The 144,179-nt window shown below is 37.6% G+C and overlaps 2 protein-coding genes across 23 annotated transcripts; one reads left to right on the top strand and one right to left on the bottom strand.

Moving 5' to 3' along the window:
- Window positions 1-683: 683 nt before the first annotated feature.
- On the top strand, window positions 684-80,710 carry LOC128231521 (golgin subfamily A member 4-like). 8 transcript variants are annotated; one of them, XM_052944467.1, is made up of 40 exons: window positions 684-1,174; window positions 3,220-3,333; window positions 21,594-21,806; window positions 23,223-23,346; window positions 23,799-23,965; window positions 25,837-25,933; window positions 29,112-29,198; window positions 29,500-29,589; window positions 30,604-30,768; window positions 33,130-33,281; window positions 34,095-34,212; window positions 34,399-34,437; window positions 34,879-34,947; window positions 35,743-35,878; window positions 53,062-53,245; window positions 54,727-54,840; window positions 55,640-55,752; window positions 57,009-57,180; window positions 57,427-57,591; window positions 57,908-58,033; window positions 58,640-58,657; window positions 60,589-60,767; window positions 62,227-62,332; window positions 62,582-62,740; window positions 64,608-64,709; window positions 65,990-66,172; window positions 68,765-68,896; window positions 70,377-70,597; window positions 70,728-70,770; window positions 71,154-71,216; window positions 72,286-72,405; window positions 74,425-74,529; window positions 75,152-75,187; window positions 75,650-75,694; window positions 76,473-76,556; window positions 76,782-76,840; window positions 76,945-77,053; window positions 77,242-77,421; window positions 78,314-78,502; window positions 79,667-80,710. In XM_052944467.1, exons 2-40 carry the CDS (start codon window positions 3,304-3,306, stop codon window positions 79,745-79,747), a joined length of 4,575 nt encoding a protein of 1,524 aa, XP_052800427.1. In that variant the 5' UTR covers window positions 684-1,174; window positions 3,220-3,303; the 3' UTR covers window positions 79,748-80,710. The 8 variants fall into 8 exon arrangements, with proteins under 8 accessions (XP_052800427.1, XP_052800428.1, XP_052800434.1 ...); XM_052944468.1 differs by lacking the exon at window positions 30,604-30,768 and adding an exon at window positions 31,625-31,732; XM_052944474.1 differs by lacking the exon at window positions 30,604-30,768 and having other exon boundaries at window positions 685-1,174.
- Window positions 80,711-83,175: 2,465 nt separating this feature from the next.
- LOC128231412 (uncharacterized) lies at window positions 83,176-133,417 on the bottom strand. 15 transcript variants are annotated; one of them, XM_052944216.1, is made up of 18 exons: window positions 133,217-133,407; window positions 128,922-129,912; window positions 128,679-128,696; window positions 115,392-115,427; window positions 114,920-115,101; window positions 114,412-114,474; window positions 111,709-111,738; window positions 107,401-107,495; window positions 104,425-104,463; window positions 103,250-103,347; window positions 98,448-98,618; window positions 98,159-98,268; window positions 92,059-92,203; window positions 91,654-91,737; window positions 91,373-91,469; window positions 86,845-86,960; window positions 85,530-85,693; window positions 83,176-84,556 (listed from the first exon to the last, which is right to left on the bottom strand). In XM_052944216.1, exons 2-18 carry the CDS (start codon window positions 129,702-129,704, stop codon window positions 84,421-84,423), a joined length of 2,367 nt encoding a protein of 788 aa, XP_052800176.1. In that variant the 5' UTR covers window positions 129,705-129,912; window positions 133,217-133,407; the 3' UTR covers window positions 83,176-84,420. The 15 variants fall into 15 exon arrangements, with proteins under 15 accessions (XP_052800176.1, XP_052800168.1, XP_052800167.1 ...); XM_052944208.1 differs by lacking the exon at window positions 104,425-104,463 and adding an exon at window positions 106,601-106,696; XM_052944207.1 differs by lacking the exon at window positions 104,425-104,463 and adding an exon at window positions 106,586-106,696.
- Between the last annotated feature and the right edge of the window lie 10,762 nt (window positions 133,418-144,179).

Raw genomic sequence — 144,179 nt, forward strand, 5'->3', positions numbered from 1 at the left:
ATTTATTCTTAGACTGGCTATGTATTACTATATGTTTCATATCTTGGTGGTTTGGGGTTTGAAACCAACTTAACCCCTGTCAGATTGATGTGAAATAACATAATTATATACCTACATTTGAATTGCATACAACAGGATTATTTCATTCTGTTTAGTGGTAATGATTTATAGAATGTTTTTATGTTTTTCATGACGAAACAGGTAGCCTACTAAGTTTGATTTATCTTAAGAGGGAGCCTCATTATACGTGTATCAGGCTATTGTTCAAACAGCAGACCGGCCAATACAAATATTGTCCACATCATTGTTCTTGTCTATCAATATTTACCTACATGAAATCAGGCTTTAAGTGCGGGTATGAGCCCGGTTATTGATAGCGGGTGCAGTAAATAATGATTTCACTGACCACGGACACTTATATTGGGTTCTAGCTGGTTATTCGATGGTCACCGATGAATGTTTGAAGTGGTTTTCAAAGCTTAGGTGAGAAAAATACAACACCTATATGACCTGACTTTGGCCTTGTTATATCAGGCTGTCCAATGTGTTTGTAGATGTATGAAATGGAAACAGTTTATCTAGATGTAGGCACAAACATTGTTTAAAATATCTCTTCAAAAGTGAGTACAAAATGCAACCTTTTTAGGTACATTTTTCCTGTCAATGATTATAGGCATAGTCCCAAATGTTATCTTATATATACAAGGCTTGCATACCGGGTAGATATAAGACCGGCAGGGGTAAGACATCATCTAATTGAAAACTGAAGTGTCGATACTTCACTGATTTTAAGTTCCTCTTGAGTTCTATGTAAACAGTTCACTGTGACAACTTCTAAAGCCACTGTTTCATATCTGTTCAGTGTCCAAGACTTTCATTTTGCAATTTTTTCTACCATTATTAAACTTTTAGTTTTTGGTTTCATTCATGACTTTAATCAGGCTTCTGGTTGGATGGGAACAGATATAGATCAAGTGAAGGGGATATATTGTTGATTTGATGTGGATTTAAAGGTTGAATTCTTCCTGGATTAGCTTTCTGATAGATAGTTGTGATTTATGATCCAATTTTAAATGTTTGTAAATCTGAAAGTATTGTATTTTCTGTAGTCTGTTTGCAATAGTGATTCTTCTATGAGTGGAAAGATATTGATACTCGAATCTAAAAGACAGTGGTAGGTACTTTTTTAACACTTATATTTTGTGCTGATACCATATCTTTCAAACTTTTTATTAATGGTGCAGTTAGTCTTCAATTCATTTATGGTTATAATTATGTGTGAAATAATTGGTCTTGTATGTTGATAGTTTAAACATTTCAGTGAATTTCTTCTTATACTTTGCATGTAGTAATTCTGTGCTTGTTCAATCTATACCCTGGTTTGCATTTTCATGTCACAGAAAATTGAAGGATTTTGATTGCTATTGAGTATTGTTATTTTGTCAATGTAAAATATGTTGAACATTTTAAAAGCTCTCATTATTATCCCAAGATAATGATGTGATATCTGCCAACAAGAGTGGATTAGCTCTTGTCTGGCGCTTTCCCATCATATTTTATATTTTAAGTAGAATGACATGAATGCTGAATACTTGGATCATTAGAATGAAACTCGTGGTCTCATTACACAAGCAATTTTGTAAGGAATCATGTGCCTCGTGTGAGAAATTTGTTTTTGATTAATATGTTTCAATTATTCCAAAAATCGTATACATCCAAAATTGTATGACAGTGGTTGCAAGACCTAAACCATACAATAGTATCTTTAACTAGATTCAAAACTGTACATAAATGTCATTTTAAGGCTTTTCACACCATTTCCTAATAATCTTAGGCACTGCAAGACATTTTCCAACCTGAAATTTTGCATTTCTCCTTGAACTATTTGATTACTCCAGTGTGAAAGTCAAGAATGTTCATGTCTCTGTGTTTGCTCAAGTTTTTTACCGACAGTCAAATGAGGAATAGTAACAAGTCCATGGTATTTTAATTCTCTCACTGCCAGAATTTCAAGAAGTTATCATTGTTATAAATTTAATTGACTTTGTAAAAGTGATTATCTGCAAATGACAATGTTATTTTTTATAGAGATGAATATTTCAATATCAAATGGTTTTTGATTGTTTCAGCATGGAAAATTGTTAAATGAAAAATAATGATGTCAAAATTGCTTCTTAAAATGAGATTTGACAGAACTAAAGGAATTCACTTAAACTCCTTCACAAGTTCTGTAATATACCAAGTTCCATCCAGGTCCGGCAAGGTTTTGTTTGATGATGGGTATATTTATCTTTGAGGATAAGCTTTATAGGTAATTTGATATCATCAACCATTAACTGTTCTACCTCTTACGGAGTTCTGACATTGCCTCAATGATTTTGAAAAAAGATAGCGATCAAATTGGTTTGATAAATCGTGACAATTTGATAAGTTGCTTCATGTTTGTATCAATAAAGCATGATGATTTGAAAGGTTGAGAAAACTAATGGTTAAGAATGTCACCCTATAGAAGGCTGTGTTTATGCTTATTTCTTGTATTAACTAAAAGAGTGTCAACATTATTCAATCCAAATCTAAGGAAAAAAAATATCATGACCTTGTTGGCAAAGTGGGTAATAGGCAAAAAAGAGGTCCGTTAACAGTGTAGGAAAATACTGTTTTGAGGTTTTTACGCTATGATAGGTTTCATAAAAACAGCTAAGATGAAAAATAATTTCCTCTTTAAATATCATAAGATGAACAATTCTTGCATGATTGTATAGAACACATTGAGCCAATTGTTCAGAACTTTACAATGTTGTTAACCTCCATTAATGTTAACTTTCAAATCGTTACTGCTCTGGGAGTTAAATTGATACACTTGTGATCTACCATTTTTTTAACAAAATTTGAAATCACTGTTTCAGCTGTACTTGACTGTATCTAAATATGTGAGAATATTATCAGTTTTTTTCCAGTTTAAAAGTTAACAACGATGTCTTTAATCATTTTGTTAACTTAAATAATAGGCCCATAGTTTTAGCATTCTTGCTCATATGTGTGCGCTGCGGACTTGGGACTAGAACAGCAGTGTAGTTTGAAGTTGAAATTCAACCTGTTGTTTGTATAATTGCTATTGATTTCTTCCAAATAACATCCTGCAAATAATGTTATTTACTATTGTAATGCACATGAACAGAAATACTATTTTTGAATGCGTTTGCCTTTCCGATTCCTCAGTTGCCAGTCTGGAAGGGAATGTAGAAGAGCGACCCTAAGGTCACCACAGCAACGCAATGGCCTAACGCTCCATGAAGTAGCTCCATGGCAACAGTGTTCATGAACAGACACCAGGTACTTACACCATTCTATACAAGCTGACTTGTAAATGGATTTGACTTTTGTCATGTATTTCTCCATTTTACTTTCCATAAAGATATTGTTAAAGATACCCATTTATTATACTATTTGATAACTTACGGCTATGACCTGATGGTCTAACTTCCTATCAATGGTTTGCTTTTACAATATAAAGGACCAGATTATTTCAACCCGGGTAAACATTTCATCATAGTCCTGGGACTAGTAATGGACAATTTTCAATATTTAAACAAATCATTAACCATTATGCCTGATTACTGGCTATCAATGTATATGATTATTATGGCATTATCAAATTTACTCATTTATTTTTCCCCATAAAATCCATAAGCATGTCTTTTGTTGTGTTGGACCAGCACACGTTGGAATGTATGGATGTTGAGTAATACAAATAATTCTATTTACACATGAACATTTTGAATGGCTTTGTCATTTTGTCAGAACAATAGGCCAAATGGCAAGACTTGTAATCTGACCATTAATTAAACATTATGGGTGTCTGCACGCATGGAGCACTATTGTTAGCCTTTTGATGATGTTTTGAAGACAATGGATGTTTTAACTTGATTGATAATTTTAATTAGCAATGTAAATGCCTGTTTTCTCTGAAAGAGGATTAGAATCATGTTTTCCTGTGTTTTTTTTCATAGTGTTGACCTTATTTCTGTCTGACCATGTTGATATCAGTACCAGATACATCCAACAGCTAAAATGTCCAATGGCTGTTTTATAGACATTGCTACTTTAATAACATACCATTTGTAGTTATAATATGGAAAATAATTTGTTAATGAATGGACAATTAGACCAAAAAAGCCATTTTTCTTATAGACTTGATCATTTTCAAAGTTTTATGAATAATGGTCAAAGCAAAACTGGTACCATTATGCCTGTGTCTGTGTGAGGCATTTCTTGTCTCTTTGAAATGTTTACCAAATTTAAGTGGCTTGAATGGAAGTCTACGGAGTTAGAAACAACTGTTTTTGTGATATAGTGTAGAAAGTGAACAGAAGAACATCTACAAAAGGCCGCAACGACAAGCAAACAGGAGTTTAAGCAAATATTTGTATATCTGAGAGAAGAATTTTCCTCTACAATTAATTTCAACCCATTTTTATTTGTATAAGGTCATTACTTATTTGCCATTGATGTATATGATTGTACTGTAATACATGGTTATTGAAAGTTGGGCATTTTCCATTTGAACATGGGGATATGATGACACCCATCTAATAGGCACTGATGTCTGACTATTAAAGGCCTGATGTCTTCTAACAAGATTACATGCTTCTAAAATGTATGTACAGTCTGCTCATGTATTTATTTGTAAGGCTTCAATATTAACAGCAGTTAAGAACACACCAGTTCCATTTTTAGGAAATGATACAGTGTAATACAAGGTTGTGATAGTGTGAACATTGTGGGATACCCACGTGCGACCCCCGTTCATAAATGTCACTTGTTTAAGTTTGTGTGTCCATTGCAGTACATTTATTTATCTTGTTATTCTTAAGATATATCCACAAATATGCTATTTTCAATGTTGCATATTTTACTATGATAATTGGCAATGATGATTATTGACTTTCCTGTCAGAAAGAAAAGCCCTTGACTTAGTAGGCCTGTCTTGAAGGAGGGTCCAGTAATTCTGAAATCAATACAGCCTTATTTGGTCTAAATGAATAGCCCTTTGATAGAAAATTGGTTAAATCCTTGCTCAATTGCTTCCTTGTTAAAGAGATTTAGAATTGTCGCCCAGACATTTTTCTTTATATTTGATGTTTAGCTTGTCTGTTTTTCGTCTGCTCCCTTGCTGTCTGTTCCCATGCCGTCTGCTCCCTTGTCCTTAGCGCAAATGCTTTATCCTTGGCCAGAACTATGAAATTTTTATTTTAAGGTATTTAAAGAATCTTGGTACAGATGTTGCCATAGATAACACAAACAGTACAGTAATGTCCATAGCTGACCGTTTATGATCAATCTTGTGGGGCATTCGTATTCCTCCAGTGCTGACTAGCCAGTTTAGGGGTATGATCAATCTTGTGCAACGTTCGTGTTCCTCCAGTGCTGACTAGCCAGTTTAGGGGTATGATCCATCTTGTGCAGGGTTCATGTTCCTCCAGTGCTGACTAGCCAGTTAAGGGGTATGATCAATCTTGTACAGGGTTCATGTTCCTCCAGTGCTGACTAGCCAGTTTAGGGGTATGATCAATCTTGTACAGGGTTCATGTTCCTTCAGTGCTGACTAGCCAGTTTAGGGGTATGATCCATCTTGTGCAGGATTCATGTTCCTTCAGTGCTGACTAGCCAGTTTAGGGGTATGATCAATCTTGTGCAGGGTTCATATTCCTTCAGTGCTGACTAGCCAGTTTAGGGGTATGATCCATCTTGTGCAGGGTTCGTGTTTCTTCAGTGCTGACTAGCCAGTTTAGGGGTATGATCAATCTTGTACAGGGCTCATGTTCCTTCAGTGCTGACTAGCCAGTTTAGGGGTATGATCCATCTTGTGCAACGTTCGTGTTCCTCCAGTGCTGACTAGCCAGTTAAGGGGTATGATCAATCTTGTGCAGGGTTCATGTTCCTTCAGTGCTGACTAGCCAGTTTAGGGGTATGATCAATCTTGTGCAGGGTTCATGTTCCTCCAGTGCTGACTAGCCAGTTTAGGGGTATGATCAATCTTGTACAGGGTTCATGTTTCTTCAGTGCTGACTAGCCAGTTTAGGGGTATGATCAATCTTGTACAGGGTTCATGTTCCTCCAGTGCTGACTAGCCAGTTTAGGGGTATGATCAATCTTGTACAGGGTTCATGTTCCTCCAGTGCTGACTAGCCAGTTTAGGGGTATGATCAATCTTGTACAGGGTTCATGTTCCTCCAGTGCTGACTAGCCAGTTTAGGGGTATGATCAATCTTGTACAGGGTTCATGTTCCTTCAGTGCTGACTAGCCAGTTTAGGGGTATGATCAATCTTGTGCAGGGTTCATGTTCCTCCAGGGCTGACTAGCCAGTTAAGGGGTATGATCCATCTTGTGCAGGGTTCGTGTTTATTCAGTGCTGACTAGCCAGTTAAGGGGTATGATCAATCTTGTGCAGGGTTCATGTTCCTTCAGTGCTGACTAGCCAGTTTAGGGGTATGATCAATCTTGTGCAGGGTTCATGTTCCTTCAGTGCTGACTAGCCAGTTTAGGGGTATGATCAATCTTGTACAGGGTTCATGTTCCTTCAGTGCTGACTAGCCAGTTTAGGGGTATGATCAATCTTGTGCAGGGTTCGTGTTTCTTCAGTGCTGACTAGCCAGTTTAGGGGTATGATCAATCTTGTACAGGGTTCATGTTCCTCCAGTGCTGACTAGCCAGTTTAGGGGTATGATCAATCTTGTGCAGGGTTCATGTTCCTCCAGTGCTGACTAGCCAGTTTAGGGGTATGATCCATCTTGTGCTGGGTTCATGTTTCTTCAGTGCTGACTAGCCAGTTTAGGGGTATGATCAATCTTGTACAGGGTTCATGTTCCTCCAGTGCTGACTAGCCAGTTTAGGGGTATGATCAATCTTGTACAGGGCTCATATTCCTTCAGTGCTGACTAGCCAGTTTAGGGGTATGATCAATCTTGTACAGGGCTCATATTCCTTCAGTGCTGACTAGCCAGTTTAGGGGTATGATCAATCTTGTACAGGGCTCATATTCCTTCAGTGCTGACTAGCCAGTTTAGGGGTATGATCAATCTTGTGCAGGGTTCGTGTTCCTCCAGTGCTGACTAGCCAGTTTAGGGGTATGATCAATCTTGTGCAGGGTTCGTGTTCCTCCAGTGCTGACTAGCCAGTTTAGGGGTATGATCAATCTTGTACAGGGTTCGTGTTTATTCAGTGCTGACTAGCCAGTTTAGGGGTATGATCCATCTTGTGCAGGGTTCATGTTCCTTCAGTGCTGACTAGCCAGTTTAGGGGTATGATCAATCTTGTGCAGGGTTCATGTTCCTTCAGTGCTGACTAGCCAGTTTAGGGGTATGATCAATCTTGTACAGGGTTCGTGTTCCTCCAGTGCTGACTAGCCAGTTTAGGGGTATGATCCATCTTGTGCAGGGTTCGTGTTCCTCCAGTGCTGACTAGCCAGTTTAGGGGTATGATCAATCTTGTGCAGGGTTCATGTTTCTCCAGTGCTGACTAGCCAGTTTAGGGGTATGATTAATCTTGTGGGGCATTCGTATTCCTCCAGTGCTGACTAGCCAGTTTAGGGGTATGATCAATCTTGTGGGGCATTCGTATTCCTCCAGTGCTGACTAGCCAGTTTAGAGGTATGATCAATCTTGTACAAGGCTCATATTCCTTCAGTGCTGACTAGCCAGTTAAGGGGTATGATCAATCTTGTACAGGGTTCGTGTTCCTCCAGTGCTGACTAGCCAGTTAAGGGGTATGATCCATCTTGTGCAGGGTTCGTGTTTCTTCAGTGCTGACTAGCCAGTTTAGGGGTATGATCAATCTTGTGCAGGGTTCATGTTTCTTCAGTGCTGACTAGCCAGTTAAGGGGTATGATCCATCTTGTGCAACGTTCGTGTTTCTTCAGTGCTGACTAGCCAGTTTAGGGGTATGATCAATCTTGTACAGGGCTCATGTTCCTTCAGTGCTGACTAACCAGTTTAGGGGTATGATCCATCTTGTGCAACGTTCGTGTTCCTCCAGTGCTGACTAGCCAGTTAAGGGGTATGATCAATCTTGTGCAGGGTTCATGTTCCTTCAGTGCTGACTAGCCAGTTTAGGGGTATGATCCTTTTTGTGCAGGGTTCATGTTCCTCCAGTGCTGACTAGCCAGTTTAGGGGTATGATCAATCTTGTGCAGGGTTCGTGTTTCTTCAGTGCTGACTAGCCAGTTTAGGGGTATGATCAATCTTGTGCAGGGTTCGTGTTCCTCCAGTGCTGACTAGCCAGTTTAGGGGTATGATCAATCTTGTACAGGGCTCATGTTTCTCCAGTGCTGACTAGCCAGTTTAGGGGTATGATCAATCTTGTACAGGGTTCGTGTTTATTCAGTGCTGACTAGCCAGTTTAGGGGTATGATCCATCTTGTGCAGGGTTCATGTTCCTTCAGTGCTGACTAGCCAGTTTAGGGGTATGATCAATCTTGTGCAGGGTTCATGTTCCTTCAGTGCTGACTAGCCAGTTTAGGGGTATGATCAATCTTGTACAGGGTTCGTGTTCCTCCAGTGCTGACTAGCCAGTTTAGGGGTATGATCCATCTTGTGCAGGGTTCGTGTTCCTCCAGTGCTGACTAGCCAGTTTAGGGGTATGATCAATCTTGTGCAGGGTTCATGTTCCTCCAGTGCTGACTAGCCAGTTTAGGGGTATGATTAATCTTGTGGGGCATTCGTATTCCTCCAGTGCTGACTAGCCAGTTTAGAGGTATGATCAATCTTGTGGGGCATTCGTATTCCTCCAGTGCTGACTAGCCAGTTTAGGGGTATGATCCATCTTGTGCAGGGTTGGTGTTCCTCCAGTGCTGACTAGCCAGTTTAGGGGTATGATCAATCTTGTGCAGGGTTCATGTTCCTCCAGTGCTGACTAGCCAGTTTAGGGGTATGATCCATCTTGTGCAGGGTTCATGTTCCTCCAGTGCTGACTAGCCAGTTTAGGGGTATGATCAATCTTGTGCAGGGTTCATGTTCCTCCAGTGCTGACTAGCCAGTTTAGGGGTATGATCCATCTTGTGCAGGGTTGGTGTTCCTTCAGTGCTGACTAGCCAGTTTAGGGGTATGATCAATCTTGTGGGGCATTCGTATTCCTCCAGTGCTGACTAGCCAGTTTAGAGGTATGATCAATCTTGTACAAGGCTCATATTCCTTCAGTGCTGACTAGCCAGTTAAGGGGTATGATCAATCTTGTACAGGGTTCGTGTTCCTCCAGTGCTGACTAGCCAGTTAAGGGGTATGATCCATCTTGTGCAGGGTTCGTGTTTCTTCAGTGCTGACTAGCCAGTTTAGGGGTATGATCAATCTTGTGCAGGGTTCATGTTTCTTCAGTGCTGACTAGCCAGTTAAGGGGTATGATCCATCTTGTGCAACGTTCGTGTTTCTTCAGTGCTGACTAGCCAGTTTAGGGGTATGATCAATCTTGTACAGGGCTCATGTTCCTTCAGTGCTGACTAACCAGTTTAGGGGTATGATCCATCTTGTGCAACGTTCGTGTTCCTCCAGTGCTGACTAGCCAGTTAAGGGGTATGATCAATCTTGTGCAGGGTTCATGTTCCTTCAGTGCTGACTAGCCAGTTTAGGGGTATGATCCTTTTTGTGCAGGGTTCATGTTCCTCCAGTGCTGACTAGCCAGTTTAGGGGTATGATCAATCTTGTGCAGGGTTCGTGTTTCTTCAGTGCTGACTAGCCAGTTTAGGGGTATGATCAATCTTGTGCAGGGTTCGTGTTCCTCCAGTGCTGACTAGCCAGTTTAGGGGTATGATCAATCTTGTGCAGGGTTCATGTTTCTCCAGTGCTGACTAGCCAGTTTAGGGGTATGATCAATCTTGTGCAGGGTTCATGTTCCTTCAGTGCTGACTAGCCAGTTTAGGGGTATGATCAATCTTGTACAGGGTTCGTGTTCCTCCAGTGCTGACTAGCCAGTTTAGGGGTATGATTAATCTTGTGCAGGGTTCATGTTCCTTCAGTGCTGACTAGCCAGTTTAGGGGTATGATCAATCTTGTGCAGGGTTCGTGTTTCTTCAGTGCTGACTAGCCAGTTTAGGGGTATGATCAATCTTGTGCAGGGTTCGTGTTCCTCCAGTGCTGACTAGCCAGTTTAGGGGTATGATTAATCTTGTGCAGGGTTCCTGTTCCTCCAGTGCTGACTAGCCAGTTTAGAGGTATGATCAATCTTGTACAGGGTTCGTGTTCCTCCAGTGCTGACTAGCCAGTTTAGGGGTATGATCCATCTTGTGCAGGGTTCATGTTTCTCCAGTGCTGACTAGCCAGTTTAGGGGTATGATCAATCTTGTACAGGGTTCATGTTCCTCCAGTGCTGACTAGCCAGTTTAGGGGTATGATCCATCTTGTGCAGGGTTCATGTTCCTTCAGTGCTGACTAGCCAGTTTAGGGGTATGATCAATCTTGTGCAGGGTTCATGTTCCTTCAGTGCTGACTAGCCAGTTTAGGGGTATGATCAATCTTGTGCAGGGTTCGTGTTCCTCCAGGGCTGACTAGCCAGTTTAGGGGTATGATCAATCTTGTACAGGGCTCATGTTCCTTCAGTGCTGACTAGCCAGTTTAGGGGTATGATCCATCTTGTGCAGGGTTCGTGTTCCTCCAGGGCTGACTAGCCAGTTTAGGGGTATGATCAATCTTGTACAGGGCTCATGTTCATTCAGTGCTGACTAGCCAGTTTAGGGGTATGATCAATCTTGTACAGGGTTCGTGTTTCTTCAGTGCTGACTAGCCAGTTTAGGGGTATGATCAATCTTGTACAGGGCTCATGTTCCTTCAGTGCTGACTAGCCAGTTTAGGGGTATGATCCATCTTGTGCAACGTTCGTGTTCCTCCAGTGCTGACTAGCCAGTTAAGGGGTATGATCAATCTTGTGCAGGGTTCATGTTCCTTCAGTGCTGACTAGCCAGTTTAGGGGTATGATCCTTTTTGTGCAGGGTTCATGTTCCTCCAGTGCTGACTAGCCAGTTTAGGGGTATGATCAATCTTGTGCAGGGTTCGTGTTTCTTCAGTGCTGACTAGCCAGTTTAGGGGTATGATCAATCTTGTGCAGGGTTCGTGTTCCTCCAGTGCTGACTAGCCAGTTTAGGGGTATGATCAATCTTGTGCAGGGTTCGTGTTCCTCCAGTGCTGACTAGCCAGTTTAGGGGTATGATCAATCTTGTACAGGGCTCATGTTTCTCCAGTGCTGACTAGCCAGTTTAGGGGTATGATCAATCTTGTACAGGGTTCATGTTTCTCCAGTGCTGACTAGCCAGTTAAGGGGTATGATCAATCTTGTGCAGGGTTCGTGTTCCTCCAGTGCTGACTAGCCAGTTTAGGGGTATGATCAATCTTGTACAGGGTTCGTGTTTATTCAGTGCTGACTAGCCAGTTTAGGGGTATGATCCATCTTGTGCAGGGTTCATGTTCCTTCAGTGCTGACTAGCCAGTTTAGGGGTATGATCAATCTTGTGCAGGGTTCATGTTCCTTCAGTGCTGACTAGCCAGTTTAGGGGTATGATCCTTTTTGTGCAGGGTTCATGTTCCTCCAGTGCTGACTAGCCAGTTTAGGGGTATGATCAATCTTGTACAGGGCTCATGTTCCTTCAGTGCTGACTAGCCAGTTTAGGGGTATGATCAATCTTGTACAGGGCTCATGTTCCTTCAGTGCTGACTAGCCAGTTTAGGGGTATGATCCTTTTTGTGCAGGGTTCATGTTCCTCCAGTGCTGACTAGCCAGTTTAGGGGTATGATCAATCTTGTACAGGGCTCATGTTCCTCCAGTGCTGACTAGCCAGTTTAGGGGTATGATCAATCTTGTACAGGGTTCATGTTCCTCCAGTGCTGACTAGCCAGTTTAGGGGTATGATCAATCTTGTACAGGGTTCATGTTCCTCCAGTGCTGACTAGCCAGTTTAGGGGTATGATCAATCTTGTACAGGGCTCATGTTCCTTCAGTGCTGACTAGCCAGTTTAGGGGTATGATCCATCTTGTGCAACGTTCGTGTTCCTCCAGTGCTGACTAGCCAGTTAAGGGGTATGATCAATCTTGTGCAGGGTTCATGTTTCTCCAGTGCTGACTAGCCAGTTTAGGGGTATGATCCATCTTGTGCAGGGTTCATGTTCCTCCAGTGCTGACTAGCCAGTTTAGGGGTATGATCAATCTTGTGCAGGGTTCATGTTCCTCCAGTGCTGACTAGCCAGTTTAGGGGTATGATTAATCTTGTGCAGGGTTTGTGTTCCTTCAGTGCTGACTAGCCAGTTTAGGGGTATGATCAATCTTGTGCAGGGTTCATGTTCCTCCAGTGCTGACTAGCCAGTTTAGGGGTATGATCAATCTTGTGCAGGGTTCGTGTTTCTTCAGTGCTGACTAGCCAGTTTAGGGGTATGATCAATCTTTTGCAGGGTTCATGTTCCTTCAGTGCTGACTAGCCAGTTTAGGGGTATGATCCATTTTGTGCAGGGTTCATGTTCCTCCAGTGCTGACTAGCCAGTTTAGGGGTATGATCAATCTTGTGCAGGGTTCATGTTCCTCCAGTGCTGACTAGCCAGTTTAGGGGTATGATCAATCTTGTGCAGGGTTCATGTTCCTTCAGTGCTGACTAGCCAGTTTAGGGGTATGATCAATCTTGTGCAGGGTTCGTGTTTCTCCAGTGCTGACTAGCCAGTTTAGGGGTATGATCAATCTTGTACAGGGTTCGTGTTTATTCAGTGCTGACTAGCCAGTTTAGGGGTATGATCAATCTTGTGGGGCATTCGTGTTCCTCCAGTGCTGACTAGCCAGTTTAGGGGTATGATCCATCTTGTGCAGGGTTCATGTTCCTTCAGTGCTGACTAGCCAGTTTAGGGGTATGATCAATCTTGTGCAGGGTTCATGTTCCTCCAGTGCTGACTAGCCAGTTTAGGGGTATGATTAATCTTGTGCAGGGTTCATGTTCCTCCAGTGCTGACTAGCCAGTTTAGGGGTATGATTAATCTTGTGGGGCATTCGTATTCCTCCAGTGCTGACTAGCCAGTTTAGGGGTATGATCAATCTTGTGGGGCATTCGTATTCCTCCAGTGCTGACTAGCCAGTTTAGAGGTATGATCAATCTTGTACAAGGCTCATATTCCTTCAGTGCTGACTAGCCAGTTAAGGGGTATGATCAATCTTGTACAGGGTTCGTGTTCCTCCAGTGCTGACTAGCCAGTTAAGGGGTATGATCCATCTTGTGCAGGGTTCGTGTTTCTTCAGTGCTGACTAGCCAGTTTAGGGGTATGATCAATCTTGTGCAGGGTTCATGTTCCTCCAGTGCTGACTAGCCAGTTTAGGGGTATGATCAATCTTGTGCAGGGTTCATGTTCCTCCAGTGCTGACTAGCCAGTTTAGGGGTATGATCAATCTTGTGCAGGGTTCATGTTCCTTCAGTGCTGACTAGCCAGTTTAGGGGTATGATCAATCTTGTACAGGGTTCGTGTTTCTTCAGTGCTGACTAGCCAGTTAAGGGGTATGATCAATCTTGTACAGGGTTCGTGTTCCTCCAGTGCTGACTAGCCAGTTAAGGGGTATGATCCATCTTGTGCAGGGTTCGTGTTTCTTCAGTGCTGACTAGCCAGTTTAGGGGTATGATCAATCTTGTGCAGGGTTCATGTTCCTTCAGTGCTGACTAGCCAGTTTAGGGGTATGATCAATCTTGTGCAGGGTTCATGTTCCTCCAGTGCTGACTAGCCAGTTTAGGGGTATGATCAATCTTGTGCAGGGTTCATGTTCCTTCAGTGCTGACTAGCCAGTTTAGGGGTATGATCAATCTTGTGCAGGGTTCATGTTCCTCCAGTGCTGACTAGCCAGTTTAGGGGTATGATCAATCTTGTGCAGGGTTCATGTTCCTCCAGTGCTGACTAGCCAGTTTAGGGGTATGATCAATCTTGTGCAGGGTTCGTGTTCCTCCAGTGCTGACTAGCCAGTTTAGGGGTATGATCAATCTTGTGCAGGGTTCATGTTCCTCCAGTGCTGACTAGCCAGTTTAGGGGTATGATCAATCTTGTGCAGGGTTCATGTTCCTCCAGTGCTGACTAGCCAGTTTAGGGGTATGATCAATCTTGTACAGGGTTCATGTTCCTCCAGTGCTGACTAGCCAGTTTAGGGGTATGATCAATCTTGTGCAGGGTTCATGTTCCTTCAGTGCTGACTAGCCAGTTTAGGGGTATGATCAATCTTGTACAGGGCTCATGTTCCTTCAGTGCTGACTAGCCAGTTTAGGGGTATGATCAATCTTGTGCAGGGTTCGTGTTCCTCCAGTGCTGACTAGCCAGTTTAGGGGTATGATCAATCTTGTGCAGGGTTCATGTTCCTTCAGTGCTGACTAGCCAGTTTAGGGGTATGATCAATCTTGTACAGGGCTCATGTTCCTTCAGTGCTGACTAGCCAGTTTAGGGGTATGATCCTTTTTGTGCAGGGTTCATGTTCCTCCAGTGCTGACTAGCCAGTTTAGGGGTATGATCAATCTTGTGCAGGGTTCGTGTTTCTTCAGTGCTGACTAGCCAGTTTAGGGGTATGATCAATCTTGTGCAGGGTTCGTGTTCCTTCAGTGCTGACTAGCCAGTTTAGGGGTATGATCAATCTTGTACAGGGCTCATGTTCCTCCAGTGCTGACTAGCCAGTTAAGGGGTATGATCCATCTTGTGCAGGGTTCGTGTTTCTTCAGTGCTGACTAGCCAGTTTAGGGGTATGATCAATCTTGTGCAGGGTTCATGTTCCTCCAGTGCTGACTAGCCAGTTTAGGGGTATGATCAATCTTGTGCAGGGTTCGTGTTTCTTCAGTGCTGACTAGCCAGTTTAGGGGTATGATCAATCTTGTACAGGGCTCATGTTTCTCCAGTGCTGACTAGCCAGTTAAGGGGTATGATCAATCTTGTACAGGGCTCATGTTCCTCCAGTGCTGACTAGCCAGTTTAGGGGTATGATCAATCTTGTGCAGGGTTCATGTTCCTCCAGTGCTGACTAGCCAGTTTAGGGGTATGATCAATCTTGTGCAGGGTTCATGTTCCTCCAGTGCTGACTAGCCAGTTTAGGGGTATGATCAATCTTGTGCAGGGTTCATGTTCCTCCAGTGCTGACTAGCCAGTTTAGGGGTATGATCAATCTTGTGCAGGGTTCATGTTCCTCCAGTGCTGACTAGCCAGTTTAGGGGTATGATCAATCTTGTACAGGGTTCATGTTCCTCCAGTGCTGACTAGCCAGTTTAGGGGTATGATCAATCTTGTACAGGGTTCGTGTTCCTCCAGTGCTGACTAGCCAGTTTAGGGGTATGATCAATCTTGTGCAGGGTTCGTGTTCCTCCAGTGCTGACTAGCCAGTTTAGGGGTATGATCAATCTTGTGCAGGGTTCATGTTCCTCCAGTGCTGACTAGCCAGTTTAGGGGTATGATCAATCTTGTGCAGGGTTCATGTTCCTCCAGTGCTGACTAGCCAGTTTAGGGGTATGATCAATCTTGTACAGGGTTCGTGTTCCTCCAGTGCTGACTAGCCAGTTTAGGGGTATGATCAATCTTGTACAGGGTTCGTGTTCCTCCAGTGCTGACTAGCCAGTTTAGGGGTATGATCAATCTTGTGCAGGGTTCGTGTTCCTCCAGTGCTGACTAGCCAGTTTAGGGGTATGATCAATCTTGTGCAGGGTTCGTGTTCCTCCAGTGCTGACTAGCCAGTTTAGGGGTATGATCAATCTTGTGCAGGGTTCGTGTTCCTCCAGTGCTGACTAGCCAGTTTAGGGGTATGATCCTTTTTGTGCAGGGTTCATGTTCCTCCAGTGCTGACTAGCCAGTTTAGGGGTATGATCAATCTTGTGCAGGGTTCCTGTTTCTTCAGTGCTGACTAGCCAGTTTAGGGGTATGATCAATCTTGTGCAGGGTTCATGTTCCTCCAGTGCTGACTAGCCAGTTTAGGGGTATGATCAATCTTGTGCAGGGTTCGTGTTCCTCCAGTGCTGACTAGCCAGTTTAGGGGTATGATCAATCTTGTGCAGGGTTCGTGTTCCTCCAGTGCTGACTAGCCAGTTTAGGGGTATGATCCTTTTTGTGCAGGGTTCGTGTTCCTCCAGTGCTGACTAGCCAGTTTAGGGGTATGATCAATCTTGTGCAGGGTTCATGTTCTTGTACAGGGTTCGTGTTCTTCCAGTGCTGACTAGCCAGTTTAGGGGTATGATTAATCTTGTGCAGGGTTCGTGTTCCTCCAGTGCTGACTAGCCAGTTTAGGGGTATGATCCATCTTGTGCAGGGTTCATGTTTCTCCAGTGCTGACTAGCCAGTTTAGGGGTATGATCAATCTTGTACAGGGTTCATGTTCCTCCAGTGCTGACTAGCCAGTTTAGGGGTATGATCAATCTTGTGCAGGGTTCGTGTTCCTCCAGTGCTGACTAGCCAGTTTAGGGGTATGATCAATCTTGTACAGGGTTCATGTTCCTTCAGTGCTGACTAGCCAGTTTAGGGGTATGATCAATCTTGTGCAGGGTTCGTGTTCCTCCAGTGCTGACTAGCCAGTTTAGGGGTATGATCAATCTTGTACAGGGTTCATGTTCCTCCAGTGCTGACTAGCCAGTTTAGGGGTATGATCAATCTTGTGCAGGGTTCGTGTTCCTTCAGTGCTGACTAGCCAGTTTAGGGGTATGATCAATCTTGTGCAGGGTTCGTGTTCCTCCAGTGCTGACTAGCCAGTTTAGGGGTATGATCAATCTTGTGCAGGGTTCGTGTTTATTCAGTGCTGACTAGCCAGTTTAGAGGTATGATCAATCTTGTGCAGGGTTCATGTTCCTCCAGTGCTGACTAGCCAGTTTAGGGGTATGATCAATCTTGTGCAGGGTTCGTGTTCCTCCAGTGCTGACTAGCCAGTTTAGGGGTATGATCAATCTTGTACAGGGCTCATGTTCCTTCAGTGCTGACTAGCCAGTTTAGGGGTATGATCAATCTTGTGCAGGGTTCATGTTCCTCCAGTGCTGACTAGCCAGTTTAGGGGTATGATCAATCTTGTGCAGGGCTCATGTTCATTCAGTGCTGACTAGCCAGTTTAGGGGTATGATCAATCTTGTACAGGGTTCATGTTCCTCCAGTGCTGACTAGCCAGTTTAGGGGTATGATCAATCTTGTGCAGGGTTCATGTTCCTCCAGTGCTGACTAGCCAGTTTAGGGGTATGATCAATCTTGTACAGGGTTCATGTTTCTTCAGTGCTGACTAGCCAGTTTAGGGGTATGATCAATCTTGTACAGGGTTCATGTTTCTTCAGTGCTGACTAGCCAGTTAAGGGGTATGATCAATCTTGTGCAACGTTCGTGTTTCTTCAGTGCTGACTAGCCAGTTTAGGGGTATGATCCATCTTGTGCAACGTTCGTGTTTCTTCAGTGCTGACTAGCCAGTTTAGGGGTATGATCCATCTTGTGCAACGTTTGTGTTTCTTCAGTGCTGACTAGCCAGTTTAGGGGTATGATCCATCTTGTGCAGGGTTCATGTTCCTTCAGTGCTGACTAGCCAGTTTAGGGGTATGATCCATCTTGTGCAGGGTTCATGTTCCTCCAGTGCTGACTAGCCAGTTTAGGGGTATGATCCATCTTGTGCTGGGTTCATGTTCCTTCAGTGCTGACTAGCCAGTTTAGGGGTATGATCCATCTTGTGCAGGGTTCATGTTCCTTCAGTGCTGACTAGCCAGTTTAGGGGTATGATCCATCTTGTGCAGGGTTCATGTTCCTTCAGTGCTGACTAGCCAGTTTAGGGGTATGATCCATCTTGTGCAGGGTTCGTGTTTCTCCAGTGCTGACTAGCCAGTTTTGGGGTATGATCCATCCTGTGCAGGGTTCGTGTTTCTCCAGTGCTGACTAGCCAGTTTTGGGGTATGATCCATCCTGTGCAGGGTTCGTGTTCCTCCAGTGCTGACTAGCCAGTTTAGGGGTATGATAAATATTGTGTAGCGTTCCTGTTCCTCCAGTTCATACATTATGGGATTAGTTCATGCATCTGGCCCCAATTTCTTGAAACTTCTTAAGTCCTTTATAACAGGATTAAGCTAAGCTGACTATTTTTGTTTTTCAATTATTTGCGTAATATTTACTTCTTTAAGAGTTTTAATACCTAAGATAGGAATTGTCTTTATTCTAATCACAATAAACCATTTTTCAATTATCATAATTAAATTTAAGTATGTTTTTAGGCTAATTGAAATAAGCTACTTAAGCCTGTTTTGCTTAAGAAGTTTCGAGAAATTGGGGCCAGATGTGAATAGTTTATGCTGAGAATCTTGCCAATATTAAATGGACCTACATTTTTGTTAACCCCCAAAAATACAAGGCACAATACCACTTTAAACTGTACCCACAGCATGGGGCTAATTTGTTAGCAAAAGATTACATTTTTTGTCAGTTCAAATTGCTGGTATATTAGCACAAACACATGGTTTGGTATTGATTGGGTATTGAGGTCTGTGAAAGATTTGTCTATCCAAACATGTCAGGTTTAGCGGGAATTCCCTTTAAGTCTGCAATTGTATGTGCATTGCTGCTTATCTTCAGTAACAACCAACTCTGCATGCTGGAATCTGTTTCCCTTCATTGTAACCGTCTGATATAAGACTGGATTCAGGTACACCTTTGTTCCCTAGACCTTCTTAATAAGTGCACTTTGAACTAGCTTGTAAGACAAAGTGGTTGGTGAAGTGACAGTTCTCAGAGCCTTGACTATTAAACCCACAGTGGCACTAGTCTGTATTGTATGTTCTTCTTCTCTTATTTCTCTTGCTACTTTGACTATAAATGTTCACTGGACAGACTTCTTACAATTCTTGTCCTTGATTTTGTAAAATACTTGTCTTGTCTTGCACTGCTAAAATACCTGGCAATTAATATGTATTTATCATTTTATAAGTTTGGCTGTGACATATTGAAAACCTCTGACTTATTGAATTTGATACCATCTTTGCTGAGCGAGGTATTGGCAACGTGAACATGATCTCTGACACCTTAATGTAGCTCAGAAATCTTCAACTATGTATTGTGATACTAGATTTAATGAGATTTTATTGGCTATGGATTTGATTTTTATGAAAGTCAGGTATCAATTTCTCAATCAATCTCCTATATTGTCAATTAACCATTTTACAGTTGTATTCATTCAATGTATAAAATCAGTATCAGATTCTTGGTATTTTCTTTCAGTAGCTATTTCATTCAATTTTGAAAATTCATTAAAGAATTGTTATTCTGTAGTTAGCTTATGATCACAGCAGGAAATGTAATGTCTCCTAATGTCTCTTGTCGGCAATAATCATTGTTTTTTGCCAGAGATTTGTGTTGGAAGGAAGGTTTCTGATTGAAAATACTCAATCTCCCTGAAATTCATATGAATGAATAAAAAATGAATATTTCAGTAAAGACTTTAACATGGTACATTGATCTCATTGATTCAAGTAGACATGGATAGCCTTTTTGCAGCATGATGTACCCTGGCTCCACACAATATCATCCCATGCTTCAGTCTGTTGTAACTCACCAGCAATGTGCCAGTATATTTGTATGTTTTTTTTCTTCATTTTTCTGCTTTTAAACCTTTACAAACATCTAATGACAAGATGAACTTCGTTTTCACATTTTATCAAAGGCTTATGCATTACTTATCGAATTCTAACAATGTTGATGTTCAGTTTACTGCATAGAATTAGCACCGGAGTGGAAGGATGAATGGACCATTGGCTGCTTATATCAACTGGGAATTAAATGCACAATAAAGCAATTTAAAACCACTGTGGGGTCGCAGTATATACACATGTTATGGTTGTCCTGCTCTGTCAATATGGTGTAGGGTAACACTTAATATACTGAAGATGGGTAGTACATTCAAGTAGACATACTTAAATATAGATCTAAAGAAAAAAAGATGTCTTTTATGGCAATACGTTATGTGACTGTCTTTGTGAATGTGCCACATATTTGTCACACAGTGGCTGTTTACAGTCAGTACTTCAATAAACATACACTGTTTGAAGTGAAGCAATGAAGAACATTCATAGAAATCCACTTTGTAGTCAGTTATGTGATGATTTACAGGTCAAGTCAAACAGCCTTTATTCTCTCATACCAAAATGTATGGCATACGACATGTATTCTGGCCAGGGGACAATCATTCTGGTCCTTGGACATGTATTCTGGCCAGGGGACAATCATTCTGGTCCTGGGACATGTATTCTGGCCAAGGGACAATCATTCTGGTCCTTGGACATGTATTCTGGCCAAGGGACAATCATTCTGGTCCTTGGACATGTATTCTGGCCAGGGGACAATCATTCTGGTCCTGGGACATGTATTCTGGCCAGGGGACAATCATTCTGGTCCTTGGACATGTATTCTGGCCAGGGGACAATCATTCTGGTCCTTGGACATGTATTCTGGCCAGGGGACAATCATTCTGGTCCTGGGACATGTATTCTGGCCAGGGGACAATCATTCTGGTCCTTGGACATGTATTCTGGCCAGGGGACAATCATTCTGGCCATGGGACATGTATTTTGGCCAGGGGACAATCATTTTGGCCATGGGACATTCTAGCCAGGGGACAATCATTCAGGCCAGGGGACATGCATTCTGGCCAGGGGACATGCATTCTAGCCAGGGGAAAAGTTTTCTGACCAGGGGACATGAATTCTGGCCAGGAGACATGCATTCTGGCCATGGGACATGCATTCTGGCCAGGGGACATGCATTCTAGCCAGGGAAAAAGTTTTTTGGCGGGGGACATGCATTCTGGCCAGGGGACATAATTTGGGTATGGAGACATGCATTCTGGCAAGGGGACATGCATTCCATCCAGGGGACATACATTTGTGTATGGATACATGCATTCTGGCCAGGGGACATGCATTCTGTCCAGGCGACATATATGGGTTTGGATACATGCATTCTGGCCTAGGAACATGTCATCACCTTAGTCCAATAACTCAATAACTGCATATAAATATAGAAGCAGATATTGAGTTCTTGCACTAAGGTGACGATGTATTCTAGCCGGGGGAAAAGTTTTCTGGCAAGGACACATGCACTCTGGCCAGGGGACATGCATTCTGGCCAGAGGACATGCACTCTGGCATATATCTCGCCAGTGATACACAGATCCTAGCTAAGGGAAGCCAGTAGGGGATCATAACTCATTTAAAATATTGCTGAATTAAAAATGTTTTATAATTCTGGACTGGTATTCTGGAATTTAGTGAGCAATATAAATGTAATGGCTTGTTGACCCATCAATAATTGATGAAGGATCAAACTGGTAAAAACCTTTATATGCTGGTTAGCTTTTACTGTAACAATTATTCATTGTGTTGTAAGGTTGGCCAACTTGATCAGTGAATGACATGGAGAGAAGAATTTTCATAGTGAGAAATAAGGACTCGCTTACTGGGAGTTACAGAATGTTGGCATTACAGTCAGTGTTCATGTACTGGACACTGGTTTACCATAGAGATATTTTCAGATTTTGTGTGGTGACAAATTTTTAAAATGTGCGATTGACTTTTCCAAGTAGGTATATGAGACAAACTATGACAGTTGTGTGTTTCCTGCAGGGCAGCATGAGGTTCACAAATAACAGCACACTGAGCGACGACGAGGACGGTGTGCAGTCAGGGTCAGCCACAGGCTTTTCTGATGGTGAGAGGGAGGAGAGGCCCAACCCACAGACCAGGGGCACAAAACGTGCCGCCAACGCATTTGACCCTGTCACACAGATATTGGACAAGATCGATGCAGAGCTAGTATCCCTCACACGCTCTCAAGGGGTATGCAGAATAGACTAGAGTGTTCATTTTTGATGTAATGGGGGTTAAATATGAGTAAACTGATGAAGCACAGCAATGTCTTCCTTTTGCAGCAAACTGACTTGTCTTCATGTTAAATCCATGAATATTACAAACAACGTAGCTGATCTTTTGGTGTAATGTAACAACATATTTATATCCATATTTGATAAGAATTGACAGGTTGTAGAGAAGATTTGCTGAATATTGTTGAAAGATTCTCTTCATTATTATTGTTATTATTATTATTATTTATTATTATTATTTATTATTATTGTTATTATTATTATTTATCATTATTATTATTATTATTATTACCGTAAATGAATGGGTATAAGACGATAGGGGGTATAAGAGGCAGACAAAATAATCCGTGAAAAATGTGAGGAAAAAACTTTTAATCTATGTTTTGGGTGAAAGGACGCATAGAAAATATGTCAAAAACGTCTGTCAATTTCGGCCACCATGTTTGTTAACAGTGACGATTTTTTTTTTTTTCATGAAAATGGTGATGGTTATCTTTAAAACCATAAAATGACACGGACCTATAAACCTATATATATATATATAAAATATATGGTTTATTATAAGTCCGTGACAATGATAATGCAAAATATGTTTCATTTTATGTTAGGAAAGGCACTTAAAAGAACTGAGTTTGACAATTTGTTTCTGGATAGCACTGAGAAGTGCCTTTTATGAAAATTTGTAAGATTTCTTTTTGACAGTATATCGTAAATGATAACCTGTCGAGAATGAAAAGTTAAGTTATGCATACTGTAAACCTTATATTGTACGGGTTTGTTCTCAAAATGTAAACACCTACAGAAATGAATAAAGTTCGCGGAAATGTGCGAAAAAACAAGACCATTATCACATCAGTTTTTAGTATTGGTATGTTAAACAGAACTAAAGGCAGTGCGAATTTTTCACACCTTATCGTACAACTGACAAATATATTTTGACAGTGGGAAACTTTGCTTTTTATATGCATGTTTAATTATTGTTCAATTCAATTTATTATTCAAAATAATGTTGAATAACTTTAATCGAAAAATATTTTTGTTTAAATAATTAACGTCTTACGATATACCATATCCCGATCTTCAACTGCAGTTTTAACCCCTAAATACTCGATCAATATGACACAAGTAACATCCCTTTCTATCGACCTCAGAAAAAAAGTTAAAAAAATTGTTACTGGGTATTATACGCAGGCATTTTTTTACATCGAATTCTGAGGGAAAAAAGTGTGTCTAATACCCAGTCATTTATGGTATTATTATCATTATTATTATTATTATTCTGTATCTTGCTTGTTTTTAACTATTCCGGTTATCAATGAGGTAGGATTTCTAAATACCATCATGCAGTAGTTGTTCCCCGTTGCCATTTCAGAGCAGCAGCACAGCTACAACAGCAACAGACAACACAGTAATACATCGACCTGGCAGTCGGGGTAGCTCCAGTCTCGAGAATGGAAGGCTAGAGAATGGGGATGAACTCTCCATCAGCCAGCTAGGTCAGCATATAAATAAAATATTAAATGTGATACACATGTGTAAAAAATATATATTGATAAAAAAAGAGAGTAAAAATAAAAAAGTGCACTAGAATATAATAGGGTAATTTGTACTGCGTTTTGATTCAGGAGCTTGTATTCGACTCAAGTGGATTTTTTCAGATTCGGATTTCACAAGGCGCAAGCCGAGTGAAATCAAAATTTGCGAAAATCCATAAGAGTCCAATACAACATTCTGGATCAAAACACAATACTAATAACCCTTTTTATTATAAACAGTGCTGGTTAGATCACTTAAAAGCCACATGTTTTTAAAATAAATGTCATTTTAACAACACACTATTTTGTTTTATGACATCGCGCAACAATACTTGTTATGACGTGCCGTCACTAGAGTGGAATACGGACTTAGATTTTAAATACTAAAATAAATCATATATATCTATTATCAGGTCCCTCTTCCAACTTCAAGCCATCCATGTCCCAGCAGAGTTCTGGATCCCGTTATACAGGGAGTTCAGACCGGGACACAGGCATTGGAACGGGAACCAACAGTCTCTACGACAGCAAGCACAGGGAACCAGACCTGAGGCCCCTAGAACCAGGGGACAACTACAGGGTCAGTGGGACTGGGTTGAACAAATAGTGGTCTATTTTTTGTAAGGGGGATGTAGAGCACATTAAAAAGAAGAAAAACAAATAGCTGGATGGCTCTGTTTTTGTAAACATCTGCATTATACTTATACAATGAAGAATGTAATTGACATGTTTGACCAATTGAATGTAACGGTATTTGATATTTCCTTAATTAATTCCCATACTTACCGTAAATGACTGGGTATAAGACGATAGGGGGTATTAGACTCAGGGAAAAAAATATGTGAAAAGTCCGAGAAAAAAACTTTTAATCTATGTTTTTGGTTAAAAGACGCATAGAAAAAATGTCAAAATCGTCCGGCATTTTCAGCCACCATGTTTGTTAACGGTGAAAAAAAAAAAAATTTTTTTGTGAAAATGGCGATGGTTATCTTTAAAACCATACAACCATACTGTCGAGAATAAAAAGTTATGTTATGCAAAAAATATTTTGACAGTGCCCAACTTCGCTTTTTTATATGTAAGTTTGATTATTGTTTAATTCAATTTATTATTCAAAATAATATTGAATACCATAATTCACAAGAGTTCGGACACCATAAATTAATTTTTTTTTTCGCTCTCCGAATACATAGAAAATTATCATTTTTACATTTTATTTACATGTGTGTTTAACCTGCCTTTTTTCTTCATGTTTGCTTTTTACCACTTATTAATTTATCTGATGTAATCAATGGTCATAAACTTATTTATTATGCCTATTAGTGTAAATCCTTCATCAAGTTAATTAAAACGGTTAGTTTTCTGACATAGCTTAGAAATGTAAAATTAAATTTGTGTCTGGTGTTATTGTGTTAATACTCTTAATCTGGCATGATTCATTTTTAGCTCAACTATTCGAAGAATAAGGAGAGCTATACTACTCACCCTAGTGTTGACGTAGGCATCACATCTTGGTTAAGGTTCTGCATGTTAGCACCTTTAAGTCATTATCTCAGTAAATACATCATTTATTGCATTGAAACTTTGGATATTATTCCCAACTATCTAACCTACTAGAGTAATGAAGTAAGATTTGATGTATTGCATTGAGACAAATAATTGCCCTTTATTATTTGACTTAGAAATTCTGGTCAAGGTTTTGCATTTAACCACATTTAAGTCAAAATCTCAGCAAATACATCATGTATTGCATTGAAACTTCAGATATGTTTTCCCAACGATATAACCTACTAAATTAATGAAGTTAGATAACACTATTTTGAATATAATGCAAATTATGGGCCTTTATTATTTGACTTAGAAATTCTGGTTAAGGTTTTGCATGTTAGCACACATAGGTTAATATCTCAGCAACTACTTGATGTATTGCATTGAGACTATACAATGGTAGTCAACCATCAAATCTACTTAACTAACCAAGTAAAATAACTCTTACTTAAATAACCAAGTAAAATAACTCTTACTTAACTAACCAAGTAAAATAACTCTTACTTAAATAACCAAGTAAAATAACTCTTACTTGCATTAAATTCAAATATTGGCCCTATAATAATGATCCTTACACTGATAAGTTCTTGTTATGTATGCATTATAAATAAAATAACAATAAAAAAACTATAACTGTAATGACACGTTATATGTATTGTTTATTTCTGCTTGATTGGACTATTTAAGCAGCTGCAGATTTTATGGTTTAGTTAAGAAGAAATAAACGCTACCTACCTAAGGTTTGAGGCAGATGCCTCTATACTAGCCATGCATGAACTGCTGAATACCCCTCTTAAAACCTTATATTATCTGGAGCTTTCTAAAGGATTAAATCAGAATCCATCTGGCGATCTCATTAGTAGAGACATGAGCATCAACATTAAGTTTCTATGTGTGTTGCAGGATCGTGGAGGAAGAGGAGGCGCACATCGGCGGGCAGGCTCTGCCCCGGGCACCACCACAGAAATGGCTTTCCTGAACGGACAACACCTCAGTGATGGTAACACACGCATTCAGAACTATAATGTACATTCTCTGAGTCAGTTGGTTCAAGTACTCTATAAACATATTCTTCATTTTGCTAAGTCTCATTTTATTCATTCTGATCAATTATTTGATTTACTGGAGCAAATCTCAAAATATTTATCAAATGACAATAATTTTTATTATATAATAAGAATTTATATCTCATCTTTGCACTACTAAGATTGCAAGCTACGAGTCATGAAATCCCTTCTTGGTGCTTATGATTTGAAATGCATTCGGGTGATATTACGTTTCAATTCTAGCAACTTTGCTTGTTATTGATAGCTTATAGATTGACATAACTGTTTGGTTTGTCTGCTATTATTATGACAGATATTTAATGGTGACTTAAGCTGTAATGTGGCCAAAGATCATAGTCTATAATCCGGGTAGTATTCCGTGTCAAGGGGATTTGACCAGATTAACAAAATGTTAGCTGTCGGATTTTTCAAAACTTGATGATGCACAAGACAAGCAAGTTAAATATAAAACAATAGGTTATTGGTTTCACTGCAGTTTCTTCATAATAAACTAATAATACATGGCACTGTCATGTGAGTTGAATCAAGTAATTTTCGACCTAATTATTACAAAAAAAGTAAGGCCTAAAAAAAAAATTGTTTGGTTAGGGTTACATCCTTTTCAAAAATAGGTAGGGTAGGTAGGCTTTTTTTTTTTTATTCTTTTTTTTTTTTATTAGGCTTTATATAAGAATGTCATTTTCATCATTGGAGAATAGTGTTAAATTTATCTTCTATATAAGCAATTAAGGTTTTAAACTACATATTGAAAAGCAAAAAAAAAAAAGAAAAAAAAAAAAAATTATATTTTTTTTTTTTTTTTTTTTTTTTAGTTTTTCATTTTTTTTTTCGGCGCCTATTCCGTAGGTAGGGTCGGGTAACCCGAACCAAATGTATTTTTTTTTAGGCCTAATGATTAATGAAATAAATGCCCAAGATCATGCATTTTCATATGCCTGTTTATAGAAAGCCTGATGAATAAACAGGAAATATTACAGATTAACCAGCACCTTGTCGGGGCCGGCAGTTCCCAGTATCTTGTCGATTTTTAAACAATAACTTAAGAAGCCTTTATCTGAGCAAAATATCTTGAACAGGTTTGATAATGGTCATAACCAGCCATATTGCTCTAGTCACTCGAGAGTAATCGCCCTCTTATTATAGAAAATACCTCAAATTGGTCTTGTCAGATCAATGACTTTAGAAGCCAATCATCGCCAAATTTGGTAGAATTTGTCTGAGAATAATATCTTTGACAAGTTCCTTAACCAGCCATATCACTTAAGTCATTCAAGAGTTATTGCGCTTTAAATATAGAAATTACACAAAATTCTTTTTTTCTGACCAATAACTTAAGAAGGCTTTGTCCTATCATCACCAAGTTTGGTCAGAATGTGTTTGGGCAGAATATCTTGATCAGGTTTGATAACCAGCCATGTTACCTCAGTCAATGTCTGCTCTCTACATTTGGCTTAATTTACATTTTACCACTTATCACCAAACTTGGTGTCCTGAAATTAGGATGGGCTTATTTTGTGACAGTTTGCATTGTCAGTGTGTTTTAATTTCTTCAAAACTTCTTTCTTTAAATGGATTGTCATTGGCACATCATTTTCTTGACTATTTATGCCAATAACATAATTCATGTTACCATAGCAACCACTGATTTGTTCCATAAATACTTAAATAGCATGTATTTCAAGAATGTACTTATGTAACGACTTGTGCGTATGACCTGAAATTAAGTATACAAAATGTGCAATGCATTGTCTCACATGTTAACATGTATCTGACACAATTTTAGAGATTTTGTGATGAAATTTTCAGTATTGCTTCCTGAAATGTCATGTACATGAAAAACTGAAATACCAAATTTAAAAAAATAGAAGCAAATGTATATCCTTAGGCCAAAAATCATTTGGTGCAGCTCATATTTACCTGAGTGGTCTGTCATTGTTTTTCATTGCTGTTTTCGCATGGGGTTTCATATTTATTGAATTCATCCATTTCTATTTTAAGTTCTGTCAGGACTTCTTTGCAACCTCTTGTTAAATTAATTTATAATATGAAACAAAGAAAGGGTATTTTGGATTGTCTAAAGGGCTTTATTCAGGCAGTTTATCCTATTTTAAACTTCAATGTTAAAACATAATACCAAACTTTTAATTTTTCTGGTTAATACGATAATCAGGAATGAAGTTATGTGTGCACTTCAGTCTTTAAGATGGGATTAAACTTTGAAATTGATCAATTTTGCTAAGCTTTCTAATTGTACAAAATATTTGCCAACTGTTAATTGCTGATTTATGTGTGCACTGTAGAATGTTATATTGTTTGTGAAAGGATAAAATGCCATTTTCATTAGGAATATGCTTCTCTGTGTGTAGCTAGGAAGGTTACCAATAGCATGTTTGCAAAAATGATTTGGGTGTAGAAGTTTGCTAATAAATATTTCATAATTAGGTTTAGCAACTGGGAATAAACCTTATTGTAATTCAGATTTTTTTTAGCTGTTTCTGGTCAGAAATTTTGATTTTATTATATTTTCTATCTTTTATTTGATATAGTATTAAAGTATAAGGCAATTTAGATAGAACAGAATTTATTCATCTTATTACAACTATAATTAGTTGTTAAATTTATTTGTTTATAAATATATAAGAAATTAATTTTAGGCAGATTGTTCTTCTGTAAAATAAATAAATAATTAATGTCATAATTAATTCATTTATTATTTATAAATAGGAATTTATCAGTACTGGTATCCAAATATTGCTATAACCCAATTAACACCTGTTGGATAAAAAAATGTCATGATGTTTCATAAACATTTATATGAATAAAAAGCTGCCATTATTATGATGAGACCAATAATTATGAAGACGACTGAGGACAAGGGCAGGAGCTCTCCTGTTACTGTCAGTGGACAGACATCACCTAAAACAATAACCAGGCCAACATCACCTAAGATATTGCTAGGGGGTGGGAGCCCACGGCTAGTTCTAGGTGGGCGTAGCTCCCCTCGAATGAACTTGAGTGGGCGTAGTTCACCAAGCGGACGAAGCACCCCAACCCCAGGGTCACCGGATGTGAACTTTCGGTCTGACTGTGTGAATATTTATATCATAACAGACGACAAGCGGGAGCAGCAGGCCAACATGCCGCTACATGCAAAACAGGTCGATGACAAGTTCCGGGAAATACTCCAGAAACGCAAAAGTATGTGCTCAAGAAGTTGTGATTTCTTCTCAGTTTCAGGTTACGTTGTAATATTAATAATGACGAAGATTTTCCTCCATGGAAACATTCCTCCATGGAGTTGTCTGAATGTTTAAAATAATAAAAGATTTGAAAAATATTTGAAATTCCCTTGATGTTTCTGAAAGTCTTTCAAAATGTTGCAGTTATCCTTTTTATTTAAGCACTTTTTCATCTCTTGAAATAGAAAAACAAAATGCTGGAATCATTATTATTTATTCTTCAATTGACATAAGTCTGTAACTTATCTTCGTATGTTCAGATGGTCGTGTTTCGGACAATGAGGATACCCAGACAATCAGGACAGAGGACTTTGCAGACCAGTTCCAGGACACCATGGTCTATGGCTCAGGTGGGTACACAAAGTCATTTGTGTGGTACACGCAATATGTACTATGCCCGGTGTGTGGTAGGCCTGATGTGTGATGCGCCTGATGTTTGAGAATATATAAGACTGTACAGTGTAGTTCTTTAATGTCCAACCAAATGTTGCCATTTCTATTATGATTCTGGAAATGTGGGATGTATAATCGTTGATTGTGATCTGTGTTGGAATATTGGGGTTGATTCAACCTAAATTATTGGTTGTTAACAAAATAGTTTAGGAATCACAAGGGATGCTATTTTATGGTAAGAGTCATTAAATTGTCCTTCACATTTTGATATTTGCTATCACCGCTTCTTCAAAAGATTCTCTTTTAGGATTACAGTGGAAAAAATATCCCCATTTTTCATCATTTTCTTTATACTGGTTTGCTTTTTGGATGAATTATTATAAATGGATATGTTAAATAGTTTGACAAAAGGCTCCGCATAGAACCAGTGTTTTATGAAATTACTCTTTTATCATTCAATACTTTGTAAAAAAAACTGGAGGAATAATGAACAATTTTATTGCACAAAAGGTACTCTATAAATTGTTTTGACTGGTTTTGAAAATCATATTTTTAAGCAAACAGTTGATATTTATAGAACTCTTATCATAAAAGTTAAGTTTTAAAGACATTTGAATAAAAAAATACATTAGCCTACTGTAAGATACTATAACATCTTAAAAGTTTAACAAAATGAGTTCTATCCGCTTGGAAATGTTTTTGTTTTTTTACCATTCAAAATGGAGAATGGATTTTCCATTGGATCATTTTGAAGATGTTTACATTTAACCAACAATTTATTCTGCTCTATGAAGTGAGATCAAGGTCAATATCAGCCAATTGTGATATGATTTGAATTTGAAAACAAAACAAAACAATTTATATCCAAAAGCCTTGGTTCTACATTATGTGAAGCATACAATAAAATCTTATCTCATACTCTCATGTTCTGTTCTTGTGTGAATAAGAGCCATTATTGTTGCCCACAACAGCGGATGAAGCTGAGAGGATCCGTAATCTTGAGGATGATCTTCAGAGTGATGGGGGATCGGACACAGACACGCTCCAGTGCACACTGGCCAAGCTCTCCCGTACCCCCCTCCCCGCCCTCACCAAGCGCAGGGCCGACAAACATTCTAGCAAACCCAGCCCCAGAGGTGCCCCCCTGGTTTATATACTCACCCCATGTAACCAGTCTGTACTCCGGTCTTGTCCAGTATAATCACCCTCACTCTCATCTACATTATTCAAGTTGCATCACAGGATTTTTGATCAAAACATGAAAACAAAATCACTGACATGTATGCACTGAGAATAAAATTAACTATGATGATAAGTAAATAATAATTTTATAACAAAAGAATGAGCTTTGGTCCTAAAACCTGATTGATGTGACATATTATGTATCTATACTCATTCATTACTCACATTAATCAGTATTTTATCTTACCTTGCAGCTTCTACAGTTATTTCTCTTTATTCATCTGTGTGCATGATGTTTTCCTACTGTATATGGTGTATTTGTAAAACTGGATTGCAGTAAAAAAAATCATCCAAATAAATAATAAAATGTCAACTGCTAAAGGTTAGTAAAATTAACGTGAAAACAACAATTCTCAGCTTTGTAACATGTATATATCTCCATATAAAGTTTGCCATGTGCTTGATTCCAATATGAGTTTCGATATGCAGAGTACATCTATAGTCTGGAAAACTATGAGCCCTAAATATTTGCCCAGGCAAAATATATAGGGGGTATTTACTGATAAGTAAGAATAATTGGATTACTTTGAGATTTTTCTTTCAGGCCACATGTTAAATCATTAAAATATCTGCATGCAGGTTATCTTTTGATATAAATCATATAAAACTGAAGCCTGCTCCATTCTTTTCCTACAAGGACTTCATTGATGGGTCTTTACAGAACAAAGCAACAGCAGCTTCCTGTACATACTGTTAGTTCTGGTTCAAGCAATAACTATCACTGTAGTCAACTGTTTTTGCTGGTTACAGAGGGGCGAAACCTGCCTCGCCCGGTGCCCAACCCTGTGCCTCGTCCTGTCATGATTGACAGGTCCAAAATGAAGGTGCCTACCCCTGCAGAGGCACGCCCCAGGAAAGGTGCCTACATGTCATATCTTGTGATAGTGCCTTAATCAGTTGATACCCGCTGGGGGAATAACGCTTTGTACCTACCAACTTTGAATATTAATTTATTCTGCAGTGACTTAACACAAGTGTTTGTTCAAAAGAATGATTTTAATGTTAAATATTCATGGAAGCCTAAAGTCTTTATGCATGCAATTCCCCAAGTTTGATAAATTTCTAACATCTTATATGTCTTATAACACAAACCTTTGTAGTGATAGGTTGTCATCAAATAACTCCTTTAACTAATATTCTTTATCAGCTTGTCATTTTTCAATGAGCAAAGTTGATGTATTGTGACAGCCTTGGGTTCGTCCACATTGGTGTGCAAAATCTTCTATTATGAGCTTATTTAAAAACATTAAAGATTTTTACATGAAACTTGGTACACATGCTGCCATACACAATACATACATGTGTAGCAAGCCCCATAACTCTTGTTTAACAAATTGTTGACTTATGCCCCTTTTTGATGAAAACAACAACAGGGTAGCAGCTGCTTCCACTCAGCCACCCTAGCTGTAACAATATTAATTGTGTTACTAGTAGAGCAAAGATGGGGATAAATGGTTTTGTACTTAACCAAGTAAACATTTGACGTCGCCTTGACGTCAAACTCTGCGTTGGTTTGACTTGGGCTTTTGCAAATTGGTTTGACGTCAAAACTTGATGTCGCCTAAACCCAACATCGAGACAACTTTGCAATTACAACCATTTTTGAAATTGAGCCATTTTAACAAATGTTAAATTTATGTTTACATTTTTTCTGTATAGCAATGTAAACTTCTTTAACACATTTCTCTTCATCCTTTTAATACCTCAGTGAACTTGACGTACCTATATCGTTTTCAATATCTATCTAATATTTAAGAATATATTGGTCCAATATATTGGACCTCAATATTTTCTGATCAGTTCATAAGCACTCAAAAAGTATTCAATTTATATTCAAATTTTATCTTTATATCATTCAGTGAGAATTCTGACAAGATATATAGTTCAAAGTTTGTTATTATGGTAGTGGTTTAATAGTGCTAAATATTCAGCATTGTCTTGTTCCTGAATTTTGAATATGGGCCAAAATAAAATGCAGGTTACACAATACTTAAATATTTTCTATTGGTTATGGAACACAAAATGTTTTTGGAAAACGTGTATGTCAGATGAAAATTTATTTAAACAGGCTCCTGATGACTATCCAGACAACGTCGTAAATCCACGTCAAGCAACATTGTTGTGTGTTTGGTGGAAAGTTTGAATAAGTATAATAATGTTAATTAAGAGTTTCCATTAATGTTGTTCAGTTTCTACCTAAGTTCAGTCAAACATGAACATAATGTTGGGCCCCTCATTAAGTGTATTGTGTGTAGTTGCAGGACCTGGGTATCCACCTATCTACCCAAAGCCGACTGTGACCTCTTCCTTGCCCCGCCCATCCTCAAGGTCACCCATCAAACTCACACCCGGACACGGTAGTGATGCAGAGTCTGTCCGTACTGAGGACTTTGAACACTCTTTCAAGGTAAGCTGTTAAATCAAGTACTTAGAGGGTGTTTGTTTAGTCACCTTTGATTAGTTCCGTAACAAAACATGTAAATGCTGTGAACGACTTTATCATTGTCTCCAGTTAATGCTGTGAATGGCTTTATTATTGTCTCCAGTTTAGTGTCTTCTTAGTTAATTTACTTATGACATTTTAAGCTATGTAATCTTGTCTTCAATTTAATATTTTTAGAGTTACTGTTTCCCAAGATAACTTAATATTTCATATAAAATTCTATAGTAAATTTTTAAATTAAATGAACTTGAACAGACTATGGCATTTTGTTGTCAATGAAACTGCACCAAAAGGTATGCTAACCAGTGTTGTCAATGAGACTGCACCAAAAGGTATGCTAACCAGTGTTGTCAATGAAACTGCACCAAAAGGTATGCTAACCAGTGTTGTCAATGAAACTGCACCAAAAGGTATGCTAACCAGTGTTGTCAATGAAACTGCACCAAAAGGTATGCTAACCAGTGTTGTCAATGAAACTGCACCAAAAGGTATGCTAACCAGTGTTGTCAATGAAACTGCACCAAAAGGTATGCTAACCAGTGTTTTCAATGAAACTGCACCAAAAGGTATGCTAACCAGTGTTGTCAATGAAACTGCACCAAAAGGTATGCTAACCAGTGTTGTCAATGAAACTGCACCAAAAGGTATGCTAACCAGTGTTGTCAATGAAACTGCACCAAAAGGTATGCTAACCAGTGTTGTCAATGAAACTGCACCAAAATGTATGCTAACCAGTGATTCATGATGCACCTGATTCAGTATGTGTTTTGTTGCTAGGAGATGCTGGTACCCTCTGTAAATCAGGTGGAGAGTGACCTTGACACAGCCAACACTGACCTTGCCTCGGACCCCATACACAGCAAGGTCAAACAGCTCCTCAAAGCCACCGCAAAATGTAGGTGATTGTAATAATTTTGTGCATGATGTACTAAAATATGTGACTTAATTTGCGTGACAAGCATGATGAAATGACAAGTGTTATTTTAGTAAGACTAGAATCTTTAAATTGATTTCTAAGAAATCATATTATAATATTAGTCACTCTTAGTCCTAACATTCACACATTAATATCTGAATGTAGCGTCTCGGCGAATTGTCACTCATTACAAGAAAAGGAAAGGTATTTATCACTGAACACTGTGCACATATATTTGCAATAGATTTCAACTTGGTGTCAATGAGCATATAGAGTCTACACATGTAGTCAAGTTTCACCATAGTGTTTGTTTGCAATAAGTTTGATTTTTAAGGCAGTTCAGTTGTTATTTACGTAAATTTTAATTGTTGTAAGTGTAAAAATTAATAATTTCTGTAGTAATGAAAGTGTTTATTAATGTATGTACATATTTGATTTTAAAATGGCTATATTGGGAAACTGGACTGGGACAGATAGGTACATTTTTGACTAGATCAACTAAGGGCTAGGGTTAGTGTTTCTAGCTGATTCTCTGGCTAAGGGTCTTGCTCATTCACTGTAAACAGGGTAAGGTTCTTGTCTCCATGTTTTGTGAAAAATTAAAACAGGAAAATATTGTATTGTGAGGTAACTGTTTTATTTTAGATCGAATCGAGCCGATTTCTAGCACAACCTCAAACTCAATATTGAAAACTCGATCTCGGTCGACAGAAGGTACCCCACCCTCTATATTAGAACAGTGTGCTTCCCTCATGTACATTCTCAGATGATCTTAAGTGTTGAAAGTAATGCATGCACATGCAAGTCTTGAGAGCAAAATGCAGCACAAACACACACGAGAAATAGAAGAGTATTAAACACAATGGTTTAATGTGTGTACTGTTTGTAAACCGGAAGTGTGCTGTAGAGAATGCGTTGCCTTGCTTTCACCAAGATTTCATTATACATTGCTTGTAGAGCACAGCAATTGCTTTAGTTTTTTTTTAATTCTGAGTTCTTTTTAATATTGCCTTAAACTAATACAATATTACCATGAAAAAAAAAAAATTCAAAAACAAAGTATCAATTTTTAATAGGTGATGGTTTTGATTTTTTTTCTCTCCAATATTTCACAAGCTTGTAGGCGATTTTACAAGTATATGAATGTTATAGTACCTTACTGCTTCAAATCTTGTCCCTTGTGAACTCAAAAGTTGCAATTTTTATATTACATGTTAGTTATAGAGTATTTCTATTTTTTACTAGAAGCACAGTACGTAGATTTATAGACTTCTGCATATTTTGTTAGTGTGATTTTGTTTAGAAAATGATAACATAGCATTAATAATATTGAATGTTTTAACACTGTTAATTGTTGTGCACTAAGAGTAAATGTCTAATTGAGCTTTATGCTCTATGTAATTATGGACTGTAATGGAAGTATGAGGTTTTCAGTTTTAAATGTGCCATTTGTATTTTATTTTAATGATTGGAAGACGTTTTTGTTATCATGGTAATTTCTTATGACAGACAAGCCCCGGTCAGAACAGAAGACAAAACAGCATGTGAGAATTTCCCCCCAGCCTCAGTATCAGAGTGAGACCAAGGGAGACGAATCTGACGACACTCTCTGCTCAGACAAGGAAGACATGGTGCTTTCCCCTAGGTAAGTGGAGTTTTATGTAGAGAGATTTGCAGGAGACACTCACATTTTGAACTCAAGATAGATCTCAGGATAGAAAGCCCTACATGTAGATAATTAATATTGGACACAAGCCCAGGTAGTTCTAGAGGAAACATACCTGACTGTTTTGGAAGAGGTAAGTGCTCAATGTGATTTAATTAGTTAGGATGTTTCAGATTGCCTTAATATGAATACCAGGTTACTTGACATGTTCACTCTTCATGAAACAGAATAAAGAAATCAACTTAAATCTGTTTTTAACCTGTTGATCCTGTGTTGACAGTGATGTGCCCATCTTATTGGTTATAATTCTATTGCAATTCCTAAGATGAATGCATTTTCTTTCAATTGCATTTATATTCCGCTGGACACAACATCTTTGGAATACCTTTTATTTTACAATAATAATGTTAAATTATGTTTTGTTGTGGTGTTGTTGTTCAAACAGCCATGGTTTTCTACATACATTTGTCTTGAAAGTGATCTTTTCAGCATTCTTGTTGGATTTACCCAGAGAACATCAAAAGAAATGAGTGAAATTATAAACATTGAATAAATAAGAATGGCGTTTCATTGGTGTATGAACACATTTTGCCAGTTCACAAATAATCATTTAGGCATGGCCATTACTAAGTGTGCACTGACAATCAACCCTTATAAGTAGGAGCTAAGTATAAGTTAGAGTCCATTTGGGCAATCTTCAGAAAATGGAGTGAGCGCAGCAAGGCCCCTGACCTAGAAAGCTTTTCCTTTTTCTGTAGAACGCAAAATTGAACTGTAACTTATTTCACCCACAAGCTACGCCCTTTGGGATGTCACATGGCATTTGGGCTCGAAAGTTAAACTGTCCCAGCGTTAGTTTCATTTAATGAGTTTCAGGCGATTGTAATTGTCATGGCTTTGTGAGAATGTTATATATAATAGCAAATAAAATAAATTGATATTAGTGTTATAATGGAAAAGCAGAGAAACGTTTATGGTACATTTCATTTAAAAATCAACAAATTCTTGATATTTATACCATAAAAATTACCTAGGTATGTTTGCAGTCAGTTCCAGTCAGTACAGAACTTTACTGGGACAACCTTGTAAAGTTTTATTTATAATGATCAACAAAAGAACGAACATTTTGGTACTGCATGTATTTTCTGGTTGTATCTTATAAAAGCAGATTAAAAGAAAATACGTAATGCTCAATTTTTACGCTCTCTTAACTGTTAATCATAGTTACTTTGCGAACGTGGGGAGGGCTGTGCTATTTATTAAAAATAGACAACAGTTCCAAGTCATGTAGACTGACTAAATTTGCTCTATGAAAATGAGTGTTTGTATTCACTGCAGGTCTGCTCTACATGGTATGGAGCAACAGTAAATTGGGTAAATCAGCAATTGTCATTGGTATAGAAATAAGTGTGAACCCCAATGCCTGGTGTGGATGACTACTTGACTGTCTCACAATATAACTGCTAAATCAGCGGTTCTGCATCTATACTCAATAAATACTATTAAGGAAAAGAATAGAACTGGCAATAACTTGTCCATTTAAGAATCAAGATACAAAAAAGCTGTTTATGATCTTTCTATTTCTGTGAAATCAATGCAAGTATATTTAATATATTAATAGTTTTATAGAAATAAAGAACTATGGCAGAGTTTTCTAGAGACGAAAATGGCACTGCGTGTTGAATAACATGAATATTATGTTGCTTGGTAGATGAAGTCACATGCAAAATGAAATTAGACGCATGCAATATTTTGCCCATTGTAAGATACTGGGTATTATATATAGGACTGGCAAAACTTTGGATTTCTTACTTCAGCTTCACTTTATTTCTCTTCTGAAAACTTATTAAGTTATTGTCTTCTTGTTTGATGTCTCTAAAGCCAATCTTTTTGAACAAATGATTGCTTTCGATTTCACTTCAAAATGAAATAGGGTTTGATGGTTATTTGTGTGCCCCCTGCATGCCAAAAGTTTCCACAATAACAGATGAATCACACACAACAATGCACCACTTTTTATTTGTTTTACTGTTTTACTGGTTTATGAAAATAAAATTATGACATCAACATGCATCTATAATTAGGCAATACCTTTATTTAAGAACAAAAAAATTAATGATTGTCGAAAACACGTTAATTAGGGGATCTATTTGATGTCAAAATTTATGTAATAGTTAAACCCGTCATGAGGCCAAAGGTTATGATTTTAGTGGCCTAGCGACTCATCTGATTCATGGAATTCTATTAGAATTATTTTTAGGTGTAGATGTGTCTGAATCTCATTTTCACGATCAGAACTGTTGCCATTTCAGTCTGGGTCTATATTAATTAGGCATTTAAAAATAACCCAGAAAATGTAAGCAACAAGAAACACCAAAAAAGGTTAAAAAATATATAAAAATACTAAGGTCGGAGGCAAAAAAATGTGGTCGATTGGAAACTTGAAGCAAGCAAAAAATTGTTATGCCTCAGTAGCTAGGGAATAATAATTAACGTCATAAATCAATTACCGCGACTTTTCCAGAACTACTGTTGAAAGGGTTCTTGGCAGGTATTGACGTTATAAATTTCTGTTTTTCTTTTCTTTTAATTTCTTCAGAGGTATCTTAGAAACAAACCCATCAATAAAAAGACATGAAATGTCAGACCACAAACACCTTAATATCATAGGAAGGAGAGAATCACTTTTATATGATATTTCATGCTGTGTGTCTGTTTTTCTAATCCTTCTAAAAGTAAAATCTTTTGCAAACAGAAACAATGTTAACAATCTTCAAGGGTGAAATTCTCTGAAAACAGAAACAATGTTAACAATCTTCAAGGGTGAAATTCTCTGAAAACAGAAACAATGTTAACAATCTTCATGGGTGAAATTCTCTGAAAACCGAAACAATGTTAACAATCTTCATGGGTGAAATTCTCTGAAAACAGAAACAATGTTAACAATCTTCAAGGGTGAAATTCTCTGAAAACAGAAACAATGTTAACAATCTTCATGGGTAAAATTCTCTGAAAACAGAAACAGTGTTAATATCTTCAGGAGTAAAATATTCTGAAAACAGTCTTCTGAAAACAGACACAATGTTAAGTGTGAAATCTTCTGAAAACAGACACATGTTAAGTGCGAAATCTTCTGATAACAGACGCAATATTAAGTGTGAAATCTTCTGAAAACAGACGCAATGTTAAGTGCGAAATCTTCTGAAAACAGATGCATTGTTAAGTGCGAAATCTTCTGAAAACAGATGTAATGTTAAGTGTGAAATCTTCTGAAAACAGACGCAATGTTAAGTGGGAAATCTTCTGAAAACAGATGCAATGTTAAGTGTGAAATCTTCTGAAAACAGACGTAATGTTAAGTGTGAAATCTTCTGAAAACAGACGCAATGTTAAGTGCGAAATCTTCTGAAAACAGACCCAATGTTAAGTGTGAAATCTTCTGAAAACAGACGCAATGTTAAGTGCGAAATCTTCTTAAAACAGACGCAATGTTAAGTGCGAAATCTTCTGAAAACAGATACAATATTAAGTGCGAAATCTACTGTAAGCAGTAACGAGGTTTGAAATCTCCAGGGGCTGAACCTTTTGAAAATGGAATTGTTGTTAACCAGGTTGACATCTAATCAAAAGATTTTTCTCTGTTGCAGGATTTCCCTGAATAAAAAAAATAATTATTGATAAAGCTGCTTAGTTATTGCTGTCATAATAACTATTTGTAAGTGGACTGAGGACTAATAAATGAATATGATTGAACAAGAGGAGAGAGTCCTCAGTCACTGTCTCAATATTATCTACATTATGTGCATATTAATATCCTTAGTTGAGTATTCTTAATGTACTATTTTAGTAACAGTGATTATAAACAAGAACACATCATGCCTGTAGTTATTTACCTTTAAAATGTATTGTGAATTGTTATGTAACTTTTGCAGTAGACTATGAATATGATATCAGTTTATGAGCTTGGTGTATTGTAAATGTATGTGTGAGGCTGAACTGTCAGAAATAAGGCAGTACCGGTATTTACTTGCTGACAGTACTGATGGGTCTGCACTGGCAGGACAACAGCGACAACAGCGTTACTGGAGGAATAATGCTGAAAACAATCGTGAGTATCACCTCTTTCTTTGCCATAATGTATAAAGAAACTATCATGTTTGATAACACAAACAATTCTAATTAAGGTATTTGTATAAAATTACATTATCATTTTGTTATTATCATTTTGTTATTCTGACAAATTATATGGTCATCTATTAATGTATATTTAATTACAAAAAAATAATATATATCCATGGCAGTCAAAGAAAAATGCATTATTTTCTTTATTAATGATTTTTGACTATTTCATTCCGTTTTATACAAGGAACCAAAATATGGTAGAATAGTTCAATTTTCTAAACATAAGCATCCAAACTGAATAAAAACTTGAATAATTTGTCCTTTTGATTGGTTGATATTAAATTTTGGATAGATGTTGACCAATCGATGAACATGTTGGCTAACTGTAACCAAACTTAAAGTGTAGCAACTCTTATACCATTTCCTGCAGATTCATTGAAGGTATTCCTTGGATAACTTTCTTTGTCGGGTACCTTACTGTTTCCTTGGATAACTTTCTTTGTCGGGTACCTTACCGTTTCCTTGGATAACTTTCTTTGTCGGGTACCTTACAGTTTCCTTGGATATCTTTCTTGTTCCAGTACCTTACAGTTTTCTTGGAATTTCTTGTTCCAGTACCTTACAGTTTCCTTGGATAACTTTCTTGTTCCAGAACCTTACAGTTTCCTTGGATAACTTTCTTGTTCCAGTGCCTTACAGTTTCCTTGGATAACTTTCTTGTTCCAGTACCTTACAGTTTCCTTGGATAACTTTCTTGTTCTGTACCTTACAGTTTCCTTGGATAACTTTCTTGTTCTGTACCTTACAGTTTCCTTGGATAACTTTCTTGTTCCAGTACCTTACAGTTTCCTAGGATAACTTTCTTGTTCTGTACCTTACAGTTTCCTTGGATAACTTTCTTGTTCCAGTACCTTACAGTTTCCTTGGATAACTTTCTTGTTCTGTACCTTACAGTTTCCTTGGATAACTTTCTTGTTCCAGTACCTTACAGTTTCTTTGGATAACTTTCTTGTTCTGTACCTTACAGTTTCCTTGGATAACTTTCTTGTTTCAGTACCTTACAGTTTCCTTGGATAACTTTCTTGTTCCAGTACCTTACAGTTTCCTTGGATAACTTTCTTGTTCCAGTACCTTACAGTTTCCTTGGATAACTTTCTTGTTCTGTACCTTACAGTTTCCTTGGATATCTTTCTTTTTCTGTATCTTACAGTTTCCTTGGATAACTTTCTTGTTCCAGTACCTTACAGTTTCCTTGGATAACTTTCTTGTTCCAGTACCTTACAGTTTCCTTGGATAACTTTCTTGTTCCAGTACCTTACAGTTTCCTTGGATATCTTTCTTGTTCCAGTACCTTACAGTTTCCTTGGATATCTTTCTTGTTCCAGTACCTTACAGTTTCCTTGGATATCTTTCTTGTTCCAGTACCTTACAGTTTCCTTGGATAACTTTCTTGTTCCAGTACCTTACAGTTTCCTTGGATAACTTTCTTGTTCCAGTACCTTACAGTTTCCTTGGATATCTTTCTTGTTCCAGTACCTTACAGTTTCCTTGGATATCTTTCTTGTTCCAGTACCTTACAGTTTCCTTGGATAACTTTCTTGTTCCAGTACCTTACAGTTTCCTTGGATAACTTTCTTGTTCCAGTACCTTACAGTTTCCTTGGATAACTTTCTTGTTCCAGTACCTTACAGTTTCCTTGGATATCTTTCTTGTTCCAGTACCTTACAGTTTCCTTGGATATCTTTCTTGTTCCAGTACCTTACAGTTTCCTTGGATATCTTTCTTGTTCCAGTACCTTACAGTTTCCTTGGATAACTTTCTTGTTCCAGTACCTTACAGTTTCCTTGGATAACTTTCTTGTTCCAGTACCTTACAGTTTCCTTGGATAACTTTCTTGTTCCAGTACCTTACAGTTTCCTTGGATAACTTTCTTGTTCCAGTACCTTACAGTTTCCTTGGATAACTTTCTTGTTCCAGTACCTTAGAGTTTCCTTGGATATCTTTCTTGTTCCAGTACCTTAGAGTTTCCTTGGATATCTTTCTTGTTCCAGTACCTTAGAGTTTCCTTGGATATCTTTCTTGTTCCAGTACCTTACAGTTTCCTTGGAAAACTTTCTTGTTCCAGTTCCTTACAGTTTCCTTGGATAACTTTCTTGTTCCAGTTCCTTACAGTTTCTTGTTAGCATATGTGCATGAATGAAAACAAAGACTCTCCTGAGTTTCAAAAATCTGTTAATGCGTTTGCAAATGGTCCCCTGCTATTATTGTTATGTGTCTTAAAACAGCTCCTTTAACAAATGTTCACAGGTACCCTTTTAAAAACATCTTCTGAGTAGATTTTTCTAAATCAAACTACCGGTATAATTATAACATTTAACATTTTGTGATGCTATCTCAAAAAGTTTTATTTGACTAAATATAATCTCATTTAATGGTTCATATCTTAAAGCTAAGGCTTTATATTTTTGGCATGATCATAAAACACATCTGATTACTCTTTTAGAGCTTGTAATTTTGGAGATACCATAGGAGGTTCAACATTTTTTATCACAATAATAACTAATTTATGATTTTTTTATGCCCCCACTAAAAGAGAGGGGACAAATTGATTTGCCCTTGCCCATCCAGCCACCAGTATGTCCATCCTTTTGTCTGTCTGTCACAAAAGTTTGTGTTGTGCATACCTCCAGAAGTAAAGTACCCATAGTGATGAAACTTTACAGGAATATTTAGATGTTCATGAGGTTCTGTTTTTGGCTACACCTAGTAAGTGCAGAGTTATGGCCTTCAACTAAATAGAGCATGTGATCAAGTATATTAGCCAGGGTGATGAAATCTTACTGAATGTTCAGCAGTTTGTGATGTTCTGTACCTGGGGTTTTAAAACGTATGTGGCTGCATCCATATTGCCCTTGACTTAGTTAAAAATAGCCGATATGGCACACAATCTTGAAACTTTACAAGGTTAACGTCAGATGCACCTGGGGATTTGTTAGTGGCTGCAACCAGTCTGTTTAAAGTTATGCCCTTTGTAGTTAAAAATAGCCTTTAGAGCATCCAATATTGTGTCACCAGATCTTGATAAGTATATAAGCCTAAGTCAAAATCTGGGGTTTGTTTGTGGCTGTTACCAAATGTTATAGCCCTTGAATTAGAATCATAAACCTTAAGTTAGTCTGCATGGGGGTGAAATACTGACAAAGTTAGTCTGCATGGGGGTGAAATACTGACAAAGTTAGTCTGCATGGGGGTGAAATACTGACAAAGAGGGGAGCATCTGTGTGCTATTGATAGATTTCTACTTTTTTTCTGCTTTTCATTGATTAATGTATATGCTGTTTAGAGCAAACAAAGTGGCAGATGGAACCTAAGATGTAACTAAGTGGGATAACTGTGTTGTTATTTAGAAGCCATATCAGGTGATGCTCTCCCTTCCCTTTAATTGTTGCACATATTTTGACATTGGCATTGCTTAATATTGACTTTAATGGCATACCAGAATTTGTCCCCAGTCTTGACTCACATTGTAGTCATACAGTCCAGATTATATTTGCAATAGCACTAGAAACATGCCTGTGTTCTATAAATATCAGTTGGCATTTGCAGCAAGAAATTGCACACTAATATACACCATGACAACATTCCATTGTTCTGGTTGCAGTTCCCTTTCAGAGCTCTTATTTTAAGCAGTAATCCATTTCACTTCAAAAGTATGTTTAATTTTCAAAGCATTTCCTTATATAGATGTTATTTCTTGGAACAATATGAAACAAATAATGCTATTGTGAAAATATATTTTTGCTGCTTCAACTTGCAGACCCAGTCCAGTCACATTAAAGCATACAGCAAAAACTTCATGTGTCATCATAATTTATTATGCGCAATTTTATTCAACGAATTCAGGAAATTTGTTAGTAAGCGTGCCTTTGGTTTGCCAACATGCGAAGTGATATTGTTATGTTACATATGTGTTGAACAGAAATATACCGCAGTATGTGATGGTTGTAAACTGTAAACAAGGTATAGCATGGATATATATATATATGTACGTGATATTATTCGATAAATAAGGTGACATAACTGTATAAATGTCAAAATATATATTTTAAAATTTCTATGTATATTTCCAGGGACATTTGTCTACATCTATATATAAAAACAAGCGTCACATTTGGTTTATCTTATTTTATTTGTCAACCACTTTCACTTCACTCTCTTCTGGGAAAATTGCAATAACACTATTGTAAAAACATTCTTTTCAATATTTTGCTACATATTAGTATTAAATGAATTTTTGCCTGTAGAAAAATTGAGGTTACCGTAATTAAAAAAAGTGAACTTGTTGTCGCCTGTAGTGTTCGTGCAGATTAAAGATTTTGTAAGTTACAACGTATGAAAATCCTTTAATGATTAATAAAGAGGCACAGGCTTTCTAAAATGAATGATACCTTTTCACTACAGTCTCCATTGGAGGATATGGCGGGGGGAGGGGGGCAAATCCCTCCCATCCCTTAAATAGCCTAAGTTTACTTTATATTTCAATAAATGAGAAAAAAGTAATATTACTATGCCCAAAATGCACCAGTTCCGAGTTGAAATATATAAAATTTTATTTTTGGGAGTACCTAAAAATCCTTCTGCAATTATTTAAAAAAAATTGGTTTTGAGGGAGGGGCGAAAGTCAAAGGTAACTTGTTTTTCCTGCTGTATGGCAACTCCACAGTGCATAGACATTTTCCCTAATTGACATACCTCGGTAAAATGGTCAGTTCATTCAAGATAATAAATTAAGGATAATTACAGCATGGTATAATAATGTGTAATTGGTAAAATAATGTTACATATTATATATTGTTTTACCTTAACTTGCTTCAAAAAACTTTGAAGTATTGCTAGGAGGTATCATGTAATTTAAGTACTTCTAGATTTTGTTGATATAATGATCAGAAACAGTAGCATACAAAGACATGCTGTCGCACCTAGGAGTGGGTCAAAAGTATTTGTATCAGATTTGATAGATGTTGCAGGTGTGATATACAAAATTAAAATAATCAAAAATAAAGCTTGAGATAAAATAGAAGGGAAAAGATTAAATGACAGTAATAATATTGCTAGGAATTACCAATATTTTAACAGCATCTCTTTTTAACACTACAGTTGCCTAGTAACAGATAATCACCATACAGCAAGTCTATAATCATTGAAACCCAGTGAAAACATGTAGTTGCTTGCTGTCAGATACAATGCTGTACAAGCAGAAATAAATGAGTTATTAACAGTATCAATTTCTTGGTTTTCATACTCGTCATATGAACCTTTCCATAGAATACTACTGATATAACTGGATATATATAACAATATTTTTTCTGGAAAACTTCCATAATAATTTGATCCACTTAAAAAATAATGATAGGAAATAATGATTGCAATTAAAATAAAAGAAACAGACATAAATCTGTAATTAGTAACCGTTCCTTGGAAACCAACTAGAAACAATGAGAGATATGATGGATACACTTTATTTGCTGATGGCTTTTGCAAGTGGATATATCCCTACAGATATAAAATCATAGCTTTCAATTTCTTTGTATGGAAATAAAATGGACAGGTACATAATTGTTTCATTATTTCAATGAATTAGTGTTGTCCCTGTACATTTCTTTTTTTATCATTAAAGGGTACAAAATAGATAAATTGATAAATTAAGAGATTATCTAACTATCTGGTATTTTGTTTTAGGGAGTTAAAACTCTGTTTTTTGTTTTTTTAATCTTTTTTATCACTGCTAACTTTGAAAGCATTGGATGACTATTGTGGCTATAGAAATACATTTTTCGAACCCCTTTAAACCTAACCCCAAAATGGGTTAAAAATTTATTAGCATTTTAAGTTTTTTTATATGATTATGAAAAGCCAATACAATGTATCTTACTGTTATTCATATCTACATTATACATTGAATTATTGTTATGATATTTTCAGGGGGAAGCTACATTATGAACACAACCCCCGTCTGTGGAGCAATTTTTCTGACCAGTTTAGAGGTGGGGGCGGTTATTGGGTGGGGCCAGGTGGAGTCCCGGGAGTGCATCAGCAGGTATCCAATACCCCATCATATGAAGACAGTCTCTCCAAGTCCTCCCTGTCTGTCTCTTCACAGAGCTCCAGTGATCATAAACACAATAACAACAACGTAGAAAAGAAGCAGTACAACTTTGACAAATTCAATGATATCAAAGAAAACATAGCCTATAACAACTTCTTTGGCCCTAGGCCATTCACCCGCCAGACATCACAGCTATCAAATGCAAGCTCATTGTTCTCCTGCAATGGTTCTGACATCCCGCAGATGGCAACCACCACACCCAGATGTGACAGTACAGATGATTCCTACATTGACACTGAATCTAGTTCCTCTGCAGGACCGATCACACATCGCGGCTATTACCAGAATTTTCATCAGACAAATCAATATGGCGTTTCAGCCACTCAAAGCCACAGTGTAGGAGTTGCACAGCATATGCCAAGGAAAGATTATGAAGCAATGTTAGATAAAAAGCAGATGAAAGAGACATACACAAGTGATAAAAGAGGGCAGAAGAACAGAAAAGATGGGCGAAAAAGAGACTTGATAGCTCAGGACGAAGAGGAAGAAGACTTTCCATTCTCAAAACATACCTTTAACAAGAAGACTGATAAAGTGAAAAATAATGAAGATAAGGTATCTAGCTCCTCCATGTCCACCAGAAGCACCTCACATGATTCTATATACTCTGTAGGCCTCATGAATCAGTACATGGTTCTAAACCAGAACAAGAAAATATTAAAAAACAAAATGTCATCAAGTTCCCTTTATTCAATGAATTCAAGTTGCACAGACCAAAATATAGAGGGTAGCTCAGTGGATGACAGTAGACATGAGAGTTTTGAATGGCGTAATAGACAATTACCCAACCTTTTTCAGCAACAAAACAGTATAGGCAATTATCCAATGAACCCCTATGAAGCACAGTGCCAGTATCCAAGTTATCCTATGTACAACTATCCCCCACCCCAACCTGGACCCATGCCTCTTAGACCTAACCCAGAAATTGTTCTCAACAAAATGGGCTTCAATGAGGCTTCCTCCATACTGCCAGAGAGGTTCCTTAAGAGCTGGTTGGAGAAGGTCCTGATCAACCAGCAGGAGGAGTACATGCGGAGCCTGGTAGGGGGCCCTCCCCTTGTCCCCCAGGTGCCCCCACCCCAGTACTACAACCCCTACTATGTGGATGACAGTGACCTGCCCCCCAGTGTGAGTGCCCAGCAGTCTGGTACCAGCACCCCGGCATATAGGCAGAGCCTTGAGAATATCCATTCAACTCTGTCAGCACAGAAACTGCAACAGGTCCTGGCAAAGAGGTCCTTGCAAAGATCATCATCCTGTATTAGTAGTAACAATAGCAGCCAGAATAACAGTTTCGATCAGAGGCTTCATTTTGAAAGAGGGTCACTCACTGGTGCTGAAGCAGATGAGAAAGACTTGTCCAAATTTGGGGGACTGCCTCTGCTAAAAGAGAATAGTTTTGATAAATTGAAAAGAATTCTTCAGTCTACTGATAAAGCTCAGTATAAAGACAAACATTCTAGAAGGTCTATGTTTGCAACAAATCATCAGAAATCTTTACCTATATTTCTAGAAACACTGAGTGAAGAAGACGAAGAAAGAAAGCGATCAAGAACCCCGTCGTTTGAAAGCAAACTACCACTTCTTTCGTCCTCGAAAATGAGAACATTTCTGGAAGAAGAAGAAAGATATTCTTCTGCAGCTAGTGGTAATTTCTCAGACAGCAATGACAGTCGCAGCAGTGTTTCCAATGAATTCACCACTTTTGCAAGGAATTCACTAACCTACCTTGATGGAGATGATGGGTCTCAAGACAAGATGCCGGGATTTCCAGTGAGAAAAGGGTCAGCATCATGTATGAGCATTCCCAGTATTATTGTCTCAAACAAATATGACAATAATGAAGATAATCGGAAATCCCCTGCATTGCTTCAGCATGAGGAAAGTACTACTGAAAAATCAGAACAGGGGGCAGTTAATGCAGGAATTACTAAATCAGAGGACAAAAAAAGCTCACATTCCACAAGGTCTAGGTTATCTAGCATAGAAAGTAGCAGACCAGTTTCCCCTAACCCTGAAAACCAGAACAAGGAATATAGTGACATGCATTCCAAAGACAGTCTGGAAATAGATGAAATTTTGAGTCCAAAAAACAGAGCATTCAAACAAAATTTCTCTGTTTCATTATCAAAAATAGATTCAGTGTCATCTTGCAATGAAGCTGCTAGTATGACAGCTTCTCCTGAACCTGAGCACAAGAATAACACCAAGTTTGGAAGTCATTTAGATATTTGTCCATATGGAGAATACAAGATGTTGTCCCCCACCTCCTCCCTTGCTTCACCGAATGTCATGTCTCCTGTCACAGTGATTGAAGCTAACAAACTGGACAACCAGACTGATGATGATGTTGAAGAATGTAAAGATGTGCTTAAAACACAGAAAGGGAAAGGCAAGGATGACAAAATCACTCATGAAGGAAAACCTGTCAAAAAACATGGTAAAAGGTCCAATGTACCGAAATGCTTGCTTTTGAAAAGGCACTTGGATAATATAGATGAAAGTGTGGTAAATAATAAGAAAACAGAAAATGATATCAGAATAGATGAACACTTAAAAGACTTAGAGAACTTTGCTGCACAAGTTGATGATGAGCAGCTTACACCACTGATACGGTTTTCTGAAGTCTCTTCTCTCCTGGACAACCTTTGTCATAGGATGCCTGATTTGTTTGCAAACAAAAGGCAGGCATTTGAGAGAACTGGTGGGGTTGATGCTGACCATGTATTCGAGAGGAATAATGGGTTTGATTGTGACCATGGTATGCTTGAAAGTGAAACCAATACTAGCTTGAATAATCTGAATAATCCCTCTATGGAAAGAACAAATAAAACATCAGATCAGGGCACTCAAACCGAAACAAGCATTATTGTTTGGTCAGAAAATGTAGCGGGCGAAACAGGTGAAAATGAAATATTTAGATTATTTGAAAATTACTTGAAACATCGAGGGATTCTTAATGGAGGCAGAACGTGTTGCTGTGCTTCATCAAACTGCCAGAGACAAGAAGAAAGTAGAGAAATACAACATTACAGGTCCCATATAGAACATTTTGTCCCATCCATAAAATCATACAGAACTGAATTATGTGTTGACATAGATGGAAAATTTAAAGCAGTTTCAACAAGCTATCATGAAATTTTGAACAAAAATCAGACTCAAATCATGAAAATAGATTCCATGTCATATAGGGGTGATGATGGCGATAGTTGTAGAGATATGAAATGTATGGATGATTATGATACTGTTGATGATGAAAATGATGACAATAATAATAGTTACACTGATGATGATGTGTTTGACAGTTACACTCAAGAAGTTGGTGATAAGGTATTGGATATGTTTCCAGAAAGTTCTTTTGATCAGCAATCTGTATCTACCGTAAAGCAAAGATGTGATAGCCTCCTTAGTGTTAGTAGACTGGATTATGAAAATGTAAATGCACCTGATATTGGCAAGATAAAACAACACTCTGGGGAAGCCTGTGCTTCTGGCATTAATTCTGAATTAATGAACAAGAGTACAACATACAAAAGGTTAAGCAACAGTACAAGTTCAGCTGATAGGAATTCATTTGAGATTATTATTGATCAAAAAGGCACTTCAGAGATAAATTGTGCACAGACAAAAAATGTGTCAAGAGTGCATGGAGGAAGTGTTGACAATCATCTAGATCAGAAGGAGAAAGCTGTCATAAAAGACTCGAGAAAGAATATAGCTCACCATGAAGGTCCAAGATTAGAGTGTGCTGAAATTCACTATGCTCCTGGTTATGGGGAAAATGATATATGGGAGCGAGACCGACCAAAGCCAGTGGGCAGACTTACTGTTCCAAAGTCTGACAGCGGGTTTAATGATAGCAGAAGTGAGGGTGAGAGGTCCTGGACTGACAGAAATGTTGACTTTGATGATATACCTGAACAGCCATGTGGCAATGATGCAGAAATTCAAGGTCAGAAGGTGTCAAAATCATCAACTCAAGTTAATGCACATCATGATAGAAATCTTTGCAAGGAGTCTTTTCAATCTTCAATTGATAATGCAAACATTCAGACTCCCGCGTTCAAAAACGAAAGTCAAGTTGTCAACAAATTTAGTAAACTGTTGGATTATTCAGAACCTGCAATATTTGGTTACACAAGAAGTGATGCAGATAATGTACTTGAAGTCAGTAAAACATCAGATAAGATGCAGATGTTGTCGACCAGATCTCTTGATTTTGAAACAGTTTGCTCAAGGAAAAATATTCTACAACGATGCCAAAATGCAACATTTTCAAAATCTGTTTTTGGGAGCCTTGAAAGTGATGATCAAAGAAATAGCCAAAATAAAAGTAGTCTGCACTCAGATTTGTTTTCAAGTTCGGAGATACCCTTTGCAAAAAATGCTCCAACTGCGTTTGTTAGAGTTTTACCATTAAAAGAGTATTTTGATCAAATACGAAGTAGAAGTAAAACAGAAATCACTATTGACAAAAAAGAAGACCATTTCGCTGATAGTTGTACAAAGTTTTCCTTATCAGGCAAGTTCAATGACACGCTTGATCATGAAACATTTGATTTAAGAGAAAAAGTAGCTGAGTCAAATAAAAACTTGAAATTGTCTGTAAAATTGGAAGAGACAGATGAACAGAGTCAAACAAACCAGACAGAGATTGAGGAGACCAATGTACCATCTACTGAAATGTTTGATATGTACAAACAGGTAGATGATGGCATGGATTGGACTACTGGCTTTGTATGTGAAATGGAAGTGGATGAAAGGACAAGATCGACCCTGGAAGAAATAGACAGGCTATACAGTCTGTCAGAGGAGGAAAATCAGAGGACTACACCGATAGTTGAAAACTCCTATGAAGGTGCTGTTCAAGAACCACCAGCTAGTTTGCGACAAAAAACACTTGGTGATGACTATTTGAATGACATTGACAATGAAACTGAGCAGCTGAATGCATACTTTGACAGGTACAAGTTCAGTGAGACCCATTTGTGCAGAAACTGTGGTCACGCAATGACCATATCAGCCAACCATTGCACGAGTGACCCAGTATTCCATGACTTCTGCAGGGAGTGCTCCCCTTGCAGCATGACAGCCGCCATGTTGGAGAGGAGAAGGCTCGCTAAACTGACCAACAACCAACCAAAAACTAGCTCACAACCAACCCAAAACCAGCTAGTAACCAACTAAAAATCAGCCATTATACATCTATAAACTCACCAACAACCAACCAGATACAAGCCAACAAACAACTATAATCTCAAAACAGACAACAACCAACCATGAACTCACCAAAAACCAGTCAACAACCAACTTTCATCTCACCAACAACCAACCCAAAACCAGCCAACAACCAACCCAAAACCAGGCAACAACCAGCCTACCATCAACAGAGTAGGAACTCTATTGATATTAAGAAAAGTCAAAGTGTACGCATGTATAGTCATTGAAGTGAATGTTGTTTACATTTTCAAGAAATGTACTGATGTTACTATAATCACATTTTGATTGCACAAATGTGTACTTGAATTTTGTCACAGTTTGTCAATGTTTCAGTTTGTTGTAATTAAAAGAAGCCAAAAGTCATTATATTCTAAGGCGCAGCAATTCATTGTCTTTGTTATTCAATGTAAAAAAAAGTTACTTCTTTTTAGAAAAGAATGTTCGTCTTCACAAACATGTGAGGAGATGGAATCATACCAATTCAAAACATCAAAAAATGTCTTGTATCTAAAAGTGTGCATATATTGCAGCTTAAGAACAACTATTTATGTTGAATATTGTTATGGAATAATATAGTTTCCCAGGCAATTTTACACTCTTTTGTAATCTATACCATGTTTTTGTTTGTCACATTGTGATTTGATGGTGGTTGTTCATCTTTTGAAGTTAAAGATTTGTTGTTTTTTGTTGTTGTTTATGCATTGTTTTCTTGTTGTCAATGTTACAGTATGTTTTGGTTGACATGAAATAATAAAAAAACATGTTATTCTATGATGTTTAGCTTTCTGTATAAGTATGTTCGGTATGTTCTTTTTGTAAAATGTCATTAGGAGTGTTATACCATAAGCTGGAACCCTTCAGAAAATATGGTCTTTGAAGACCAAATTATCATTATCATGTTGTTGTAGTCCTTAATTAATTTTGGTTATGTTATTAAATTTGAGTTCCAGGATAGGATTTATATATGTGAAAAATTTAGATTAACTTCACAAGGGCCATGCACATATATATATATATATATGTATATAGGTCCGTGAAAGACCATTTTAACAAAAAGGCTGATAGGAGCACAGTTTCTCACAAACACTTGGGTTCCTATCATCTTTCTGTAAACAAGATTTCACTCTTGCAATGGGCATCCGTCATCTGGGCTCAAGTTGAATGGTTGAACCTGCCAAGTGTGTTTACTATTAGGGCAATCTGAATGAATCTCATCAATGTAGTATACTTGTCGTGCCAACATGGAGATGGTGATTTACCAGGTAATGTTTTTTTTAAGCCTTTTTCATCACTAATAAAAAGACAACAGGAGTTGCTACTGTTGGGATGCTATGGCCATGCTTGTTCAGGGATCAGAACTCCAAAACTCATTCCTGCCTAGTAAATGAACCGGTACACAGAAACACTGGCTATGTGTCTATAGCAAAATGATCATATTGCTGGAAACTGGTAAGTCATTGTTTCCATAATAAAAAAAAATCTACAGACTATAGAATTAATAATACATTCATTATAGTGTAATTTTGGTAAGGTGAATACATTTGGTATATGTATTAGATGGAAAGTTAAACATTTTCTCTAAGGTTAATTAACAATGCACATTGTTGTATTCTTAACCAGCTATACATCACTCTGTTTTTATTTCCCTATACAGGAGCCAGGTGACAGTGTCCACCCGGCCAGATGACGACACCCATCGGGAGATTGTGCGGGAGTCGGACCGTATCCGGCGGGAGATGGAGCGGGAAAGGCGGTCCAAGTCGTCATCTCCAGAGCGGGATGTCCATCGGGACCGGTCACCCACACGCACCTACCTCTCCCTCACCAGTCAGCCAAAGGTATGACACACTGACCATAGGTACAGTCTAAATTAAATGACTGTGTGAGTAAAATCACTGGTTTTTTTAATTAGTTTTTACTTGCATAAGAAATAATTAAATGAACTTGAATAGTTTAGAAAGTATAGAACTCACTGGACTGTCTAGCTAGATATTTAATCTCAGGGGTCCATTTTGTTTAAAGGTATCAAGATAATTGCTAAAAGTTTGTGGGGATTTTAGGGGACCTCCCAATCAGGAACCAAAAAAGTCGTTGAGTGGGCTGACACTTCTAGCCAGGTATAATTGGCTACTGGGGGCTGACACTTAATGCCACATTTTTACCCTCCATACGGGATGCTGACACTAATTGCCAGTTTTTAACCTGGCAACCGGGGCAGACACTTAATGCCAGATTTTCACCCAGCTGCAGAGGGCTGACACTTATTCCCAGGTTTTTACCCGGCTACTTGGGGGATTGACACTTAATACAAGGATTTCACTTAATGCAAGGTTTTCACCTGGCTACTTGGGGGACTGACACTTAATGCAAGGATTTCACCCGGCTACTCGGGGGATTGACACTTAATGCAAGGATTTCACCCGGCTACTGGGGGGATTGACACTTAATGCAAGGATTTCACCCGGCTACTGGGGGGATTGACACTTGATGCAAGGATTTCACCCAGCTACTGGGGGGATTGACACTTGATGCAAGGATTTCACCCGGCTACTGGGGGGATTGACACTTGATGCAAGGATTTCACCCGGCTACTGGGGGGATTGACACTTAATGCAAGGATTTCACCCGGCTACTGGGGGGATTGACACTTAATGCAAGGATTTCACCCGGCTACTGGGGGGATTGACACTTAATGCAAGGATTTCACCCGGCTTCTGGGGGGATTGACACTTAATGCAAGGATTTCACCCGGCTACTGGGGGGATTGACACTTAATGCAAGGATTTCACCCGGCTTCTGGGGGGATTGACACTTAATGCAAGGATTTCACCCAGCTACTCGGGGGATTGACACTTAATGCAAGGATTTCACCCGGCTACTGGGGGGATTGACACTTAATGCAAGGATTTTACCCGGCTTCTGGGGGGATTGACACTTAATGCAAGGATTTCACCCGGCTACTGGGGGGATTGACACTTAATGCAAGGATTTCACCCGGCTACTGGGGGGATTGACACTTAATGCAAGGATTTTACCCCGCTCCTGGGGGATTGACACTTAATGCAAGATTTCACCTGGTTACCAGGGTGGCTGACACTTATTGCCAGGTTTTAACCCAGCTACTGCTACTGAGGAGGGGGGGGGGGCTGAAACTTAACGCAATGTTTTCACCCGACTACCGGGGCTGGTTATCGTCAGATTTATTTACCGGATATCAAGGGCTGACACTTAATGCCAGGAAACCCGAATCTTAGGCTTTATGAGAAATTGTTTTGTTGTTCAAGTATGGGTGGTAACACATGGCCAGTTTCTGCTATAGAACCTGTATGACAAGGGAGACAAGCCTAACGTTGCTGCCGTAGTTGGTGGTGGTGTTGGTGGTAGTACATGTAGAGGTGGGGGCGCTAGCAAGAGCCTTTCAGATGAGGAAAAGGTATCATTGCAATAGTTTTAAAAAAGTATTAGTTCACTGAAACCAAGGCACAATCCTCTTCATAGTCTATTCCATTTAATGTATCCATTTAATGTTTGTCAATGTCCTTTGGTTCCTTCCTTATTTTTTGTTCAATGTTTGTTTTCATAACCAGTTATAATATGATGCTTTGAAAGCCAGAAATTGTGCTAATTGTCCACTGTTAATATGTATATTTGCAGTGCTTGTGTCTTTTTGATGTAGCACATGTGTGTCTCCATATCAACTAATATTGAAGCCATATCTCATTTCCAACACCAATAATGTGTCTCCTTTCAAAACCTTTACAGTAAAGTCATTTAATCAATTTTAGAAACCAATATTGCCATGACTGCACAAAACCTTCCATGATGGTAGAACTCCTTGTTTAGGTGGAACTTTAGTGAATACCTAATGATATACAGTATAACAGTTTTTGCCCACATATTGTTTTAATTATGTGGCATGAATCAATTTAATTTACATATTATTTTGTATTTGCATATAATTAATTGTTTAAAACAATAATTGAAGAATTTGATGAAAAGTCAACAATTTAACCAATATGTAAAATTGAATCGGATGCATCTTATATTGTAAAGAATTGTGTAGCAAGAGCGTTCTTTTTACATTTGTGTATCAAAGAAATAGTTTCAGCAGAATGTAAGGTTATTCTCTACTGGTAGAGAAACCTACATAATACCTCTGACATGGTACCGGGGTAGTTAACGTCCGCTTAAACAAGGTTCCCTCCATGAGTGCATTGTATGTGTGTTTGTAGGAGCGCACTGCAGAGCTGCGCGCAACCCAGTCTGCCCTGGATGTGACACAGTCTGCTCTGCTGGAGGCTCGTAAGGACCTGAAGGGCATACAGGCCCAGTACGAGGATGCCAGGTAAAGTTGTAGATGATGGTCACTTTGTAGATGGCAGGGGTTGAAAGGGGCATATACGGGGATTATAAGTATCTTCCATGGCCGAGAGTGTAAGATAGGTTCATTCTGACCCCAGCGTAGGGTGTTTTGTGGAAACGAGGTTTACCGAGTTTCCGCAAAACACCCTGCGCGAGGGTCGGGATGAACCTATCTTACACAAGCGGCTATGGTAGATGCTTTTTCTCCCACCTCAGTTAAACAAAATTAAGTAAAAATGTATTTTTTTGCTGGAACTCTTTTGTGCTTAGTAAAAATAATTGCGTACGGATATGCAATAATTCGTGGTTGTCATGGATATCCGCGCAGTGATTCAGAGTATGTAAATGGTCTGATCGGTCTTTAAATAGTTCTAAGAAGAGTGAAGCATTATTTCCTGAAAGGTGCGTGAAAACTGTTTTTTGGTGACATTTGAAGCGAGATATAATTAACTCGCATTCTAAATATTGCCACCAGACAAGATTTCCATGACAAACGCTACAGACAACAGTCTTCAACAAGGGAGGTAATTACAATGTGGTGACCATTAAAAGAAGTTCCATATGGGCATTTTATCTTCGCCCGAGGGCAAGATAAGAATTTCTAGCATGGTTAAATTAATGAATCTACTTATCTGAGGTGGGAGAAATAGTGAGTAACTTAAAATATATTATGGACTGACCATCTACTGTTAACTAGAATCAGATAGAACAAAATATTAATTTAAAAAAATGCTTTCAGATATAGATACAGTCTAGATCAGGATTTAGCATAAAAATGTCTACCCATAATACTGTTTGTCAGAAAACAGCAAGGAGAATATAACTGAAACAGATATCTCAGATGGAAACACTAAAAACAATTGTTACAATTGTTACAAAACCTGTGTGAAATATCAGAATCCCCATGATACCGTAAACTGTTATTGGACTACATGATTGTAGTAAAAGAGATCATAGTTCAAATTAATTTATATATATACTATTAGTGCTCCTTAGCAGCACAGTTATCAGTTTAGTTTATAGCAACTGTGATAACGGCTGTATGCTGATATGAATTGACAATCTGTAGTCTTTTTATGGGTAGAAACCAGCGCTGTTGTTCTATTTGAAAGGCCAAGAGAATAATTATTATCTTGTAGGAGCTTGTAAGCATAACTTCTTTGGTTGGAGACAGACACCTAACTAATTGACCATTCTCATGCCTCCCAAAATCATAGAATCTGTTTTGTCATTATCCAGAACCCAACTGATGTTGTCAGAGTACAAGAGGGAGACGTCAACAAAGGAGCTGGCTCGGCTGTCCGATGAAGTTCGTCGGAAACAAAATGAGACAAACCAGCTTGAATCTCTCGCCTCACGAAGACGTGACGAACTCAAACAATTTGATGCCATCGGCTTCACAAAGGATGAGGTGAATAGAATCATTTGTTAATGTTAAGATGCGCCTTTATTGAAACATACCTGCTGATCACTTTAAATGGTCCTAATTTTTATTTATTTTCTGTTTGAAACACAATAGCTGTGATAAGGTAGTTGTAGCGTAATTAATAATTTACCATGATCTAATTTATTTTTCACAGTAACACATGTTTGAATCCTTGCTTATGCTCAGTAAAATACTTGAATACATTCCAACTAACCACCACTTTATTTCAAGGCAATGAAAATAATAGAGGAGAATGAGAAGATGAAGGGTCGTCTGCGGAACCTGGATGCCGTGCACGCAGAGCGGGATGAGCTCATACAGCAGCTGGACTCGACCAAACAGGAGCTCTTTACAGAGCAGAAACGGGCGCGGGAACGTATAGAGGAGCTGCAAGAGGTGAGAGATGGGGTTGGAGGGGGAATGGGGGATGGACAGAAGGTGGGGTCAGAAAATGTGATATGTAAATGTGGTTTACCACAGTAGGGTCACTGTGGAACATTCATTGAGCTGCATGATATTATGAGAGGGTCTAGTTGCTCACGTTATAAGTGTTTATATGACATGGACAGCTTTATAGATGGCTACAGGACTACTTGATGTTAATGATTTATTTTGTATTCAGTTTACGGGTATGCTCTTACTCACTGACAAATATGAGAACCTGTTATGCAGTGGTTATGAGAAGCTGACTTTTATGTAATTTATGTGCCAGGAGATAGAGAACACGACAAACAACTATGAGCAGGGTCAGGGAGAGAGAGAGGACATGGCCAAGAGACTCCAGAAACTCGAGACCGCATACAAGAAGATGGAGAGAGAAAAAAATGAACTCATACAGGTAACTAGCACTACCTACAATGCCTCTGAGTGATCAATTCACTTACACACGAGGAACCGGTGTCCATAGCAGATACAAGTAAATGGCAATTCCATGTGGCACATACTAAAGAATGCATGATATAGTATTGGGTGGAGCTGACAAAGCTGGGATTGATATTGTACAATAAAAATGCACCACATATTATGTAGCATTACTTTCTGTCTTTAAAAATATTTGACACATCATTTTATTGGCTCACTAATGCAGAACTCATCTATTCAAAAGTAAGATTTTTTGAAAATAAATTGTGCATAACATAACAATACTTTCATGTGTCTTGTGTAAACAAGACTATTACATGAGGATTGTCCAGACGGTTTGGGAAATGGTCTTATAACTTACAAGTTTCATTGCATCCAACTTAATTTGTAGCCATTGGTAACATTTTCAGTGACATGTGCAAATTTTGCAGCCTTCCTACCCTCTGAATTAACGTTATTTCAAACTTTGACTTTGTGCTCAATAATGCTCATGCGCACTCAGTCAGTGTATTACGTCATCTCACCCACACTGACATTCCGTGACCTATCATCGTGCAGTAATGCGAGCTCTTTTTCCATAAAGGGTTCTAAAGATTCCATTGTAAGTATGGTAAAGCTGCACTAAATCTAATATTACTGTCGGCTTGGTAGATGGAATCACTGTCAATCTGTAACTGTCCTTGTATTATACATGTTTATGTGAATGAGCATGCTTATTCATGAACTTTATGTCAGTTATGTCTCATTGTATGATATCATTTCTTAGAACAGAATTTAAATGGAGCAGATATTTGTTGTATTGATTATTGTATAAGCTGTCGTGAATATATTCATTTTATAAGTATTCCTAAATCAGCAGACTCCAGCAGCTGTCATGAACATATAAGGACCTCTTCCTTGTTCCAACAATTGGTACTGACAACTAACAGAGTAAATCATATGTATTGTTGGTACATTGCATGTCATTGTCATTTGTAACAGCTGAACAGTTAACATACGAGGGGCGTCTCAGAAGTTTGCAGACTTTTCTCTTAAAGTTTATAATATAAAATGAAAAGAACAATTAGTTATACTGATACAAAATTTAATATCTCTTTTTTATTACTCCAAACATGATAAAACACAAAAAAGTATTGTGATTTTACATTAATTGAAACAAGGCACTAATAGCGACTGTGTGCCCGTTTATTCTCTCACGTCAGTTTTGTCATTATTTAATCACATGTAGTTTTCTCGATGTAATTACCGGCAAGTTTTACACACCTTTTGTGTCACAAGATGATCCACTTAATGTACATACATGTTGGTAGGTGAATCATGAACATGAATCCTTTGAAGTTCAAAGACCAGGTGCTAACATTCTAAAAGCGCAATGCCTGTCCTTGTGAATCATGTCTCTGACCTTCAGCACCATTGGGATCTCACATTCCATTCGGGGGAAAGGGCCACAATGTGCATCATAGGTGTGTTTGTAGGAGCGCACTGCAGAGCTGCATGCAAACATTTTGTGCAATAGACTGAAGCACATCCTTAAAGCGTCCATGCCACTTAAACAACAGAGATCTGCTGCAGTTCTTGCTGGATGCTTTCATCATATTAAATGTCTGCATACGCTACCTGAGTGCTTCACAAAACTAATCACTAGCCTTAGTTTCACATTACCTCTTGATTATTTTAAGTCTCTCTTAGATACAAAGTGGTTGATTTTACCATATTTTTGGACATAAAATTGTTACCAACATTAGAATTACAGGAAATGACATTGTGAAGTCACATTAATGGCAGACAAAATAACACATAATACACACTGCGAGAAATGTTGTTTCAGTATTTAGGTGAAGACATTACTTGTTATTAGTAATGTTATAAGTAATGTAAAATTGGTGTGCACCAGGTCACTAGGTTTCCATAGAAACATATTATAGGTCTAGTATGAATGCAAATGCACCAATTTTACCTTCATTTTATTTCATGAAGACTTAAGATTGTTTAGTGTTAAAAAATTATAATCTCTAATTCTTTGTTAAAAAAAGCAAATGAGAAAAGTCCATAAACTATTGAGACACCCCTTATAGATGGCAGCTAGGGCTCAGATAGACATCTATTACCCCAGCATCATTATCCCACCTGACATTTCAGCATTCCTTTAACCATAGCTGTATTATTTTATGTACTTATTCTCAGGGACAGTTTTTGTACTCTCACTTGACCATTATTTATCTCTTGCAATTGTAACAATTAAACCTTTTAACTTCTAAATAATTTTTCTGTCCATGAAATATTCCACAAATTTCTTTCATATGCAAATGCTAAACTTTCTAGTTCTGTTTCAATAATACAATAATTTACGGTATGTTGATACAAAGAATGTTTATTAACAAGGACTTTCATTGAAGTTCAATTCTTCTGGTCCAACCAAGTTTTAAGGCAAATATAGAAGGGGAAACTTACAGAAATATAGATTGCATATACAGATCCTTAACCCCATAGTATTGTGATGACCCTAGTGACATTTCCATTTATTCCCACCAGGAGAAGACTCGTCAGTATGAGGAGGAACGTGACAGTCATCGTCGGGAGAAGGCAGATTGGCGGCAACGGGACATGGAAGATCTTGATACTGCGAGAAACGATCTTGTAAAGATGACGGGCCGGGTGGCCGCCCTGCAGGATGAGGTTCGAGCTAGGGATGACCTTAACAACCAGCTCAGGTAGTCTAGTAGAGGCCCTAATGTACGCTAATACAAGCGCTAATGTACGCTAGTGGAAGCGCTAATGTACGCTAGTGGAAGCGCTAATGTACGCTAGTGGAAGCGCTAATGTACGCTAGTGGAAGCGCTAATGTACGCTAGTGGAAGCGCTAATGTACGCTAATACAAGCGCTAATGTACGCTAGTGGAAGCGCTAATGTACGCTAGTGGAAGCGCTAATGTACGCTAATACAAGCGCTAATGTACGCTAGTGGAAGCGCTAATGTACGCTAGTGGAAGCGCTAATGTACGCTAGTGGAAGCGCTAATGTACGCTAGTGGAAGCGCTAATGTACGCTAATACAAGCGCTAATGTACGCTAGTGGAAGCGCTAATGTACGCTAGTGGAAGCGCTAATGTACGCTAGTGGAAGCGCTAATGTGTGGGATATTATTTATGTTTCTTTATTTTGCAGTTATTGAAAAATAAGCTATTGAAATACTTGTAAGACAATAAGATGTTACCTTTCTATGAAAACACTGCCACCCGAGTTTGGTGCATTAACATTGGTAGGACATATTTGCACAAAGAGCCTGGGTACCATTTCTTGCACACCTCCGTACACACTTCAAGTGAAAATGGCCTTGCTGGAACATTCAGTCTGGCACTTTCCATGCCAGATGAGTCAAGCAAAAAATACACCACTTTTTATTTATTTTATTATATTGTTCATGAAAGTTATGACATTTTAATAGAGTGCATCTTAATACATAATTTTACCATAAAATTTAATTATGAAACAAAAAAATCATCTTAAGAAGCACTGTTTAAAACATAATATTTAACATCAATATTAAACTAAAATTACTTATCATCATGACTTCAGTCAAGTGGAATGTACAAAGAATGCTCTATTACTTCAGTTATCACATTAATTGAAAACTTGAGGTATACAGGAAAAAAAATGTGTTTCTGGTCCAATTTATTAATAACTATCATGTGTCTGAGGTCTGGAACGAGTCTTTCTGTGTAACCATCTACACAGCAAGGGACGGATTTTTCAATCAGGATATGTAAAACATGATTGATATTTTTTCTTGCATAGTGTTTTTTTTCAAAAGAAGCTTGTGCTTTGTTATTTACTGATGTCATGACGCGTAGTTTTTCTAGATAACTGTTGACATCATTTTTGATGGTTAGTTGCTTTTATGTTTAGTTAAAAGTCTCAAGTTGCATACTTATGTATTTAATTGCACTTTATTGAAATGACATAATTTACTTAAATTTACCATACAATAAAATAAATAAAAAGATGCAAGATGCACATTATTGATTGTGTGCATGGCTTCTTTCACAGGAAATGCCTATCCAGTGTGCAAGAAATAATAAATCTGACCCATGGGCACGCTGCATGACTGGTAAGACTAGTACACATCAGAAACACATAAGATATATAATTAGTACTCTGTGTGTTGTTCCAGGGGTGAGATGCAGGATCTTGAACGCCAACTAGAGCAGGAGCGGACAAGCCGCTCTAGCATTCTCGAGGAACACAAGAAAACACTACAGACTCTCCGCAAGGAAACTGTGAGTACCAGAGATATTAGAGCTTTAAACAAATGTAATTAAGTCCAGTCGAGTATAGATAAGTACAATGTTCCTTTTGTTACCTGTCATCTCAAGAAAAAGTTGAATCCTTGGAAAAGATTTTCATTTGCAGCCTCAATATCTAATCAGCAGAAATAGTACAATTGAAGGGCCATTTAGTTTCCCCATTGAAACTTTGTGATAGTCTGGCATATTTGTAAGCCTTTCTCCTCTATATGTAAAATATAGGATGTTGCAATGGTCCAGATGCGTGAGTCTCTGTTCCTGGAGAAGCAGAAGACCGTGGACCAGATGCGTGAAGAGCTTGAGCAGGAACGCCGTGACATCGCTGTCCGCAGTGGGGACCGGTATGAAGCCCGCATTGCTGAACTTGAAACCATTCTTAAGGTAGGGAGGCAATGCAGACGTTAACTTGTAGTATGGTATGTTAACTCAGCTGTAAGCATGGATAGTTATGCATTCAAACACATAAAGCAAACATTATAAAACACAGCTTGAAGAAAGATCCAGTTTAAACTCTACAATAATTGTGTAGAGTTAGAAATGGCTAGTGTTGCTACACAAAAAATATAACATAATATTTCTGTTGTAAGGTTCAGTCTTTTTTAGTATAATAAAAATCACACAACTTTAATCCTCATGAACTTTCCGTTGTTGGCTTTATGTATGATGGTGGTGATGATAAAGATAATGATGGTAAAACAAGGATGCTAATTAATAATTCTTGGTCGTAAATAAAACTGGGTCACATATGATCGAAAATTAGGTCACTAGGTCAAATCTTAGAAAAATCTTTTTCGGAACCATATCATGGTAATGATTGGTCAAGTTATGTTCAAAATTGGTCATGATGTACCCCTTGATGAAATATGGACCACTTAAAAAAGTGGGTCACATGGGGTCAAAAACTAGGTCACAAGGTGAAATCTTAGAAAAATCTTTGGAACATACTAGAAGCATTATACATGGTCAAATATTCATAAAACTTAATAAGAATGTTTTCCTTGATAAAATCTTGGACTTATAAGGTCAAATCTAAGATTATTTTTGTCCGTAATGGAATTGATTGGTCAGATTATGTTCAAACTTGTTCATGATGTACCTCTTGATGAAATATGGAACGCTTTTAAAAGTGGGGCACATGGGGTTAAAAACTAGGTCACTAGGTCAAATCTTAGAAAAATCTTTGAAACACATTAGATGCATTATATATGGTCTAATATTCATGAAACTAGATCAGAACGTTTTCCTTGATGAACCCTTGGACATGTTTTAAACTGGGTCACATGTGATAAAAAAATAGGTCACTAGGTCAAATCTTTTAAAAATCTTGTCTGAAACTATTTTATGGTGGTGATTGGTCGGATTATGTTCAAACATGGTCAGAATATTCTCTTGGATTAAATTTCCACTGCGTTTTAAAAGTGGGTTATATGGGTCAAAAACAAGGTCAATAGGTCAAATCTTAAAAATATTGGGAACACACTAAAGGCAATCTAATATTCATGAAACTTAATCATACTGTTGTCCTTGATTGCTGTTGAATAGTTCGAAACTGGGTCACATTGGGTCAAAAACCAGGTCAGTAGGTGAAATCTTTGAAAAATTGTTTCCTGAACAAAACATTGGTATTGAATAGTCAGTTATGTTCAAATTTGGTCAGAATGTTTGCCTTAATAAAATCTAACAATAATTTTAAAATTGGTCACATGGGGTCAAAAACTAGGTTACTAGGTCGTATCTTACAGAAATCTTGGGAACACTCTAGAGGCAATACATCTGCTCTAATTTCCATGAAACTTAATCAGAATGTTTGCCTCGATGAACTCTTGGAATAGTTTGAAACTAGTAGGTCATGTGGGGTCAAATCTTAAAAAAAACATGTGGACACTCAAGAGACTATATTTTTTGCAATATATCTGGAACGATCTTCATCAAACTTGATCAGAATGTTTGCCTTGATGAAATCTTAGATTAGTTTGGAACTGGGTAACATGGAGTCATAAAATAGGTTTCTTGGTCAATTCTAAATGCTACATTACATACAATTTTTTTTTTATTTCAAACAGTTGCAATCAAACTCAAACTTATATATATATTTCACCAACAATTGATTTCCATTCCTTAGCACATTCAGATGGGGGATATCAATTCAACGAATTTGCTTGTGTATGTTATCTTTCAGATGATAATAATCTTCCTTTTGCTAATGTACTTGCCAGTGTAGAGCTAGTAGTATGTGTGTATGTTGAAGGCTAAGAACGAGGAGCTGTCTCACCTGAACAAGCTGGCAGACAAGTTGGAGGACGATGTGTCTCGGACACGGGCCAGGAAGGAGGAGGAGATTAAGGAGAAGGTATGTCTACTACAGGTGGGGAGGGGAGGGTTAGGGATGTAGGTGGTCCAACACAGGCAACTAATCTGGCAGACAAGCATGTTGGAGATACAGCCTAAACAATCTAGAATAAGGTGCAGGGGCCTGGATGTAGGTTGTTGGAGAAATTGAATAGAAATATTGAACTAATGAGTTTTCTAAATTCCCCAATTAAAAAAAAGTGCAAAATATAGTTTTTCTCCCACCTCAGATAAATAGATCAATTAATTTAACCATGCTAGAAATTCTTATCTTGCCCACGGGTGAAGATAAAATGCCCGTATGGAACTTCTTAAATTGGTCACCACATTGTAATTACCTCCCTTGTTGAAGACTGTAGCGTCTGTTTGAAGCGCATCATGGAAACCTTGTCTTGTGGCAATATTTAGAACGCTAGTTAATTATTTCTCGCTTCAAATGTCACCAGAAAAAAGTTTTCACGCACCTTTCAAGAAATAATGGTTCACTCTTCTTAGAACTATTTAAAGACCGATCAGACCATTTACATACTCTGAATCACTGCGCGAATATCCATGACAACCATGAATTATCGCATATCCATACGCAATTATTTTCACTAAGCACAAAAGAGTTCCAGCAAAAAAAATACATTTTTACTTAATTTTGTTTAACTGAGGAGGGAGAAAAAGCATCTACCATAGCCACTTGTGTAAGATAGGTTCATCCCGACCCTCGCGCAGGGTGTTTTGCGGAAACTCTGTAAACCTCGTTTCCGTAAAACACCCTACGCTCGGGTCGGAATGAACCTTTCTTACACTCTCGGCCATGGAAGATACTTATATTCTTTTTGGCCTGCCACAAAATATGGCACATGTGTTTTGAAATTTACAGTCATGTGATAGGCTTTAAACATCCCAGCATGCAATGTGATATATTTGGCGCAATTTTAAGTGGGGAATTTGTGGCCAGGTAGCTATTAATTGAAAAATCCAATTATAATGGCTAATAGTTTTTATCTGCATACAAATCATATGCTTTTTTGTTTGTTTTGATCATTTAAGTCAATTGAGTTAAACATAATAATGCATTAAAATTAATACCCTTCAATTTTCTACACTTCCAACTTGAAGGTCAATTTCAGAGAGTTCTCAAACAGTTCTTGCTCTATGAGTTTAGTTCAGAACTTGTAAAGATACAAAAAAATATCTTTTCAAATGACACCTTGAAAAAAATACTGCAAGGAGTTAGCATTGAAAGCATATATAATACTGTACATTCATTGTATGTTTATTATATCGTAGGTATCGGAGGCAATAGCTAAGGAGAAGGCACATGCTGAGAGTGAGCAGATGTGGGCAGTGCAGCAGGAACGGGAGGCCCTGCAGGGGGAGCACCGTACCCAGATATCCTCCCTGACTGCCCAGCTAGACAACATGAAGGACCAGCAGAGGGGCCTTGAGGCCAGGCTCAAGGAACAGAGACAGGTATGTTCCACAGCAGGCGTGGTAGTTACAGATTGATTTGTCTAGGGATTATGTCCAGGATTAGTTAAGAATTTGTTTAAACTATGGAAATACTGGGATTTTCCTAAATATGGTAGATAATATACAAGTTTATACATACATGTATCTTGTTCAAAATACAAAAAGATAACAGTTTTCATCCTATTTCAATGCCCTGAAATCCCATAATTTTTGACAAACATGCTGATTCATTTCTTTGAGAACTTTTTTCTAGCTAATGTTCCATGGCATTATATAACACAACAAGCGGATATCTTGTATATATATTCCCATATAAATCTTATAAGGAATAAGCTCTCCTTCAGTTGCTTTTAAACAGAATATATGAGTAAATCCTTTTTAATTTGATTTTAATCCTTTTATTGCAATTTCCCTGTCAGGCGGTGAGTGATAGTAGATTTGCAGTGTGAATTATGAGATAGTTGTGGCTTACCATTATGGAAATATTGGATGACAGCAGTAGGCCCGTGTTTGATGTGTTTGCACTAAAATACTGTAATATGGCTGTAGGTGCTTCATGATGGCCTTCTTGTATACATTTTGCATGACACACAACTGTATGCATGAAGTTTTTCAGTGCCTTTCAATTAAAAAATGATTTAACTGAAACAGTTTTTATATTGTTTTTTTTAAGTGGCCAATGATATACAAACAAGCATGTTTTAGCCTCAATGTGCTATCATTTATGTCTTGAATAAACCACAAGGTTATATTGGTCCTCTTTCAAGTTCAAGTAATTTCAAACAATTATACTTCTGTCAGGAATGTCACAGAAGTCATGAGCTGTTCATACCCACATAGTTAGAACCCAATTGTCCATTAAACACCCCTGAAGATAGCTATCCATATAAAAGATCTAATGAGGGAAATAGATTAATGGCCTTTAATTTCATTGCTGATAAATCACAATTACTATTATATTCATGTCAAGCTCAATATATGATTTTCCTCATTGTACACAGTTTGTAAAGATTCAATAGACAATATTTCAGCAGTAATTCAGAACATTTTATTCTAATTCTATCACTTTTATTTGCAATAAAATATGTATTGAACTCCCGTTATTTATTCAGTATAAATATTTTATACTCAGGGTATTATTCTTGTAGTATGTACATGACTGTGTGTTAGCAAAAGGAGCAAGATATTTATAATTCATTACTTAACAGTATCTAGAAAGCACATTATTTTTATACATATTTTTTTTAAATTAATGAAAGAATCTGGCTGTTATTGGTAAAAGATAAAAAGTTTTCAAATTTAGCAGTATGTAGATTTGGTCAAAAAGTTTAAAAGTAGGACTGTAGCGTTTAAAGCTTTAATCAGTCTATTGATAAGTCTGTAAGGTGAAAAGATTAATTATCAGAAAGTGAATGGCATAGGTAAATGTAAACCGTTGAAACTATGAAACTTGTAAAGAAAGGCTGACAAAGTAATTATGCTATTGATTGGCATGTGACATACAAGATTACAATGTTGTATATGAATGTACATGTCCTGACTTTCATGTTTAAAGAATTTATGTGGGGAAACTAACATAAGCATGCTATTAAAATTCTTTCACAACTTGTTGTAAATTATAACATGCATTGTTTGTTTATGATAATAGTTATTACAAAAAGAAGTGAATTGAACTGAACAAGGGTTTAGTTGGAGTGTTATTATTTGTTTGTACAATATTATTTTGTAAACACAGATATGCTATTACCAGTATGTGATTTATAACGAAATTGTGCTGAACTTGAGTCGGATAAATTGCTAGACATTGTTTTTTCACTAGTTTCAAACAGGTGAAAATGATGAATTGAATTATTAAAATTAATGTGTGGACCTTGCATGCTAGTTCAGATTTTATTGACAGAAGTGTTTTATAGTGAGAATATTAATGGAATACAAACGTCCACAGTGTCATCATTGAATATTCTATTCTAAAGTTAAGAGACAATTTTAATTTTAGGTGGATTTGTAAATAAACTGATATAATAATTAGTAGGTTTGCCAAACAGCTGAATAAGCTGGAAAGGGAATTAGGAATTTTAATGTCAAATGTAAGAAATTAAGGATGGAGAATTCATTTTGAAGTTCCAAAAGTTATACAGGATAAGGAACAGGAAAAAAACAGAAATAAAGGTTTAGACTGAAAAGGAGCTAAGTTATCTCCATGTATAGAAACAGGAGCAGCTCTGGTAAAATGGATCTGGATTATGACCATTTACTAGAAATAAGGAACAGATTTATGATGTGCTCAGAGGTAAAGTTCCCAACTCATTTAATGCGGCCTCTGTGATTTGTGCTCAAATAATTTATAAACTCATTTATTATTACAAGAAGTTATAAATACGAAGAAAAATAATAAATAAAAAACCACATTTGTTTGAAAATGTAATGCTGTGCCATTTACTTTGCCTGTTCGTTTCAGATATTTGTAAATATTTCATTTTTAAACTGAATGTATGTACCTGGAGATGTTGCTTTTAAATACCTCTTCAGACAGTATGTTGTTCTTCATAAGTACAGTATAAACTTAATGTTATGTTTCCCTCTGCCCACCAGGAGCTGGAAGATCTGAAGACGTCCAACAAGACAGTGATGCACGAGAAACTCATAGCAGTCGCTCGTGCCAAGGAGCTCATGAGGCAGGAGCATACTGCCGAGCTCGAACGTATCAAGGAGCAGACGAAAAATGTGAGTTAGCTACACACGCTATGTTAGTAGGGGTTTGAGAAAGCTTATCACTTGGGAGGTTAAGTGCTTTTAAGAGCCCTACAAAATAACTGTGGGTGCCCTATAGTAATGAGTGACCCTGTTTGTCTCTCTGAATGTCTATTGACCTGATGTATGTCTGTCTTAATATCTATTGACCCTGTTTGTCTGTCTGAATATCTATTGACCCTGTTTGTCTGTCTGAATATCTATTGACCCTGTTTGTCTGTCTGAATATCTATTGACCCTGTTTGTCTGTCTGAATATCTATTGACCCTGTTTGTCTGTCTGAATATCTATTGACCCTGTTTGTCTGTCTGAATGTCTATTGACCCTGTTTTCTGTCTGAATGTCTATTGACCCTGTTTTCTGTCTGAATGTCTATTGACCCTGTTTGTCTCTGAATGTCTATTGACCCTGTTTTCTGTCTGAATGTCTATTGACCCTGTTTTCTGTCTGAATGTCTATTGACCCTGTTTGTCTCTGAATGTCTATGTGTATTTGACATTTTGAAAAAGTTGGATACTAAGTGAAACTTGAACCATATATAGACGGTATTGTGTGTTTGTTTGTTGTTCAAGAAATCGTTCATCAAATGTTATATCCTTTTTTGGAAGAAGCAAATGAGAATGTTTGATTAAAGAACTCATGAAAAAAACAACGAAATATAAAAAAAATTGGTGAATTTGTTCCCAACTGAAGAACTTTATTAAACCTATGGTACCGATATTGTCATGTATTACGTTTTAGAAAACAGATAGCAATTTGAACATGATCTTTGTGTAAGAAATTTGAGTTATTTTTAAAGTTGCGCTCTCCTTATTGACCATTTTGACAATTTTTTATTTATATTTTGTCTAGGAATTAGCCAATTTATGAGTAAATGACTGTATACCAGTCATATAAGGCTGCTGACAAACGAGCAGATCGCAGTTTTTCATTTTTATGTTTGAAAGTTGACATCTTGTCTCATCAAAAATTAAGACAAGATGTCTAATTATGTCTTGTTAGTGGTGTTGAAATATTTGATATACAGCATGAAGTTCAGAATATCACTCATATGTTTGTAGATATTCAAACATACAAACATATGCAGCTTTACGATACAACATCAAACATGAAACTTCATTACACAATATATCTTACAGAAATCTTATTTGTTTCTCAATTTTTGCTTTATTTCTCACAAAATATTTTGTTTCGTTTTTTGCACTTTACTGTATTATTGGCTCTGTTGTTATATTTTTGTCCTGCTGTTTATTTGTCCACAACTGAGATGTTATGATAAGATGATAAGTTTTATTTTATAGGCACCTCAAAAAATTTCCCCATGAAATTATTTCTGTATTAAATTACTTGTATTGTGCGATTGTGTTGTATAATAAATAACAATCTGACACTGTCCCCCATGTGTGATGGCGTTTGTGCATGAAGTATCCAATGTGTTGTGTGCTACCTGCAGGAGCACAAGAAGGAGCTGGATAAGCTAAGGGAGACAATCCGTGCCCAGGAGGCGGAGTTACGGTCCCTGCGTGAGGAGAGGCTGCGGCATGTGCGCACTCAGAAGGAAAGCTCCCTTAGCCTTGACCGCACAGAGAGAACCCTGGTCAATGAGATCAACGAGGAGTGCAGGAAGACTTCCGAGATTCTCGGCCTCTCACCCAGGAAGGTGAACTTCTCCAGGTAATTGGGTGCCTACATTTACAATGAACTTATTATTAAAGTTTAATTATTAGAAATTCTTGTTAGTAAAGTATTATATCTTATATAGTAATTCATGACAATGCTGAATGTGTGTGTTGTTGTATTTCAGCTCTCAGGGCAGCTCAGTGAAGAACCCAACCACCTCAGCTCTGGTAGGTGAACATGCCCCACCCACCTACCCCACCTCACTGGTCTTCTTCCTCTGTGTCCTTATTACATTTCCTTTTATCATAATCTGTAACAAAACTATCTCATACATGGGCTTTATGGTAGCTATTGCCTTTACATGTCACCTGTGAATTACAAATTACAACTATGTTGCTTTTTGTGTTTGTTTAAACATGTTTCTAACAGAAAATGCTAAACTCTTGACAGTAAATGTTTTATAATCTAAATGAAGGAAGACCGCTGTGCATTTTCTTTTTTCTTTGTCTGTACTATTTTGATTGGCTTTTTACAGACATGACTTAAAAATCCATTGTTAGTTTTCGTTGGTGTTTACATGTTTGTTAATTCTGTTGGGTTGTGATTGAAGCAAGACAAGGGGAGCGAACTGTTTCTGTTTACACAAGCGCAGGAAGTCTGTCGCGCTAATGAGGTTCGTCTTGACTCTTGCTACACGTGTAATCAGTAGGCTGGGCACACTTTCTAAAAGGCAATATGTTTCACTTCTTTTTAGGTGATGAAATTAAGAGAAACAACATCTACTGCACTGTTTTTAGTTCAGTAGAATTTCCTGGGCATAGACCATTTTTTCTAATTTAGATAAAAAAAACTTTTTTTCTATCAACATGATACATTCTGTAAGATTTGAATAATTCATAAAAAGCAAATAACCTGAAATGTCAATTATTTGAATTTTATATAATTATAACATTTCAGTTTTGTATCATTACTGTATACCATGTCTGTTATGCAGCCGTAGATGTGATCACCAAATATATTGCCTTTCCTTTCATTGCGTCTCCTGGCCTGGTAGAAGTGTTTCAGTGCACCTGGTTTTCTAGTAGTCAGTGGTGTGTGTGGTCGCTTATTTCTGCTAAAACAATGTGGCAGTTTTTCAGGGCAGAAAACACATAAGTAAACAAATAGTTGCTTTGATGTGTTTTGGGGTTTTGTGGTAGGGGAAATGGCAACACATTAAATGCACAATCCTGAAGGGCTCAAACATAATAGCAAATGTTTGTTGGCTGATATACATTAATGGCATAAATCAGTCACCATACATATGTTAGGAACAATGTGTGTTGCATGGTGTGGAATTTCAGATCCTTGTGGGAAACATACAGGTTGTTTTCAATCATTCTATTCTTCTGCACTTTGTATGCATCTTATCAGGGAAAGATGGAAATGGTTTTAATTTTATTCTTTTCTGGCATTCTGTCTCTGCACACATCTTTAGTGACATGAAGATCTCTTAAGCATTTAGGTTAAAATGTATTGTTGTAAAGGGCGTTATTCATCTACTTTTCTGTTTGAATAATGTAAAGTATTGTATTATTTAGATTAAATAAATGTTGTTAACATTCATCATTCACACTGTTTGTAATTCATTATTTGTTTGTAACCGTAAGTTTTTAAAGAAAACACAATAGTGGTCTTAAACCATATAAACTGATTCTTTAAACCATTTTCCAAAAGTGTCTGACTTGTCGTTGTGTGTTCAGTTTACAATAGTAGCCTCTCCTCCTGTGGGGGATAAGAACGTGCAGCAGTTCATGAAAGATGACAGGGTCCAGAAGAGCCGAGACTGGCCCACTGTGAAAGCCCAGTATAGCTCTGAGAGGGTAAACACCCACACTTGTAGACGCTCTTAAACATGGTGATAGCAGGGTCAAGGTCTGTGTTGCACCTGCTACTATTGTGATGGGTTTTCTTCATGGGAGTCAGTTACTAGTATTAAAGGTCTTACTTTGTACTAATTTATTTTAGCTGGATTGTGACTACAGCTCCAAGGTGATATAAATATTGCTGTAGTTTGTTTCCTAGCTAGTATTCAGTAACCAATTCTAGTGTTATTTTGAGAAGTAGAGAGCGCTCCCTCATGGGTGAAGTAGAGAGCTCTCCCTGTTGGGTGAAGTAAAGAGCACTCCCAAGGGGACATGGATGAAGTAGAAAGCTCTCCCTGTTGGGTGAAGTAGAGAGTGCTCCCTCATGAGTGAAGTAGAGAGCTCTCCCTGTTGGGTGAAGAAGAGAGCACTCCCAAGGGGACATGGGTGAAGTAGAAAGCTCTCCCTGTTGGGTGAAGTAAAGAGCTCTCACTGTTTGGTGAAGTAGAGAGTGCTTCCTCATGGGTGAAGTAGAGAGTGCTTCCTCCTGGGTGAAAGGTGGACACAAGTATTAATACATCACTCTCACAATCTATTGCCCTGAGTAAAAAATGATGTTTTTCAAGTATTTCTTGTTCATGGTGGTGATTTTGGTCAGGCACATAGAATTAGCATATCTTTCCTTACTATCTTTTCCCTTCTATAGGCACTTGGATATTGTGACATCACTGTACTTGCCATTATACGGTTCAATTTGAGCAATCATGTTTTTAGTTTATTGCATTTATGGTTTGCCAACAAGAGTTTCTCTCATTTTAGTTTTTAGTTTACATTTCAATATTATACAAAGCGTCTGTCATGAATTATCATATAAAACACTATTTTTTTCAATGAGTTAAAGAAATATGTAAGCCAGCTTTTGGCGAGTGTTCCTGACATATTTCTTGGACAAGTTGAATTAAATGTGCATTATCTGATGACGAGAGTCAGATTCTTGTATCACATGCTTTTTCTGGTAAAAAAGAGCAAAAAAGACCTACCTGTTTACCCATGTGTACCAATAAGCTGAATACCACAAATAAAGCCTTTTCCAAAATAAAGCGCAGTTCCCGAAGTTATTTAAAACAATAAATACATCCAATTGATTTAATTTTCTTTATAACATAAGTAGAATGCAATCAAAGATAAAATGCAGTAATAATGTGGCATTAACACTTTACTTTTAATGACATATTTTGCTTTCTTTTTAACTATAAGGTCGTACCCAGTAAGATGAAATCATTATTTTTGATATGTTCATGACATCATTTCCTGTTTGAACACATTAAGTATCGAATCTTTTTAAAAATGTTTTTTCACAAAATCATGACAAAATATTACATTGTCCTTGAATAGTTAGAATAAAAATGAACTACTGTATTAAAGAAAATGAACTGCTGAATTGAAATAAATCTTTGTTATAAAAAAAAGAGAAATAAATGTATGACTTGCAGGAATATTGCCAACTAAGCAATTATGTTTGCGAATTTGAGTGTTTACAAACTTGCTGAGTGATAAATATTTCCTGACCAATAGAAATAGAGCAATGTGTATTACACATGTGTGATACATAAACATATGTTTTGGTTAAATTAAACCGGAAACAAGGTAAAGCATTTGATAAAAACGTTTTTCACTGATTTCCATTTAAGTGTATTAACCATGCATTTACTTATAATTTTGTGTGTAGAGTAAGCTAGATCTTTGTAGATTTTATTAGTAAATTGTAGTTGTATCTGCAGTATAATATCTTTTTGTAATACTATATGTATGCCAGTGTTTCATGTCAATATTCATAGTAGTAAAACTGCATGAACTGTGCTAACCCTTTCCTAAATGAGCTTTTCAAGCAGCTTATATAAATAAATGACAGAATCCATTTAGTCGACATACTCTAGAAGAGCTCAAACCTCACCTACCCAGAACTATAACTGTTGTGTTGTCTGTTGAGTGTGTTTAGTTTAGCGTGTTTACAGACGGCCCTGGGCTTGTTTTCAGGCAAACTTGCGGGCATGTAACGAGGAGCTACGACTTCACGTCAGCGGTCTACAGCACGAGCTCGACCTGCAGAAAAACACGAGTAGCGTGGTGGACCGAGAGAAGGTACTGCCTGATACATATAGCCGCATTCACCGAGCATGCTGTTTATATATCATTTAATATTATATGTGAATGTTCTTATCACATTCTGTTTTTTTGCAAATATTTCCATTCATTATGATCAGCTACAGTTTGGATCTCTCTCTATTACTTGCAAACATTGTAATTTATTATAGTTAAACTCAGTTAATATATAAAATTACATTTTTAGCTCGTCTGTTTTTCGAAGAAAAAAAGTCGAGTTATTGTGATAGCCTTGGCGTCGTCGGCGTCGTCTGCGTCTGCGTCTGCGTCTGCGTCGTCGTCGTCGTCCAAAAACTTTAACCTTACCTCATAACTCAGACGAGCGTTGGCACCCACTCCGCGGTGCTCTTGTTTTAGTTCATTTCCAGTAATAGAAATACTTCTTGGAAAAGTACATTGAATATAGAGAACATGAATATTCAATTTCAAATGAAGCATGCTCAACATTCATAAAATCCTTAAGAAATATTAAGAAAAACCAAATTTGGTAAAGTGCTATATATGTGACAGTATTTGATGGAGATATCACCAGTTTTGAACAAAAGAATGCTTTCGATTACTGTATTTTTTACATACATATGAAACAGACCACATGTTATAGGTGCAGTTTCGAATGGAGGAAGACATTACATCTCTGGTACACAGTTCTGTTTCTTGTCACAGAGTTTTGTCCCTTGTCAAAGAGTTTTGTCCCTTGTCAAAGAGTTGAGTTTCTTGATGCAAGATTATGTCTAGTTGTTGAGATTTTATTATGTTTGAGGAATGAACTGAATTTTGTTTACAACAACAGTTTTCAGGAATTTTACAATACACATTGGGGATTTTTATGTCTAGTAAAACTGTTCCATTCTGTATCTTTACTATATAGTAGTAAATAATGTTATACTCTTTTATCAGACTTTTGGTTTGTCTACTAACAATGACTAATGTGCTGTTTCATGTATTTTGTTATTTGTGTTGTTTTAAGTGTAACTAAACTTGACTACTTTGACTAATTCACTACAAGTGTTTTATACAAAGATATATATTTTTATTCTAAAATGCCACATACTGGTAATTTCAAGCCATCACAGTACGTTAACATCCTGGTGTATTTCAGCCGTGTGAGTTTAGAAGGATCTGGAACCGACTCTGGGATAGAAATGTAAACAGTTACCTCCCTTGATTGGGTTCAGGGAATTTTGATGCATAGACAAAAAGTAGATTATAGAAATATGAAAATAAGCTGAAAATATGAACGTCAATCAAGGGAATGGTGTTTTAGTTTGGTTTTGAAGCCAAAAAGCATGAATCATGAAATGACAAAAGTTTTGTGAAAATAAATGCTTTCTGGGATGAAAATAATACCTTGAAGCATGATTGATTTTTCTTTGACACGGTTTGCTTTGACCATTTATCACATAAAATACATCAGACTTGGTACTTTTTTGCATGATCTATGCATGGTGTTTTCATCATATTTGGCTGCTGCAGTGCCTTATTATGATGGGCGTTTCAAATGATTAAATTACACTTTATATCAAAATTGACCACAGCATATTTCAAAGCCGGATACATGTATGTAAACGGCCTTTTATGTTTAAAGATAAGGTTAATTAAAGACATATCTTTAGTAACTATCTTAGTGCCAGTGTTTTTAGATGAGGTGGTGGACTTGACCTATTTTATTCTTTAATATAGCTCGATATGCCTCACATGTCATCTTTTGCGGTTTGACTTGTTAGATGTCAGTTATTCAATTTAATTTGTTGCCTTTTAAATCAAAGAAGCGGTCAGAAAGAGACCTGTTTCATGAATGGTTAAAAGCAGAAGGAAGGCATGTGGGACATACCTTAGTGAATAAGTCAATGGCATAACACCCGTCCACCGCTGGCCAGGGTTTCAATATGTGGATAGTTACATGAATGTGATATTGTTTCTAGGATGAGGCTCTGGCGAACCTGCGACGACAGTTGGAACGAGAGAAGGAGGAGGAGATGGCCAGACTCAAGGAGAGGCTTGTTAGGGTGGGTAATTTATTTTGCATGTACTGGACATTAATGTGTTCCATACTTTTTAATTCTTTACAGAAATTGAAAAAAAATGGTTTTCAACATAATATTGCTTCAGAATAGTAGCCAGTCAATTTCATGCCTAATGTTGTAGGTTGCTTCTTAAGGCTGACTTTAGTTAGTTTATAAAATTAACCTGACTTTTTTTAAGAACTCAGTAAAATTGTATTTCTTTTCTAGGGTCTTTCGACAAATGAGTACAGAGGCATGACATACACACCTGACAATGACATAGCTGCGTAAGTATAGTGTAAATGTCTCCCATATCATTTATTGTATTACCACAGATGTAGGCCAGTTTGAACAAAAATCAAGTTAACATGTGACAACCCCACTGTTTCAGTCGCCAGCAGGTTAAGTCTCCCCCAACAGAGCGGCATCTCCGACAGGTGTCAGAGCAACAACAACACGACCTCCAAAGGCTGGAAAGGGAAATAAACAAGCTGTCCATTGTATGTATAGTTACATGGTTGTCTCCCTTGACTATAATGATAATAGAAAAATATTTACTATGTTTATATTGCAAGTTAAAACTCTTTAGGTAAAATCAAATAGTGGACAGGTAGGGTACACATTATTTGAACCAGACATCATAAAATCACTTATTGCAATAATGACAAGCATCTCCAACCTCTTCCAGAACAACGGTGGTGGTGAGGATGTGGAGTATGCCAAGCGGCTGGCGCACCTGCAGGGGAAGGTGAGGCAGCTTCAGGATGAGAACAACGCTCTGCGTCATGCAAAACTGTCCACCATCACCTCATCTAGCCCAAACCTCACCACACCCAACTCGTACAACAACATTGCCAACCACAGGAAGGTACGCTAGAATAGATTTAGTTATGGAAATACTGTATTGACACTCTTATTTTGTACTCTTAGTACTTTTGTTTTCATTGAAGATAGTCTGGTCCGTTGGAATGAGAGTCAATCCTTTCTGGACATCAATTACTATATCTATTTATCATCAAAATAAAGAACACAGTTGAAGCGTCACTAGATGTAAATGCTACACATACACTTGACTTGTCATTAGATGTACATGTTGGAAACACACTTGACTTGTCATTAGATGTAATGGAATTTGATGTATATATCCATGTAATGCCTTCTATTTGAGGAACACACTATTTATACAGTGGTTTCCTGTAAGATGGGATCATTGGAATGAAAATGCATTGTACAGGGCCTGCTCATGTTTTGTAAAATGCATTTTGTTTTGGTATGACAAAATAAAGTGTGACAAAGGCCTGTTAAAACTTAAGATACTTATGACTGGAACCCTTCATCAAATGTTGATATATGCCTTATATTATCTTTGAAGTCCATGATTTGAATAGCATTAGTAACGCAATTCGACAAATGGCCTAAAGGTTAAGTTATCCTTTTGTTTGTGTACAAGTCCTTGTGGGCGTGAGGTTTTGTTGTCAGTTTTCTAATTTTTCCTTGACTGTTCCGGCATGGGTTTGCACACCTATAAAACCAGAATAATTTTTTATACCTTAAGTGGGGTTTTTTTTCTGCAACATCGGTATCAAAGAGTGAAATAGTAATAATATAAGTGTTTCAGAAAAGAATTGGTGCCAAAACATGAGCGAGTCCCATTAAGCTTAAGCTTAATTTCGCACACTAAACTAAAACATGAATGTGAAACATATATTATAGATAAGATAAATGAAATGTAAACATGTGTATAATACTATGTGATACAGTTCACCATGAGATCCCCGTCACCATCGCGGGACCAGCAGCGACTGGCCAGTGCCCTAGAGTTGCGTACGCGGGAACACGACTATGAAACTGCAACACTTACGGAGCATCAGCGACGTAACCGTGACATCATGTCACACAAGATGGCCGAGATGTCCAAACTACAAAACACACTCACAAATCAGGCAAAGGTATGGTCAGCATCTAAGAGCTTTACCCGAAAAATTGTCCCTGTAGTTTCCTTTGTTTTATAAAGTTATGTTAAAATATGACCGTTTTGTGTTAAAATATGACTCAGGGCTTCTAAAAACCGGCAATTTGCCAGTCTCGACCGATTTTGACCAAGCCAGACCTATTTCAGTTTCAAAAAGTGTCCGTCCAGACCAGCAAATTGCCGGTTTTTAGAATTTTTTTTTTTGTTTTATAATTTCTATCTTAAACATTTAGATCAGTAAAATTTGTAGAACTTGTAATACACAAACCTTCTTGGGTCATTCACACATCAAAATTACCCCAAATTAAAGTGTCCTAGTTACCATCAGACCAATGGGACCAGCTGTTTTTTCTGCTACACTGGAAACTCTATATCGGTTAATAATAGCAGATGCTTGCAATTGGTCCAATCATGTGTAGTGGTAGGTCGCAGAACACACAATTAAACAAATTTATTATGTGTTAATTATGTGCTTGCAGCTATCCATTAGAATGTTAAAATCGGTCCATATTTTCACACAGCAAACTGCTAATGTCGTCCATCATTACATGATATATCGGTTTGTTTTATTACCATATTTCAATTTAAATTGGAATTAAGGACCATTGCTGGTTATAAACAGTTTAAAATACAATTGTCAAAGTTAATCCGCAAAAGCATTAATATTCCGAATTAATTAACCTAGTCCTGTCCTAATTCTATAGGATATCAACAGCGACGCGCTTTATTAACTACAGAGTCTGAAAACTGAGTGCGCCGCTTGCGTCATTTTAATCAAATGTAATGTTGTTGATATCAAACTTATAGCTAGAAGCCCTGATTATGAATATAGATATATCTGTTTATCAAAGCTTTTCAGTTGAATGTTGATCCACTGTAGTAGCATTAAGCAAATAAATCACAATACTGTTTTACTTTTGTCGTCAGACCGCTTCCTGCCGGCCGCAATTAATTACGATTGCAGCGTTTCTTGTTAGAGATGCCCATACAGTTTCAGTTTATGGTATATAGAAGATGAATGTAATGATAATACAAAGTCATAAGACATAATATATAGTAGAAATTTGATGTCCACTTTTAAACTATTGTTACATTACGATGATAACCATAAGCTGAACTGTCACTGTTGGACTGGTTTCAGGAGCTGATACAGTTGGAGAAGGCGTACACCCAGCTGAACCAGTCTGCCCTTGTTCCACGCCCACGCTCTGCCCTCAGATAGTTTGAAGGGCTGTGACACCCATCCAGGAACAATTTTATAATAATACCGGATTTGACAGAGACTTGATTTCAGTCAAGCAGAAAAAACAGACTGGGGTTTTTTCGAGGAGAAATATTTGAAAGAAAAAAGTAATTCTGAATTCATGGCATTTTGTATTAAATTGTTGGAAGATGCTAATGTGCTAAAGTGCTTTTTGGACAACATGATATTATTTTCTTACCCTGTCATCATGCTGTGCCTCCCAGTGAGATTAGCATGGGACTATTTTTGTTTGCTGAAAAAAGTTACTCCTTTGTGATACTTTTAAGTTCCATAAGCTGCCATTTGTTTATTAGTTTCTGTGATATTTTATGTTTACATGTGTTAGACTATATGTATATCTTAGTATTTAATATGTATTACTTACAATCCGATCCAAGATATTGTGATATATTGTTTATAGATGTACATTTGTAGTCTGTCAGGTTAAAGATTACTGACATTTTCTGCTAGGGGAAAGTTAACCTAACCCTGTTACATGACTTTGTGAGGCATTTGAAAACCGATATATCAGGGAATGACGTCCCTGGACCTCATGCGAATGTCTTCATGACAGCCCATGCCTATACAACACTCTTGAATAGCTTGTCTCATGACCATGCTTCTAGATTTTATGTCAGTTTTGGTATTGTTCATGACAATTTTATGTACCTGAGGTATAACTATGGATTAGGTTGCCTATATATTTTAAATTTTACACAATATAATCAGAATTGTTTTGTCAACACATTCCGTCCACTGTAAAGGCTGTATTACTCTGATTGCCAGCATTATCTAGTTCTATACAAATAGTAGCTCATGTATGGGATTTCACTCACAGTCTTGCATTTTTAACGGGGTTCAAGCACTACATTATTGTCCAATTTTTGTATACAATAATTTTGTCAAGTCATATTAACAAATAAACTTTATGTAAGATTATAATTGACTTTTTCCTGGTGCAGAATGAATCATTTCATGTTTGCTTTATTGGTTTTTGCAAAGCAAACTACTCCAACAGTTTTGAGGGTAACACTCTGATACTTGTTACACATTACCACCATGATGGGTTGGTCATCTTGTCTAAGAGGAACTTGCACACTGATACTTGGTAGGCCTTATCACACTGATACCTAGTAGGTCATATAACACTAATATTTGGTAGGCCTTATCACTCTGATACTTGGTAGGCCATATCACACTGAAACTCGGTAGGCCTTATCACACTGATACTTGGTAGGCCTTATCACTCTGATACTTGGTAGGCCGTATCACACTGATACTTGGTAGGCCTTATCACTCTGATACTTGGTAGGCCGTATCACACTGATATCTGGTAGGCCATATCACACTGATACCTGGTAGGCCTTATCACACTGATACTTGGTAGGCCGTATCACACTGATACTTGGTAGGCCGTATCAAACTGATACTTGGTAGGCCTTATCACACCGATACTTGGTAGGCCTTATCACACTGACACTTGGTAGGCCTTATCACACTGATACCTGGTAGGCCTTATCACACTGATACCTGGTAGGCTTTATCACTCTGATACTTGGTAGGCCGTATCACACTATTACTTGGTAGACCGTATCACACTATTACTTGGTAGGCCATATCACACTATTACTTGGTAGGCCATATCACACTATTACTTGGTAGGCCTTATCACACTGATACTTGGTAGGCCGTATCACACTGATACCTGGTAGGCCTTTATCACACTGATACTTGGTAGGCCTTATCACTTCGATACTTTGTAGGCCGTATCACTCTGATACTTGGTAAGCCGTATCACACTGATACTTGGTAGGCCAAATCACACTGATACCTGGTAGGCCGTATCGCCCTGATACTTGGTATGCCGTATCACACTGATACTTGGTAGGCCTTATCACTCCTATACTTTGTAGGCCGTATCACTCTGATACTTGGTAAGCCGTATCACACTGATACTTGGTAGGCCAAATCACACTGATACCTGGTAGGCCATATCGCCCTGATACTTGGTAGGCTGTATCACACTGATACTTGGTAGGCCACATCACCTTGATGCGTTGTGATGCCTTGTGTTGATTTGGTTTGCCACCCCCTACTCGCGTTGAAGTTTAGTGCCAATTAACATGTTTACAAAATGGGCTATATTGGGCTGTGTTCAGCAAACTGTTAATAGTTTAACACAGATCGGTCTGTCATATGTTACTTATTATCACTTTGAAGTGTACTAGTGTCAAACATTTTTATCAGCCATAATGTACATGGCAAAATAAAATTTCTTGCCTGAATCATCTAGTATAATTGTATCTTAATGTCTGCATAAATCAACAAGTGCTGTTGTAGGACCACACTCTCGACTACATGCTGATTTGCCTAAGAAATTAATGCATAAATGATGCTATATGTGCCTTTTACAAACAATCATGAAAAAAAGTAAAAAAAAAGTCAATCAGGGGTCCTAGTTTGTAGTATGGTTAATATAGAGTTACGTAGCCTAATTGTGTGATGGCCGTGTACAAATGTGTGAAGTATGAAATCCATTGAAGGAACGTTATTTGAGTGAAATCAAGGGCCCTAATTTGTATTTACGATAATATGAAGTTACCTAATCCTGTGATGGCCTTGGACAACTCTGTGATGTATGAATTGAATGAGCGGTACTGGAGTTATAAGTGAAAATGCCGAGTTAACCTAAAACTTTAAGCAAACATTTTTAGTTGATCAAGGGTCATAATTTGTATTCAGGATAACATGGAGTTATGTAACCTTATTGTATGATACGTCAGTTGTCAACAATTGTGTGAAGTATCAAGTGAATTGAATGAAGGGTATAGGAGTTAATAGTGAAAATCCCAACTTGCCCTATATCTTGAACCTGACATAATATGCCATAAAACTTAAACCTAAGTTCCAGAGTAAATCAGGGGCCATAATATGTGTTTATGATGATGTGGAGTTATGGAACCTAATGGTGTGATGGTCCTGAACAAATGTGTGAAGTTTGAAGTGAATTGCACTGTATTGTTATAAGTTATAAATGAAAATGCCAACTTGCACTAAAACAATAACCGGATGCGGCTGCCGACACCGGGGCGATTAGTATAGCCGACCTTATTCTTTGAGTAGTTGAGCTTATAAATGACATATTGGGTCAAGACAGTGTTCCGGTGTACACTTCTCTCCTGTGATAGTGCGAGTTGATTGCAGCATGGAAGTCTTTTACATAAATAAACTTTAAAATAAATTGGATTCTTTTATTTTGTGGAATAATTTAAAACTGACTGTACACTTATAATCAAGGCTGACCTGATACAGATATTGCAAGGTCGTGAATTTCTAAGGCATTGTGGTGCAAATGGAGCAAAACAATGAATAAAATTTAATCAAATCAGTAACAACTAATGGCTGAAGGAAGTTTTATTATAAAAATATGACCAAATTTCATAAATATCACAAAGATAAAATATCACAAGTAAATCTATGACTAAAATAGAATATAGAAAATGCACATATTCATAATACAAAGAAAAGTAAACATCTGCACATTTGTCTGCACATTTGTTTTAATCTGTAATGAAAAGTTTATAAAGTACATATTGATATTGATGTATAGTTGGAAAATTCTACAGTAGTAAGAATTACCAATAATAAATACTGAGATTTGTATTTGTTCAACAACATAATTATAAGGCATGTTTCTGAGTTCTGCCATGCTTAAGAAATTATAAAATTGTTTTTACCATAGTTTAAAACAATGCTGATGATAACTGTGCTCACAGACATAAAAACAACTTGGAAAAAAATCTGGGATAATTTTTCACTAACCAAGCCATAATGTCCTAGGTCTACAACTCAAGTAAGGCAGCAGGATTTCAGACTTGAGAGGAAATAGCGTATGAAGCTGAGCTAATGACTTGTACTACATGTTCTTGGTTATAATATACATTCTACTGTTGAAAATGGATTTCATCGTGACCACTGATCTAGATGCCTGATCAGCATTGTTAGTGTCTCACCCTGATTCACCGGCCTCCGCCATGAGAACATTTATGTGATTAGGAACAAACACAAGTAACATAATTGCTGAAAACACAAGCAACAACAACAACAAAAACAACAACAACATCATCAAAGGTTTCTGCATAAAGTAATCTCCGAGAAATTGCATAGAAGATGAAACATACTACAAACCACATTATGGCGCCAGTCCTTTCTGACAGTGTTTCTCATAAGTCTTCAAATTCTGACAATTAATCACACTTTCCATTTCTTTCTTTCAAGTAGGCTTTCATCTGGCATGGAGCCACTCCCACAGCTCACAGATAAGCCTATTGGGAATTCAATCAAGCACTGCAATGTTGAATCCCAGGACAAATTGTCTTGTATGTACATCTGTATCCTGTGAACTACTGCACTAATAATGCTTAGAAACATGACATCTGCTTCATACAATTCATCCTAGTGACCCCACCCCTCCCAATCATGTGACTTCCAAGCTCATTCAACTAGTCCTATCTATTTCCCCAAACACTTGACTTTTGAGTTCATACAACAAGTCCTATCTAGTTAATCCCCCCCCCCCCTGACATGTGACCGCCGAGTTCATACAACTAGTCCTACTAAGTTACCCTCCCCCCTGACATGTGACTTTAGTGTTAGCAGATCTCTCGGAGCACCTCAAGCATTTTGGGGGGTACTTTGACGCCGTGTATTTTCCAGTCAAGTGCGCCGAAATCAGCACACTCGATCTTTTCCCTCTGGTACTCCGGCATATCGTGGGTGTCATCCGTCCTGCAATATAACACATGTAACATGGATTCACCTATTATGGGTAGCTGGGTATGCTGGCATAACTTCCAAGTCTAGTTTAATTTATAACCAATTCTATGGAAGTCCAGCAATTTTATTCAAGTTCACTGCAACAGAGGATTGAAAGATGACTATAAATTAGCTGTGACAACAAGCCAATGAACACACTTATTTCAAATTCTAAAGTAATTGTACATTGTTCTTACTCCAAGTTGTGTGCAAATATAATTTTCTAGAAACGGTATCAGAAATGTATGGTACACCGCATCTTTAATAATTTAAGTATTGATTTAGCTTTGAATTTCTCATACCTAATAGTAATACAAAATCACCCTAATGTTAGCACTCGGCCATTACAGAAACAAATCACAACAAAATATTCACAACAAAGTAAGTTATGCTGTTAGCAACACAAGATGACATTGACATAACATATCCTTAAAAACAGTTTCCAACTTTTTTTTTACTTAGTATCCAACAATTGCATCCTGAAGCTAAAACACTATGAACACAACAGCAACAGCACATACTTCAGCAACATGTTCACATAGAAAGCCCACTGGTTCAACACAGACTCACCCTAACAAACCAAAAGCTACTTCAAGTTCTATCAACTTTTTCAGATAGTCCACTGTGCTAAAATACACGCATGAAAACTGTAATGCATTTCTGCAGCATACATATTAAAGAGAACTTTTATGGATTTAATGATATGAAACTACGGTATAATTGCAATTTTATTTTGAAATACTCATGTATGAGTGCTAGTACGTACCAAAACAACTCTAAAGTAGATGTGCTTGTAGACTGAATGTGGACAATATAGATTTCAAACAGCAATGAGCAGAAAGGGTATAATTCCATGTATTGTAATAACATTCTAATTTTTCCCCTTATATATTTTACCTGTGATTTGAAATTTACAACAGAAATATGAATTAAGCACTCTACTTACACAAATTTCGGGTAGAGGACCCTCTCTGCGTATGCGGCCATGCCGCAGAAGAGTTTGAAGTCAATTTTTGTGTTTTCGTCAATGTCCAGGGTATGGAGGATGTCCGAGATCTGCTCGGATGTGATCGTGTTGACCAGTACATCCTTCAGAGACCTGTCAATGTCCTGTAACACACAAACAGTGGTCATAGTTTTTATCAAATGATAATTGATATTTCTGAAGATGTATATAATGTTTTGAAGATGTATATAATGTTCTGAAGATGTATATAATGTTCTGAAGATGTATATAATGTTCTGAAGATGTATATAATGTTCTGGCCCTAATTTCTTGAAACTTCTTAAGCTTAACAGGCTTAAGTCGCTTATTTCAATTAGCCAAAATGCATACTGAAAATGGATTTTGATAAATGAAAAATGGTTATTCTGATAATAATACAGATTATTTCTACATAATTTCTAAAAAAATCTTGAAGAAGTTAATATAACACAGTTTATAGAACAACAAAAATAGCAAGCTTAGCTTAATCCTGTTATAAGGGACTTAAGAAGTTTCGAGAAATTGGGGCCAAAAGATGTATATAATGTTCTGAAGATGTATATAATGTTCTGAAGATGTATATAATGTTCTGAAGATGTATGTAATGTTCTGAAGATGTATATAATGTTCTGAAGATGTATATAATGTTCTGAAGATGTATATAATGTTCTGAAGAAAAATGAGTCAAGACTGTGAATTCCTGGCTTGAACACCTTGAAATTATAGTTAACATGACGCTTAAATCGGATAAAAATCACCCTCAATAATTATCTACTTTGCTAATTAAAGGAATATATTGAATATTTAAGTCTATGTGCATTTGTTGTCCACGGTTATCACAGGACTAGTCAATCTCTCCATTCAAGTTGTCCACGGTAATGACATCTACAACACTCAATAATTAGTGTGCGGTATAAGTAAATAACGTTGTAATTTATCCACAAGCTGGTTAAAGAACAGCTAAGGCTTACTTGTTATCATTCTGCTATAGGAGAAAAAAACAAAGGAACTACATCTGAAATATGGTTCAAGAATATTTATATCCAGGTGGTTTGAAGTTGTATCACCTATGAACAAGAACAATGCTTTCAAATATGAAGCTTTTATTTTTCACACTAGCAGCTAGAACTAAAACAGCAGTGTCCTGCAGGCACAATTGGTGCTGATGATCTGCTTCACAAACACTACATATGTGTATACTTTTTAAACAATACAGTAAACCCTTTAATAACCCTTCACCCCACATCTAACCTCCATGTGTAAGAAGCTCTAGTACCTTAATGAGTATCGTATGTGTTTTGTCCTTGTTCTTGAGGAATATTTTCTGGTAGAGGTTCTGTCTCCTGGAGGTGATGATGCAATGTTTCTTGATATATTCCTGAGGAGTCATCTCTGAAAACACATCCAAAGCATTACCAACCCACTATATTCCAAACCCACATTACCAACCCACTATTTACCAACCCACATTACCAACCCACTATATTGCAACCCACATTACCAGCCCACTATATTCCAACCCACATTACCAACCCACTATATTGCAACCCACATTACCAGCCCACTATATTGCAACCCACATTACCAACCCACTATATTGCAACCCACATTACCAACCCACTATATTACAAACCACATTACCAACCCACTATATTCCAACCCACATTACCAACCCACTATATTGCAACCCACATTACCAACCCATTACATTGCAACCCACATTACCAACCCACTACATTGCAACCCACATTACCAACCCACTATATTCCAACCCACATTACCAACCCATTACATTGCAACCCACATTACCAACCCACTATATTGCAACCCACATTACCAACCCACTACATTGCAACCCACATTACCAACCCACTATATTGCAACCCACATTACCAACCCACTATATTGCAACCCACATTACCAACCCACTATATTGCAACCCACATTACCAACCCACTACATTGCAACCCACATTACCAACCCACTACATTCCAACCCACATTACCAACCCACTACATTGCAACCCACATTACCAGCCCACTACATTGCAACCCTCATTACCAACCAACTACATTGCAACCCACATTACCAACCCACTATATTGCAACCCACATTACCAACCCACTAAATTGCAACCCACATTACCAACCCACTATATTGCAACCCACATTACCAACCCACTATATTGCAACCCACATTACCAACCCACTATATTGCAACCCACATTACCAACCCACTATATTGCAACCCACATTACCAACCCGCTATATTGCAACCCACATTACCAACCCACTATATTACAAACCACATTACCAACCCACCACATTACCAACCCACTATATTTCAACCCACATTACCAACCCACTATATTGCAACCCACATTACCAACCCACTATATTGCAACCCACATTACCAACCCACTATATTGCAACCCACATTACCAACCCACTATATTCCAACCCACATTACCAACCCACTATATTGCAACCCACATTACCAACCCACTATATTGCAACCCACATTACCAACCCACTATATTGCAACCCACATTACCAACCCACTATATTCCAACCCACATTACCAACCCCCTAATATTGCAACCCACATTACCAACCCATTACATTGCAACCCACATTACCAACCCACTATATTGCAACCCACTATTCCAACCCACATTACCAACCCCCTAATATTGCAACCCACATTACCAACCCACTACATTGCAACCCACATTACCACCCACTATATTGCAACCCACTGTTCCAACCCACATTACCAACTCACTATATTGCAACCCACATTAACAACCCACTATATTGTAACCCACTATATTCCAACCCACATTACCAACCCACATTACCAACCCACTATATTCTTACAGTCAAGGCAGCAATGATGGCTAGTTTTGCTTTACTCAAGATTCGCCTTAGAGGAGTACCATGATTTGAGGATAAATCTGAATAAAGGACTAGGCTCTGGTGACAAGGATTATGCTGTTCTTGACATTTATGTCTTCTAATCAATAGAATGGGATTTAGCTGAAGAGTTATGGAAGGGTGCTGTACCGCCTTTTTTGGTTGCATCCTTTTGCCCTATTGAAAACCAGCAATTTCACTTTTCTGCCTTCATAGAATTGAATGCTTAGAATAATCAAATATTTCTTAAGATTTGTTTTAATTGCAGTATGTGATTATCAATACACATAAAAACAACATATTTAGAAAACATTTAGCAATAACACACATTTCTTACATTTATTTCAAAAGTGTAATAATTTGCTGCTGGATAAAATGTGCTCTTTTAACCTAATGCATCCTGTCCCTTTCACTATTAGGACCCTGATCCTTTTCTGCAGCACTTTTCAATACCTAAAACCCTACAATGCTATATATCAATTATAAAAAACCTGGTTCTGTCTTAAAGCTTTACCAAGATAATTAGCAAGTTATTTTTTAATAAAAGCTAGTAGTATGTCTATGTTTATATATAGGGTATGTCATAGAGAAATATCTTTCACTGCCTGTGTCAGAGTTAGTCATAGAGAAATATCTTTCACTGCCTGTGTCAGAGTATGTCATAGAGAAATATCTTTCACTTCCTGTGTCAGAGTATGTCATAGAGAAATATCTTTCACTGCCTGTGTCAGAGTATGTCATAGAGAAATATCTTTCACTGCCTGTGTCAGAGTTAGTCATAGAGAAATATCTTTCACTGCCTGTGTCAGAGTATGTCATAGAGAAATGTCTTTCACTGTCAGTGTCAGAGTATGTCAGAGAGAAATATCTTTCACTGCCTGTGTCAGAGTATGTCATAGAGAAATATCTTCCACTGCCTGTGTCAGAGTATGTCATAGAGAAATATCTTTCACTGCCTGTGTCAGAGTATGTCATAGAGGAATGACTTTCACTGCCTGTGTCAAAGTATGTCATAGAGAAATATCTTTCACTGCCAGTGTCAGAGTATGTCATAGAGAAATATCTTTCACTGCCTGTGTCCGAGTATGTCATACAGAAATATCTTTCACTGCCTGTGTCAGAGTATGTCATAGAGAAATATCTTTCACTTACAATGGCAGAGTATGTCATAGAGAAATATATTTCACTGCCAATGTCAGAGTATGTCATAGAGAAATATCTTTCACTGCCTGTGTCAGAGTATGTCAGAGAAATATCTTTCACTGCCTGTGTCAGAGTATGTCATAGAGAAATATCTTTCACTTACAATGGCAGAGTATGTCATAGAGAAACATATTTCACTGCCAGTGTCAGAGTATGTCATAGAGAAATATCTTTCACTGCCTGTGTCAGAGTATGTCATAGAGAAATGTCTTTCACTGCCTGTGTCAGAGTATGTCATAGAGAAATATCTTTCACTTAAAATGGCAGAGTATGTCATAGAGAAATATATTTCACTGCCAGTGTCAGAGTATGTCAGAGAGAAATATCTTTCACTGCCAGTGTCAGAGAATGTCACAGAGAAATATCTTTCACTTACAGTGGCAGAGTATGTCATAGAAGAATATATTTCACTGCCAGTGTCAGAGTATGTCATAGAGAAATATAATTCACTAGCAGTGGCAGCATATGTCCTAGCGAAATATATTTCACTGCCAGTGTCAGAGTATGTCATAGAGCTATATATTTCACTCCCAGTGTCAGTGTATGTCATAGAGAAATATCTTTCACTGCCAGTGTCAGAGTATATCATAGAGAAATATAATTCACTGCCAGTGGCAGCGTATGTCATAGCGAAATATCTTTCACTCCCAGTGTCAGAGTGTGTCATAAAGGAATATATTTCACTGACAGTGTCGGAGTATGTCATAGAGGAATAGCTTTCACTTCCAGTGGCAGAGTATGTCATAGAGAAATATCTTTCACTGCCAGTGTCAGATCATGTCATAGAGCAATATCTTTACTGTCAGTGTCAGAGTATGCCATAGAGAAATATCTTTAACAGCCTGTGTCAGAGTATGTCATAGAGAAATATCTTTCACTGCCAGTGTCAGATCATTTTATAGAGCAATATCTTTACTGTCAGTGTCAGGGTATGTCATAGAGAAATATCTTTCACTTCTAGTGGCAGAGTATGTCATAATGAAAAATCTTTCACTGCCAGTGTCTGAGTATGTTATAGAGAAATATCTTCACTGCCAGTGTCAGAGTATGTCATAGAGAAATATCTTTCACTTCCAGTAGCAGAGTATGTCATAATGAAATATCTTTCACTGCCTGTGTCAGAGTATGTCATAGAGAAATATCTTTCACTGCCTGTGTCAGAGTATGTCATAGAGAAATATCTTTCACTGCCTGTGTCAGAGTATGTCATAGAGAAATATCTTTCACTGCCTGTGTCAGAGTATGTCATAGAGAAATATCTTTCACTGCCTGTGTCAGAGTATGTCATAGAGAAATATCTTTCACTGCCAGTGTCAGAGTGTGTCATAGAGAAATATCTTTCACTGCCAGTGTCAGAGTGTGTCATTGAGAAATATATTTCACTTCCAGTGGCAGAGTATGTCATAATGAAAAATCTTTCAATGCCAGTGTCAGAGTATGTCATAGAGAAATATCTTTCACTGCCTGTGTCAGAGTATGTCATAGAGAAATATCTTTCACTGCCTGTGTCAGAGTGTCATAGAGAAATATCTTTCACTTCCTGTGTCAGAGTATGTCATAGAGAAATATCTTTTACTGCCAGTGTCAGAGTATGTCATAGAGAAATATCTTTCACTGCCAGTGTCAGAATAATCATAGAAAAATATTTTTCACATCCAGTGTTGGTATTTTTATTATTACACCTACTTTCCAGAAGCTTCATGTCCATGGGAAGCTCAAAGCGACTTGACTGCTGTGATAGAGCCAGTCGACCCTGGATCCACGACTTGATCTGTGGTGGACGCTGAAAATAATTAAATCCCAGTTAGACCCCAATCCCTGTTCAACTATTCCCATTTACAACAAATTCTTGGAACAACTAAATTAAGCTTGAGCTAATAATTTGCTTTTACCTTATTTATCTACATATCTGTTTTTTCTTTTCTTTAAAAGATGCAAATTTGCACAGGCAAATAAAGAGTTAAAACCTTGATGTCGTCAACTCCGTTGTTATCCATATTTGACCAGTCAAATTCCGGCCGACTCAATTTTATCTGGTCATTTAGAATCTCCTGAAAATACACAAACAAATGGTCTTGTATTTATTGAAGTTAGATTTTTACTAAATTATAATGAAGACAATTACCATACGCATCATTTTAATATTAATATATATAGCAAACATGAACATTATAAGTATAGAATAAAAGTAAATCATTTTAAAGTTCCAGTGATACGCTTCTTCTCAAAAATTGGTAAGAAATATCATGTTAAAAGATTCCTCATCTTTTATATAAAAACTAAACATCTGCTTTTTTAAACACTGGCAATAATATGACATACAGTAATAATAGTTACAGAATTCAAAGTTCAGTACAAAGGAGCGAACTTACGCCAATATCTGGCTTGACTAGGTCGTCTTCCACCTCTATCTGGTGTCGCTTGTGTTTGGCCTTCTCTTTACGGCCAGAACGCTCCTTCTCTACGTTGCTAGGCAACTCAGGAACCTTGATGTCAACCTCAGGCTTTACCTTCTCACTGCAAATAGTCATCAACATTGTAGTTACCATGTAGCAGCCATAAACAAGACAAATTCAGCAGAGTTCGACACATTAATGTAGGTTGTGAGTTGTTCTGATTAAGTGATCAACAGCTCCTGACTAAACACTCCCATTTCTTACATGAACTCATGGAATGCAATGAATCCAGATTGGAACTTCCAGCTGCAAGATGCACCATCTGATGTTCTCACAATAATCCTGTTCCTTGTGAATCAAAAGTACCTGTTATATACAATCAGGAGAGAATAGCAAAGCAATCCAAACTTTTCCACCAAATATTGCAGATATTCTGTGTAGATTTTCAAAAGTTCACCAGGGGATTAAGCCAACAGAAGGCTTCAATAAGATGTATAAATAATAAATATTGTCCATCATATATCCGTGAATAGATGCATGTTTACCAAACAGGAGCTCCATATTGCTACAATGCTTTGATCACCACACAGGAGCATATACAAATATACTTAAGCAGGCAAATCTGAACCATAAAGATTTGGAGAAAATTTTCATTTGCAAAGACTTCAATAAGCAGAGTTTTATTCCCATTGTCAAGTCATTAATATTTATTAGTATGTTACTATACATAGCACAAAAAGGAAATATGTAATTAAACCTTATGGCTCATATTGAATGCATTCTTTGTGTCAAACAACAGTAAATATTGGACCTCTGGTAGATGCTCTGGTAAGATGAGCATTTAATGTTCGCCATTCCAATACAAATATCTTAGTGCATTCCAAAACTTGTATTTTTTGGTCTTGATTTATAATGATGCCTTCTATTTTATAAATTGGTAGAATAATTGTTAAATGCTTTCAATTCCAGTATTCTAAAATTTTAAAACCAAAATGTTTTATTTTTAAACTGTTTCGTGTTGAAAAAAAATAATAAGACCTTTAATGTAAAAAATTATTTTACTTACTTTTTTTTACAATAATTATTTAATCTTGATTTTTTCTGAAATAGGAATACTTGATAACACAGTCAAGAAGTACCTAGTATATTATATATTGTCAACAAATCTTAACGATATCCAAGTCCGCAAAAAAAAACTCATTATAACAATGCTCTGCTTGATAGTACTGGTATTTTAGTTATCAAAAATTCAATTAAATCGTTGATCAATTTTTCATTTCAAGGATCAATGAAATGCAGATATCTTTTTCAAACCAAACCCTGATTCTCTAAGGTAAATCCTCATCTCATGATAAGAAAAGTAAGGATATAAAAGTCTTAGCTCTGTCTTTAATCAATTTCATTAAATAATACCAGCACTTGAACTTCAGACATGACAAGTTTTTCGTATGTCTCCTCCAATGGGATTGCCGGACGGATTCTGATGGAATCATTTAGAAAGCTTATGATGAAAAATGACGGCAAAAGATCCATGTAGCCATTAACTGGTTTAATTAAGTAGGTTATTCTGCAGCTCACTCATGCCTTCTCTGGTAAAGACACATTCATGACAAATCTTAGCTATTTAAGTAACGTTTCTTCCCCAACTAGCTTGTTTCTTCCCCAACTAGCTCGTTTCTTCTCTAACTAGCACGGACACACTACCTTAAATTAAACTACAACCCTATTCATGGACAACATTGTCCCAAAAATTAAGTATAAAATCAGTAATATTTACACACGATTAACAATGATTGCTTACAAAACCAAATGATTGGAAATATTTATTATGGCTCAAGAATCAATGTTTAATTTATCGCAAAACCAAGAACGCACAAACAGAAACACTACAACACCTATGCTTTATCTTCAACAGGACCAGCATACAAAACGCTTATAAACCGATCTCACAATATATCAGTGAAACCCGCAGTCCTTATGTATAGCTTGTACGGGGAATCAAACCATTGACCCTGTTTCGTCTGTATCACAATGATCCAGGCTTACTAAGAGGCCAAAAAGAAACCCTACGGATGTCCGAACCTGGAAAGCTGAAGTGCAATGCTTCACTTTAATTCTCCTAGCCTCCAATAGTTCAGAACCCGCCCTAAACAGTACAAAAAGTTACTTCAAAGCTTATTATTCATTATACTTTTTTAACTCAGCTAATAGCAATTCAATGGTAAAGTAAAACTAAAAAACAATAACAATTTAAAAATGATGATTGTGAATGAGTTGCAAAAAAATGGCTCTAATTTTTTATAAACATGTAAAAGAAATTATAAAACGTTATGCTCTTGACATAAGTGTCCATAACATGAATCTCTCAAGAACCCAGGCAGCTATATGGACAGACCTCTTTAATTTCTTACCTAAGAAAACATTTAGAACTTGGCACAGTCAATAGTGAAAAAGCGATTTTGTCCTTCTATAAACAAACTAGGACAGGCCATTAAACTTAGTCCAGGATGACATTTCACAAAAATGTTGTGTTGTTATGTACATATAAGCTCATCTGTCAATACTTTTAAACCCCTGTGATCTTTTGATAGAAAATGAGAATCCTTATCCCCTAGACCACTTCTCCAATACTTGCCAAACATGTAAAATATCTCTTCAAGTTAAAAGAGAACAGATCCTTGTTAAAATTAATTGCTGGTGTTCAAAAGGCATACATTCATATTCCACTTGTATTATCACTTTTCCAGATAAAGACATTATAACCTGTCCTAATCAGGTGCAGACCTATATTGACAGACACTTCCATGGTCACCAATAGCAATTGGGGGGTTGACCAGGTTGAGACCCTTCTACTGTCACATATAGCAAAGAGGAGACAGTTGAGACCCTTCCATGGTCACCAATAGCAAAAGGAGGACGAGGGGCGGGAAAGGAGCCAGTTGGGACCCATCCATGGTCACCATTAGCAAAGTGGAGAACGAGGGGCGGAGAAGAAGCAATTTGGGACCTTTTCATGGTCACCAGTAGCCAAGTGGAGGATGAGGTGGTGGGGAGGAGACAGCTGAGGTCCTTCCATGGCCACCATTAGCAAAGTGTAGGACGAGGGGCAGGGAAGGAGCCAGTTGGGACCCATCCATGGTCACCAGTAGTGAAGTGGAGGATAATGAGGAGACAGCTGAGACCCTTCCATGGTCACCAGCAGCAAAGTGTAGGACTAGGGGCTGGGAAGGAGCCAGTTTGGACTCTTCCATGGTCACCATTAGCAAAGTGGAGGACAAGAGGGGGGTGGAGGAGCCAGTTTAGACCCTTCCATGGTCTTCAACAGCAAAGTGGAGGATGATGGGTGGGGTAGGGGGGAGGAGCCAGTTGAGATCCTTCCTAGGTCACCATTAGCAAAGTGGAGGAAGAGGTGAGGGGGGAAGAGCCAGCTGAGACCCTTCCATGGGCACCATTAGCAAATTGGAGAATGTGGGGAAGAGCCAGTTGAGAATCTACCATGGTCATCAAAAGCAATAGGGAGGATGAGGGGGAGGAGGAACCAGTTGAGACTCTTCTCTGGTCAGTAATATCAAAGAGAAGGATGAAGGATGGGGGGAAGCTGAGCCAGTTAAGACCCTTCCATGGCCACCAAAAGCAAAGAGGATGCTGATGGGGATAAGGAGCCAGTTGGAACCCTTCCATGGCCACCAATTGCAATAAGGGTGGGGAGGAGGAGCCAGATGAGACTCTGATGAGGGGCGGGGGGGGGGGGGGGGGGGGGCAATTGAGTCCCTCCACTAATTACCAATAGCAAAGAGGAGGATGAGGGGGAGGAGGAGCCAGTTGAGACCCTTTTATGGTCACCAGTAACAATGAGGATGGGGGGGGGCAATTGAGACCCTCCAATGGTCACCAACAGCAATGAGCATGTGGAGGGGGGTAGGGGCCAGTTGAGACCCTATCATTGTCACCAAAAGCAATGAGGAGGATGGGGGGGGGGGGGGAAGCCAGGTATCTGTCCTTGTAACCTTGGTAGGTTCCTTCAAACAAAATCACAGTGGCAAACTTAATGCATTTACTTGACAAATGCCCAGAAGAATATACAACGGCAAAGAATTGAATACAAATATAGAATTTAGAACAGATTTTGAGGCTAACTCCAGCCTTGTCTTGTCAAAACCAATGGTGGTAAACAGGTGAAAATACATTATATTTCAACAAAATTTGAACAATAACTATAACAGAAGAAATAAAAATAATAATACTTACCAAATAATAGTTGACCGTGAAAAAATCCTTAAAGCTTTATACACATCAAATAAATTAAATGATTTAACATTGGCTATCTCTGTGCTGTAATGTATTCAATAACTGGGGTACTAATAGAAACATCATAATACATTAAGCAAACAAATATTTAGCAGTCCCCAACTTAATTTAATTTTGATTCAATCAGAAATCTTTAAAATCAAATATTTGTAACCTTCTGGTATAGAATGTAAATTAAGTGTTGCCTGAAGTTTATGAAAAAACTCATCCAATGAAAATGCACAAATATTATTTAATTTTCCTGGTCAGTATTCCAAATTCCAAATATGGCGGAAGAGTTCATTCATTGATGGTAAGTCTCCTTATTTCTTGTGTCATAATATTAAAAATCAAAATTAATAGTAAGTAAATGAAACACATTCTAACAGTTAATTCCAAAGCATTTCCATACAGTATGAATGTTTAATGTAAGGTAATAATTTAGAAAACCAAAATTAGTCCCTGGAGTTTTTTACAAGAGGAGATTTGCATTTATGGTGAATAGAATTGAAAGAAAATTTATAAGTATGGTAAAAATTGTAAAAGGCTTTAAAATCAGATAACATTTCCACTTCTTACCTGGAGTGAACTTTTGAAACTTGATATTGATTGAATCACTCTGCCAATATGAGTGAATCTTCACACAGGCAATTTAATTAGGCAGTAAACAGAAATACATCCAGAATTGAAGAGTACTGCTGAGATAGTTGGTAAATTTAATTGGAGGGCAAAAGTCTACGCTAAACCAATCAAAGGCTGTCAAGGAGTGCTAGTTTATTTAAAAGTTGGCCTTTTTTTTTTAGTAAAATGTCTGTTATCTACTTTTAACAAAGTACAAAGTTTAATAAAGAAAGAATGCTTAAAATGTTACAAAAGATTTTTAACTATATTCTCCATATGCTTTGAATGTTCCTTTCCCCCCATAGACATTAAACACCAGCACAGATCCAGGACCATGTGAAATTTAGCTGCTTCACATAGTAATGATTATTATCATGATACTGCCTCTTTTCCACCTTTAAAAAAATCTTAATGTCCAAAGCTTTTTGGGAAAGTGTTTTAAGAAGCACTCTTAATCAAGTGACTTGTACAAATGAATATGAAGGCAAACTCACTTATATCTTTCTCAAGAAGGCTCATAACAATATTTCAACAGTAAGTCTTGTGAGCTAATTGTTCCAAAAATGTCAGTTTTTTTAATACAGAGGGTTTAACAGAACATAAATGGTGAAAGAATATTATTTCTAAAATAATAGTTATAATAACCTTCTCCATCTTCTGCACGAAAGGCAAATAAGACATAGTTTTATAAATTACAAAAATTACGACCAAAATTCTATACATGAAGATGTTTAACTTTGGATAAAATTGAAAAGCTATTCCGAAGGTAGAGATGATTTGTGTTGCAATGACAATGCAAGAATATCAAATTTCCAAAGTGCCCAATTACTTTATTGACTTTCAATAACTACTTCTCTGTTTTGACAACCGTCTTACAGGAACATGAAGGGAGGTAATCAAAATGGTACACATCTCATTTACAATATTTGCTTCCCTTGTTTGAGAATTAAGTTATGCATTTTAATGAGATCTTTGACGTCAACTCCATGGAATATCCTGTCAGACTGTTCTGAACCGAGGCTGAATGGAGGCTCTGTCAGCTACAGAACATATAACAACTTTAAGCCAACTTTCTTGGGACTCCCGTGCCTTCCTTGCAACATGCACACTAAGGCAGATGAAAATTTTATAATAATATTTTTTAAGGGTGTTTTTTAAAGTCACTCACCTGTCAGTGGGTATATCCTGAGAGGACGGGTGTTCCTCCACAGGTGGTGGGGCTTCTGTCACTTCCTCCATCTTTTTCTCTGTTCTTATTCGCTCTATTGGCTTTTTGGTCTGTAAGAAGAACATGCAATCTTATTTGTTTTTGATGCATATGATATCAATTGTTTTAAGAATTTTCTAAAGCTGGTATCGATGCTAAGTCCTTAATTAAGGATGAGGAAAATAACTGTTACAATCTTTAATATATGTTTATAAAATATGAAAAAAAAATATTGAGACTGCTTCAGTACCTTCTTCTTGACGCAACCCCGTGTTTGAGGCTGCCTGGCTGGTGCCTGGGTGGGTGGGGGTGCCTTCTGCACAGGCTCTGGACTGGGTGGGGGTTCTCGTGGACTTGGTGGGCGCTCAGTCCGCGATCCCTCACTTGGCCCTGCACTGCCACTGTCCACACTCTTCCGGGACTATAGAACACATACAGACAAAACACTGAGATAACTAGTGGACTACTTTATTAGTGCCATGTTGTGGCCAAATATTCTAATGGTTGCCTTCTGAATGGTCTAAGAGATGAAGATTGCTTAAAACTATGATTTTAATCCCGGTTCCTGAAAGTTGTCCTAACTACCACTATTACCGAACATTTAGCCCAGAACACCACTGTCCAGTCAAAACTGCTGAAACTGGGCTCAATGCTAAAACTTACAAAAGTATAATTTATTAATATCAAGCAGAAAAAATACAAAGTTTACTATAATTATTTCATTTTGGTAACATAATGTCACAACTCCATGTTCCCAAAGTCGAATGAATAACAATCAAACAAATACACCTGCTGTGAGTGAAAGCTAAGTTCATGTAATACAAAAAAGCACAAACATTGGTCAATACAGCTTGATGTAATCAATGATAGCGCTTGTTCACCGGTTATTTACAGAAGCCAGTGATATTTCCAGAACTCATTGATTTCCCAGTTTACAAGTCCACTTCATATCTTGACTTTAAATAAATGCCCTTTATTGGTTGGGTCAGAGTTACCTATCATTGCATGAACTTTTTCATATCAAAGAATATGACCATCAAACAAGTTCTTATTTTAAATGGAGAGCTTTGTTGTACATATAGCTTCATAGACCTAACTTTCAATTCTATACTTGAAAAAGAGAGAAGAAGCTCCAGTTATGAAAATGTTACAATCCTCAGTGCCATTTTCAAGTTGGGCTTAAACCTGTGATATCAAAACAGAAGCTTGTGAACACTACGTGTATGTGTAACTGTATGTGTAGTCATAAACATATACATAGCAGTTGTAGTTTAAAACACCTGAGCAAAGTATCGTTGTATTCCTATAGGCTCACTTTCATAATCATTTAATATTTCCTACATACAAATTGTACATGATGTTTTTGAAGAAATGTGTAAACTACACTTGTAGAGCCTGTTCACATGAGCCTAGTCCATATCATTGTGACAAACACTTAACTAGCCACCACATCACAGGCGCCTGTTCACATGAACCTAGTCCATATCATAGTGACATACACTTAACTAGCCACCACATCACAGAAGCCTGTTCACATGAACCTAGTCCATATCATTGTGACATACACTTAACTAGCCACCACATCACAGAAGCCTGTTCACATGAGCCTAGTCCATATCATTGTGACATACACTTAACTAGCCACCACATCACATACGGTGAAGCCCTTCCTTCCCCTGTCTACCATTTTATCTGGCATAACAATTTTTTTAGTATTTGTCATGTACCACTCTAAAGCACACATACATGCATGTCAATACAATTATGTTAATTAAACTCCCAATCAACCAATGTATACCATTCATGTGTTCATTTGGATACAATTTTAATAACTGAAATAGTATTAGTATTGTTTTAAAAATTGCTGAACACTTACACCAAGTTCTAGTTACAAAGCAGATCAAAACCACAATAGCCAACACATGTCAGCAAATTATGACCAGAAATTATGACTAGAGTTACCATGAAAAAAAACCCTACAAACCTCAGTCAAATAACTAAATATTAACAAATATTCTTCACAAGCTGAATGATAATCCCACTGCTGTCTTCAGTCAAGTTTTGCTTACTATTGATTCTGAAACACCAGGCTTCTATTATTTCCGGGCTTTCATTATTTCCTATTTATCCTCGGATCAGCATTCAAACAATCACACTGCGTTACAATATAAATCTACACAAAAGTCAGAGAATTTCATGGAGTTTGTGTTTAATTTCCCTTCATTTTCAAAATTATTGATTGCAAATTTTCTCCAATTAAAAACACAATCAAACACATGATCCAACTTTCAGTGAACATTAGATTGCTATTATATGATAACCCAATAAAGGCTGACATTTAGTTATAGCATTGTATTCAATTTTCTATTAATCACTCTCCTTTTGTCATCTATGGCCTGTTTAAATGTTTTTCTAGACACTCGCGCTTCAATGTCCTCAATTGTAAAAGCACCAGATCAGCAGAGATTTTATTATCATTCAAAAATAAATGTTGAGCCTGATTGCTTTGTTGTTGGCTCTTGACCCGACCTAAGCCATACAGAATGAATAACAAGAAATGATTCTCATGATTGACATGTTTTAAAAATGCTTGCTATTATTTAATCAAACACTATAAAACCTTTCACAACAAATCAAATAAAATCCTTAAATTAATTTAACATTTATAGCTGTTAAAGTTTTAAAACTAAAAGTTTGTGTGTTTTATGATAAAAATGAAATACTAACAGAAAATGATGTGCTATCTTTACTATAAGCCAACAAAGCCATTTCTGTGGGACTTTAATGACCCCCAAATGGAATAATATCATCTTTGAAACCTTACCCTGTATATGTATAGTCTATGACCAACAAATAAAGGTGGGTAATGAGATTATCCCCAATCAAAGGGGAGCAATGCAGCTCCTTTAACCAATGGGGGTAATGAGAGTTGCTCTGAACCCAAGGGGCATAATGAGAGTCTCCCTCAATCCAATGCAATGGGCTATTAAGGGTCTCCCTCAATCCAATGGGCTATTAAGGGTCTCCCTCCATCCTATGGGGGTAATAAGGATCTCCCTCAATCTAATGGGGGTAATACGGATCTCCCTTAATCCAATGGGGGTAATAAGGATCTCCCTCAATCTAATGGGGGTAATACGGATCTCCCTTAATCCAATGGGGGTAATAAGGATCTCCCTCAATCTAATGGGGGTAATAAAGATCTCCCTCAATCTAATGGGGGTAATACAGATCTCCCTCAATCTAATGGGGGTAATACGGATCTCCCTCAATCCAATGGGGGTAATACGGATCTCCCTCAATCCAATGGGGGTAATACGGATCTCCCTCAATCCAATGGGGGTAATACGGATCTCCCTCAATCCAATGGGGGTAATACGGATCTCCCTCAATCCAATGGGGGTAATACGGATCTCCCTCAATCCAATGGGGGTAATACGGATCTCCCTCAATCCAATGGGGGTAATAAGGATCTCCCTAAATCCAATGGGGGTAATACGGATCTCCCTCAATCCAATAGGGGTAATAAGGATCTCCCTCAATCGTATGGGGGTAATACGGATCTCCCTCAATCCAATGGGGGTAATACGGATCTCCCTCAATCCAATGGGGGTAATACGGATCTCCCTCAATCCAATGGGGGTAATTCGGATCTCCCTCAATCCAATGGGGGTAATAAGGATCTCCCTCAACCCAATGGGGGTAATAAGGATCTCCCTCAATCCAATGGGGGTAATACGGATCTCCCTCAATCCAATGGGGGTAATAAGGATCTCCCTCAATCCAATAGGGGTAATAAGGATCTCCCTCAATCCAATGGGGGTAATACGGATCTCCCTCAATCCAATGGGGGTAATACGGATCTCCCTCAATCCAATGGGGGTAATACGGATCTCCCTCAATCCAATGGGGGTAATACGGATCTCCCTCAATCCAATGGGGGTAATAAGGATCTCCCTCAATCCAATGGGGGTAATAAGGATCTCCCTCAATCCAATGGGGGTAATAAGGATCTCCCTCAATCCAATGGGGGTAATCCGGATCTCCCTCAATCCAATGGGGGTACTACGGATCTCCCTCAATCCAATAGGGGTAATAAGGATCTCCCTCAATCCAATGGGGGTTATAAGGATCTCCCTCAATCCAATGGGGGTAATAAGGATCTTCTTCAACCAAAGAGGGTAATGTATGCTTCCCTCAATCCAAGGGGATTATGAGTTTCCCTCAATTCAAGCTGGACAATTAGAGTATCCCTCAATCCAAGCTGGACAATTAGAGAATCCCTCAATCCAAGGGGGGCGATGAGAGTCTCCCTTAATCCAAACAAGTAATGAGAGTTTCCCTCAGCCAGAGGTGGGTAATGAGAGTTTCCCTCAACCAGAGGTAGGTAATGAGAGTTTACCTCAACCAGAGGTGGGTAATGAGAGTTTCCCTCAACCAGAGGTGGGTAATGAGAGTTTCCCTCAACCAGAGGTAGGTAATGAGAGTTTACCTCAACCAGAGGTGGGTAATGAGAGTTTCCCTCAACCAGAGGTGGGTAATGAGAGTTTACCTCAACCAGAGGTGAGTAATGAGAGTTTCCCTCAACCAGAGGTGAGTAATGAGAGTTTCCCTCAACCAGAGGTGGGTAATGAGAGTTTCCTTCAACCAGAGGTGGGTAATGAGAGTTTCCCTCAACCAGAGGTGGGTAATGAGAGTTTCCCTCAGTTGTAAGTGTGTGTGTGTATGAACCAAAAGGGGTAATAAGAGTCTCCTTCAGCTTAAGGGGGGAGGGGGGTTGTAATGGTAGTTTCCCTCAATCCAAGCAGAATAATGAGAGCCCATCTAAATTCAAGGGGGATAATGAGAATCTCCTTCAACCAAAGTGGGGTAATGAGAGTTTTCATCAATCAAAATGTCAACCATGAAGAAAACATCCATGGTAAGTAAACAGTTTAAACATTTTATAAGCAGGAACACCATTCCCTTGAGGCAGATCCATGTAGGGCCTTCAACACAAGCACCTCAAATAATGTCTTCATATACAGGCAATAAGGAATGTAACAAGTTTACCTTGGAGTCATCCCAGGGGGTGGGGCCATCAGCGGGGGTCCGTCCGCCATCTGTGTCCCCGACTTCTTCAAGGATAGGTGCTGGCTCTCCTGTCCGCCCTGTACACAAAGACATGGGGTGTCAACACACCTATGGCAACATGGTAGAGGTAGATATATTAACATTACTCTGGTAGGCTTTTAAAGACAAAAGTTATTAATAAAATTAATTAAAAGTTGAAAAGCATAAAAACAGTTTTCTGACAAATAAATCTTATTCTTTCACTATATTTTTAGATCAATAATTAAGATTGTAAAAAATGGGCATTATAAGCAAAAAGTGCAGTACAAATTAGGGAATTCTGAAAATCAAAACAAGCAATAGCATGTTTCTTAGGTTTTAGAATTGTTATGGTAATTAAAAAGTGCATGGGTAGAGCTTCAATGCCCCAAAATTGTGCAAAATATTTAAAGGTTATTTGTTTTTACTTTTGATATAAATGGGCAAAACTATCTACCATGTACAATATTACAGATTGTCCATCACCAAAACAAAAGACTTGTATTAAGGCGACTTTAAATTAATTGCTAGATGTGCATCCCCTCCCGCCCCCTCTTATTTCTGCCACCCCTTTAATTTTATTGACTCAAATAAAAATGTTGAACTAGAATCTGTGTTTGCGTATCGGTCTGGTACTGTCTAGGAACGGCGTTAATTCATACCTATGGTCTTGGTGTATAACATGTAAAAAAGAAGAATTGTTATGATCATGTTAGTGGTTTGTCTAGTAACACATGTTTATGGTCCCTTATGCAATGAGAAAGAGCATGACCACATAATCAATTGTGAAACAGTCATCTAAGAAGAATAAAAAACCCTACCCATTTAAAAAAATTGAATGAAAATCTAGCAATTTATCTATATTGGCCTAACCATTCAACCTCATAAATACACAAATGCTTATTTCATAAGTTTGTGACAAAATGACATCTCTGTAGCGAATGGCCCAGAATGGCGCACAGATGCAGGAAAACTGTTTCCCCACTTTGCTATTCTCTATATAAGAAGGTAATGACTTGCAGCCGAGTTGGCATACATTTGCTGCCAACAAAAGCACCAAAAAAGCCATGTTCTAGCAAACATCTACAAACTTTCCCCAGGAAAAAAAATATCCACTTTTCAAGTTTTGTTTATACCCGCGAAATAGCGATATCGAAACACAAACTTCTTTTTGCCTGTAACAAGTATTCATCAGAGTTATAACGCCATGTATGCAAAGGACAATTATTTTATTAGTCAACTTATACCAGCACATATCATTAAAATAAGTTTGGTACTTAGAGTTAATGCAGATGGACCAATGAAAAATTAACAATTTCTACCATTAAAATCACAAACAACTTTTCAGTAATAGAATAACTGCCTAGGGAGATTACCTGTTATTGCACAGAATATACCTGGCGTGGGTATGTTCATTGTTTAATGCCTGTTATTGCACAGAATATACCTGGCGTGGGTATGTTCATTGTTAAATGCCTGTTATTGCACAGAATATATCTGGAGTGGCTATGTTCATTGTTAAATGCCTGTTATTGCACATAATATACCTGGCGTGGGTATGTTCATTGTTAAATGCCTGTTATTGCACAGAATATATCTGGCGTGGGTATGTTGATTGTTTAATGCCTGTCATTGCACAGAATATATCTGGCGTGGGTATGTTCATTGTTAAATGCCTGTTATTGCACAGAATATATCTGGCGTGGCTATGTTCATTGTTAAATGCCTGTTATTGCACAGAATATATCTGGCGTGGGTATGTTCATTGTTTAATGCCTGTTATTGCACAGAATATATCTGGCGTGGGTATGTTCATTGTTAAATGCCTGTTATTGCACAGAATATATCTGGCGTGGGTATGTTCATTGTTTAATGCCTGTTATTGCACAGAATATATCTGGCGTGGGTATGTTCATTGTTAAATGCCTGTTATTGCACAGAATATATCTGGCGTGGGTATGTTCATTGTTTAATGCCTGTTATTGCACAGAATATATCTGGCGTGGGTATGTTCATTGTTAAATGCCTGTTATTGCACAGAATATATCTGGCGTGGGTATGTTCATTGTTTAATGCCCGTTATTGCACAGAATATATCTGGCGTGGGTATGTTCATTGTTAAATGCCCGTTATTGCACAGAATATATCTGGCGTGGGTATGTTCATTGTTTAATGCCTGTTATTGCACAGAATATATCTGGAATGGGTATGTTCATTGTTTAATGCCTGTTATTGCACAGAATAAATCTGGCATGGGTATGTTCATTGTTTAATGCCTGTTATTGCACAGAATATATCTGGCGTGGGTATGTTCATTGTTAAATGCCTGTTATTGCACAGAATATATCTGGCGTGGGTATGTTCATTGTTTAATGCCTGTTATTGCACAGAATATATCTGGCGTGGGTATGTTCATTGTTTAATGCCCGTTATTGCACAGAATATATCTGGCGTGGCTATGTTCATTGTTAAATGCCCGTTATTGCACAGAATATATCTGGCGTGGGTATGTTCATTGTTTAATGCCCGTTATTGCACAGAATATATCTGGCATGGGTATGTTCATTGTTTAATGCCTGTTATTGCACAGAATATATCTGGCATGGGTATGTTCATTGTTTAAAGTATGAAATCAATATAAGACGAATGCAAATGTTTATTATAAAGTTACCAAATGAAGAATTTTTCCATCTAAAATCTTAACGGACTGCAGTAGAATTGAATCAAGTTGCGTAACATGGAACATGATATATTTGATATTATCATCTACAAATATAAAAACAAGGCATATGTCCAGTATTAGCAATTATTTTGATGCAATGAAGTTTTTTTTCAAATTTGAAAATATCAATAACTTTACTGTTTGCTCCATACTATCGCAAACCCATCATGTCTTTGCTAATCTTTAAGCAATAATAAAAACTCTCCAACTACCGGTAACAAGCAGTATGGGTATAAGTTATAGAAACATTATTCCTTTTCTTATGTGACTCAAACATTAACTTCTTTAACCAAACTAATTCAATAACAAAAATAGTTGGGACATGAAACTGTTTTTCATCCCGTAAACCAGACATATAAAACCACTCTAAATGGCATATATTAAAACTGTTGTGTTCTATTTTAAAGAATTATTTCACATTTTACTTTTTCGCTCTAAACTGACATCATTTAAAGCAAGTTATTTTTGGTGCGATGTGCGATTAGTTGGGACTGAAAAGTTAAATAGTAAAGTTGGTAGCCATGACAACTAGCCACAGCAAAACAACACCACAAGGGCAACAACACAGCACTTACAACCCCCACACTCACTGTGGTCTTCACGTTTTGGTTTGTGTTTTGTCAGATCGGACTTGGGTTTTGATACTAAAGCTTGTTCAAACTTAACAGGGGAAGTAACTCGAACTTCTGAAAGTTTAGTAAACAAGAGTTCATGTTCTGTAACTGGGTGTTGATCATCCACCTTGGTAGAACAGCAGAAATAAAGACAAGATACTCAGCATAACACTGTCTCATCACACTAACAGAATACAATATTACAGAATATGTAACATACATGTACAGCCAAATAGAAGACATTGATTTATGAAATACTAAAGTTTTCCTCTACTTCTATACATGCTCAAAGGACAAGTTACCCATAAGATATATATTGAAGCAGGATTAAGATTATAAATCTTTACAGCATTGTTATTCTGACGGCCTTGGACAACTTTTGGAAATCTTCAGAACATTTCGTAAAAAAACATCAAAAAATCTTTAAGAAGTGTTATAAAAAAATAAGTGTTATATACATTGTGGTATTTTTTTTTATTCATGAAAGCATTCCATGTACACTTAGGCTACACTAACACTTGGGCAATTGAGCTTATGGTTCTTTGAAGGTCACTGGTGTTCCATAAGACATGGTCAAGCTCTCACACTTATTGTAGAGCTATCACATTCATTTCAGGAAACTTGAAAATCAACAAAAAATAACCTCTAAATTACTCTGAAACAAAACAAAACTAATATTAATCAATTTTGTTGCAACAATTTACAGTTGGCTTCAAGGCATTATAATATAATGCTTAACCCATATCAGAATGCAGTAATGATATAAGTCTGAATACCTATGCCTGTGAAATTTCCATCCTCTACATCCCCATGGCAACTGTCTCCGTCCAGGGAACTCGGTGATCCCGGCCGACCCTCTGTCCCACTCAACCTGAAACATTGAAAACACTGACATACACACCCGCCAATACTGGACATTACACTGACATACACACCCACCAATACTGGACATTACACTGACATACACACTCACCAATACTGGACATTACACTGACATACACCCCCCAAAAAAAAACTGGACATTACACTGACATACACACCAACCAATACTGGATATTACATTGACATACACACCCACCAAAACTGGACATAACACTGAAATACACACCCGCCAATACTGGACATTGCACTGACATACAAACCCACCATACTGGACATTACACTGATATACACACCCATCAATACTGGACACTACACTGACATACACACCCACCAATACTGGACATTTCACTGACATACACACCCACCAATACTGGAAATTACACTGACATACACACCCACCAATAATGGACATTACACTGTGTACACACCCACCAATACTGGACATTTCACTGACATACACACCCACCAATACTGGAAATTACACTGACATACACACCCACCAATAATGGACATTACACTGTGTACACACCCACTAATAATGAACATTACACTGACATACACAACCATCAATACTGGACATTACACACCCACCAATACTGGACATTACACTGACATACACACCCACCAATACTGGAAATTACACTGACATACACACACCAATAATGGACATTACACTGTGTACACACCCGCTAATAATGAACATTACACTGACATACACAACCATCAATACTGGACATAACACACCCACCAATACTGGACATTACACTGACATACACACCCACCAATACTGAACATTACACTGACATACATACCCGCCAATACTGGACATTACACTGACATACACACCAGCCAATACTGGACATTACACTGACATACACACCCGCCAATACTGGACATTACACTGACATACACACCCGCCAATACTGGACATTACACTGACATACACACCCAACAATATTGGACATTACACTGATATACACACCCACCAATACTGGACATTACACTGACATACACACCCACCAATACTGGACATAACACTGAAATACACACCCACCAATACTGGACATTGCACTGACATACACACCCACCAATACTGGACATTGCACTGACATACACACCCACCAATACTGGACATTGTACTGACATACATACCCACCAATACTGGACATTGTACTGACATACACACCCACCAATACTGGACATAACACTGAAATACACACCCGCCAATACTGGACATAACACTGACATACACACCCACCAATATTGGACATTACACTGATATACACACCCACCAATACTGGACATTACACTGACATACACACCCACCAATACTGGACATAACACTGAAATACACACCCACCAATACTGGACATTGCACTGACATACACACCCACCAATACTGGACATTGTACTGACATACATACCCACCAATACTGGACATTGTACTGACATACACACCCACCAATATTGGACATAACACTGAAATACACACCCGCCAATATTGGACATTGCACTGACATACAAACCCACCATACTGGACATTACACTGATATACACACCCACCAATACTGGACATTACACTGACATACACACCCACCAATACTGGACATGACACTGACATACACACCCACCAATACTGGACATTACACTGACACACACACCCACTAATACTGGACATAACACTGAAATACACACACACCAATAATGGACATTTCTACACCACGCTGTTACAAATAAATTAAATTAACTGTAAAGAAAGAAATGCATCATGAAGAAAAATAACATCTTCTGAATAATTCAGGGTCAGATTTCTAATACAACAGTTAACCACATCTCTTTGTAACATTTCTATGATCCTCTAATTGGATTACTCATGCTTAATTTACTGAATAGTTACATTTTATTGGTATTTAGTCAAAGACATCATGGAAACCAGTATATATGTTAATAGTATTAAAAAAATAAATTATATATACAATGAGTCAATATTTCAATGCTAGCATTACAAGATGTGTGGGAATATCATGTGATTAAACGTTGAAAGATAAGTGCAGGGAATGCAAGCAACAAAAATGAAAAGTGCTTTTATAAAGAACTAGCAATATAAATTAACCATCTAAATGTCTTCGTGTACTATAGTATATATACAAATATGTGCATAAACAATTGTACATGGACATTTCTTAAGCCAAAAATGTGAAACTAAGACAATGTGGTATGTCTGTGGTGTAAGATGATGTGGCCTATCTGTGGTGTAAGATGATGTGGTATGTCTGTGGTGTAAGATGATGTGGCCTGTCTATGGTGTAAGATGATGTGGCCTGTCTGTGGTGTAAGATGATGTGGCCTGTCTGTGGTGTAAGATGATGTGGCCTGTCTATGGTGTAAGATGATGTGGCCTATCTGTGGTGTAAGATGATGTGGTATGTCTGTGGTGTAAGATGATGTGGCCTGTCTATGGTGTAAGATGATGTGGCCTGTCTGTGTTGTAAGATGATGTGGCCTGTCTGTGGTGTAAGATGATGTGGCTTGTCTGTGTTGAAAGATGATGTGGCTTGTCTGTGTTGAAAGATGATGTAGCTTGTCTGTGTTGAAAGATGATGTGGCCTGTCTGTGTTGTAAGATGATGTGGCCTGTCTGTGTTGAAAGATGATGTGGCCTGTCTGTGTTGAAAGACGATGTGGCCTGTCTGTGGTGTAAGATGATGTGGTATGTCTGTGGTGTAAGATGATGTGGCCTGTCTATGGTGTAAGATGATGTGGCCTGTCTGTGGTGTAAGATGATGTGGCCTGTCTGTGGTGTAAGATGATGTGGCCTGTCTGTGGTGTAAGATGATGTGGCCTGTCTGTGGTGTAAGATGATGTGGCTTGTCTGTGTTGAAAGATGATGTGGCCTGTCTGTGTTGTAAGATGATGTAGCTTGTCTGTGTTGAAAGATGATGTGGCCTGTCTGTGTTGTAAGATGATGTAGCTTGTCTGTGTTGAAAGATGATGTGGCCTGTCTGTGTTGTAAGATGATGTAGCTTGTCTGTGTTGAAAGATGATGTGGCCTGTCTGTGTTGAAAGATGATGTAGCTTGTCTGTGTTGAAAGATGATGTGGCCTGTCTGTGTTGTAAGATGATGTGGCCTGTCTGTGTTGAAAGATGATGTGGCCTGTCTGTGTTGAAAGACGATGTGGCCTGTCTGTGTTGTAAGATGATGTGGCCTGTCTGTGTTGAAAGATGATGTGGCCTGTCTGTGTTGTAAGATGATGTGGCTTGTCTGTGTTGTAAGATGATGTGGCCTGTCTGTGTTGAAAGATGATGTGGCCTGTCTGTGTTGAAAGATGATGTTTGTAAGATGATGTGGCCTGTCTGTGTTGTAAGATGATATGGCCTGTCTGTGTTGAAAGATGATGTTTGTAAGATGATGTGGCCTGTCTGTGTTGAAAGATGATGTTTGTAAGATGATGTGGCCTGTCTGTGGTGTAAGATGATGTGGCTTGTCTGTGTTGAAAGATGATGTGGCTTGTCTGTGTTGAAAGATGATGTTGCTTGTCTGTGTTGAAAGATGATGTGGCCTGTCTGTGTTGTAAGATGATGTGGCCTGTCTGTGTTGAAAGATGATGTGGCCTGTCTGTGTTGTAAGATGATGTGGCCTGTCTGTGTTGAAAGATGATGTGGCTTGTCTGTGTTATAAGATGATGTGGTATGTCTGTGTTGAAAGTGTATGTGGCCTGTCTGTGTTGAAAGATGATGTTTGTAAGATGATGTGGCCTGTCTGTGTTGTAAGATGATATGCCCTGTCTGTGTTGAAAGATGATGTGGCCTGTCTGTGATGTGGCCTGTCTGTGTTGTAAGATGATGTGGCCTTTCTGTGTTGTAAGATGATGTGGCCTGTCTGTGTTGTAAGATGATGTCGCCTGTCTATGTTGTAAGATGATGTGGCCTGTCTGTGTTGTAAGATGATGTGGCCTGTCCATGTTTGTAAGATGATGTGGCCTGTCTGTGTTTTCAATATGATGTGTTTGCAAGACTACATTCACAACAAATTCCAAAAAGGCGTAAAATGAAAAATTGCAGCCACAAAATTGCCACACATTCAGTCAAAGCCAGTTCTCAATAACTGTAGCGACAGTTGGGCATCCGAAAAACACACAAATTTGCGAAAACTCTAGGGATCCAAGTTCCAGCAAATACATTGGAATATGTGCTAGCACTTACAAGATCTCTTCCTTCATCTCTGGGATCGAGCTGTCAACACAAATATGCAATATTAAAGGCCTGCTTACTTTTAGATATATAAACAAGAGTTCAAGGAAAGGCTGGCTCTTTTTCAAATCATAACAAAAACTTCTTTTTGAAAAGAATTTTTTTTTTTTTATCTTAAAATCCTCATTTCTGTCAAAACTCACACACCTGAGAAAACCTGCTTTACTAAAGGATTGATAAAATTATTCATGCATTTATGCTGTATAAAGTCAGTAGGGCACGAGAGCAAATTCCATGAAGCACGCTAGTGCTTCTTGGTAATTTGCTTGCTTGAATTAAGTGCTGCGTTATTACAGCATAAACGCATGAAAAAATGAGATTTAAACTTAAATTTACAATTTAAATAATTATTCATTGTGATTTAAAAAAAGCAGTATCTTCTGCAAATGTGTATTTGTTCTTTAATAATGCAAATGACAACATGCATTGGTATAAAAGAATAGCAGATATTTGTAACATTGTTTATCATTGTTTAAATGATGTCACACTAACATAATCGGCCATGCATATTATACAATATGACCATCATGTTTAATTTATACAAAGGACTAGGCAAATGTAATGCAAAATTAATATGTCTTAAGTTCTCATGCAATTGTTTTATTTATGAAATATTAGTTATTTCTGTTAACTCTAAGTAAGGTTTTGATAATGTATGGCATGTGCACTAATCTTGTGAACTTGTGTTTTATACATATTTTGTGAATAAACATGTGAAAATAAAATCATGTCACTCACTCATGCAGCCAACAAGAAGAAAGAGAAGAAGGAAAGCTATGCCAGATAGGTACATCACTGACAAAATGAGGGACTGAATTCAACACTGTACAATGACCAACAAGAGAGGTACATAACTGACAAAATGAGGCACTGAATTCAACACTGTACAATGACCAACAAGAGAGGTACATCACTGACAAAATGAGGGACTGAATTCAACACTGTACAATGACCAACAAGAGAGGTACATCACTGACAAAATGAGGGACTGAATTCAACACTGTACAATGACCAACAAGAGAGGTACATCACTGACAAAATGAGGCACTGAATTCAACACTGTACAATGACCAACAAGAGAGGTACATCACTGACAAAATGAGGGACTGAATTCAACACTGTACAATGACCAACAAGAGAGGTACATCACTGACAAAATGAGGGACTGAATTCAACACTGTACAATGACCAACAAGAGAGGTACATCACTGACAAAATGAGGCACTGAATTCAACACTGTACAATGACCAACAAGAGAGGTACATCACTGACAAAATGAGGCACTGAATTCAACACCGTTCACAAACAAATTTCTCTCGGAACACCATGCATATATGCATTGTCTTCAATATCAAACTATACAAGCTTTCAGACTGTGCTTGTGTTTCATAGCAATAGTACAATGCAGCATGCAACACATAAACACATAGAATATAAACATTTTATAGTGCACTTTAATATAATAAATGACAGTGGCCATGTTAAGACTGAACATGTTCATGACATTGTGCAGCAACAGACTGACAAGATACCAACTGACACAACCACCAGCAAACACCCTGTGAACATACAGACAACAGAACTGGTGAACATACAGACAACAGAACTGGTGAACATACAGACAACAGAACTGGTGAACATAATTATATCATTTACATTTTATCAAAAGATAAATGCCATGCAGGGGTCACCTGATATATTTCAGAATTGCAGCTTTGTTAGCACTCTTTCCAACCAAATATTTCTGAATTTCCTTCGCTCGGCTTCAATGAAAGAACGGTTAACAATAAGTAATACTACTAGTATTTTCAGTATTTCTTGGTCAGATTATTCTGAGGTCGCAGTTATAAGACCATATGTATATTATAACTGATGATACAGTTTGCAGTGATAATGCAGACATCAGGGCTGAAATCAAGTAAAATGCTACATAAAAGTGGTGGGTATGGTGCAAGGAGAACTTGTCTATTTAGCTTGTGAGTAATCATGTTATTTTGCATATATATATAACGTAGGACACATCTGCACAGAGGTATTAAATTTATGCAGTGTTAAATTTAGCGGAGCATTAATCAGCATAAGGTTTAATTTGCATTCAGTGGTGAGGGATTCAGATAAGCACAAAACCCAAGTATGACTTTCAGCATTAAGCTGAATAAAGCTTGTTTGCATTGACCTTAACATGATGGAGAATCCAGGTGAAGTACTCATGTTCATGAAAAAAACAACCTTTCCTGTTGCTGAAAATGGTGACGATAAGGGCTGAGTCTGAAAAGGTGTCTTAATACTGACACTTTCAGGACCTAACGACACAATTTAAAGCAACAAAAAAGACACTGATAGTGTCATTCCACGCACAGCATATTTGTTATGAAAATTAAAGAATATCTCTTAAAATACACATTTTTCTTCTTGAATTTAAATGCACCTGCTTCATTATATTTGTGAATAGCATGGCTCAATGCTCCCTCCTGCTAAAGTAATATTTTAGTTTAGTTTCTGTGCAATTGCCATCAACACTCCTGTATACAGCAAAACTCAAGCACAATTTCAAATTAAAACAAAAGTCACCTACACTTGAAAAAAGTTGATCGATATGTTTTTCCAAACAAGTTAAAGGTTTTGTGCCATCTGACAGGTGAATGGGCTACTTACTCTTTCTCATAGTCTTCCAGTTTGGGAGACTTCAACAAGCCTCTGTGTAGACTGCTGTTAGAACTAACCACAGAAGCTGATTTACATTATTTGCATACCTATCCATTATGCATACATCCAAATTTAAAGGATATTATTGCATATAATATCTATATTTCATATTGATCAGTTTACAATAAGCTGCGACTATTATTATATGTAAATCTGTGCTTTACAGCATTAAAAATAATCTACAAATTAACATAAAGCTCTGATTTCTAGAATAATCTTAAGTCCCTTACAACAGGATCAAGTTATGCTCACTATTTCTGTTTTGGTTTCAATCTAGCTACGTTTTCCAATTATATAGTTTGGAGACTTCTATAGGAAATAAAGAATAATCCGGATGACCCTTCTTTATTTTTATAAAATCAAGTTTATGCAACTTATTTGGATAAACAAAACAAGATATTTAAATCTGTTTCAAAAAATTAAAATTGGCCGGATTCACTTCTTTCTCTTCACCTACCTGTGATTGCTATCCTTCCTGTATTTGTTGATAAGCCTTCCCTCCGCTGACTCCATGATGAAGTCCACATTCTCGCTGGCCTCTGAGTCCGGCACACCTGTAGATTCTGTCTCGTCAGTCTTCTTATTGTGTAGGTGCATTTGGTGCACAAAATTACAAAAGTGTGGCCTATGGCCTCTGGACTGTAAATGTATACATACATGTATTATATACATGACAACATATATGTATTGGCATATACCTATTGGCATATACATGGCAACTTACATGTATTAGACTTGAATTTTAACTTTTAAGAATACAAAAACACAGCTTGTAACAAAAATTATAACTGTACTTCGGACCAGCTACATGTGTATGTTGAAATCAGAGACATGAATTAAACACATTTCATAATTTGAAACTCACAAATTATAAAATCATATCTATCAAAGTATGTCAGATAGGTAACTGTTATACATGTAAGTCTTACCGAGCTGGGTCTCTGTACATATTGCAACTCTCCCCTCTGTAAATGAATATAATGTTGTGAATCTAACTGCTAAGAAGCAATTATGGCTATTACTAAAACCCTAGCCAAGGTACACCATACAATACACTTTAGTTCTTATTTTAAAAATAAATAAAAATATTCATTTATTTTTTTAAATCATGGAATCATTGTTAGTGCTGATCTTATGATAGTCGTGTTTGTTTCTAATTATTTGTATAAATCATAATAATTGAGCTATAAGCATATAAAAATTTTTTATGTGAAACAATGTTAAATTTTCCCGTTTGGAACCATTGTACATTATCATTTCTTGAGATAAAGAGGCCAGACTTGTTCCTATTTTTTTATGAAAAAGCCCTGAATAGAAGATTAATGTGTTTATTTATGAGTTTTCACACATTTTATTCAGCAAGTGTATGGCAGATTAATTTGAAATATAAAAGCATTAACTATAAAACTCACTTTTAATGGTTTTAGAATATGTTTGATAAAATAATAAATTTAAAAAAAGCAAATGTTTGAATGCACATAATAATACAAGTTAAAGAAATTTAGATTAAAAAATTTTGCTTTTATATTTGAAATTTCGAAATAAACAAAATGAATGGTAAGGTGTACGAACACCCCATTTATAGTAAAAGAAAGCAATTACACCAACATGATGCAAAATTAATATAATTTTAGTTTGTTTTAGAAGTTAAAGTATGGGTTTTTCATAAAATATACAGACTGTAACTTTATAATTGAAATGTAAATAATCCTTAGGCGGTCGAAAATAGGTTGTTCCGGGATATATATATATACTTTAACTTCTAAAATTTTATATATATATATATATATATATATATATATATATATATAATTATATGTAACGAAAATGGATCTTTCGGAAATATTGGATTAGGTGGAACTTAGGGAATGTTGGATTATTATGGACTTATTGGATATTACGAATGATATAAAAGAAGAGGATTATGTTATGAGGATAGAATAGTTTTTGGATTGAGTAAATATACATCATGACACTCTGTTAGGGGATTACCAAATAAAACGTGGTTGAATGTTAGACTGTATTTCTCGTTTATCTTGCCCAGAGAATTTTAGGCGCTACATATATATATATATATTTGAAAACTATTTTCGATTACAAGCGTGGCTATTTTTCACATGGATTTGTCTTCAGACTAATTGGGAGTTTTATAGCTTAATGTTTGAATAACGGATGCTTGGTTGTATTGTTCTTATAAAACTGGAATGAACTTTTTGTCGATTAATAAATATCAACAACATGGCAATGTTTAATAAAAGGGAAGTAACTGGTATTAAAAATGGTTAAAACGGTTACGCACAAATATTAAAATCAATCGTGTTGCCTCTATGAATCCTGTATATTTATTTTTCTTTTATTATACCACGGTTTATAGGTCCGTGATTATACCATGCGACGGCTAAATACATTAGCGAATCGGCATATGGTGCATAATTATGAGTACCAATGGAGTCAATACCGTCGAAACATTGGGGTAAGGTCAGATGGGTGGACATAAAAATTGACATAATGAGGATGTTATAATTATATATCCAGCAGTTGTTCAGAAAAAAAAATTGTTCTGATTACCGTGGTTGGCGCGGTACTGGGTCTATGATAGTCAATATATCGCTGAGGTTGGACGTTTGGGTCGTCCTTGCGGGCGGGGGAAATCGCCCTGGAGCCGCAGCTCTCCAGGAACCCCCCACAGGCAGGCTGGGGTCGGTAATTGGACAGCCTCAGGTGTGCGTGGTTGTGGTCATAACAACGAGAGTGCCTGTCAAAGTACCGGTAATCCGGTGCCGGGCTTGCAGGATGCAGTCTTATATTGCTGCTGCGGATCGCATTGTCATACAATTTGTTAACTAACGTGAAACCTTTTCTCAAATTATCTATCACATCACGGGAATGATTCTCCGCCAATGTCCTTGTTGACCCTGCGCTCTTTACTCTGCGTGGTGACGGGGTTACGCTCCTGCTCCAGCCTCTCGCGGGTACAGCAGAGGCTGGCCGAGTGGACGTCGGTTTTGCCGACACCGGTCGGCTTCTTGGTACAAAACTTTCAGGGTATCTAGGTGGAGCCTGATTGCGCCATGGTCTGTCCTTGAGGTGGACGGAGGACGCGCTTTTTATCCTCCTCTGAGCGGTTTTTGGTCTCCGTGGCTCCTCCTCTGACTGGCCCCCGATGTTATACTCCACGAACGTTCGTGGGTCGTCCTGTGGGGTCAGGAGGAAGTTGTCTCTGATCGTCGGTTCTACCTCTTTCTGTTTCAGAGAAGCATCCTCGAACAACTTGGGCTTGTATCCATCCGCCAGCCAAGCGAGCTTTGCGTCTATTTTCATATTTTTATAGCCCGTGTTTCATTGAAAAAATATACGTCCTTAAGGAACACATCCGTTGACTCACAATACTTTTATGTTATACTCATGATGACGAAAAGCTGAGAATGTGGCACGTTCTTGTCAATTAAACATCAATTATTTATTATTGCTGTTTTGTTCACATGAAACCTATATCTTAGCAATCGATTAATGTCCATTTTCTACAAGCTATCCTTTCACGGCAAAGATAAGCCTCTGTACCGCACTCGAAGGATGATTTATTATAAATCCATTGTTGTTCCGTGAGAGACGCATTAATAGCATTACATATGGCTGGGAACTTCTCTTTAGGTCTGAACAATAACTGCCTTTGATAATTTCGTGTTGTTGCACAGTTTTTCAAAAATTAAATGTTTGTAGATACCCGGTATCGAAATGAAGATTGCACAAACCCAATACTTCTGACCAGTGGCGTTCTTGAAAGCACAATGGAGCTAGCGAGTTTATAGCACGTTGCATATACATTGCAATTGTATTCCCGCCAAGTTATGACATTCTGAATTATATAAAATATTAGAAAAAAAATCTTTACAGTAGACACAGACTCGTGGAATACATTCATACGTCATAGCCAGTATCCTAGCTTTCAGAACAAACGCTGGAACGAGGAATTATACATGAATTGTCCTGATTTGCATATCCGTTATCAAACAATTGAATTAATTAGTCCATTTAATTGGCAGACCTCCTAAAGCTGGCAATGTAGACTATTCAGTTTTCCACGCTAGCGCGTATTTGTTACTCCTGTTTTCACTAAACCTTGATCAACTGTGATCTGGTCAGCTCATGTGTAGCTTGTTGCATATTTTCTAAACGTGATACATTAAGTAAATACTAAACGCCGGAATTATTTATTAATGAATGCACTCAATGCCTCAAAAGTGAAACATAATACACTGTATCAAGCAAATGTCGCAATAGGCAAATAAAGCCGCGTGAGATTATATAATATCAGTCTGGCTAAATGGATTTCTTTTCTGAAATCGTTGAGCATGTGGCTTATAGAAAGCGTCTAATAGACTTGTTAAGAAAACTCAACATTCAATTAAATCTTTCAAAGGCATGTTTCAAATCCTTCTTCAAACATATAAGCATGTCATCGGGCGCATTAAGCCTTTTAAGGCCTCAACACAGACTATCTCTGACGTTTTTGTTCAAGTTAAAAGTATATTCTAGTTCTGATTCAACGATTTGTTGTTGTTGTTTTTAAACACATTTTATACCACGTCTTACTGTTTTCAATAAAAAAAAAAACAATAACAATTTGACAGCAATAATTATAGTTTTAAAACTTTACTCTATAACAAGTTATAGCAGTTGTGTGCCTGACAATGTGTGAAACTAGAGAACATGTATTCAGATCTAAAACAAGCAGTTTAAGGCAATCTGAGTCAGTGTCACAAAGAAAGCCTAGCCATCAAACCTTCCAGCAGGGTTATTCCCATATGTATAATTAAAGTATCCCTGTATTACTATATATAATAACTGATATTCCACGAGTCTGCTACATTACACACAGCATTGTCATAGTTAAAGTCAGTAGTTGACTTTGTTTTCTTTAAACTCGACAGTCTCACAAAGGCACTTTATGATCTATCTGTCTGTAATCTATATTCAACACAAATACACTCTTTTCATAACGTAAGATCTAAACAAATACACTTATATTTCCCAAAATGATAACGTTTTATACCACTTCACGTTTGTTCTCCGAGTTCACGATCACATTTTATGATTAACTCTTGTCTAAGAGCTATCATATATTTTATTTTTAAACATTTTGTTATGTTTAAATTGAGTATCTTATTTACGATTTCTTGATACCACCACAAGTTATTAAGCTACATCGTACATGTATGGTTAGTTTAGAAATAGCATGTAATCCTTAATAGCGAATACAATTGATAGAATTCCCAGTCGTTAGATCTTAAGTCTATTGTATTAGCGTATCGAGTTTTCAATAGTTGAATGAATGACGTACTTTGATTCCACTGAGCGCCATGATCTACCATTACAATCGCTTACAGCTTTATTTTCATTCTTACAGATGACCGAGATCTTCTCAAGGCTGCGACACAAGTCTAGGTTTCCAACGTTAAAGATATTACAAAAACCAGAGAATGTCAAAACCAAATATAGCCAAGCAAACGAAAATATGTAACATACACTAGAAGACGTAAATGCCGCCAACGAACACCACAGAACGTAAAAGACGTAGCAGGCCCATGAAAACGCAAACAACGTAACATAACCATGAGAACGTGACATGCGATACAGACACAAGAGAACGTAAAGACATAACATACACACAAGAACGTAAAGATGTAACAGACACCAGAGAACATAAAACACGTAACATAATCTAAAGAATGTAAAAGACGTAACAGATACAAGATAACGAAACATACCCATGAGAACGTTACAAACGTTACAGGCACCAGAGAACGTAAAAGACGTTACAAACTCCACAAAACGTAAAAGACGTAACGGACACCAACAAATGTAATAGACGTAACAGACACTTAAAAACACGTAAAAGACGTAACAAACTACAGAGAACGTAAAAGAAGTACCAAACACCAGCGAACGTTAAAGAGGTAACAGGCCCATTAAACGCAAACAACGGAACATACCCATGAGAACGTGACATACGTTACATACACCAGAGAACGTAAAGACGTAACAGACACCAGAGAACGTAAAAAACCTATCATAAACTAAATAATGTGAAAGACGTAACAGATACAAGATAACGTTACATACCCATGAGAACGTTACATACGTAGCAGGCACCACAGAACGTAAAAGACGATACAGGCGCCAGAGAACGTAATAGACGTAACAGACACCAGAGAACGTAAAATACGTTACAGACACCATAGAACGTAAAAGACGTAACAGACACCAGAGAACGTAAAAGACGTAACAGACACCATAGAACGTAAAAGACGTAACAGACACCAGAGACCGTAAAAAACGTAACAGACACCATAGAACGTAAAAGACGTTACAGGCGCCAGAGAACGTAAAAGACGTTACAGACACAAGATAACGTAAAATACGTTACAGACACCGTAGAACGTAAAAGACGTAACATACACCAGAGAACGTAAAAGACGTTACAGACATCATAGAATGTAAAAGACGTTACAGACACCAGAGAACGTAAAAGACGTTACAGACACCAGAGAACGTAAAAGACGTTACAGACACCATGGAACGTAAAAGACGTAACAGACACCAGAGAACGTAAAATACGTTACAGACACCAGAGAACGTAAAATACGTTACAGACACCATAGAACGTAAAATACGTTACAGACACCATAGAACGTAAAATACGTTACAGGCACCAAATAACGTAAAATACGTTACAGACACCATAGAACGTAAAAGACGTTACAGACACCAGAGAACGTAAAATACGTTACAGACACCATAGAACGTAAAAGACGTTACAGACACCAGAGAACGTAAAAGACGTAACAGATACCAGAGAACGTAAAATACGTTACAGACACCATAGATCGTAAATTTAAAGACGTAACAGACACCAAAAAAAACGTAAAATACGTTACAGACACCATAGAACGTAAAATACGTAACATACACCAGAGAACGTAAAAGACGTTCCAGGCAACATAGAACGTAAAACACGTAACATACACCAGAGAACGTAAAATACGTTACAGGCACCAGAGAACGTAAAAGACGTAACAGACTCCAGAGAACGTAAAAGACGTTACAGGCACCATAGAACGTAAAACACGTAACATACACCAGAGAACGTAAAATACGTTACAGGCACCAGATAACGTAAAAGACGTAACAGACTCCAGAGAACGTAAAAGACGTTACAGGCACCAGAGAACGTAAATGACGTAACAGACTCCAGAGAACGTAAACTACGAAACAGACACCAGAGAACGCAAAAGACGTAAAAGACACCAACAAATGTAAAAGACGTTACATACACCAGAGAACGTAAAATACGTTACAGACACCATAGAACGTAAAATACGTTACAGACACCAGACAACGTTAAAGATGTTACATACACCACAGAATGTAAAAGACGTAACAGACACCAGAGAACGTAAAAGATGTAAAAGACACCAACAAATGTAAAAGACGTAACAGACACTAAAAATAAAATAAAAAAACATTAAAGACGTAACAAATTACAGACAACGTTAAAGAAGTAACAAACACCATTGAACATAAAAGACGTAACAAACATCAGATATCGTAAAAGAGGTATTTGACACCAGATAACGATCAATACATAAGAGGCACCAGAGACACTAGAGAACACATGAAATACGTAACAGACACCTGCGAACGTAAAAGCATAGCAGACACCAACGAGCGTTTAAGACGTGACAGACCCCTGAGAATGCAAACGACGTTACATACCATGCGAAGTTAAAAAACTTATAAACCCCGTGAGACCATAAAATACGCCACAGATACTAGAGAACGTGAAAGACGTTGACAGACAACAAAGAACTTCTAATACGTAAAAGTTCCAAACAATCGTGAAAGACAGAACAATTACCAGATAACGTAAAAGCCGTAAAATACTACCAAAGAACGTCGTTACAGACGCCTAAAAGAGCGTAAAAGACTTAGCAGACGCAAGAGGTCGCAAATACGTTACATACCCAGCGAACGTACAAAACGTAACACAAACCAGATATCGTAAAGACATGACATACGACAGTGGGTGTAAGTGCCGTTACAGACACCAGAGGACATTTTAAAAAAAATGTTGCTGATGCCATATAAAGTAAATGACGTTAAGGACACAAGAGAACGCAAATGATGTGATAGACACAAAATAACATTACGACATTACCGACACAAGAAAACGTAAAAAGACGTAAAGGACACTAGACAACGTAAAAGATGAATTAGTCGCCCTATGACGTAACAAACAACGTAAAAGACGTTACATGCGCCAGTGAACGTAAACAACAGACGCCACATAACGTGAAAGGCAAAGCAGACACCGGAGGACGTCAATGACGTAATAGACATCAGAGAACGTACATGGCGTAGCAGAAACAGATGATGGGAAGGACGTAAAGAGATAACATATCAAACATATATTTCGTGTTCATTTTTTTATATATATTGAAATCAATTTTAGTTATATGTAGAGTTCTATAATATACGATCTGCCCACGACCCAAATCAAAGGAAAAGTCAATAGAACAATGGTTATTTACTGCCTCTACATTCAGATCTTGTTATCCCAAGCATTATCAGTGCTTAAGTCCTTTTGTTTTTTTCTGATGAGACATCGGAGCGGAAGAGATGGTGTGCGATACAGGGGTCCGGGTGCGATACCATGTTCTTTCAAATGCCCGTTGGTTTATAAACGTGCTCAGTGGAAATCACAAATCCTCGGGAGATCCTTTTCTGTATTTTCCTGTATAGTGCTAAATAGTGCACAGGACAACTGATACCAATCTTATATACTCTTTGCCATCAGGCCGGTTATTTAAAATACCACTCATACCGGACAGGGACGCTTTAGCCTGAGTTTTTCTGGACGGCCAAGTTAATAAATGATCCAACTAAAGTATGTTAATGGACAGTGCACGGCTAAGTCCAATAACCATACTAAAGACTGTATCTGAGCCGTTCGCATTTGCCTCCCTTACACACACACAGCGCTAACTGCCCTACCTCATGTCCCGCGGACCGAAGAAGCCCTCTGAGATTGTGCAATGTCTCCCCCGCCACACGCCGCTCCGGCCCCCGCACACAGTGCTCATGCCAGCGGATGTTGTTTTCCGTAATCCGTGCATACGTCTTAAACTTCACTTCAGACGAAGTAGTCCTCATAATAATTAATGTTATATTTATAATGTACAATGTCCTGTGCACTTTTCCAAAGATCTAACTTCCAAAGAGGCAAAGCAACAATTGGTCTTAGATACAACAATAGTGTTAATCATATTGAGATACCTGTTATTAAAACGAAATTGAGATGCAATTATTTCAATTAATTGTAGAGACTTGAACATAAACAGGGATATGTGAGACTATATAACGTCCTTCGGCGGTAAGTGGCGGGGAAATAAGGCAATTACTTTTCAACAAAGAGCATTCTCGAAGTATTCTAGTTATTTTAAGTGTCTTTTATTTTCTATAGAAAACCCTCCTTACGCGATGTTTTCATTACATGACTGGAATAAAAGAATTGAACATTTGTTTTCAGCCACAGTCATAATTTTGTTTGTATGGGAGCGACAATGGTTGATGACATCCGCGTCAAATGAGCAACTGGTCTCTCCCATGCTGGCCTGTTATCGCAGAATATTTTAGTCTGTTCTTGTGGTCACATTTTGTCTGCTGTAGACATGTTTTTCACTATTGAATACCATTACCAACCGACGTTACCAAATAGAAAGAAATCACTTTTTTCAGTATTAATTTATATTTGAAAATAAACGTTTATTATAGTTGCCGACAGTGGTTAATACAAATTAATGATAACATACATTTGTCGATATTGGTAACAAGATAGAGCCAAATTATGCTTTGAGTAAATACATGAGATGTCAGGTGGACGTTAAAGTTCTTTGGTCAGGTAAGAACCGTCGTCAATGTGGATTGAATCTACCGCGCCTTTATTTTCAATGTACGTGCAAGCCAGTTTTGCGCGCCTTTATTTTCAGTGTACGTGTTACCCTGTCAGTCGTGACTTTCTCCTCCGTGTACATGCTAGCCTGTTAGACGCGACTTTCTCCTCAATGTACGTGCTTTCCTGTTAGACGCGACTTTCACCTCCATGTACGTGCTAGCCTGTTAGACGCGACTTTCACCTCCATGTACGTGCTTGCCTGTTAGACGCGACTTTCACCTCCATGTACGAGCTTGCCTGTTAGACGCGACTTTCACCTCCATGTACGTGCTTGCCTGTTAGACGCGACTTTCACCTCCATGTACGTGCTTGCCTGTTAGACGCGACTTTCACCTCCATGTACGTGCTTGTCTGTTAGACGCGACTTTCACCTCCATGTACGAGCTTGCCTGTTAGACGCGACTTTCTCCTCCATGTACGTGTTAGCCCGTTAGACGCGACTTTCCCCTCCATGTACGAGCTTGCCTGTTAGACGCGACTTTCTCCTCAATGTACGTGCTAGCCTGTCAGGTGCGACTTTCTCCTCCATGTACGTGTTAGCCCGTTAGACGCGACTTTCACCTCCATGTACGTGTTAGCCTGTTAGACGCGACTTTCCCCTCCATGTACGAGCTAGCCTGTTAGACGCGACTTTCCCCTCCATGTACGTGTTAGCCTGTTAGACGCGACTTTCACCTCCATGTACGTGTTAGCCTGTTAGACGCGACTTTCTCCTCCATGTACGTGTTAGCCTGTTCGACGCGACTTTCCCCTCCATGTACGTGTTAGCCTGTTAGACGCGACTTTCCCCTCCATGTACGAGCTAGCCTGTTAGACGCGACTTTCCCCTCCATGTACGTGTTAGCCTGTTAGACGCGACTTTCACCTCCATGTACGTGTTAGCCTGTTAGACGCGACTTTCACCTCCATGTACGAGTTAGCCCGTTAGACGCGACTTTCACCTCCATGTACGTGCTTGCCTGTTAGACGCGACTTTCCCCTCCATGTACGTGTTAGCCTGTTAGACGCGACTTTCCCCTCCATGTACGAGCTAGCCTGTTAGACGCGACTTTCCCCTCCATGTACGTGTTAGCCTGTTAGACGTGACTTTCACCTCCATGTACGTGTTAGCCTGTTAGACGTGACTTTCACCTCCATGTACGAGCTAGCCTGTTAGACGCGACTTTCACCTCCATGTACGTGTTAGCCTGTTAGACGCGACTTTCACCTCCATGTACGTGCTAGCCTGTCAGGTGCGACTTTCACCTCCATGTACGTGTTAGCCTGTTAGACGCGACTTTCACCTCCATGTACGTGTTAGCCTGTTAGACGCGACTTTCACCTCCATGTACGTGTTAGCCCGTTAGACGCGAATTTCACCTCCATGTACGTGTTAGCCTGTTAGACGCGACTTTCTCCTCCATGTACGTGCTAGCCTGTCAGGTGCGACTTTCTCCTCCATGTACGTGTTAGCCTGTTAGACGCGACTTTCCCCTCCATGTACGTGTTAGCCTGTTAGACGCGACTTTCACCTCCATGTACGAGCTTGCCTGTTAGACGCGACTTTCCCCTCCATGTACGTGCTAGCCTGTTAGACGCGACTTTCCCCTCCATGTACGTGCTAGCCTGTTAGACGCGACTTTCCCCTCCATGTACGTGTTAGCCTGTTAGACGCGACTTTCACCTCCATGTACGTGTTAGCCTGTTAGACGCGACTTTCACCTCCATGTACGTGCTAGCTTGTTAGAATTGACTTTCTCCTCCATATACGTACAAGTCTGTTAGGCAGGCGGAGGTTTAGAAACACTCTTTGAAGGCTATATATTTGCCTTTCTCGCGTGGATTCCGCCATACACATAACCCTGCTTGTGACATCAACATGTACCTCATCAAAGATTATGTACTTACAGTGCTTATATGTACGTGCCATTTAAATAGTAACGCTTGCCAAATGTAACTGTTTTGTGACATAATATGGCTTACTTTAAGGTGAGGAAAATTGTTTCATGAATTATACTAATAATGCGAAAGCCTATTAAAAACGAATTAAATATAATCTCTTTAAAAAATTGAAAGTCAGTTTTCTCATTAATTCGTGGTTAGTCACAGATATTTTGGATATGGCAGCGATAGATTGAGGTTGTTTAATGCCTTTACGACTTATTTTTGTTCATTTTGGCAGATTTCTTAAAATTATGAACTAAAATTGTAGAGTTCAGTCACCATCTTACTTAAAGATGAGTGGTAATAAAAGAAGCAGGCGTATTACTCACCTAATATTTTAATGTCAAAACAGGCCTATTAAAGAACTTGATATTGATAAGGCAAGCATTCTGGCCAAGTTTGATGGCTAGTAGATAGCCGCAGTAGTGACATTTATCTTACCAATAATATATCTACTGATATATAGGGTGTGTTTTCACTCGAAATTATTTACATTTTTCTAATAAAGATGAAGGAGACGGAGGAGAATAAACAAAAAAAATGTTATATTTTTTGAATTTGTGAACTTCTTTTTCACTATATGCAACTCTGAATTATATTCAAGGTTATGAAAGATATTATGTATAGCAAATGAATATGGGGACTATAATGCGTCTAGATCCCGTATATATGACCTAGTGACCTAGATTATTATCTGACACATTGTCATTGCCACTATTTCATCGACAAAGTATGATGAACATTTATCCTATTGACCTAGTGTACTGTATCGCACATAATACCCGTGAATATTTGGTAAAACGCTGCTTCTGGACTGTTTAACAGAAAGATTGTTCACTAAAGTTGGCAAAGTGACCCACGTTTTGAATCGACGTGACCTATAATCTAGATAGACACACATTCGGACGATGATCCATGACTTAATTTGGGTATAGTAAATGGGGCTGCTGGGGCGCTTCAACATGAATGATCATGGACGAGAGAAATGGCCGATCGCAGTAGCCCTCCATACTTGAGCTAAAACACTGAATGCGCCTTAAATTATGTATGATAATGTAGGGAGTTTCACTTGAAGGTGCTGATTCATCTCGCTATTAATTTTCAAGTTTTGGGGCATTTCTGCAAAACGTCACGTTTTTGTATCACAAAGTAAGCCATCGATTCCGACATGGGTTGTGTATTGAGTAAGTGAAATGTGTCTTAGACGAGTCATTTAAGTACAATCCACGCGCCCAAACAATAGAGGCGCCCATACGTGATTCATTAATAGCGAACACCCGATACCCACACCGTACCACCAATGTACACCCGCACACCTAACACCCGTACACCGTGACTACAACCAAAGTGATGAAGTTGCGAGGCACACACGGATGACATTTGATAACGGGTAGAGGCAAAACGATTGATTTTCATAATGACCGTTAGTTGTATGCAAATAGTATAGTTCATAAAATATTGATAAAGTAAGAATGTATCATATTTTAAAGGGGCTGTCTCACAGATGATAAAATAGCGGGGAAAAAAGAAAATTGTCGAAAAATGACATAAACTTAGCATCGATGTGTACAATGCATTGAAACTTACTAACTGAAGTACCACATAGTTTACAATTTATTTAAGTTTAGCCGTTATTTCGTATTTTTCCATTAAAAAAGATAACATGGTATGTATACCAGGTAGAATTCATTCCTTATGCGTGATTGGCTAGTCGGTGTTATCACGTGATATTACCGAGGTAGGTGTATTAGCTTAATTATGTCACCCGATTAGAGTAATACTTAATAGCTCAGTTAGTAAGACTTTTGACTTCAATTTTGGCGACGCAGGTTCGAACCCGGTTACCGACACAATTTTTTTTTACATTTTGGTTCTTTTTTTTACAATTATGATATCAAAGCGTAACACATTCTATTAGATAATTGTCCTGAGATTCGTTACAGAAAAAAACTTGGTGCCAATCTGTGACACAGTCCTTTTAAGATAAAGAGAAGAATTATAGTGTTGACAACTGAATGTAAATGGCTTATCATAACACCGTGAACATGAACAAATCTGTCAACTTCTATCGTCACTGCTAATTTAATATAGTTTGTGGTGATTTTAGAATTGTTTCCTTATACATTTTATGTATTACTATAAGCATCGACGAAAGAAGTGGAAATATTTGTTTATTTTATACAAGGAGCCCAAAGCGGTAGTTGAAGATGCAAACTACATTCCAAGCAAAGTGACCAGTGTCTGTGCGTGTACAAGCAATGATTGATAGAAAGCGTACCAGTTTTTCGTAGTAATCCTGGCAAACAAATACACATGTAGCAGCAACATAATGAATCAAGCACTGTGGGCAGACACCTTATCTCGTGAAGCAATGGCATAACTGTTCTTTTTGGCTCTATTGTATATAGGTATTTAATAAAAAGGGAACTTGAAGTAGCATGTACTTTTACAAACGGGCTTGCCTTATTTTTTAGAGGCACGGACACACAAACAGACAGACCGGAATTAATTAAGTACTGACCTTGCCCCAGCGTACCATCACCCACGAGAGAAAGCTGTCCACCTTCCCGAACGAGCGCTGCACGCGTTCCGTATCCGACAGGATCACGCCGCAGATCTCGCATGCCTCCACATTGTGATCACCCTCGCCGTGCCGCCGCCGCTTCACCGGAAGTACCGTTTTGGGGGGCGGGTGCGGCGAGAGGCGGGAAATCACGGGGCTATTGTCACCAAAGGAGTCCAAATGGTCTGAAAGGTCCACGTCTTCAAGGGCGTTGTTATGGTGGAAAAGTTCGTGATTCGTGTCTGCAGTTTCGTCGTATGAACTCTCCGACAAGTTTTCAAACTCGTCATCGGAACGGAATACGGTGCTCTGACTCCTACTTAGGTTATCAAAAGTCACTGAACGTTTTAGGGAGCAAAATCCGCTGTCCGCCTCGCTGCGCGAGATCGACTCCTTTCTCTGTTTTAGCGCAGATCTCGGCATTTGTCTCGGCACCATGCCGTCAACGGACTGTATGGTGGAGATGTGAAGGCCTTGGTATGGAGCGTCCGCCTCAACAACGGTGTACGAGCGCCGGAACTTGTCATAATGTGAAGGACTGTCTCTGACCCGGGCTTTTGGGAGTAGCATCATCGGAGCGTCATTTATCGTGATTTCCCGGGTCTTAGGACGCGTCTGAACTATCACTTCCGGTATGATTGGCGTGTCCACCCGGAAGTTTCCCTCGACGCATGAGAAGCGGGACGAAGACCGCGACCTAGCTGACCGGGATAGCAAGGAGCGAGTGGAGCGGCGACTCATGGCTGGTGTGGCCAGTTGTGGCTGTCACAATCACAATCACTCGTATGTTAGCCACAGACACTCTTTTACTTTTACACTTTTTTCACACCGTTAGGTTGTCATTGTTTTAAAATCTTTTAAAAAATATGTATGCACATTTTCAGGTACATTTCACGTTTTATCATTTCCAACGAAGTCCAATCTCAACCGCGAATTCTTATTTCTACCACTGAAAGCAAAAACAATTGGTTAATCAAATTCAGTTTCATTTTCTGTAAAAAGGCTAAACAAATCCACTGTCTGACATATAGTTCGTTACCATTTACGGCTATTTACTTTGACGAGTCATGGAAAGTGCACACTGAAATTCATACCGCCTCTACACTGGGTGTTTGTTTCCCATTAGTGAAATAAAGTGTTAAGTTGATTAAAATCAGAGCATATCTGGCACTTCTACGCCTGTTGAATATTATATTTAGTTTACTACTCAGATTCTAGCCAGGATCTTACATGGAACATACCAGTAATGATCACGTTATGGGTGACTATATAGATCACTGTAGCGGCTCAAAGGTAGCACAGATATATGCTAAACGAACTGTTAATGCCCGAATAACACACCTAGGAAGGACAGTGGCGACTTTTCCTAAACAAATTTTGATTTTGTAATTTTCGCAGTGAGTCGAACTGATTCATCTTTCCTTGCCACTACATGTTTGTTTAGAAGGAGATGGATGACACACAGCGCCAGTGGCCGCCGTATTATTTGGGTTAGACGGACTGTCACCATGCCTCCTCCAAAGAACGTGCTTACAGGAATGGCAATTATACTAATTTACAATCTTTGAGCAAACAGTGCACTTGTTCAAGGGTAATCATGAAAAACAAGTGTTCTTTTAAATGCGTATTTAAGTGTACTACGTATGCTTTGCTTTGACAACTTTAATGGTGCCAATGTACAAATACAGGGAAAGTGAGTCTGTCATTAGTTAAACAAATCTCCTGGTATATATGTTTGAATTTATCATTGTGATGATTCAATCAATACATCTGTAATATAACGTTCTTATCTAATTTGCTGTATCCTAGCGTGAAACTTTTTGAGATCCGCTTCAAACTTTGACATATACTATTTTGCTGAAGTTTTACTAAACAGATGAGAAAATCCCGTATTACATAGGCTTAACACGGACATTTCACCAGATATAAATGATGAAAGTAAACGTGAATCAACATGTCTTCTTGGTGAATTTATTTTCGTACATATGTCAAAATAATCCGGACAATTACAAGTAAGCCCCCCGTAAAACCCGACATAATAAATGGTGTCACAAATATAGTATCAATAGGCGCTAATTACGAAACCCGACCCACAGGCACACGGCGTACTGCCACAGTCACCTGTCGTTAAGGTGTAACAAAGTGTTACATGATCCGACTGTGTTTATTTACTGACAATTTGGCAATACACTTTTATTTTATTGCCACCCGTAAAACGCATGTCCTTCACTTTAGCTGTGGCTGAACTGATTTTATGATATAATTTCATATTGGAAATATTAAACGCATTTGCGAGTTTGGGCAAAGCTTTATAATCCTATGATCATCTCGCAAAACGTGGCTGTCTTGATACAAAATAGAGCGAGCGTTCCTTATATACGCTTTAAAACAGATATCTTTTTCATTTGTGAAAGAAATTAATCCTTTCTCAAATTTTCGAAAGACCTTTGACTGTAGCAAATCTGTGTATGGCCGGCTGTGCACCGTGAGAGAACAATGACAATGCCAAGTGCCAACTATCTCGTGCTTTGCATGGTTATATAATTATTCAAGGTGACGCACTCTTATCTTCAAAAAGAAAATCTACGCCTATTGTTCGTTTACCGGCCGTGGTTGTGGGGTCTGTCCCGGAAGTCGCCGTTCACGCCAATGCCCCGTATTTGATCTGTGACTATCAATTTCGTAAAAGCTTTTAAATATTCAATACAGGAAATATCTAGTATGTGTATTTGTTTATGATAACTAAGCCTGAAAAGGCCACTTAAGGGTCTTCACTTTTACCCAGACAAGTGGATGAATGACCATCGTAGGTTTCAGGCCTAATGTTGAGTGGGGTCAGTTGTCGAAAATCTGACCAGTAGCACCCCGTCATGTTCAAGTGCAAACATTTAGAGTAAAATATTTATTCTAAAATTCTGAAATTAGTCGCATTGAATGTATTAACACTTGCATAAATAATATATAAAAACTTTAGCAGCTATCCTGCCTAAGACTTTGGGGTAATGTTATTTCTGCGGTGTGCAAATCCCCAGAAAGCAATTTGCAACAATCCAGCGAAGCAACCACTCATAGTAACAACATAATGGTCTACTAGAACAAATTACAAAAGAAGTTGGAATTAACAAAACATCATTCAACATTATTATTTACTCTACAGCACTCCCCTTGTTACGAATAATAGAAAATGCGGAATGAAATGATATGCGAAAACAACAGGCCCTGGTAAATAATGCATAGTTATATTATATTACATCACTAAGAAATATTACGGAGAGTTAATTTTCTCGTAATGTTTTGACGAGGTTATACGACCAGTTTTGTACAAATCATATATGTGTATTTAGAACAAAGTTTGAAATATACAAAAACTTGGTGTTTAATAAGAGCAAGTATATTCACGTAATTTGTAATAATTTGTTGTTAAAATGCAATAAGGCATTGAACACATTCATGATCGTTCAGTTTATACTCATTTTACTGTTGCTGTTGTTGCTGGTGCTGTTGTTTTTGCTGGTGCTGTTATTATTATTGTTGTTGTAGAAGTAGTGGTAGATGTTGCTGTTTTGTTTTCAAAATATATATAAAGCAATGGTTGCATCTTCTCACATAAATTACAACATGTCAAATCTAGTTAAGGTTTTACAAGTGTCCGTCCGTGATAACATAGCCACTCCTGGACACATGGATGTGTTGACATTTGGTCAATGTGGGCTCTTTATTGCCTATTCAACCAGTAATAACCCTGTCATTGAAATGCTAGTGGGTCTACATTGAAACCAATTTCCATTTAAAAATTCCTTTGGTGTAAGGCTGTTGGTAATGACATGATGGTGTCCGGCCACAACCCAACTTCCGAAAGCTTTCTTATATATACGTGTTCTATAAGGGATTTAAAATGTTACTTCTCGGACCGAGCATTTTTTCTTTTTCCCCGTAAATGTCACAGCTGTTTATACACTTACACTTATACTACCGACATTTAAGATGAAAAATGAAACCAATACTTGCAATATATCGTAGTTTGATTTGCTTATAATAAAATACAAAATATAGTTTGCATCCATTGTTTGTAGGAAGATTCATACTCAGTGACATGTAAATATGTCATGAATAAGGAATGTTAGAATGGCACTAAACATCTGAACCCACTATCACCCATATCTGTACAACACACAACCCTGCTTTATTCTATATTTGTGAATTTGTTATTATAATTATTATTATTTTTTTACATTTTAATTAGTATAACTTACTTTTGTTTTATTCCTGGGTTGTGGACACACGTTGAAGATATCCGTATCTTATGCAATCTTAGATCGAAATACTACACTTAAAACATTATCGTTTGTCAATAAATCTCCGGTAACTAAACTTTAAATAAGCAATAAAACAATTTTCCTCTTCCATGTAATGCGGAATTTTTAATCTTTACAAAGCATTTTGAAAGTATCAGGGTTTTAACAAGCTTAATTTGCTGTCTTTGTATTTATACACGCAAGTATTGACTTTAGTGAAATCCAATAATACGTAAGATTGAAAGTATCATTTGAAAATAGATAGACGTTTCCATGAACCTAAACCTGATTGCGACCATTTCAGCCGTTTGATCATATTGGTAAATATTATTTTAAAGTAATTGAGGACTGACGTTTTCTATGGGAAAACAATGCCAATTGGAAACTCAAATGTACCCTTTATTGTGCTTCAAATTTGTCAAACAATGGCGACCAATTCGTCCACTGACAGGGATCGGTGAAGCGAGGGGATAGCTCCGAAATGCAAATAAAACATTTATCCCTTGAAAAAAAAACACACTCCTGTTTGTAATAATATCCGTATTATTTAAACAAATACAATGAATTTGATTTGAAACCATAAATGTCTCATTTGTGGACTTAAAATCTAAACTAAATTTACAGTATATTTACCGACATGTTTTTTAGTATTGATAAAACAAGCAAGGTTGCCATACAAACTAGTTCAAGCCCCCAGTAGACTCGTGTCCCAGTGGACCCGGTAATTCCATCATTTTTCTGACGCGTGTGTGGTATGTTTGTTGTGTATTTCAGCACGTGTTGTTTGTACATCAGTACATCTATCAATGTCGTTTGAGTCTCTGTCATTCTCGTGTGAGTCTCTGTAATTGTCATATGAGTCTCTGTCATTCTCGTGTGAGTCTCTGTAATTGTCACATGAGTCTCTGTAATTGTCACATGAGTCTCTGTCATTGTCGTATGAGTCTCTGTCACTGTCGTTCGAGTCTCTGTCACTGTCGTTCGAGTCTCTGTCATAGTCGTGAGGGTCTCTGTCGGTGTTGTTTGCGTCTCAAATGTCATTGTCGCTAGAGTCTTTATCATTGTATTTTGTGTCTCTGTCATTGTGGTTTGAGTCTCTGTCATTGTGGTTTGAGTCTCTGTCATTGTCGTTTGAGTCTCTGTCATTGTGGTTTGAGTCTCTGTCATTGTGGTTTGAGTCTCTGTCATTGTGGTTTTGAGTCTCTGGCATTTTAAAATGAGTCTTTGTCAGTGTCGTTTGAGTCTTTGTCAGTGTCGTTTGAGTCTCTGTCAGTTGAGACTCTGTCATTGTCGTTCGAGTCTCTGTCATAATCGTGTGGGTCTCTGTCAGTGTTGTTTGCGTCTCTGTCATTGTCGTTTGAGTCTCAATCATAGTAAACTGAGTCTATGTCATTGTAAAATAAGTCCGACAAATTTTTATAAAATTGGCTGTTGACACATGGTATTACTTCAAATTAGCTCAATTTCTCACATTTTCTGTGCAATTCATAATGTTTATATTTTTCACAGCCCGAAATTTCGAGCCCTTTTCTCCCCATGCACACAGTTATTTTTCTGCATTATATACGGTTGTCACACGCGCAGTCATGTTTTTGTATACGGTTGTCACACGCGCAGTCATGTATTTGTATACGGTTGTCACACTCGCAGTCATGTATTTGTAAACGGTTGTCACACTCGCAGGCATGTATTTGTAAACGGTTGTCACACTCGCAGGTATGTATTTGTATACGGTTGTCACACTCGCAGGCATGTATTTGTATACGGTTGTCACACTCGCAGGCATGTATTTGTATACGGTTGTCACACTCGCAGGCATGTATTTGTATACGGTTGTCACACTCGCAGGCATGTATTTGTATACGGTTGTCACACTGGCAGGCATGTATTTGTATACGGTTGTCACACTCGCAGTCATGTATTTGTATACGATTGTCACACGCGCAGTCATGTATTTGTATACGGTTGTCAAACTCAGTCGTTGGTATTGTTCTAAAATGCTCAAGTAGTACGAACCATTTTTTGGGCCTCATTAAGTAATAAATTGTCAATGATTTATTTCATGTAATGATTTGAAAATTGATAAACACAATATTTAGTGTTATATACTGTCAACGGAAATAGTATTTACAGATCGTGCTTATAAACCACTTCCGTTTGCTACCCAGAGCAAATATCGACTACTGTGTCGTCTAATGACCTCAGGTACCCGGTAACCCTCAAGTAGGCATCGACATTCGTAACCGTACTTACAGTAAATAAGCGAAAATGCCAAACTTGAGGACAATGATATCATCGTTTTGCTATTCGGAGTGGATAGTTTAAAAAGCCGCACAATTTATGTTGTTGTTTTTTTTATAAAATTTTAATGCATTATCATGTTTAACACATTTGACTTTAAGATCAAAAGAAAACAAAAAAACTGCACATGATTAAGGAACATATAAAATAAGAGTATCGCTGGAAGCGCTGGATACTTCGCATACTCCGTTTCTATAAAAAGGTAGAAATCGTAATACAATGTGCTGGTAGAATGTAAATGATTTTAGCATTATTATACAAAAATTGGAAAATATATTACATTGTAATGTACGTGAAGTTAGCGGCATAGCGTCCTAGCGGCGTGAAGTTAGCGGCCTAGCGGCCTAGCGGCGTGAAGTTAGCGGCGTGAAGTTAGCGGCCTAGCGGCCTAGCGGCCTAACGGCGTGAAGTTAGCGGCCTAGCGGCCTAATATGTTGTCTTATTTTAAAGCATGGATACATGCCTTTTCTTCTTAAACAATGACATGTTAACTGTTTTTATGCACAAAATATCACTTTGAAGCGATTTTCAACATTTTTTTTCAAAAAGAAGATCAAACTTTTATCTATTTTAAAGCATGCAAACATGCTTGCTCTTCTAAAACATGATATATTTGCTGTTTTTATTTTCCAAAAAGTCGATCCAGCGATTCAGCGGCCATTGTAAGATATGGGCAGGTTTGGGAATTAAACATTAAAGTCAATTTCAAGCAATGAAAAATAAAAAGCAGCAATTGAAATTGACAAATATCTTAGATATGGCCCGGTCGATCTCCGATTTTCAAAAACTTTCAGAATAGGGGAGCATCAGGGGAGATAACTAAAATGCAGGGCAGAATTACTGTTCTTGGGTAAACACTTCCTCTTATTGTCATCTTTCTTCATCTAAAGTTTCATTTCTATCAATTTAGTATTTCACAAGAATCAGGTAAAGGGGGGATAACTAAAAGTATGCAGGGCAGGAGTCTTGTTCTTGTGCGCTGCGTTTTCTGTCGTTGCCATATATCTATAGAACGAGTTTTAGTTCTATTTGAAGTTAAGACAAGGAACACTTATTAAAAAATGAATAACTTAATAAATGTGCATGATAGGATTATGGTTTTTGTGCACTGCATTACCCCTCATTGCACCTATCTATTTATATATACGCCAAGTTTAATTTTAATTCCATCAGTAGTTTTGAAGTTATCATCCGGACAAGGGTGTGACGGACGGACGAACAAAGCGGCCACTATATACTCTTCCTTCAGTGAGCATAATATAAGCGATGTTTTGGCGCTTTTTTGTTGGAGACTTTCTGACCACGTAGCTATTAATGAAAAACATTTATAAAGGCTAATACTTTTGTTATTTGAAGACAAATCATACCACTGTGTGGGAATGGACACCGGATATAGCTAAAAAATGATCAATCGATAAGCGTTTAATTTTGACACATGGTCAGTTTTCTATCATTTTTTGTATTTTATGTTGATATATTTAACAAAATCGAAGAGTTTTGAATTACTTGATACTGTGCAATATACGACTATGATGGAAATATGTCTCCTCTTTTGTATAATAGCCCAATTCACTCCGAAAGTTGCATGATAGCTCACAAATGTTAATTTATGTGGTACGATTTCAAGCATAAATCAACAAATTGAAAATAAGAATAAAAACTGAATCGAGTGACTTCATTGTAATAACATAATCTAGTAATGTGTAAAATATCAATATGATATATTTCGTTGTTACGGAGATATTAGATAGATAGATAGATAGATTTATTTCGGCATAGGAAGCATATACATAGTTCACAACATAACATAGGATAAAATAATGAGCATTATTAAATACTATATCACATACGAGAAAACTATGACATACACACCAACACCAAGGATAACACAAAAAGGGGCAAGCCCTTATTTCCATTGTGGTCCTTTGTATTGGGGGCATGACATAGAGAGGCGGACCTAAATATAATCATGTTTAAAAGTACTATTGAGTCATAAAAATGTATATCACAGTCAAATCTTGATTTAGTGACACTCCTGTTTGCAGCTAGCATATAAAACACATTACTAAAATTGTAAATAGATATTAGCAAACAATTTAAAATCCTGAGCCGAAATAGGTAAAAACGATTTTAAATACTGTTCATAAGATGACTTTTGATGGCAACCTGAAAACTTTGTAACCTGTTGATCTCCGTTAACTCTACAGGTAAATCATTCCATAGTTTAATTCCAGAGAAAGCAAAGGACTTAGAACCATGACTTTTAACTTTAGGTAGACAATACCCACCCTTTTGACTAAGTCTTGTACTATAATTATGTACGGAATCTTGCGAAATAAAGTGTTCACCCATGTAATCCGGAGACAGGCCATTTTTTATCTTAAAAACATGACACAACATTATCTGTTCAACTCTTCTGTGGACCGGTAACCGGCTAAGGGACTTAAAGTGGGATGGGTCAATATGGGCTCTGGAATCCAAGTCAAGTACAAATCTCATTATTTTATTTTGACAAGTTTGCAACTTATTTTTTAAAGACTGTGTCAAGCTATTATACCAAACAGAGCATGCGTAGTCATAGTGACACTGAATTAGAGACATAACCAGAAGTTTCTTGGTATGCTGAGTAAGAAACTCTTTCTTGCGGTAAATAAATTTTAACCGAGAGTTGGCCTTCTTAAGAACAGACTCGGCCATGGAGCAAAATGACAGATTTTGGTCTATAGTAATCCCAAGATACTTGATAGATGAAGTTGATTCAATGGATGTACCAGAACAGGTTATATGCAGGTTAGATTGTGTGCCGCAGCTAGGAATATGTTTATTAAATTCATCAGCTTTGTAGGTCGCTAACGAGTATGATTCATTGTAGTAATAATAGAACAAATTAATCAGACCCATTGTTTAGATTATTTGCTTGGGATATGCAAGATACGTATACAAAATATATTTAGCGTGGTTACCATGAGAATGTTTTGTGTTTTGATTGGCTGGCAGCTGCGAGGGCTCTGGGCGAAAGTAAATTTGGTCACTAAGTGAGGTGCGAGTGAAAAGACACGAACGAATGTTTGGGCTTTGGTTAAATAAATCGGAATACGTACCAATGTTTAGTAAGTTATATTTTGTAACATTTTTGTTTTTTTTATAAATGAAGTTAATCTACAATATATAACGGAAAGGTTAGTTAAGGCAATTTTGATAGCTACAAAACTTCAGAGCATTTTCGTAACTTTAAGTATTTTTGAATGTCCTGAAAATACTCTGTGAACATCTATTTGCTATGTTAATTGCATAATTTGGATTATTATTGTGTATATGATGTATGTGTCTTGATTATTGTGTTTGGGTTATTTCAGATTACCGTTCATACGTTCATACGTTCATACGTTCCTTAGCGTTCATGTACGTTCCTATACGTACAATAGCGTTAAGATGAGTTCCATTAGGTACTGTTATGCTGACTGATTGACTGTTTGATTGTATGGAATAAATGTGAACGAGTATATTACAACGAGTTCCGGTTTATTATGTGAAAAAGCAGATCCCGCGGTTTAGTGAATTTGAGACCGCGACAGATTGTGACCTAAGCTTTTGCCTGGACCCAAATAAAATTGACTCGGTTTTACCCAAGTGCAGTGACAACATATTGTCCACTAACCATTGGCTGACCAATTCCATATCATCTGTCAACGTATTCATACCTTTTGATGCCCTGGCAGTGTACTGGGGATATATGAAGCAAATAAATAACTGCACAGGGGATAGTTATTAAGTGGACTGAGGATAGTAACGATGTATTTAGAATAACGAGACTGTGATAATGATTACGGCTATTTATCTATACGCGAGCTCGAGGGAAATTGTTCGATGTTGTCCATATCGAGGGATGAGAGCAAAAACATTGTTGTTGTTGTTTTTTGTATCTGTATGCACTTAAAACTGTTCCATTCATACATATTAGTTAACCATGATGTGTTTTTCACAAGCATCAATACCTAAATATTTGTAATACGCCGGTAATCTGATTTATTGAGTAACACAAAACATGTGGCCGTAGAATTTTTGTGGTGTTTGCATTTCATAAATATAGTATTGCTTTGTAAATCAAGTAGGTACGTTTTTGCACACAGCAAGTCACCAGTAGGGAATGAGATATTGCGATCAAATTTGGAACACGTAAAGCTTTTTTCTTAGCTTGGGTCGATTTTGGTATTACTTAGAACAGAATAATGGTCTCTGTTCGTTCATTTCAGTGAGAAAGAATGGATTGTGACCAACCCTGATATTTACGCAGCGTGCATATACGTTCATTTAGGAGAGCATGGATCAAACTCATTGTTAACTAAAGTTTGCTCAATAATTTCTTATCAAATTGTATTCTCACTTTTTGCAGATTATTTGAAAGTTCGAAATAGACATAAACATGTATATTGTATATTAACAGTGTCACTATCAATTTTTGTCCCATTTTATATGTTAACACGAGGACACAAATTTCTCAACTTTGAAACTATCCCCAGTACATAATACGGCTATCCCCAGTACAGCACTGTGAACATTTCTAAGGGCATATCTTTAACAGTTTAAAAGTTAAATTGCCATATCTCACAATAAAAATAGTTGAGCTTATGCTAGTGAAATCCTTCGATTAAGATTTTTTATTTATTCGATATATTTCCTTAAAATAACAATACTTGTCGAAATTCTGTAAGTTTTTAGGTGATCAGCTCAGATATGAAGAAACATTTTACGAAGTCTGCTAAATCGTAAGCACTTTAAAGTATACCATAGGCCAAATTAAGCATTCAGCTATTAATTCAAACACTTGCTTCATTTGTGGATACGGTAGATATGCGTTTACACAGCAAGATCTTACCTCTGGTTAAGAAAAACAACTGCATTATTGTCTGTTTACTTATCACTTTTTGAGCTATATCCGGTGTCCGTTCCCACACAGTGTTGTGTGTTAACATATGCTGTTTCTTTGTTTTTATCATTTAAAGCCGAATGAGTTAAACAAAATAGTGCATCAAAATTTAGAATAAAACAATATTTTGGCATCAACTCATATTGCGCACCTTTAATGTAAAACAAAAACTAGAAACGCCGCAAGGCGATGATACCAGAGTTTTAATATGGGCACTCAGAAATTATAGCCATTATTGCCAAGTAGTTGCTAGCATGAGTTAGAAAAAAAATAGCAGCCTTTATCTTTTTACTTTTATAAAAAAAGACGTAGCTGAAAATTAATCTTTTTAAATATTTTATGTGATTAGTTATCATGAATTCCAAGTGAAGTTGTTGAGCGGAAACATTTTTTAATTTTTAGTTCAAGTGACCTTGACCATAACCCTCTCCCACTCAAAAGCAATCCCGAGTTAGCTCTTCACATAAGCAACCTACACATCAACTATCATCAGTATCCATCGATTCTTATTTAAGTTATTACAACCATTAATTGTAACTAAAGTCATTAGGCAGAAACCATTTTTCTACTTTTAGTTACAGTAACCTATACCTTGACCCGCCTCAAAAGCAATCCCACGCTAGCTCTTCACATAAGCTACATACACACAAACTTTCATCACTATCCATTACTTCTTTCTTAAGGTATCTGGCGGCAATCGTTTCCTATTTTAAGTTACAGTGACCTTGACCTTGACCTCACCCGACTCAAAAGCAATCTAAAGCTTGCACTTTACATAAACTACATACATACCAACTTTCATCACTACCCATTCATTCTTTCTTAAGGTATTTTTTATATTTAGTTACAGTGACCTTGATCCCCCCCCCCAAAAAAAAAATGATGATAAAAAAATAAATAAAATGCGATCAAAAGCTAGCTCTTCACATACTTTCTTAAGTAATTAAGCGAAACCATTTTTCCATTTTTAGTAACAATGACCTTGACCCCACCCCTTCAAAAGCAACCCCAAGCTAGCACTTCACATAACCTACCTACACACAAACCTTCATCACTATCCATCAATTTTTACTTAAGTTATTGGGCGGAAATCATTTTCCTATTTTAAGTAACAGTTTTCTTGACCCCATCCCCCTCAAAAGCAACCACTAACTAGCTCTTCACGAAAACTACCTACACACCAACTTTATTGGGCGGAAAACATTTTCCTATATTAAGTCACAGTGACATTGATCTTAATCATTCCCCATCCCATCTCAAAAGCTATCCTAATCTAACTCTTCACAAAAGCTACCTACACACCAACTTTATTGGGCGGAAAACATTTTCCTATATTAAGTCACAGTGACATTGATCTTAATCATCCCCCATCCCATCTCAAAAGCTATCCTAATCTAACTCTTAACATAAGCTACTTACACACCAACTATCCAGCAATGCTAGCTTAAGTTATTGGGCGGAAACCAATGATTAACGCCCGCGATGGTCTTGTTTTCAACACATAATGATGCAGATAATAATAACGCTATAATAGGTGACATGTGATAGAACAATTTATATCTAAAACGATTTTTCGCTGGTATAATATCAGTTTGTAGAAATGTCTGTAAACTAATATGAAATGCACGTGTCCTTAATTAGAATGTCAGAAAAAATATGTTTGTTTAAAAAATAAAATCAATTCGAATCAAGTATGTGTTTAAAATTTATAACTTAGAAGATATAAGCTGAATGAGTGCGGTAGTTTAGCCCATTAAACATTGCTAAGAAGAAGAAGCCTTGTAAAGCCTTCTGAAGACTGTCACCAAAACAGAGATAGTCGGTACAAATATTTGAAAGAAACATTTGCAGAGAAGTTTCGCCAAATGGTAAAATTAAAAAATTGTGTAACATTATCCGCCTTTTACTGTTGTTATTATGTCGAATATTTACTGTGAACCCCTGCAATTTACGAAAAAAATTGTTGCGTTAATATTATACCACGGTGCAAATACCCCTTCCTCCAGATATGGGGCAAAATCAACTCCGATGAAAAATACCCCCGTATGTATTTAAGTTTACATTAACACATTTATCCTTTGGATAAAATTGCTCACGGGGACAATTTAGTCCACAAGAGTAAATCTCGTCATATAACCGTGACATAGAATTGTATTAGACAAATAGTCTTATCGGGTTCTATGTAATTACATAAAAGGGACCTGTATTAAGAGTTGACAAGGGTTTTCAACCAGTAAGCCTGGTATTGTATGTTTAGATTAAAACTTTTTATTTTACCAAGACTATGAACATATCCCGTACATCATCGAATATCCTTTTTTAAACATTCTGGCCAAGTTTCATGACGATTTGTTTCAAAGTGCTGTGTCTAGATTTAACAAGGTTTTTCAAACCTTTATCATCTGTAGACCCAACATATCCCATACACCAAACTAGCCTTGTTTGAAACAGAGAGACGCATATGTGCATATCGTGACGAACTACGCACAACAGCTCAGGTGTGCATATAGTTAATAAATGACCAGACAATACTCATGTTTTGCAAAATATGTAAAATGTTCGGTATAACTAATCAACGTTGAAGTCCATTAATACACTTGAATTCCTGATAAGACTACGAAGCACGCAAACGCAAGAGTGATTTTCACACAAGTTCCGGCGAGTGGGGCATGTATCTTGCATTAAATGTGTCCCCTGTACGAAAGATAAAAACATGGGTCCCTGGCAGATGAGCAGGTGCACACAGGACATCCCCATGAGCAATTGCTGCAGCCCTGTCCTCACCTGCACACAGGACATCCCCATGAGCAATTGCTGCAGCCCTGTCCTCACCCACGCGAACACCAGTACCAGCTAGGCACTGCAGCGGGGATTCAGGCCGAGCACCGCCTTTTTTGTAAGGAAGCTACCGTCCCTCGCGTAAACTGTCCCATTGAACACCACGTCGGCGTGCTGGATTTGTTCACGTAATTCTGGACACAAGAATGCGGCTATTAAATTTCAACGGACACTGTGATCCTTTTACAAGTATGTTCATCTAGTACCTCGTTATGAGATTCAACTCCCATCTTCCTAAGGTCATAGGTCCTTCTCCTACCTTCAAAATCGGTCATGGAATAACACCACAAGTTTAATTTACCGTTCAAATCTGGAATGGCGGTGCAAGTTCCAGACTCCTCGCTGATAAATATTGTCGCGACAGGAACCCTGTGGTCGTAGGGGTTCAAATACACAACATGTTTAAAGCTCACTCCACAGTCCCGCAAACCTTCCAGATGCACATGTCTCAAGCGGTTGTCCACAACCGTCCCTAAAAACTTCGCTTATCTATCAAACATTACATTGCCTAGCCTGTTACTTAAACCATCATGTATTGTATCCCCTGCAACTTAGACCATTAAATGTTGTCTCAACTGCACCTTAGACCATTATATGTTGTCTACACTGCACCTTAGACCATTATATGTAGCCTCCCCTGTACCTTAGACCATTATATGTTGTCTACACTGCACCTTAGACCATTATATGTTGCCTCCCCTGCACCTAAGACCATTATATGTTGTCTACACTGCACCTTAGACCATTATATGTTGCCTCCCCTGCACCTAAGACCATTATATGTTGTCTACACTGCACCTTAGACCATTATATGTTGTCTACACTGCACCTTAGACCATTATAAGTTGTCTACAC

Source organism: Mya arenaria, chromosome 4 (genome assembly GCF_026914265.1).
Source record: "Mya arenaria isolate MELC-2E11 chromosome 4, ASM2691426v1".
NCBI lineage: Eukaryota > Metazoa > Mollusca > Bivalvia > Myida > Myidae > Mya > Mya arenaria.

Bases quoted from the DNA above. Each gene is read 5' to 3' on its own strand.
- LOC128231521 (XM_052944467.1), top strand. From the start codon at position 3,304: ATGGCAACAGTGTTCATGAACAGACACCAG. The intron at 72,406-74,424 runs GTAAACACCCAC...GCTTGTTTTCAG, and splicing joins CCCAGTATAGCTCTGAGAGG to GCAAACTTGCGGGCATGTAA. The intron at 78,503-79,666 runs GTATGGTCAGCA...GACTGGTTTCAG, and splicing joins CACTCACAAATCAGGCAAAG to GAGCTGATACAGTTGGAGAA.
- LOC128231412 (XM_052944207.1), bottom strand. From the start codon at position 129,704: ATGAGTCGCCGCTCCACTCGCTCCTTGCTATCCCGGTCAGCTAGGTCG. The intron at 115,102-115,391 runs GTAAGACTTACA...ATACATTTACAG, and splicing joins ATGTACAGAGACCCAGCTCG to TCCAGAGGCCATAGGCCACA. The intron at 91,470-91,653 runs GTTTTAACTCTT...AATTATTTTCAG, and splicing joins ACGGAGTTGACGACATCAAG to CGTCCACCACAGATCAAGTC.